The 130,886-nt window shown below is 56.4% G+C and overlaps 1 protein-coding gene and 1 long non-coding RNA gene across 2 annotated transcripts; one reads left to right on the top strand and one right to left on the bottom strand.

Annotated features, from left to right (window-relative positions):
* The first annotated feature begins 53,171 nt into the window (after positions 1 to 53,171).
* On the top strand, positions 53,172 to 60,705 carry LOC128776965 (uncharacterized). Its single transcript, XR_008422076.1, has 3 exons — positions 53,172 to 53,326; positions 53,817 to 53,883; positions 60,089 to 60,705. It is a non-coding gene; the product is annotated as an uncharacterized LOC128776965 (long non-coding RNA).
* A 15,665-nt stretch (positions 60,706 to 76,370) lies between these two features.
* On the bottom strand, positions 76,371 to 102,410 carry RTN4R (reticulon 4 receptor). The gene is made up of 2 exons (XM_019435645.2): positions 102,089 to 102,410; positions 76,371 to 78,047 (listed from the first exon to the last, which is right to left on the bottom strand). Exons 1-2 carry the CDS (start codon positions 102,108 to 102,110, stop codon positions 76,645 to 76,647), a joined length of 1,425 nt encoding a protein of 474 aa, XP_019291190.1. The 5' UTR covers positions 102,111 to 102,410; the 3' UTR covers positions 76,371 to 76,644.
* Between the last annotated feature and the right edge of the window lie 28,476 nt (positions 102,411 to 130,886).

The following is a 130,886-nucleotide window of genomic DNA, read 5'->3' as shown; positions in this document are numbered from 1 at the left end:
GAGGTCCTCCCACCTCTGAGCAGTCTACCTGCTGCAGTTCTGTGGCCCGGAATAGGGGACGGTGTGGGGAGTTCCTGGATCACCTGCGGTCCTGCCATCGTGATTAATAGAGCACCGTTTGCCTCACCACAGTGTTGGATGGTCACCCAAGCTATCCTCTAGCAAGTGCTGTTTTCCTGCTTATTCCCACCCAGGCTATTCCACTAAGCCAGCCCTCACTTCCTATCTGAAGAAGTTTGTCAAAATCCCTCATCTGCAGATGTGTTTCTGCTGTCCTTTTTCCATGTGGGGCAGGTGTACTGCAGGGACCACTGCGGGGTGGCTCAGTGACTGAGGAGGCAGTGTGCACAGTTCATAGGTCGTGTCGGGCTGGACACGTGGCCCTGGCCCCAGGAGGCCTCTCTGTGTTTCTAGGGGGCGGGGTACATCTGTGCGGCCTGTAACCACAGGCTCTGGCTGGGGATGACCTGGGGCAGGTGCTCCTGGAGCCCAGTTCAGGCATCAGCTGCCCCCCAAACTGCTCAGCCACCAGAGGCAAGAATGAGCCTCTATCCTGTAATGCCTCTATGGAATCCCACAGGTCTCAGGATGTGCTCGGTTCAGAGTACCCTTCTGGGGGCAGGGCAACTCAAGTTTAGGGCCAAGGAAGCCTTCTTGGAGGACCTCTGGGTGAGGCAGCCATGGGGCAGTCCAGGCAAAGGTCCTGAGTGGCTGCTGTGGGGAGGACAGGGCAGGCGAGGGGGGTGCTGCATTTTGCCCTCAGTGTCTTTCAGCTTGCCAGGTGCCAGCAGGTGCTCAGGAATGTGAAATGGGAGAGGGAGAACAGGTCCTTGTGGAGACCAGTGATTCCCACAGTGACAGTGGCCGTCACACAGAACTACTGGATGGGGTCCTCATATCTCACTGTGGGCACCCTGGCCAGGCTGTTAGGCCCAAGGGCAGTGGTAATCCCTGAGTGGGTTTGAGAAGATGCTCAGAGCACCCTGATGACACAGGGGCTCCCGCTCCACTGCCTGTGACCTTGAGGCACCTCCCTTCCCAAACTGGAAACCTCACATTCCCTGAGGTTTCACCTTTACCCAGGTTGTGCCCCCACTTGCTGGAGGCTCAGAGCCCAGCCCTGAAGACCCAACTCCCTGAAACCATCCTCACCCCCTCCCTTGGTCCTTGCAATGTGGCCCTGAGCTGGACAACACCCCAAGTTGGGGGGGGGGGTTACTCTCAGAGGGAGAGAGGGTGCTTAGGACCCATAGTTGTGATGACATTCCCATGAATAGGGACAGTTAGGCTAATGCATGCATTTCCCAGGATTCGGGTGTGGGGGGTTCTGCAGTGAGTCTGGGCTTCAGGATGTCCATGTGAGGGTGGGTGTGAATCTGTATTGGGTCCTGGTACTGGCCGGAATTCCTGTCCATGGGCGGAAAGCATGGCTCTAGGGCATTGTAGGGAGCACTAGGCCATGGCCCCTGTTGCCTGGCAGCACACCTCCCTGGACGCCAGTTGCCATGGCAGCTGCTTCCTGCCCAAATTGCCACCATGCCCAATGGCCTCAAGGAGCCTGGGGCCTGTGAGCAGGGGGTGGCTAAGGAAGTGGTGGTGTGGCAGACCATGCCCTTCCTGCCCCGAGTCGGGCTGGGGTGTTCCTGCTGGGAGCTGGGGTGGCTTCAGCATTCAATGCCCCATTCATATCAAAAGCTGGGAAACAGGCCTGGAGCAAATGGAACTTGGGGTACCTGGGCCAGTGCAGCCCCTTAGGAGAAGCCCCATCACTGTGTCCCCTAATCCAGGGTCCTGGTCCAAACTCTCCCTTTCCAGGACTCAGAGCTGCCTGTATGTCCCTCAGGCCCTGCAAGTTTCCTGGAGCAGCCCGAGACTGGGAGTTACCCTCTTACCTGGGGCCTCGGATCACTCTTGCCCCCTCATTTCCCTTCCAGGGCCTGGGAAGGGGTGAATTCTCTTTTGCTCTGAGCATGGAGCAGAGGGTGGTCTATGGCTGGGGCCCATAGGCTCCAAGGGTGGTCTTGCATCTGCAAGAGGACGGATGGGTCCACTGGGTGTGGCTGTGGGAGGGATAGGGCATCCTGGGGAGTGACCACCCCCCCAGGGCCAAAGGGCAGGCAAGATAGGTGCCTCCCCTCTCTTCCCTGCCTGTGGGGCCAGCCTTGCTGGATAGTGAACAGACTGGGGGTGGGCCTTAGGATGGGGTGCAGTGAAGGGCAGGGAGGGCACTGGGAGGGGAGGGTTCTACGGGAGGACCTAGGGTGGTCCCATTTCAAAAGCCGAGGCTTGGGGGTAGAAGGCGATGCTCCCATGTCTGTCCTGTCCCTGGCATGATCATGAGCAGTGGCAGGACATTTGTCTTCCCTTCCAGGGTGACTCTCTGGACACCTACTGCTCACATTTTTTATTTAAGAATCAGAGAGATAATAAGAATGTCAAGGAAAATCCTCTCAGGGATGCACAGCCCCAATAAATTACTATCAGCCAAGGAAGGCATTGAGGGCTCCAGGCTGGGGAGATGGTCATTCTGGGGGCTTCCAGAGCCCCTGTGCTCCAGAATGGGTAAATTTGGTGTGCCTACTCCTGCCTGGGCCCAGAGACCCTTCCCTGCAGAATATCCCATCCAGCTAGGCTTGTCCCTTTCTTGATACTCCCATGGCCCACTGCCCCCTGCTAGCTAGACAGTACGCGGGGGCCAAGCCTGGCCCGAGTGTCTGGTCAGTGCCAGGGTCACTTCCACATGTCCTTACCGGGCCAGCATACAGGATGATTGTCCACCTTGCTGCCCACCCTCTGCCCCTACCTTGTTCTTGCTGAGAGTGGACAGTGCTGCACCATGAGCTCCCTGGGTGTGTCACTGCACCCAGAAAATGTGCTCAAAGAGGTTGAGAGAGAAACTGGGAGTCAGGTGAGGCGGGGAGACCTGGAGTGGTCAGAAGCCTGGCTACTGTCAATGGGTGCCAGGGCGTTCCCACCCTACCTTCTTCCAGCCAGCCCAGGTGTGGGGCCCAAGACCTACCACCAGATGGCGCCACAACTCTGCAAACAGGCTGATGGCTCTAGGGGACCCCAGGCCCTGGGCAGGGGGCTGCCCCGGATGGAGGAGAGACAATGCTGGGGCAGAAACCTCCTCCCCACTTGAATCTGCGGTTCTGTCGCGGTTCTGTCTGTCTGGCTGACTGGGACAGAATGTTCCTCTCTAGTTCCACCTCACTGTTTATGCCATGATAAGTTGCCCTGGGACTCTTACCACTGCATACCTCAGGGATCCCTCGCCTGCTTCCTCCCAAGGGCCTGGGGCTCCCATCTGTGGGCCTTCCCCAGGTGGAGCCCTCCTGACAAGCCACCTGGGCTGGCCCCATGGTGCCCTGCTTGTTAGTGGACAGCTACGATGGCATGAGGGGTCCCAGGTTCACGGTTGCCCCTGGCCAGTGCTTGGCAACTGCCGTGGAATGGGCTTGGCTAGAAAGTGGCGCAGGTGCTGAGAGGGAAAAAGACAGTGGAGCCAGTGAGGGGGTCAGTAAAGGAGTCACCTACAAAACATAAAACACAAGTAAGAGTTGCCTTGACCCCACAGTGGCAGTGGTGGTGTGGGGTGGGGGACACTGGCACCCTGTGCCCAGAGATGCCACCCCGGGCTTTGGCCTGGGTGGAGGGCTGGCCAGGTGGCTAGGCAATGCCACTGTTTTGGTGTGACCACGTGGCGCCTGGCCCAGAGAAGGTGCCCTGGCTGTGAGGGCTCTTGGGTGGGCCTGGTCAATATGAGGCCGGGCCTGTGAGGTCAGAGGGAAGTGGGCAGGGGATGGGCTAGGGGCTCTTGGGTTGAGGCATGGGGCTGCAGGCCAGAGATGGTGGGGGACACAGGCTGTCTCAACCTTGGGCTTTTGGGGCCTGAGCCCAGCCTCGCTATCCCTTGTAGCCCCAGGCAGTCTCTCCCTTTAGCTGTAATTCCCACATGGCTGGGAGGGTGTGACAAGGGAGTGTCAGGGCTTCCCTCACTCAGGATCAGGACGCTTGGCTGGAAGGTGGACTGAGGTCACACTTTGCCACCAGACCATGGGGTTTCAAGACCAACAATGCCAGCAGAGCCTCCATACAAGCCCTGGGCTGCATGGCTGCCTGCAGGGCTGGATGGGATACAGAGAGGTGGTGGGTGCATAGTCGTGGGGTGTAGGGCATTTAGTTCTTTCCTGGGGCTGTCCATCATCCTCCCTTGCCTGCCTCCCCTGCTTCCCCATTCCAGTCCCCTCTGTTGCTCTGCCATAGGGTTTAGTCCCAAGGCCACTTGACCTTCAGAACCAGCATCCCAGTCCCCTGGTGACCCTGGGTTGTTGCCCTTGACCCAAGTACACCCAGACGTCTTCAGTGGAAAGCTGCTCTTTGGGCCTTACCCTTCCTGTCCCCAGAGAACAGAGACTAGCACACTACCCTCCTTCTCCCCCCACTCGGCTTTCTTATGTGAGTAGTGTCCCTATTGGGTCCTTTGAAGGTGGGTCTGCTGGGTGCAGCCTGCAAACACTTGTAGCAAACTCAGTCAACAGTCTGGGGGCTTCAACTTTCCTACCACCCAAAAAAAGGCCACCCACCCACCCAGGCAGCAAGAGGTTAACTCACCTACTATCTAACTGTGACCACCAACCCCACCAACAAGCTAGCTAACAAACTTACTGACCGTTCAAGTGACTGGTCACCTACTTCCCTTTTCCTGTTGGCACTGCTTCTGCACCCCCCATGCCTCTTAAGTGGCTGACCTTGAGATGCCACAGGGCCCCTGGGTGCCCAGCCCAGCCCAGTGGGCAGTTGGCTCCCTGGGTCAGCTCTGGTCAACAGGAGGGGGCTGTCTGACTCACTGCTGCCCCTCCCTGACCTCTCCCTCCCTGCGGACTCAGGCCTGGATTTCTGGGGAGCCTGGGCTGAGACACTGGCCAGCCCCCTGCCAACCACCCACACCATTAGCCAGCTATCCAGCAAAGGGGCCAGCCGCCCACCCACCTGCCCAACTACATGCTTGCCGAGCGCCTCTCAAGCTGACAACTGCCCACTCAGGGCTGTGTGGTGGAGCCAGCAGGCACCTCCCGGGAGGTAGCGTGAGGCATTCTTCTTAACAAGGCCCCACATGGATGATAAAGGGCAGTATCATCCCTCGATGATGCGCCGCGAGCGGGCTCGCCATACAAGGGAGACATTTAATTTATCTCAGGAACTGGGAGCAAGTTATAAAAATGGTAATTTCTTGGAGATTCAATTACGTGTTTTCATTGTTACCCTCAGTAATCAAGGAAACGATTTTAAAGAAAAGGTTGTGGGACCAATCTCTGGAGGAAGATCAGGGCCAGTGGTGATTTGGGGACCAGGAGGACAGGGTCAGCTGGGAGCAGGCAGGGTAGAGTGGGGCTGAGCTGCCTGGCCTCAGTCTTCCCACCAAGATGGGCCCATCTGGGGCCCTGCCGGCTGGTGGGGGAGGGAGATGAAGTGATCCCATGGCTTCCAAGGACACCCACTTCCCTGCCCAGCACCCTCACTGGGTATTGTTTATCTCCCAAGGCCTTTGCAGGGAACAGAGTGGGACTACTTGTGGGGTTCGGACCTGATTTTTCCCCGAGTGATGTCTTGGCTCTAAATAACATTCCCAGGATTAACGGTGCTGGCAACCAACAGCACCAGGTGATTGGAAAAGGGTTTTATGGCCCCGCGGGTGAAATTGAACTTGCATTGGACGTGTATTTCTGAGATGGGATTTTCCTCCCCGGCAAAGGCAGCACGTTTCGCGCTAATTACAGCGGCAGCTCTTTGCAGCTCATCACCCCTGTCCATGCATGCGTATTAGGGCATGGGGCCAGCCTTTGCGACCTGGGGTCACTGCCAGGCCCCCTGATCTCAGGAGACACTGGTGCTGTTTCTGGGGGTGGCGACCTCATCCAGTCAGGGGCCGTGGAGGGACGATGAAGACCTTGAGGGAGGGTGAGGTGGCCTGGCTGGGTCACATCAGGAGGGGGCCTGGAAAGAGGCCCTCAGGTGGGGGCTGGGAGGTCTGCCTGGCACCAGCACCCACAGGCCCCCAATAAACAGACTTGGGGCAGGGGCTAGTCTGTCCTGGAGCAGTCGGCCGTAGATCTGGTTTTCTACCAGAAAGTCCTTTTCTACCAGACTCCAGGCTGCCCAGTGCCCAGCCAGGGTGGGTAGGTACCACCCTGATTGAGGGGGCTTCAAGCCTCAGGGTTCTGTCTTAGAATGGCACTGGGGACACCCGAGGGAAGGTGCTCACAGTGAACCTCTTGTATTGGGTTGGAGTTTGGGGAGGGATGGCAAAGCTCCCCTGTCTACACAGTAGACCTTGTCACAGACCGGCGGCTCCCCACATCCTGCCATAGGGACACATTAACATGGACTGTGGGGGACAGCTGCCTCATCACCCATTTTCCAGGTGAGGACACAGGCCCAGAGAGGTGACTGGCTTGTCTGGGGTCACACAGCAGGTGAGCAATAGAGTGGGTGAGTCAAGGGCTTGGGGATGTCTAGAGCCATTCACTTCTGCCAGGGACTGGAGTGTGACTGTACCCAGGCATCCGGGGGCCATGGGCCAGGACCTGGCTGACAGTCAATAGTGGGGCCAAGGAAGAGGGAACACTGTTAGCCCTGCAGGGACAGAAGGGGGAGATATGCCCCTGGGGAGGGGTTGGGTGATCCTTCCCTGCTCCAGGCGCACCAACTGACCCCACCTGCCACTCATAACCTTGGCAGGAGGGGGATGGTGCCCAGGATCCTTAAAGGGGACTTTCCCCAGAGTAATTACCTTTGATTCACTTGCAGTAAATACTAGGCTATTTTTTCCCTTTCCAATAATTGAACTTATTTATTTTTAACTAAGATTAACTGTTCTCTGTGAGCTCAAGATATACCACTCTCCTGTCAGGCCTGGTCAAAGCTCTCCCTCTTCCTGCCTCCCGGGGACAGCCCGCCAGGAAGAAAAGGGGCCAGCATCTGGGGTATGGGGTGAGGGCAAAGACATGGCTTATTGGAAAAACTCTGTACCCTGGAGAGTCAGTTTTCCTCAGCACTGCTGTCACCAGGAACATGACCCTCATTACCTTTACCTATATCATCACCTCCACCATCACCACCGTGTCACCACCACCACCTCTACCATCACTACCATCATCACCACCGTCACCACCACCACCACCACCACCATTACCACCTCCACTACCACTGTCACCATCATCATCACCACCACAATTGCAGCACCATGTCAACAAACCCACACTGGCTCAAGACCACCATCACTTGGTACTAATCGCTTGGCTCAGCATATGCTCACTTCCATGCTCTTCTGATTGTAATTGAAGGGATGTCAGACGTGGCTATTTGTGGGGAAGAGGGGCAGGCTCAGGAAGGTCTTGAAGGACTTGGGCCTTTGAGGGTCCACAGCTCAAGGACTCCCACTACCACTTCTACCTCCACTACTGTCACTATCATCACCACCTCTCCTGTCTCAACACTGACCCAAGTTCTATCTTTGACCATGCTAGGGCAGAGAAAGCTGCAATGGCTAGAAGAAGGAGCAGAGGAAACTTTAGTCCTTCCCCAAATCCCCAGGCCAACGTGTAGCCTCTGTGGCCTTCCCAGAGCTAGGAAGTGCCTGGATGGCCCAGCCATCCTTTCCCCCACGGACCTCATCCAGTGCTTAGGAAACTAAGGGCGTGCCTTGGGGTGGGACCAGGTGCTCCAAAGATGTGTCCAGGCGAGTGTCAACTATGCAGAGCCTGGTTGTGCCAGTCTGCTGCCTCTGAGCCTTGGTTTGAAGCAGGCCATGGGGGCAGAGTGTGGTGATGCCCATGAGGGACCATAGAGCACTTCCACATAAGATGGGGCTGTGGACCAGTGATGGCAGGATGGCCTTCCCATGTCAGCTCTCTGAGAATAGCAAGACATGAGCGGGGAGCTTATGCCCACTGTGGTGCTAGGTCACTGGTGTCACATAATGTTACTCCATAGTGCCAGCTGTGTCCCCTCATCCCCAGGGATGGGATCCCAGCTTCTGTCAGCCACCAGCATGGCCTTCTATCCTCTCTGTGGCCCAGGCACACAAAAATAGTGACTCCTGGTGGCTCCTCCAGTGTCTGTTGGCCATGGGGCCAAAGCCAGAGCTCCTGGGGACACTGGAGACTGCGATGGGGTGAATGGTCAGTGAGGCCTGTGGAGGAATACAGGCCTGGAATGACAGTTGGATACTGACCTGGGGACATCAAGGTCATTGGGGGGGGCACCTTGCAGTATCCCTGATGCAATCTTCATCCCAACCTGTGGGCCTCATGGAAGTTGATGGTAGTAGGACAGGGTGTGGATGCTGGGGAGTGGGCCATACTTCTGGAATGGTGTTTGGGGGCTCTTATAGGTCACTGGAGAGAAGGTTGGGTCATACCCAGGGCCCAGGATGCACTCATAGGGGAGCAGCCTGCCTGGCAGTGCTAGTGAGGGCAAGGCCTCTCCCTGCATTAGGGTGGCCAGGTTGAGGTGCCTTCTGAGGCCCAAGGGGACCCTCCCTGTCTCACCTCGGGCAGAGAGAGAATATATGAAGGTGCATTAAATCTCCCTCATGTTTGGGAAATATTATTAACAATTAAAAATCTTAAATCTTGGTGACATTCCCAATGGCCAGATAATTAATACAAGAGCAGATATAATTACTTAATGATTAATAACTACACTTAATAGTTTTCAAAGTAATTGTGATAAAGTTAAATTGCTGATATCCTGCACAGTACAGACACCTTGGTGCTGGGGGGGGCAGAGTCATGGGGGCCAGGATGTGGCCCCACTGGATTCCTGGGTCCCCCGCACTTCCTGGGGCCTGCCTACCAGGGGTGGGAGTTATCCATACACAGAAGGTGAGGACTCCCACACCCACTTGCAGAGAGGTAGGGTCTTGCCTAATCACTGGGCCAAGTGAATGGTTCCTGTCTCATTCCCTAGGTGGGGCTCATGGAGTGGCCACAGTGTTGTCTCATTGGGCCCAGAAGTCACTGCCCCATACCTGTAGTATTCTAGGTCTCAGGGGTGGTAGGCAGGGACATCCTCTGCTCCTGTGGGCTGGTCCTTCATCCTCCCCCTGCCCACAGCTCCTTTGGGCCTTGGGAATACCCCTCCACCATCAGACTTAGCCTGTCATTCTCCTGGGATCTGGCCGAGGGCTGCTCCATCCATCAGTTCTCACTAACGTGTGAGTGGTTGCTCAGTGCTGCTCTAATTCTCTAGGTCTACAGCTTCAGGCATTTAGCCGTGTGAAGCCTTCAACTGCAGGAAGAGGAGGAGGGCAATTCCAGGCAAAGGAGGCCTGGCACTGGCTTCCGTGAGACTGACTCTGTCACTCCTGGACAGCAGCTTGGAGGATACCAGGAGCCTTGGTAGAGGCAGGACCTAGAGATCTGCTTCCCTTTACATGAGTCATTTTTTCTGATCCTGGTTCCAGGCCCTACCTGGCCAGACTCTTAGCAGACATTGCCATGCAATTCCTTCACCTGGTCCTCCAAGAAGGACCATCCTATTTATGCCCCTCCCCCCAAGTCATCACAGCTTCCAGAACCCTCAATGCCACTTTATCCCCTACTGGGGCCAGTGCTGTCCTTGAGCAGCCTGCCACAAGATGATGGGATGGGACAGAGTGGTGGCTGGTGCCTGATGGTGGGCCAGGGGCAGGCAGGTGGACACTTAAACTTCTCTTGCAGCTTTTTTTGGTAGTTTCAAGTTTTTAAAAGCACAAGATTAAGAAAAGGTAGCAGCTGGAGAAACAAAGGGGTGAAGATGGTAGCCCCATGGGGAGGGCTGGTTGAGTGACTTTCTGTGGCTTGCCACAGATGGTCATCACAGTGGAGGGCTAGGCAGGTGTCATTCTGGCCTCAGTTTCCCCATTTCCCACTTTGGAAAGCCCGAAAGTGCCACCTCCTTCATTGCCCCTGTTTCAAGGACACACCTGGATGGATAAACTGAGGCCCAAGGTCCTGAAGGCAGAGGCTTGGTCCCTGCTCTCCCAGACCCCTCCCCCAGCCCAGGTGCTTAGGTCTAGCCCCTCTCAACCTCTGGCCTGGGGTCACTGCTCTGGCAGTGCCCTTGGCCAGCGCTCCCTCATTAGCTCGTCATACTTCTATGTTCCGAGGCCAGAGGCTCTGAGACCGTTAACGGGATTGAGGCTCCTCCAAGCCTGATTGCTCATTAAGGTTCCTCCACAGGGCCCGCCTGCTCTTCTGTGCCTGGTAAATGTCCTTCCCAGCTCAGGAGTTGGCTGCCCACCCGTGTGAGGACCCAGTGGCCTTGGCCCTGACCCCATGGGCGATGCAGCAGGCTGGGCAACTCTGCTCACTGCTCCCCTCCTTACATTAGCCTGGTAGGGGCTGATGGTCTTGGGGGATTGCTTCCAGGATGCACCCTAACCATAGGAGCCAGGAGGTGGATGGAAACACAGGCTTTCTGGGCAGTTGGGAAGGGCCTGGCCCCAGTCTCTGCCTTGTGGATTTCCTCCTCTGTAAAGTGGGTTTGGGTGAAACAGGTTCAGCATAGGCACTGTCATTGGGTGCTGAGGTTCCTGTTATCCCTGCCCTCAGGGCCTATGCCAGTCCGATGGCAGGCTCCATGTGACCCCAGAGGAGGGATGCTAAGTGGGCACATCTCACAGTGAAAAAGCAGAGTGCTACTGTGGGGCCCACAGTCAGAACAGAAAGGTGCTATGTCAGCTTTACTCCTGGGGGCTGACTCTCCCTTCTCAGAAGTGGGGGGCTGGACAGAGAGAGAGGACAGACCCCTGAGGGTCTTACTCAGACTCACTTGGCATGGGCAGTGACTGTCCCACTGACCCCGACTCAGCTCCCCCAGTAGGGTCAAGGCCTGGGAAGTTGCTGCCATGACTGTCCTCTGAACCAATAGCAGCAACTCAGCTGGGTTGAGTTGATCCAGAGCAATTAGGCTTTCTGGGGGGCACTCGGGCTCAGCCAGTGACTGGGGTCCCCAGGGCCATGGCATTGATTACCGTTGAGCTTCTGCCTGGCGCCTGGGCACCACTGGAGTCTTTGGCACCCAGAAGCCCACCCACCTGCGTCTTGCTAGATGTTCCTGAGGGCTTGACTACTCCCCATTGGTCCTCAGGGATTCAGGGTGAGACCGAGTGATTTAGTGGTCTATTTAATTAGGTCTCCTCATTAATAATACATTCCTGGTAATGACCTTCTCTCCTTTGTGACATTAAACCTGCCGGTGGGGCTGGTGGTGGTGGGAGACTGTGGGGTAGCTGGGGAGGCCTGGGGTCCGCAGCAGTGAGAGGGCCGTGAGGGGCTGAGTGGAGAGCTATGGGCTGGGTCCCCATGTCCTGACATTGTCATGAGAAGCTCTGGAGGGTTGGCAGGGCCAGTGGCCTGGCCCAGAAGACAGCTGGTCTGGTGGGGGCGGGGTGCCAGGCAGGGAACCCACATGAGCCCTCTCTCTGTGTCCTGTGGTCAGTGAGTGTGATCAGAGCAGTGTGGCCCTGGGGATGATGGAAATGTTAGAAGATGAGGTTTGGGCAGGAGGCTTGGACCGCATGTTCTGTCTGGGCAATCCTGTCGGGTGACAGAAGAGAAACAATATGGCAATGCTCCTGTGGGGTGGGGCCTGGGTCATTGGGCAGGGGCAGGGGGCATTCTTGCCCCACTTTACATTTGAGGAAACTGGGGTCGGGGAGGGGAGGGACCTGGCAGTCAGCACCTGGCACCCGGCACTGTCCAAGATTCAGCTGTGGAAGTGGGGCCTAGGAGGGGGGTCCTGCCCCCACTCACCAGGCTCTTTCCCCAGAATCCAGCCCTAGTCCAGCCCTGCCCCCTGAGCTGAGTGAGATTCAGACCTGGCTGGGACAAAGGATGGGGTTGATCTTGGGGGTCCGGTGGGGGGGGTCTGAGGCCAGGGCCTGAGGATACCCCAGGTGGCAGTCCTGCCCCACCTTAGGGTCAGGCAGACCAGGGTCCTGTTCTTACCATTTCCCCGCAGCTGGCAGAAAGGAGTCCTATAAGGTACGGTCACAAAACTTCTAAGACTTAATTAAAATCAATCTCCAATTACTCAAATGCCATTGATTCAGGTCTCGACTGATGGGGAAAATATGATCATCATTATGGGAAATGTCAATATTAGAGCAAGGAGCATTTGTCTCTTCCTAGAGCAGGCTGGGACCCCACCATGGTGAGAAGCCTGCACTCCGGGCCGGGACTGCACAGCCATTGCTCAGAACCTACTTCCAGACCCTTCTGGGAGGGATGGCTCTGTCACTTACTGTCCAGGTGTCCCTGAATCGTCACCTCCTGGTTGAGGCCTGTTTGCTCACAGAAACAGGGATGGCTGGAAGGCTCAGAGGTTTCCAAAAAGTGTGTGTCCCCAGGGCGCTGAAGCAAATGCTTCGTGGAGATAGCCCAATATCGTTGTGTGGCTGAGATCTTCTTGCTACTGCAGTGGGGAAGCCTGGCTGAGTCTCACTTGGGGTCCACAGCTACTGCCTAGTCAGCCTTCCAATGATCCAGTGCAGGAGGGAAGGGCCCTGTGGCCTTGACATAAATCCATCTCACTCATGTGGCTTTCAAGGCCTGGGCTCCACCCAGGGGCCCATCAGGCAGCAGGTGTATAGTGAGCAGCATCAGACACCTGGACCACTGTGCCCCTCAGTTTAGACCTGGGGAGCTCCCACAGGGAGAAAGGATGGAGAGCAGGACATATCAACAGAGGTAGAACATCTGAGAAGAAGGAGGTGATGCCAAACCAGGGCTGGGAGAAGTGGCTTAAACTAGAGATCCTTGGGCTCTGGTCTGACCTTGGAGCCTGGAGTGTGTCCTGGGACTGGGGGTAGCCACACCTATGAGGCCCTAAGTGCAGGCCAAGGACAGAAGGAAACACTGTGAGCCAATTAAGGTGTCAGAGGAGTAACTGGGGTCATATTGTAAGCCACCTAATCTAGTATTCTGTTTTTCCTCAGAGAAAGAAATATAAAACCCTCAACTCTCTTGCCCTTAAAATAAAAAGTTACATAAAGCGCCTCCCAGAAATGTGGCAAATTTCGTGTGGTTGGAAATCCTTGTGTGATTCTCCATAATGGCTGCAGAGGGGCCAAGGCCTAGTAGGGCTAAGAGAAGGCCAGGAGACAAGGGAGGCTTAGGCAGAGGGAAAACGGAGGGAGGTGGTTATAGTTCGCATGTGCTGGCTGCAGCGTTGAGATTTTGTCTCTTGTGTCCTCTGCTCTTGGCCACTGTCCCCAACTGCCCCTGGGACTGAGCCCCTTTGCTTGTCTGGAGCAGGAGAAAGGGGTGCTGAGGGTGGTCTGTGCACACAGTGGGGGCCAGGCTTCTCCTGGGTGGGGCCACAGGGCTATGGGGAGAGGGCTTTGGCCAGAGCTGAGCATGGGCTGTGACAAGTCTCTAGGGCTGCCAGGGCCTGGACAGCATTGGTAGGGGCTCTGCCTGAATTCCAGGGTGTCCCCTACCCTCTCTCCCTGGGAGAACAGCACATTAAGCTCAAAGAGGCCTAGCTCTGGGCCATGCGTGGCCAGGGAGGTCAGGGTGTAAGGCTCCAAGTGGCCTTCAGTGCTTGGGCCTAAGGGGTGAGTGGTGACGGAAGATTCGAGACACTCAGGCTAATGGTGGTTGAAAGCCTTTGGGATGAGTGAAGGGGGCTCCCTCCAGGCTAGCCGTGCTCTTGGCCTTTCCTGTGTATCTGGACTGCAGCCTTTCCAGAAAGGCCCGGCCCACTTTGTGCTGAGTCTTTTGTTACTTTAATTAATGCCCAGCTTCCTGATGCCTAATTAAACTGGAATTGCTCCATGTCCAATAGCCCAGCGTCCCATTAGATACAAGTTAATGTAACTGTCGCAGTGGCAATGAAATGAGGCTGGCCTGTCCCTGGGGAGGGGCGCAGAGCACACCTCCTGGGAGGAGAGACAGCTGCGCACAGGGAGGGTACCCACCTTGCACCCTGGAGGGGGCTCTTCACTGGGCCTCTTGCTTGGGGCCCAGCCTGAGAGAGCCCGACCCTCCTCTGAGCCCTGGGCCTCAAGCTCCCGCACACGCCCGAGGGGAGCCTGGTTTCTCCCTGCTGACGCTCTGTTCCTACTACATGAGAAAGTTGTGCCTGTGTCAAAATTGGAAAATGCACAATTAGAGAAAGGAATGTGAGGGCCCCCTTACCACAGAAATGGGTGTCCCTTTCCCTGCATTGTCCACCTGTGCGCCTGCCTCAGGCTCAGCGAGAGGCCAGAGGCCTGTGGTAGGGGCAGGAGTGGCGTCATTTAGGTAGACGGTGGGCACAGACACCAATAGTGAGGAGCCCTTTGTTCCTCAGGATCTGGCAGTTCCAGGAGGACCCCCCGGGACACAGGGAGCAGCCAGGCTGGGACCCAGCTGGGGATGGCAGTGGGCTCTTACCCTGATGGCCCCACTGTCCAGGGCAGCCCTTGGGAGGGGCTCTTCCAGTGGCCAAAGGGGTCATGCCTGGTTGGCCTGTCACTCCAGCATCTTGGTTCCATTCCTGGAGGAACTGGGAGGGGTTGACAGGAGGAAGGCCATTGGGGGAGCTTCGTCAGGGTCACCACATGGATGCTGACTGCCCTCTGGGCCTGGAGGACCCCCGAGGCAGGAATGGCCCTGGCCCCAGGGTGGGTGTCAGGGTGGGGCTGGCTGTGCTGGTGGTGGGTGCAGGCGCAGGATGCAGGGCAGGTCTCTGGTGGGTACTGCCTGGCCCAGCACTTCGTCTACAGCTTATATGCTGTCCAGTTCCCACTTGAAGCTGGGACTGCGTCCACCCTGCCCCCCAGCGACCAGCTCAGTGCACCTGAGTGGCTGGGCAAGCATATGTCCTAGGAGATGGCCTAGGGTCCCATGCCTCCCCCTAGGAATGCCTAGGGGTCACCTCCCACATTCCTGCTCCAAAGGACACAGCCCTCCACGGCCCATTGTGCATTCAGTTATTCTCCGAGTCCCTCATTTGTGGTGCGGCAGTTTCTGCTGTTTGCACAGAGCAAATCCGGGGCATGTTTGTTCAGTGAGATTGCCTTTGCCAGAGCCACCCCAAGGGACAGGCTAGGTGCGGCGGGGGAATGTGTGTGCACACCGAGCATTGCCCAAGAATGGCTCTGTCCACTGCTGGTCACTCTGGAGGTAGTAGTGTTGCAGCCAGTCCACAGGGGTGGATGGCACAGTCATGAGGGAGCCACCCACGGCAGGGTGCTAGACTCACACAAATCGAGCTCTTGCATGGTGGCCCCACCACACTCAGGGGCCGCACTGCCCTTTGGCTAACCTCTGAGCTGCCCTGTGCTTGAGGTCGGGAAGGGAGACCAGAGAAGCCTGTTCACTTGGAAAGGGGGCACGCAGGAAGAGTAGGATGTGGCAAGAGTGGGCAGCGGATGTAGACACTCTGGGGGCCTGGCTGGGGGGAGGGGTGGGGCCAGTCTGTGGCTACGACATGGCCCTGGAGCCAGGGACACCAGGGTTCATATCCTCACTCTACCATTTGTAAGCTGGGTGACACCGGGCAGGTGGGTCTCTCTTTTCAAATGGGTGGACTGGGGACAAGGGAGAATCTGTTCCATGAAAGATGAGCGATGTGCTGGCTATGCTTGGGCCGAGCCCCACTGGGTCCTTGGCAAACAGCTGCCAGGGAGCCTGTGGGGGGAGTCATGCTGGTGGTGGGGCATGCGGGGGGCATTGAAGGCAGCAAGCCCTGCCCGCCTGCAAAACCCGAATCCCACTTCAGCACAGAGACGCCGCCTTGGCAAAGATCCCTTAGCACGGCTCCGCCTCCTGAGGGCATGTCCTGGGTTTACCTCACACCTTCTCTACTTAGGAGTGGAGGGAGCCCTACGTTGTATTTTATCTCCCATCAATATTCAAATAGGGCAGGCCCCAGCTAAAATCATGGGGTCACTCCCTGTTCATTTTTTGTTCTGGAAAGAACACCCATGAAGGCATCTATTTGGAGGTGCGGACACTTCAGTTGATCCTATTTTTCAGGGATCACGTTGGTGCCTGTGGGCTCCTGGCTGTGGTCTCAGAGGGCTTCTGCTCCTTTTCTTCCCTCAGCATTCTGTATTGGGCCTCCCCTGCTCTGAGGCGGCCTGGGACAGCCTCGACCATTAACATCCGGTGGACCTGCTGCTGTATCACCCCCTAGGCCCTCAGAGCCTGGAGCTTCCACCTCCTGCTTTTGGCTCTGCTGCCACAAAAGGAGTCTGAGCACTGGAGAGGCTGTGCAGAGGAGGGCAACCTGCTGAGCCTGGCCCTGCACCCGGCCCGCTAAGGCCAGGCATGCACTGAGTACCACTGAGGGACCCTTGTAGGCACCGCATAGAGCAGAACCTCACCCCCCGTAGCCCTGCCCAGATTCTGTGTGCACCCATAGACTGTGCACACAAAAGCAATAGGGCTGGTTTGTTACCTGTGGCAGGTAACTGGGCACTAGCTCTCCCATTCCCCTGCCCTCCCCTTACAGCCCGAGGGGATGTAACTCGGGTCCAAGGACTGGAAGCTTGTGCCCTGGGGCTTGGATCCCTGAAAAGGATCCCAGCCAGCCAAGTCAGCCTGGGGTGTCCAATGGGATTGGGGTCAGGGTCTGATTCAGGGCTCCCTTTCTAACCAGAGTCTGGATCTAGTGCTGGTGGCACAGAGGATGATGACTGGCCATTCTCACATTGGTGAGCTCCTACCTATGCCTCAAAGCCCAGCTCCACAAGGCCCCTGTGTTCTCCCATTGGGGCACCATGGCACCTGTGCCTTCCTCTGTTACATCATCAACCATTTTGATATTATTTGTGGTTTTATGTATGCTTCATAAAAGACGTGTGCAAGGTTTAGTTGACCTCCCCTGGTTGTTCAGGAGGCCGTGAGCTGCTCGGGGCAGGGTGGGTTGGGCTCTTCCCTGGGTCTGTGTGTCTCTGCAGACAACGACTCGGAGCCTGAAGGGGAAGGTCCCGGATGGGGATGAGGAGGAGCAGCAAACCCTCCAGGAGGGGCAGGGACCAGAGAGGGGCAGGCCTGGCTGCCGCCCTCCACCTTCGTTGTTTCAATAGCAGCCCAGGAGAAAACAAGGACTTTACGGCTGTCATAGATATTTCATCCTGCACATTTTACAGTCCACGACTGCTGTGAACACTGGGCTCCTGTCGGAGCCAGGAGATTCATAAAATGCATGTGAATTTTTATGTTCCATTATCTCAGGTCCCTGCTTAGGGGTCCATGAACTGCCCCAGGTACCCGCCCCCCAGAACCCCGGCCCTGTTTTGGCCCCACCCCCACCCCACCCCAGCTCAGGGGAAAAGCCTGGCCCCCTCCCGTCTTCTTAACTGCTATTTCATACAGCCACCCACTTCATCTTGGGGACAAAGAGGCTCTGGCCAGGCTCTAAATGCTGTGCCCCTGTCTTGTGCCCCCCTCCCGCCTGCAAGGGAGGTGAGAACTCCTCAGTCTACCAGAGGCCTTGCGGGAGGCTCGCTGCATGGGTGAAGCCCTCTCACGGAAGATACCTCTTGAGGCTGGAGGGACTTCTGCACTTACTGCCAGGGTAGGGGGCGGGTTCTAGCTTCCTGGAGTCCTGTGGGGAGGGGGGGAGCTGTATACCTACGAGGACCCGTCACTCAGACAGCCTCCCTGGGCCTCGGTTTCCTCTCCTGGAAAATGGGTTTCCGACTAATGCCGCTGCTGAGAAAATTCATGTCAAGAGCTTGGCACTCAGGCACTGTGCCCCAGGCCCAGGGCGGGTGGCAGGGCTGCCCGGGGTCTGGACACGCAGGGGAGTAGCCGCCATGGCCGGCATAGCGGGATGCAGCGGGGAGCGGCTCATCACTTGCGGCCTCACGTCCCTTCATTACGGCGCCTGCAGAAGATGTTCTCTGATTAGTCTGCTGAATTATGAATTAGGTTCCGGGTCCCCGTGCAGCTGTTCCCGGCTTGTCATCCCCACCACTTTATTTCCCCATCTGCTTATAAAACCAGGAGCGCCGTCCTGCAATAAACACTTCAAACGCTTTTTTTAGGGGCTAATTAATTGTGTTGCATTTCTCCGACACAGCATGCAGGCTGGACCTGCCCAGAATTCCCAATGCGGGTGCGGCTCCCGCCCAAGTGCCTGGGGAGAGGGCTGGGGTGTCTGCAGGGCCCAGAGCCCGGGGCTGCATGTGGCCTCCCGAACCCATGTCCTCAAGGGTGGCTCCCCAGCCCCTGTTCAGACAAGCGTGATGGGCGTGGGAATGAGCCAAGCAGCAGCGCTTCTCCTCTGGATGCCCACCCGCCCAGGGACCCTCTGGTTGCAGGACTGCAGCCAGGACCACTGGACTCCCCCACACTCATAGTAACACATCCAAGGTGAAGTTCCCACTCTTCCCCCACCTGCACCTCCCCACTGGCCTCCCCAGCATCCAACCTTCACCAAACTTCCCTCAGGACCCACCCCTACGCCTCCCTGCCTTTACCCAGACTGTTCCTCCTGTCAGGAATACCTTCGGCCCTCATGCTAATCTCCTGTCCCCGAGATCCCGCTCCCACATTCCCCCAACAGGTGCCTGTCAGGATGGGCACTTTTAGCAGAGCAGTCTCTTTGAAACTACTGGGCTCTTTGGAGGAAGCCTCTGGGAGACCCACCTCTGCTCTGCACCCCGAGGCCCAGCAGAGAAAGTGGTGGAGGAGATTTAAAACAATGACATTAATAAGAAAACAAAATCACAATTATCGAGTTACAAAACAGAGAGCTCAGAGACAATTAAGTTACAGCAGCCATTTGACTGTTCCCAATGCTAGGCAAGTGGCTTTTTATTAAGTTGATTTTTAAAATGGGCTCTGCATCAAGTCGGTAAGAGTTTTTGGTGTTAAACCTCTGGCCAGGCTTTGGGGTCCCCACCCAGGGGACCTCTGTCCTCAAGGCCAGCATGGCTCCTCTGGGCCGCCATCATGCCGTTGGAGCTGGCCAGGCTGGGCATCTCCGATTCTCACGACCTCATCTTCATGCCAGGCAGGGTGGAGTCTTGGCCTGTCTCCCAACAGAGCTTCCAGCTCTGTCTGGCGCCTCAGTGCCAGCTCTCCCCAATGACATGCCGGGAGAGGGTCCTCCCACTGAGACCACAGCCCTCATCCTTGTGCATAGGGTGTAGGGGATGCCTGGGCCCAAAGTCTAGCTCGGCTGTTGGGCCTCCAGACCCAGGGGCTTGGAGGCAGCATCCCCAACTTCAGGGATCTCATTCTCTAGCTAGGCCCTGACACCAGACATGTCGGGGAGAGCCATGGAGCAGGCTTTGCTGTCCAGGGCCAAGGGTGCCTTGACTCTCGGGGGTGCCCTGCAGCCCCAGTGGAGGAAGCAGAGCCCAGGGGAGGAAAGGCCCTCTCCCGGTGAGCCTTCGACCCCTTAGGCTGAGGGCACAGGGTGACAGTACTCGGCCTGTGAGGCATGTGCCCATGGGAGACCCAGGGGAAGCATGAGCTCAGGGGGGACACCTGGACAAGTGAGCCCCAAATATGTGGAGGGCACACTAACTGCCATCTTAGGCATGGGTCCTCAAAGTGGACCCTGGCTGGGGGTAGAGGCTTGTTTGGGAGGAGAAATCCAGGAGGTGGGGTACTATAGACTGCTGGGACTGGGTCCACTGGGGTGCTTCAGGGAGCTCTGTAGGACATACATCTTCCTGAGGGATGCAGGGTTGGGGGAAGACCTGACAGCGTCTATCACACCCAGGAACAGAGCGGGGGAGCAGGCAGATCCTCCGACCTGCATGGGGGCAACTGCTCTTGAACAGAGAGGAGTTCTAGGCCTTCCAGGAGGAGAGCCAGGTGTCCTGGGATTATGGGACCTGGGATCATGCTGTGCCCCACCCCTTGCCCCCCGCAGGCCCAGCAAGCCCATGGGATCCTGTCGGCAGGAGAAGGAGATGCACTTCCCCAGTTGGCGGGACTCAGCTCAGAACATTTTTATGGGCTGTTAATTGTTATGCTTCCATTTAATTCTGGGTGTCATTCCATGTCAGCCAAGCCCGACAGGCTGGGATTTATGCTTCCAAATTATGGGGCTCGGGCTGTTCAGAGGTAAAACAATTACCCATCAATCAACGACCAACTGGCTCATGCTCCGGGCTGGCAGCCCTGTTAGCGGGTGTGGGTGGCCGTGGCCTCAACAGGACCCCTTGTGGGGTGGGACTTCCCTTCAGGGCAGGGGCAGGGGCAGGCAGAGCAGGGGTCCCACCCCATTTGGCCCTGTCCTTGTGTCAGGGCTCAACTTTTTGAGTAGGCAGTCCCTGGAAGGGAGGAGCCCAGGGTCTGCCCTTGGAGTCCTCCCACATGTATGTTGTGACCCTGGGAGGGTGTGACCCAGATGGGCTGAGGTGCCCTAGGCTGTGAGGTGCTGCAGACTCAGAGAGAGTGTAGGCCCACATGTCCTGTGTGCTGCAGGGCATGGCCAACCATGGGTCAGGTCTCCTGACTCAGGTACCCCACCCTAGAGGAGAAGGGTAGCTTTGGCCCTCTGTGGGACTTCCCAGTGCTCCAGTACAGGGGACAGCCAGCCCAGATCTATGAATACAGATACATGCAATGAGTCCATCTACTGACCGGCAATGGCCTTGGCCAGAGATTCTGTGTCTCGATTTCCCTCTGGTGACCTGTGAGTACTGACTCCAGAGTGTTGAGAAGGAAGACCACGGTGTTCCTGTGGAGAGTATGCTCTGCAGATGCCCCAGGCCGAGTCTTGAAGCGCTCTTCCTGGGGAAGTGAGATGGGCAGTGTCCTGGGAGCTTGGAGGTGCAGGGACACATGTGAGGTGGGCTGTAATGGGGCTGAGGTGGGGTGAGGTAGAGGTGAGGTAGGCCGTGAGGTAGGTGTGAGGTGGGAATGAGGTAGGGGTAGGGTAAGGGATGAGGTGAAGGTAAAGTAGGTGGTAAGGTAGGGGGGAGGTAGGGATGAAGTGGGCCATGAAGTAAGGGTGAGGTGGAAGTGAGGTGGCGGGGGGGGGGGGGAGATGGGGTTGAGGAGGAAAGGCAGGGCCAGGGGGACAGTTCCAGAGAGCACCACCAGACTCTAGGAACCTGACTGGCAGAGCAGACCCTGTCCCAGCCTTATCTTAGTTTGGTTTGGAGTCCACGTGGGGGACAAAGCTTCATGGTCCCTCCTTTGAGAGAGCCATCCAGTGCTCCCTTCTCTCATGTGTCTTACGGGGATGGGGGGAGAATGGTGGAGGGTGCTGACCCCACAGAGAATGGGCTCCTCTTGGTTCTGAGCTGGCTAGGCTCCCCCTTCTCCCCATGATGAGACGGCCCCTCCGTGCAGCAGTGTCTACCCTCACTCAGCTGGCTTGCGGTGTCTGTCCCAGGCGTGCCCAATGGCCATCCAGGCTCCTTTGCCGAGGGTCAGGCTGGAGTCTCCGGGAGCATGTAAAGGGCTTTCCCTATTCGCCTATTTGCTGCTCTGAGACCTGGCCGACAGGGATATCTTGCACTCAGACCTGCAGCCTGTCAGTGTGAACATCCCTCTCTGCATATCCTCCACCCACCTGGTCCCTCTCATCCTGACTCTCTCTTCCTGCCCCATCACCTGCATCTTCCATCTGGCAGTGGAAAGGATGGAGGCAGCCCCTGTAGATGTCCACCCTGTAGGCCCAAACTTGGCTCTTCCAAGCCTTCACCCCCCTTCCTCCATGCTGTGTGATCAGCATGCAGCTTCCTGCCCTCGGTGGGTGGGAGCTGAGGTGCCTGGCTGGCTTCTCTGGCACCCCTTACCCTGGTCTCCCCACTGGAGCCTGCCAGGCTTGTGCCTCCCACATGGGCCAAATGCCCTCCCCAGGCCTTGGTTTGTTAGGGTTTTGAGACCCTGCCCTAGAGAGACCCTTGGCCGCCTGTCTCTGGACAAGGAGAGTGGACCAAGCCCCAGACTGGAGGCCTCTCCCGGTGCCCCAGTCCCATGTCCCCCCCTGTCCCACCTGGATCCCTCCCCCTGGGTCTGCAGCACCTCAGCCCACTTGTGGTTGAGCCCACAGCATGGCACCTCAGCCCACTTGGGTCACAGCCTTCCAGGGTTCATGATGGTTGTGTCCCTTCTGGGACCTGGAATGATTCACTCACCTCGGTGTCCTCACAGGCAGGAATCAGTTCAGCAACAAAATCTCCTATATTTTGTATTGAAATCTTACAAACTGTAAAGAAAAAGCCCCATTTATGTTTCCTCAGGCTTATTATGGTGCAGTCCTGTTGCAAGTATGTTGTGATGAGTGGCGTCTGCTGGCCCAGACCCTTCCCCGGCTGCGATAGCAACGCGGTGGATTCAGAGGCTTGGTGTCCCCCGGTCATTGCCAGTGTGCGAATTTGCTTTCCAGTGCTGGTGTTGGTGTGTTAGCCACAGGGCATGGGGCTTGAGCCCCTCCCTCATGGCTTCTTCCTCCACTGAGGACCAGGGGCTAACTGCTGTCAGCCCCTGGGTGCCCCAGATGGCTGACTTTCTGGGCTGAGGCTCAGCATTGGCACTGGGAAAACTTCTCCCAAATCAGCTGTGGGAGCATCCTGGGATAGAAGTGGCTTTGATTCTCAGGCCACGTGGGGCCCTGGAGGGGCTGCTCTGAGCTCCATGCACAGGGCTGGGGAGGGGCAGAGCCAGGCCCGGCTGCGCGGCTCCCACCCCTGTTCCCAGCAGCCAGAGGCTTCAAATAGGGGAAGGTGGAGGTGGCTGTGGGGACCTCTTTCAGCTCTTGGCCAGGAGGCAAGCTGGCACCCTTGCACTTGGCACAGACTGGAGCTTACCCCTCACCCCCAGGGTGGTGTCAGGGAGACCAGCTCTAGGATCCCCACAGCACCCCCTGCTGCCATTGCTCTTGCTGGGCTGCCTGACCCCAGCGGGGCTGCTGGGCCTCTCCCTGCCATGCTTGGGCAGCCATGCTGGCATTTGGGGCCTGGGGAGCTGCTGACAGCGCTTGTTCTGCTGCTGAGAAGTGTTGCCAGCCTGTTGGGAAATGTCAGGCTGGTGGGGCGGCAGACATGGCCCCCTCTGCCACCCCCTACTCCCGTCGGATGATGCTGGACCCTGGGCTGCAAGCCCCAGTGATGGAGCCAGGACCCATTGCTGAGTGGGGGAGGGCGCACTGGGGGCCCCTGGGCTGCTCGGGGAGGGGCAGAGGAGGGCAGCCTCCGGGGGGACGCTGATGGACCAGGGCCTGTCCCGGCCAGTTTTGCAGCCCTAGAGGGCTGGTTGATGCAGAAGAGTGATGGTGCGCTCAGGGCCGTGGGTGTCTGAAGGAGGTTTATTGGCGTTGGCTGATTTCCCCGGGGGCCCCTTGCTGGCAGCGGCCCCCACGCTTCCCAAGAACTAACTGTGGTTGGCTGGCAGGGTGGTGGGGAGGGCGGCTGGGCCTGATGGAGGGATTCCAGCTATCGGCTAATGGGCACACTATGGGCCGTGATGAGGGGGTCATGGGCACGGGGGGGGGGCATGGGTGGAACAGGGGCCATGAGGTTGCTGGGGGAGACGGGCCAGAGTGAAGGAAGACAAACTCCTAGGGTGAGGGTCTATGGGATGGAGGGTGCCAGGTGACACAGTGACAGGACATCTGAGGGACCCAGGGGGTGGGGTCCAGGTGGGACAGGAGGGGACATAGGCCTGAGGTACCAGGAGAGGCCTCCAAGTTGGGACTTGGTCCACTCTCCTTGCCTTTTATAGCACAGCCTGGCTGTTTCCTCCTGCTCGCCCTGCCTGGCTCAGGCCTCCATGGCCTCGCTTGTAGCCAGCACATTTCTGTATCCTAGCCACTCATATCCAAGTCCCTCCTGGTGAACTCCTGGTCCTGACATTGGGGAGGGGCACTGAGCTGCCTATTCCAGGCTTTGGCTCTAGTTGGGGAGAGGCCCTTCCCTGGCTGGTGGCTCTGAAATAGGTTTTATTGTGGATTAATGCCAAGGAGCAAGGCCTGATCCAAATGACATCATCACACAGTCAATAGAATCTCCTGAGTCTGTGCTCCCTGGAGGTGAGTCCTCTGCTACTTGCTGCTACCTAGAGGGTGACTCTCAGCTGGTGACCTGTGTGATGGGACTGTGTGGCCCTCTCATCTGAGCCCCTCCTCTGGGTTTCACTGCTTCCCACACCTGTCACTGGTTTCTTCTCCATCAATGTCTCTCCCTGCTCTTTGTCTCCATTTCATGTTATCACCAGCCCAGGTGACCATATCCCCTCTTCTCTGGACTCAATGTCTCCATTCTAGAATTGGATCTGCCTCTTCCGGACCCTCGGGCCATGTGGTTTTGTGGAGACTGCAACCATGCTGATCTGGGTTCAGTCCTGGCTCAGTATGATTCCTGTGTACCCTGGCCCTGTCTGTACCTCAGTCTACCCAACCTGCCTCATGGGCCAAGGGCATCTGCCTTGTGTGTAGCAGTCAGCCCATTGGTGTCCCACAGAAGCGTCTTCTCTGCTTCCTTAGACCTGGCCACTCCAAGATGCTGTCAGTGATGCCCCATGTCTGTTCCATGCAGCCCTCGGCACATTCCCCCACCAAGCCTGGTCTGCAAAGGGGGCACCCACAGCCTCTGGCAGGTACCTCCCTATGTTGCTCCTGCATGCCCCAAAGACACACAGAGTGCATACAGAGTTTCAGCCACCATCCACCCAACTCACCCACATCCTACGCTGGTTCACACTCTGCCCAAAGTCAGACTTGAGGGTTCTCCAGGGCAGTGACTAGCTCAGAGCCTAGCTGAGCATGGTCAGCCGGGGCCTGACCCCTCAGGGAGGCCCCTGGCCCTAAGAGGGCTCAGGGTTAGTAAGGCAGTGACAGGTGGCCGTTTTGAAGTCCCTGGCGGGGGAGACTGCCTGAGGTGTCTGATACACAGTGGGGACAGATGGTACTTGGCAGGACACGTGCCCCCACCTGTGGGGCCAGCTGCCCCAAATTGGCATGGAGCAAATCTTCTGGCAAACACAGAAGAGCCAGGTCTGGTGGTGGCCAGGGCACCAGGGACTATTTGGAGCCTATAGTTGGCATTCGAATGCATGGTGGGGTTGGGTCCCAGGAATGCAACGATGACTGTCCTGTCCAGCATTAACTCTTCATTGTTTTTTGTCATTATAAAAGGATACACATTTCTGTGGAAATGGGAACATAATAAAACTGAAAATGATAAAGACAAACTAGATGTTATGCCCCACTGCCTGACCTGCTTGGGGTGGATTTCCTGTGCGTCTCAGCTGGGCTGGTCCCACAAGCCCCTGTGCCCGGGTTGCACTTGATTTTGAGTCTTGCTTTTCCATTAACATAACTTCACATCTCCTGCATTTAGAGACTCCCCAGAAATCCAGGTTCATGGGGCCACCTGTGTTCCCAGAGTGAGAATCCATCATTTATGGTGCTGTCTTCCTCTGGTTGGACATTTGGATTCTTTTTGACTTTGCTGTATTATAAATAAGGCTCAGAGAAAGGTCCCAGAACACACATGCATCTCTGTTTTCTCCTTCATGTCAATTCATGGCAGTGGCTCACGGGGAGCCACAGCGGACCTGGCTGTCCCCACAGTCTTGCCAACACTGCTACTGGGAAGTAAAACTTCACTGTCTTCTGTGCCATCTGCCAACACATTGGACCCACCACAGACTTGGCCCCACTGGTGCCCTTGCCAGGTTGGCCTGAGCCTTTGGGGCCCTCACCTGGATCATCTCCTGTGAGACCCATCATGTAGCCTCACTGAGTGGCCCAGAAGGAAAGAGGCCCAAGCAGATGCCCTGTGGCAGATGCCCTTACAGACCTGAGGCTCAGTCCTGGCTCTGCCACTTGCTGGGCCTCATAGTTCTGTCTGGCAGGGGGCTGGTAGTGCCACGCTGGCAGGGGCCTGTGAGCATTCCCTGAGTGGGCGTGTGAAGACAGCCCTCAGGGCCTGGCCTATGAGTATCACTGGATAAAAGGGGTCTGGGCCTTGCCAGACCATCCATCCCCTCACCACCTTGAGTCAACAGGCATAGACGATTTAGGGCTGAAGAAGCTGAGTTTGGCCCTCTGTCCTGGCACCAGCCAGATTGTCCCAGGTACCTGTCCACAGGCCTTGTCATGGGGCTTCTTGGGGCCACTTTGAGGGGTGAGGAAGCTGTTGGCTGGAACATGCGTGTCCCAGTCCTGGCCGCTTGCCATCCCAGAAGCTGTCAGGGGAGATTCCAACTGTGAAGCTCTAAGCAGGTGACTCAACCTTATTGGTCTAACTCTTGTCCTCCCCGTGACAACCCCCCCCCCCCATGGACCCCACAGTCCCTTTACAGCCCTCCACAGCCTCTGTAACTCCCATGGGCCCCCATGGCCACTATACATGGATGCAGGCTTCTGTCCAGTGCATTATGGGATGGAGCTGACTCTGTGGCAACAGGAAGCTTTTGTGGTGGGTGAGGCCTTGGGGAGGAGGTGTTGGCGGTGAGCCTGGCATCCTCCTTCAGCTGTGGGGCTATCCGTGGTTCACTAGAGTGGCCCCTGGGACTCACTTCTTGTCTGACTTCATGCCCCCTGGCATCCCAAGGCCAGGCTGGGGGTAGTCCCAGGGGCCTAACAGGCTGAAAGGCCCTGCAGGACACCAAGGCCTGGAGTTGGACCAAGGGGGCGTGAGTCCCTGCGGGGTGCTTGGGGACACCCAAGAGGCCCAGCCCAGCAACTCCATTGCACCCTGGGTCCAACTCAGCATCACCAAGTCCTGGGAACACCTCAGAAACCACATAAAACAGAGGTTGCCAATCATGCAGTGATGTCAAAGTGTTTGAGCAGCACGAAGTGGATGGGGCCAATTAACCAAGGTTCTCAGGCATTAAGTCTCCCACGGGTTCAGGGATGGGCTGGGGAGGGGTCACCCTGATGTCATTCCACCCACCGTGCTTCTGGCTGTCGGCTCAGACTGCACCTTCCAAAGGATGGACCAGCCACCCAGGAAGTGGATCCTTGCAGCTTACAAACCTTCCACCTAGCCCCTCTGAGCAGGGGGACCTGAGGAGCAGACCCCTCTGGACTGGCTTGCTCCCTGTCACACAAGATAGGATGCTGCCTCAAAGGACCAGGGCACAGGGACAGAGGTGTACTGGCCCATGATGTGGTGGTTAGAGTGGCTACCCCACCCTGACCCTTGGTGATACTGACTTTGGTCTCCTAGGCTCAGTAGGTCCCAGGGCAGCTCCCACTTTTTCCAGCCCTCCTCACCTCCTGACATTCAGGACCTTCTCTCTGACCTCTGGGCTAGCTTGGTTTCCAAACACCTGCACTTCCAGTGGTCATGTCTGCTCCTGCCCTTCCCTCCACCTGACATTTCCTTCCCCAGACTTCTGCTGGCCAACAGCTCCCCCACCCTGAAAGTCCCATTACAAATGCTGCCCCTTCCAGAAAGCAACTGGGTGTGTGTTCGGCCGCCTCTGAGGCACAGACTGGTCTCACGGGGCAGGCAGTTTGATCCCCAGAACTGTCCCACAGTCACAGGACCTTACTGGGCAGGTCAAGCTTCTTCTTAGGGATCTTTCAATATACCCGATCCACCCCTCTTTCCTGGCTCAGAACACCATGTAGGTCCCTGTGTGAAGTTTGCCTTCCTCAGTCCCCTCCTGCCAGACCCAACAGATTTGGGGCCCAGCGTGGAGTGGACAACAGTCTATGTTATGTCCAGGAAGCCTTCTCACAGCACTCACTGTGTGCAGGAGAAGGTCATCTTCATTTTCCCTTTATTCCTCAGTACAAGGCATCCCAATAGAAGGATGTCAGCCAAGGTGCTGATAAGGACTGCAGAGAGCACACAGCCAAGGACTGAGCTTGGGGTGGGAGTCACCTCTTCTGGCCTGGATCAATGGAGCCATGGGCAGCCCTGTGTGTCCTGTGGCTTTGCTGGACCCAACAGGAAGAATGGCTACATGTCCTCTAGGTGGGACTCATCTCATTGTTGGAGCAAAACTGGATTCATAAATGTTCTTTTTTAAAAAATAAAAAAAGTTTATTGATTTATTTTGAGAGAGTGTGTGTGTGAGCCGGGGAGGAGCAGAGAGAGAGGGAGAGAGAATCCTACCTGGGGCTTGATCCCACGAACCTTGAGATCACGACCTGAGCTGAAATCAAGAGTCAGACACTTAATGGACTGAGCCACCCAGGAGCCCCCATAAGTGTTCTAATCAACAAGAATGGATGTAGTCTGTCTGGAAGGGATTACCATTCTGTCTATCCTCCAGGAGACCCCTCCAGATGCAAGGAAAACCCAGGGAGAAAAGGTCACCCAGGAAACCCTGGGTTAAACAAGGTTAAGGGGTCTCCTACAGGACTTCTCAGTGCCTTGAACATCTCAGGGGTAGGGGATTCTAAGAGATGCACAAGTAATCTTCCTCTCCAGGCTGGGGTTGCTATCTTCTCGCTCTGCCCAGCGCCTAGTCCAAGGGCTTGGGAGTGAGGCTAGGGCTGCCCAGGACCCCAAGGCCAAAGGCAAACGGTAGGAAGCAGGAATCCCTGTCCTGAATTGGGGCCACCCCTGAAGTGGGGCCAAGATTCAGTTATTTCATGTTTCAACTAGATAGCACTCACAGGTGGTACCCAATTAATACATTGAATAAAGGAAGAGCTTTCTGATCCTTGTGTGGGGGCGCTCTCCCTGTAGGTGGGAGATCCCACGATGGCGACATCTGCTGGAGCTGGAGATGCTCTGCGAGGGTCCAGCCTTCTGCAGGTCCCAGGCCTTGTGGGATTTTATAACATGTTTTTTTTTTGCCACTCTGTTTGTACGGATACCTTCTATTTGCCGCCTGTGATGCTTGTTTTCCATTTCCAGTGGTGCTGTAAGATCTCCTTTCAAAATATAATCACTTAAGTGAAAAAAATACCTTTTGAAGAAAACCCTCCAGTAAACAATAGTGAAGCAGGTGGGCGGACGGATGCAGGCCTGAGTGGAGTATGGGGCTCAGCAGTGTGGGTGTGTGGGCTAGGGGCAGGCAGGCAGGGGATGGGGTGGGGAGAGGGAGAAGACAGGGGTGGGGCTGCCTCTGTTGCTGCTCGGCCCAGCTGGACCCCCTTGGCTGCTGTCCTGTGGCTCAGGCTGCCCTTGACAGACTGAGGGCCAATGTGGCTGTAGTTATGCTTGTCCATCCCTAGGCTCCCAGGATCTCCCTACCCTCATCTGATGCCCACTTGTGCCCTTGAACCTGTGTCCAACTGCCTTTTATTTGCCTGTCAACCTGTTAGCATATTGATTCATTGGAAAGGTGGCAAGAATGGAATGTTTTGGTGAAAGCTTGGGGTGCCTTGAGTCAGCAGAGAGCTGTTCCCCAAGCCCTCCTCAGTCCAGGGCCTTCTGTCTTCATACCCATACGGGCGATGGCAAAGCCGGCTGTCTTGTGCTGCCTCCCCAACTCTCTCCCTCCACAGAGGGTGAACTGGAACCCCTTGCCCAGGATTGCATGGCATAGGGAACAGGCATGGGGGATAGACCCTGACCTCTCTGCCCCACAACAAGGGCTGGCATGGCTGTGCAGAGAGCAGGTGTGTGGGTGTCTGGCTGGAAGACATCCTGGTGGCCCCTTGTCTGAGGCTGGTGTGTTAGAACTTATTCTCTCAGTGCCTTTCCTGACAAATAGTAGAGCAGGGGAATTTGGTGAGTCAGGGTGTGGACGGCTTGGGCCCCAGCACAGACTCTGCTGGTGGTTGGAGGTCACGTCATCTGGCTAATGAACCCATATGGGCAGGGTCCTGAATGGACACTTTTGGGGGATGAGCACCTCAAGGTAGGTGGGAAAGAAGGGCATAGACTCTTGCATGGGGGCAGCTCAGGACCCTGGGCATTGGAGGCTGCAGGCCTCAGTTCGAGTCCTGAGGTAGCTGCTCTACAGTGAGGGGGCTCTTGCTTCAGTGTACCTAGCTGCCACCCCTGTCATGGGTCTGGTGAGGGGAAGTGAGCAAGGACTGTTAGAGCCCAAGTGATGCTCTGGGAAAGTGGGCCAGGGAGCCTTGAGCCCACAACCTCTGGTGTCACTGAACCCCAAGGCTTCCACGTACAGACATCCACTGGCCATCTCCTCCTGCCCCAGACAAACACTGGGCCCTGGAAGTTCGGTCAGTTCTGGGATTTCATGGTTTAAATGACGCCAGGGCAGATCGTTAAAATGGAGCTTGAGCATGTTTCTGACTGATTTAGGTCAATCCCTGGCAGCAGACCTGTGGCGTCATGGCCCTTGGACTCCATCTGCCTCCCTACCCTCTGCAGGCAGGGACCTTTCCAGAAGACGGTAGACCCTCTCACCGGGGCTGGGAGTGCTGCTCAACAAGAAGCTATAATCCTGCACCTGCTTGGGAAGCCTTGGAGATGCCGTGGGCAGGTGCATGGTTGTGGGGATGGGATCAGGGGATAAGGGAGGCCCCCAGTGGGGGCACCCAGAGGCTCCCTGACATCCAGCCTGGGAAATGCGCTGATGTGGGGATTAACAGAGGGGTGCATTGTAGGGATGCCTGTGTGGCTCTGTCGGTTGAGCGTCTGACTTCAGCTCAGGTCATGATCTCACGTCTCATGAGTTTGAGCCCCATGTCGGGCTTTGTGCTGACAGCTCAGAGCCTGAAGCCTGCTTCGGATTCTGTGTCTCCCTCTCTCTCTGCCCCTCCCCTGATCATGCTCTCTCTCTCTCTCTCTCTCTCTCTCTCTCTCTCAAAATAAATAAACATTAAACAAAAATAAAACAAAACAACACAGAAGGGTGCATTGTAATAAAGAGCAGGAAGCCACTTACATTCCTGGCTCCAATCCTCACATGATCAGCCTAGAGTCCAGCGTGGGGCCCCCAGTCAAGCTGACCTGACTCCCTTCCCATAGATCAGACTGCCCATGCCCTCTGGGACAGGTGTATCCCTGGACCCCCCCCCCCAATGGGTGTTCTGTTAAGGCTGTGCTGGGCTCTGGGGGTCTCCCTGCCCTGAACTGCTGAAGACCCAGCCCTATATCCTAGGACAACCCCTCCCATCTTGGGGCCTGGAAGGGGGTACCATGGGTGTATGAGGCCATGCAGTGCATGAGCACCCACTGTGTGCCAGGCCCTTGCAAACACATTGCCTCCCTGTGAAGCAGGTTTGGTCATCCTGGGTAGGGGTAGGTGTGGAGACAGAGGGGTCCCATGGTGGCCCTTGGTGGTAGTGATGTCTCCTTAGTCTGGCTGTGTGTCCTGGCATACTAGCTCCAACCACCAAGTGGTTCTTGGGAGGGTTGGGCCCCACACCATCTCTCAGCTGGGCTTTAGGTAAATATGTCCCAGCCCCATTTCATGCCATACAGAAAGCTCGGAGGTGACAGATCTAAAGGGCTGACCTTCAGTGCTGCCCACTGCCTGCCTTTCCAGGCTGTTTCCAGAACAGCTTTCCTCTTCCAGGGGCCTGCAAGCACCTACTGTGTGTCCACCTTCAACTTAAACCTCAGGACAGGGCCTGATGAAGAAGCAGGAGGGAGGGGCAGAGCCTGTTGTCAGCCCTGGGCTGCACCCCCAGGTGACTCACACCCCCCACTAGTCTTTCTGTCCTCAGTCTGACACTCTGACTCTACCTCCAGCTGCCACTTTGGGTCTGCATCCCAGGATCCCCATGCACATGGGGCTGCATGATAGTGTTTGCTGTCACCACCACACCTCCCTAAGTCTGGGCCAGCCCAGTGAGGGTAGGCCCACAGGGGACCTTGGTGAGAGGGGGCTCTAGCCCAGCTGATTATTTACCTTGTTGCTGCAAACACCTCGCACGACCTGGGGCAGCAGACAGTGGAGTGTGTGGGCCATCCAGAAGCCTTTGTGGACTGTCATATCCTGACAACAGGAGCCCTGCTGTCCAACGGCCTCTGTCAGCTACACCCTGCCTCCTGAAAGTGGCGAGGTCTGCCCTCCTCCACAGGCCCCATCAGCCTCTCCTGGGTCATTGCCACCTCCTTCATGCTGGCCTCCAAGCTGATCATGTGAGGATTAGAGCCAGGAATGAGGAAAAACTAGAAACAGAATGAGGGGTCAGAAGACTGGTTCTGGTCACTACTTGGGCCAGCCAGCACACCTTGTAAGTGGGGGAGTAAGGACTGCCCAGTCTCAGATATCGTGTGATGCTCCTGGGGAATGAGGTGTGGGGCATGTCCAATTTGGCCCTTCACGTTGGTGGCCTCCAGCAGCAGCAGCTGCCTCCCAACATCCCCCCCACCCCGCCGCCCTCTTCTGGTCTGGCCACATACCCACCCCACAGCTCTGGTAGAATCCATAGATGGATTTGAACCCATGCACTTGGTGATCCCCGCTCAGGGCACAGTGTTTCTGCTGCTCGAGGCATGGGGCAAGGGGACTGGAGTAATGATCCTTTCTGGGGGTGGCAGGATGATGCTATCAGGCCACAACAATGAGGTGCTAGTGGGAGCACTGGAGCAGCAGCCTTCAGCAGGGCAGAACCTCCATGCGACTGGCTTTTTGGGGTGGCCCAGGGCAGGTCATGCAGCCTTCTTGATCAGGCACGGGGCCTGTTGTTCAGACTCACGGGCGGGAATAGACCTCTCAGAGGGGCCTGGGACAGACACCCTGCAGACAATATTGTTGCTGTTTCTACGCAAACAACCAAATGCCAGATATGAATTCCAGGCTCTGTTGGAAACATGGAAATCGATGCCCACAAAACAGGGAGGACAGAGCTGAGATAGGCCTAGCATGGTGGCCTCTCTGCAGGAGGTGATTATGGGCAAGAGGGGCCGGCAGATAAACAAAACTCTTGACAGGTGGATGTGTCCTGTGATGGCCCTCCCCACCAGGCGTGCAGACCTTCCTGATCTCAGGCTCTCCAATCAGGAGGAGGGGCCAGCAGTTCGTTTGTGGCCTTGGCTCCTGCCAGTACTTAGTAACTGTTGGCTTAATTCCTTCCAGTGGTAGCAATGGGTCCCCTGACCCCAGTACTTTCTGATGCCCCAGCTCAAGGCATACATGGGGCATGCACCTGCCTGCTAGGCTCTGAAGGCGATGCCCCTACCTGCTGGGAATTGGACATGGGAGGCGCCCAGTATTTGCTTGCACACCTGCTGAGGGCCTCCTGCTGGTATCCTGGGCCTTTGCCCTGCTTGCAGCTTCCAGGAGGCCTTTGGGCTCCCTGGGCCTCTGTAGCCCCACTCTCCATCGAGGGCCCCACCTCATCAACTCCCAACCTCTCCCTCACTGGGGGAGTTGGTGCCTCAGTCAGAAGGAGTGGCAGATGTGGGGCGGATTCTGACGAGTTAGTCTGTCCCAGGGCATTCAGCTACCTGGTACCTGGCACCCATTTTGGAACCAGGGAAGTGCCAGCTTCCTGGAGAAAGTGGAGACAGGGACAGCCTTCCCTGTCCAGGACCAAGGCCTCAGGATGAGTGAGTGCCAGGGGCAGGAAAACTGGGCTCTAGCATGTGAGTCTGTGAGCTGGGTACAAGCTGGGTGGTGTAGGTTGAATGTTTAAGTCCCTCCCTGAATTCATATATTGAAATCCTAACCCCCAGGCCATGGTATTTGGAAGTGGGGCCTTTGGGAAATGATTAGGTCATAGGAGTGGAGCCTTTAGGAATGGGATTAGAGCCCTCATAAAAGAGACCCCAGAGAGTTGCCTTATTCCTTCCGCCACATGCAGACACAGTGAGAAGATGGCAATCATGAGCCAGGAAGTAGGTCTCACCAAATACTCAATCTACCCGTGCCTTGATCTCAGACTTCTGAGCCTCCAGAACTGTGAGAAATACCGTTAGGTTGTTCATAAGCTGCTCTGTCTTGTATTTTTGTTATAGCAGCCTGGATGGACTGAGACAGTAGGCAGGGGTTTTCACCTCTCCAACCCTCCAAGCCTCGGTTTCCCTGTCTGTCTGTGAAACAGTGGTGGGGTGTCTCCTTGCAGACACACAGCAATGCAGGTATTACAACCTGGGCTGCCTGCCCAGCCCAGTGCTCACGGTCAGGTTGGAATGCTGCCAACTCCCAGTGGCTTCTAAAGCGCCTGTCCTGCCCAGGTCCCTCCCCAACCCATCCCAAGACTCACCTGGGCACTTACCCTCCCAGAATTCCTGGCATCCTCGTGGAGCTGCCTCCTAGGGCCCTGGAGGCTGATGCTATTCCATCCACATGGGCCTGTCTTCCGCCTGTCCTCTGCCCACATTTGGGTCCCAGGGCCTCCCAACATGCCCTAGAGTGGGGGTGTGTGTGTCCCACCTTTTGGGCCATCCTAGCTGTGCTCTCAATCCCTGCCAAAAAGGTGTCAGGATTCACAGCTTCTTGGAAGGATTTCCTAAACAGTTGTATTTAATCTGGAAGGCTGAGATGCTCAGGGCACAAGCAACAGTGTGTTAATAATGGTGGGCCAGCAGTCAGCAGAGCCAACGATCTGCCTCCAAGGGCAGGACAGAAGAAGGGATTTGGCACAGGCCTAGAGGGAGGAGGGAGGGGAATACCTCGGGCTTTGCTTGAGATTGAACCCAGCTATAGGGCAGCCATCTGCCAGGCTCTGGCCTCCTCCCAACTTTCATTCTACATCAGTGGGGATCAGGGAAGTGCAAGTAGTGGCCATGCCCACCACGAAGCATTAGTGGTTCCCAGAGGCTGCTGGAGACAGGGCCTCCTCCTCCAAGAAGACTTCCAGAGACATCTCCAGACCTGGACCTCCATGCTGGTCTGCCTCTCACTTGCCATGGACCCTGGCTTGGTCAGGAACCCCCCTGAGCCCCAGTCAGGCCTTGGATGGGTTTGTGTTTGCACCAGGAGCTCCATCTTGCCCCTGCTCCTTGGGGGTTCCCTTTGTGGTTAGGGTGTCCTTTGAGTCCTTGCCTCACCCTCTCACCCTGCCAGGCTCCTCTGCCTCCTTGCCCAACTGCTGTGTGCCAGCCTGTCAGGACCACCACCTTTGGAGGGTGAGGAAGTTACCAGTTCATAAAAGCCCACTTCCTCCCAGGTGCACACCGCCTCCTCAAGCATCTCTGGGCATCTTGCAGATGAGGAGACTGAGGCTGTGAGAGGCAATGGTACCCACACAGGTCACACGGCCATCCTGGGACATCTTCCAGTTCACACCGACATCTGTGTCTCCTGGGAAGCTGTTTTTCCAGGGATAGCACTTCCAAGTTGTGGAACTTTAGGTCCTTCCTGACCCCGGAAAGGAGAGCAGAGAAACCATGGGGCAGGGATGGATGTGAACACAGACCCTCTCCAGAGGTGGACTCATTCAGGGTGGCCTGTGGCCAGTGCACTGCTGAAAAGTCAGGCCATGGCCCTGTGTCACCTTCAGGGGGAACAGATTCATCTGTCCTACTCCTTGGCCATGGTGTCTAGCCATGGGCTAGGCTTGGTGGGGGTCTTTTCTTGCCAGCACTGTGTGGGCTGGGAGCATCCACCACTCAAGCTCTGTGTTTACTCACTCCCCCTTCCCCCAGCTGCTCCCCTAGAGGGGTCTCTCTCATTGTCAGCCAGCTGAACTCCACCACGGGTTCTGGGCCTCCCATATTCCCCTCTGTGAATGTGTGTCCCATGTCCTGGCATCCTCACTTCTGCCCCATTCTTCTCAATTGGCAGATCTTACTACTTGATTCCATGCTGTCTGTGTGGCAGGAGCCTGGACATCTCCTGAAATGAGTTTCTTGATGCCCTGTGGGCCAGGGACTGCCTACCCATCCAGCACCCTGATGGTCCAGAGCCTCCTATCCTCCTGTCCCACTGGCCCAGCCTCTGGGCCCACTGGGGGATCTCCTCCTGTCCTTTGCCTGAGCCCTGAGGCTATGGCATTCCTGGGAGGGAGCAACAGCTCTGGAGTGGGTTCCCTCAAGGCAGTGGTGTGCTAGACCTGGCTCTCCCCAACTCTGACCACATTGACAGCCCATTGGTAGCTCTGGAATCTGCCACTGTGGGAACACTTAAACCCCAGAAACTAGCAGATGTTCCAAACCAGACTATTTCTTGCAGGTTGTGAAGTATTGACCATCACCTCACACTGGTCACACATGGGGCTTGCCACGTACTGGGGTCATCCATGAAGAAGTAGCCCTCTACCAGGTCAAGGGGGTCTCCTCCAGATGGATGCTCTGCTACCTTGTTCAGCACAACTGCTGCTGGCCCAGGCTCAGAGGCAAAACAGATGCCCTGTGTGGATGGGAAGGTGCCCTTGTACTGCCCACCCATACGACCTCCCAACCCTCCTAGGGTTTTTGCAGAAGGTTGATTCCTGGAGGGAGGGGCTTCTGCTGGGGAGAATTAACCCTGGATTGCCTTTGTTCCTGGGCAGCTCAAACCAAAACAAGCATACAGCCTTTAAGGAACAGGACATTAGGATGTCTTAGACATAGGGTGCACCACCTGGTCCTCTGCCCTGGCTGGGGCCAGGCTGTTGGGTTGGGGGCAGGGCAGGCGCTGAGGTTGGCAAGGCCTGTGGAGGCAGCACGGCTACTCCCTGGCTACTTGGCCTCCATTCATCAGCTTGAAGCCCCCCCGCCCACCCTAGCCTTTGAAGCTGCAATAAATATTGATTCTGGAAAATCGATGTATTTCTGAGGCCCTAGCTTGATAGCAAAATTACAAGGATCAGGGCAAAGTCATCCACGCACCCAATTCCAGCATCATTAAGAGCCTGGCAGGACTGAAAAAGTACTGGCCACATGTCCAAGCAATGAGTGCCAATGGCTGGGTCCACCCGAGGGATCAGAGTGGAGAGGAGGGGCTTGGCAGACACCAGCCCCTCCTCCTCACCTGACCATGGCTGAGGGGGTGTCCTCATGCCTGTCAGGGCCTTCCTCATGCCAACCCATCTGAATATCTCCCATTGATATGTATGTGCCTGGTGGCTGGGGTTCAGGCCAGAGCAGAGGCCCTTCCTCAGGGGTCTCTCTGCAGCCCTTAATCTCCTTCCCCTTGTGGCATGCCCCCGAGATGGGAGCTCACTTCCTCCAAAACTACCTCTTCCATCTCTGACCCTGGCAGCACCTCACCATGGACCCAGGCCCACAGAAGTGGCACCCCCTCCCCAAACGCACACTCCAGGAGACAGCCTCTACCTGCTCAAGGTTATTCTGGCCATTTCCCCCAGCTCTGCCACCACCACCTTGACTGACCCCTCCAGCTCTCTGATCACTTCTGCCCTCCTCAATCAGTCCAGATGCCTGACTGGCCCATGGGGACTTGGGACCTCACTGCCCCTCCCTGCCCCTCCCTGCCCCTCCCTGCTTTTGCACCTGCTGCTCCCTGTACCTGAAGCTCTCACTCTCCCTTCTCTGTCCACCATTAAACCCCCCTCCGTCCTTCCTCTGAGCTCCCACCTGCCTGGAATTGTCCTTCCCTGAAGGTGAGGCTGGGGATCCAGGACCCCTTGAGGGAGAGGCTGAGCAGGATAACTCCAGAGACAGTGTTTTGGGTGGGTGGGCACCTGCCCACCCCACCCCCCATGTGTTTCACGGATACTTCTTCAACTTCCTCTTGCCACTCCCCCTCATCTGCCCCCCCACCCCCAACATGTCCCATGATTGCAGCCTACTCTGCCTCTCTAGCTTCTCCTAGAACTTCAAGGCTCAGTCTGGTATGCTCTGGCGGGCGGCTTTATTTATGAGAATTTGGGAAATGCAGATGTGATGTTTCCAGCTAATAGCCCCAAATCACTCGTGCTGCCCCATTAGCGGGGAAACCGGCCTGTGTACATTATGCACTGCCTAAGTGGGAGCCGAGGCAGCGGTTTTATGACCCCATAAAACTTTGGGAGTTTATTGCTATTGAACAAACATGTAATCCGATGCTTCAAGTTCAATATATGTAGCCAACGGCATTCAGAGCCGGCTGCGGCTGTGGCTGTCATGGAAGGATCAGGCAGCCATGTAGGCTGAGCCACTGAGACATCCAGGGGCTTTGGGACTGATTGATGATTGATCGGCTGCAGGATGGGGGCAAGATTTGTGGTGGCCATGCTGGGTCCTGTGCTTCTGCATATTGAACAGCCCAGAGGGAAGGCAAAGGGATTCCTCGGCCAGCCACCAGGGATCTGAGGCTCATGGCAGAGGGTTGGCCCACAGCTCCCAGGCAGGGGGCTGGTTTGGGGATGCTGAGGCAGAGGCTAACAAAGGGAGTGTATGCTCCCTGAAAAACAGTGATCCCACTAGAGCTTCTGGTAGGGAGAGGCAAAGGGAAAGTCTGGGGAGGGGTCATTGGCTATACCTCACACACCAGAGGCCCTCCCACCAATCTCTTCATTCATCCATCTGTCTACCCATCCATCTGTCTATCCATCCAATCATCCACCCAACCATCGCTCCACACATCTGTCTGTCCATCTTCTACCCATCTATCCACCTAATCATCCACCTGCCCATCCATCCATCCATCCATCCATCCATCCACTCATCCATCCCTTTTTCCATCTCTCCATCCATCCTTCTATGCATCCACTTATGTACCCACCCATTCATCCACCCAACAATCCCTCCACACACCCATCTGTCCATCCATTGACATCCATGTCAATTCATCCATTCTTCTATCCCTCCATTCATCTACCTATCCATCTATCCATCCATCCATCCATCCATCCATCCATCCATTGCTCTATCCATCCTTCTATTCATTCCCCTGTCTACCCACCCATCATCTATCCACCTATATGCCCATCTACGTATCTGTCTGTTCACCCATTAATTCACTCACCATCCACCTACCCACCTTTCCATTAGCCCTTCTCTCCCCTCACAGATGCCCTTCAACCAGGGGATAGAACTGCCCCCCAGAGATGACCCAAGGCTAGGAAAGCCTTTAGGACCTACATCATCATTTGGAAATGCTGAAACTATTGCTTTGGACTTGGCCAGAACACCCACACCCTCTTGCCTTGTGCTTCATCCCCTAGGAACCTCCTCTTCATGTCTGTATGCTTTATATATTCAGTCTAAATAATGGAGAACCCTGTGGTTAATGGTGGTTTATTTATGTTCTCCCAGTTTTGCTGTGTGCACACACTTTCTCATAAGTGCATATTTGACTCTGTGTCTGGTCTTCATTTTCACTTTGCATTTTTGGGTATTTTAGCTGTTTCTACCTTTTCTGCAGTGACAAGTAAATGCTGTGGCCATACCAAGTCCACACAGCTGGATCTGCCCCTCTGAGTCAGACTCCATCAGCACAGATTCCAGGAAGGGGGCTTCCTCAGCTAATGTTTCAACATCTCATGACTCAGGACGCCAAAAAGCTGGCCTGCTAAAGCTGCCTTCAGTGGACAAGGGGCTTCTGTGATACCTGGCTGGAGGGGCTGGGGCATTCAATGGGGTTCATCTTTAAGGTGCTGCCTCATCTGCAATTTGCTGAATTCCTTGGTGTTTTGGCTTTGGATAGGCTCATGCTATGTTAAGTTTATTAATTTTTTGTCATGTTAGTGTCAAAAATTTGCCCAATTCATTGCTTGCCTTTTAACTGTATGGTTTCTTCTGAGCCACCTGAGAATTTAGCTTTCACACAAAGTGTACTTATCTTTGCCTTTGTTCTTAGAAAGTTCTTTCCCATGGGAGATTTGGTCAATATTTGCCTGCTTACCTCCAGTTCTTCTCAATGGTTTCAGCTCTTTTCCTTTTGCACCACCTTACCCTCTAGCCCACATCTGTGGGCCCCACACTCCCTCCCTCTCTCCCCACCTTCCTGCATACATTTGTCTCAGTAGTCTTGGTGTTGCAGCTGTTGAGGGGACAGACCTGACCCTGGCCTCCAGAAGTGCAGACGTGCAAAGCAAAGAAAGCAGGTGTGGAGTCAGGGCTGAGGACTGAGGTCTGAGCTGGGGGCTGGAGGAGAGGGTGTCAGAGAGAGTGGGGAGTGCCAGGAAACTCTTGGAGTGATGACTGGAAGGGGGCGGGCAGTGCAGGACTTGGCCAGGGAGTGGAGCAGTGGACCATGCTCTGAGATCAATTATGTCCCTGTGTCAGGTGTTTAGAACACCTGGAGCAGGGGGTAGGGCAACAGAGGGAAGTGGGGAGGTGGCAGAGTCGGGCAGGAGCTGGACATGAAGTCATTGGAGACAGATCTCTCTCCTGTGTCCAGAGCAGCCCCTGGTCCTGTTCATTGACCAGCATGGGAGCTGGAGATAAAACCTCTGCATCCCCAGACTGTGTTTGTTTTAGAAAGCTTTGCGGTGTCCCATGCAGGGTGCCTGAGGCAGGAGACACGGGATCCTGGCAGTCAGTTCTGTGCCACAAAGGTCTGGTCCAGAGTGGGTTGCTCTGGTCTGTGTGGATCTTGCTGCTTTAGGCCCCCCATATGCACTGAAGATTGATTCTCTCACCCTTCAAGGGCAATCAAGTCAGTAGAAGTTGATGCAATGAAGTCAATGGAATGCACCTTTGTGCTCTGGGAAGCCAAGCGGTCGGGTCACTCTCTTCTCAGGACAGAGGATGCTCTCTTGAAACGAGCCCTTCCTGATGGTGGTTCCCTCCAGGCAGAGGCCCTACAGGCCTTATCAACACCAGACACTGGACGTCCTCCCACATAATTCATCTCTGTAGCTGCTTACAGTCCTGTTGGAGGCATTTCTTGTTGCAACTGACCTTGGCAGGACTGTAGGGGCTGTGGGGGTGGGGGAGGCCACATGCAAGCAGAGCAGGAGGGAGGCACCCTTCTTGCCCCCACGGCAATGAGGGCAGGTGAGGGGAGGCCTAGATCCAGTGTATTCAGTCCCAGCCGATGGGCAGTGAGAAAGATGGATGAGGCATGCCATGTACCCTCTGAGGGAGCAGTTCCCAAAGAGTGAGCTGACAGAATGCAGGACAGGCCCCCAGGAGTGAGCTCCTGCCCTGTGGTCTCAGCACGTAGTGCTCCTGGGGATGCTGCGGAGGTGTTACCAAGCCAGGCATGGCATAAGGGGCACAGGTGGGGACGAGACCAGGCCTGCCCACAGATGGGACAAGATGGGCTCTAACTGTGATAGATGGGCCCCGTTCTTGGCCACAAAACCTGATGATCCAGGGTCAGGTGGAGGGTCGGCTTGGCTGGTCACAGAGAAGAGAGAGATTTGGAGTCAGTCTATAAAGCCCCATGAATCCTTGATGTGGCTGGACACTGCTTATATAACAACACTGGCCACATCAACAGAGGCTGGGGCCTGGAGGGAAGAAGGGGACAGGTCTGCAGGGTGGACAGGAGCCTGAAGCTGTGGTAGGAGCAAGTACCAGGTGGTTAGCCCCCAAAGCTGGGTGTGGGCCTGATGGCTGCTTGGGATACAGGAAGGCTGTGTCTCTGGAGTGGCCGGTGTCCAGGGGGCAGCGTTGGGAGCTCGAGGTAGTTTGCAGAGTTGGATTGGCTGTGATAAAGGCCTAGGACAGCTGCTGGTGTACTCAACCTGCAGGGGTGTGAGACGGAGAGTCAGGACCAGTGCCTTGGGAGGGACCCAGCATGGCCATTGTGCTGGGGGCCAAAGGGGGATGGGCCTGAGGCCCCTCACACACCCAGCCTCTCTCTGTGCAGGAGCCTCATGGTTACAGCTGAAAAACAACCCCATTAGCTCTGGGGTGGGGCAGGAGCCACATCCAGAGGATTAATGGTCAGAGGGGAGGGACTGCTTCACTTCCTAGCCTATCGAGGTAATTATCATTCTCGATTAGCACTTGACCTGTGGCCTGCACTGGGTGCCTGTCAACTCGTTACTGCTAATTGCAGGGACTGGTGGCACCTCTGGACTCCTTACCTGGGTCTCAGCCCCTGCCCCATGGGGGCCAGTGGGAGTGGGGAGTGGGGAGGGGAACACCCACCAGGAGCTGGAGCTCCAGTCAGGCAGTGCCTCCAGCAGTCCAAGTCCCCACAACTGGGCCAGGCCCCTCTGCTCTGCATGCATTTTAGTCCCCTGGCCTAGAATCACCGGGATTCTTGGAGCTCTGTCTCACCATGTGCCTAAGGGATTTAAGAGTGGAACTCTGGGTAGGTCCACCTGTGGTAGGGTCCACAGGGTGGGCATGACTCTGTCCCAAAGCCCTGCCTTCACCCCTACTCCATACCTCCCTGGCCCACCTTGTCTTGCTGCCTTGTGACTGCTCCCCTTTGCCCACACGCCACTTCCAGCAGGGGCCACCGCAAGTCCTGCAGAGTGGGGGTCATGGACTCAGTCAACAAACTCTCTCCTAACTATGCAGAGGGGCAAGGGCCTGACCTGGACCTCCCATGACATCATTGTCCATCTGTTCCATTGGGACAAGTGTCTCGCTAGAGGTGCAGGGCTGTGAGTCCTCCCCCAGGATGGCCTGGGCAGGTGCTGGACCTCCCTGGGGGGTCCCCAGGCTCTGGAGCTCACCTGGGGTGGATGGCTCTGCTCTTGAAAGGTGTGACCGGGACTGCCTCTTCCACCAGGGCTGACCCAGGTAATTTCCATGGTCACCCCGGGTATGGCTGGGGCATGTAGACAAGGGCCCACTGTGTGCCCTGGGTGTTCTCACCCCTCGCTTGCCTCTGCAGGTCCTGTGCCTGTGCTGCTTGGCTGCCCAGCTTCCCCTGTGGGCAGTCGGGCTCCGTAATTCACCCAGGTCCATGCCCAGGAACCTTCCACCGGGCACAGCTTTAAACATAGCTCCTGAAACCTGATGGGTCCCCCAGAAGTGGCCCCATGTGCGGCCGGGAGCCTCACTCTAGCTGGGGCCTGGCGCAGTTATGACTGCTGGGCGGACCTCGCCACATCACGGGAACCAAGACGCAGCGTGCACAGCTTCGTTTCCACTGAGTTATGGGTTTAATAGCAGAGGAGCCAAGCAGGCCACCAGGGATGCTCCTTGCTGGCTTGGGGGCCCCGGGGCTCAGGGCCGGGCCCTCATCACCCAGGCGCCTGCCTGCTCCCTGTCAGCCGGCGGAAGCAAGCCGAGAGGAGATTTATCTCCTCTGACTTTATGAGGTACTAACAGAGAGAAGGCTGAGAGGCAGCAGCTAAATAATTGATGGCCCTTGCTCACTCGGGGATCAGCCAGGGCTGGGGTGTGAGGGGAGGGGGCGGCCAAGTGCCGGCCACAGAGAGCTGGGAAACCAGCCAGAGGATGCGGGGCGGGGTGGGGGGGGGACCCTGAGTTGGGATCACAGACACCTTGGGGCAAGGAGCAGAGCTCAAAGATCCCAGGGCTGGCTCACCCCTGACTCCCGCCTCACGCTCTGTCCACCCACCTAGCAACCTCACAGCTCTGTCTGTCCCATCCGCTGCCATCCCCTTGCCCCTTTGGGCCGGATGTGGTCCCCATTGGGCCTTGGGGCTCTGCTTTTCCTTGATGAGTGATGGGAGCTGAGTGGAGGTAGGGGATTTGGGGGTGGGCTGTGGCACCCTGAGCACCCCTTTTCCTGGCAACCTCAGCTTCCCTCTGAGGAACAGTCCCCACCTGCCAGACACATCTGTCCTCATTGTCTATATTCTCTCTCTTCGCTGTCTCTTTCTGTTCCTTACCCCATCTCCAGCAGCTGGGGACTGCTCCCTTGCCCAAGGACACAGGCCAGGGACAGGGTGACGTGCTATCCGGGCGGGAATGGGGCGCTGTGTTTGGACCTGGAAGCAGGAGAGACACCAGCCAGACCAAATGGGCTTCCGGGTTGGATCCCAGGCCACCATGAGGCCTGGGCATGCCGTCTCCCTGAGCGTTTCATTTTTGGGGAGCATTTCATTTAGCAGGGTTGTCAGTGATCACAGTTTGGCCACCCCAAGGTGACATTCCTTCAGGAAGGGAGGTGATCACAAACCCCTCCGTCCCCCGCCCTGACTCCTGCTCACTTTACTCTCCCTAAACCAGCCAGGATCTTTACAGTGGAGGGATTTTATTTGCATTTTTATTAAATAAATGTTTGCTATCCTCTCTTGTGGCTGGCTAAGGGTTGGAGGGTCACAAGTGGATTATTTCCTGTGGCACTGAGGGCAGGGACCTGGGGAGGGTAAGGTAGAGAGGTCTCCCCCTGAAACTACTGTCAGGAATAGCCATATGACTCCATAGCTCACCCAACAGGCCCTGCCTCAGTGTCCCCTGCAGGCTCAGGTCTGTGCTCAGGGCCCTTGGACCAGGTCTGGCCCATGGGACCTCTGCCCCTCTGAGGCTTTCCCAGTTGCAGGAATGGATGTGATAAGAAAACATATCACGCTTCCCATGTGCCAGGGTGACAGGTGGCAACTGAGTCACAGGCTCATGATGTGACCTGAGTTGCCACCATGTCAGTCACCACACTTTTCTCTTGTGGGCAGCCTTGGATCCCGGGGGCTGAGACCTGCTCCCCTGAGACCCTGGAGCGCACAGTGGAGAAGGTGTTTACCAGGTGGACAGAAGCCCGAGCTCAGACGGATCATTCCCTTGAGTTTGTTTTCAATTAACACTTGCTTGGTGCAGTTTTTTCCCTGTCAAACCCCCTTCCTGCAGATAAGCACCCTCTTGGCCCAGTGTTATCTACTGAGCCCTTGCTCAAATATAAGCAGCTTTGCTGCTTTCTAAACACAACTAATCCAATTAGGGCTTTGGGGTTGGAGGTGGGCAGCTCCAGCCTGTGGATGACCCTCGGAGTATCCATGGCTGGGGTTGTGAGGGTGGGTTCTGGGCCAGGGTCATGATCCCCTCCCTGTGACACCATGTGCCTGGCCTGGCCTCAGAGGAGGGCTGTTATGAGGATGCTGACCAAGCTCCCCACCCTGTGCCTCTGGTCCCTGCTGGGTCCCCACTATTCCTTGTATGCCCAGCCTAGATGATAACCGGCATAGTACACAGCACAGCCCTGCAGACTGACCACTGGGGCACCAGGCCTGATGCACCACATTTCCTGAGGGACTGATGAGAGTCAGCAGTGGGGCGGGACCTGCATCATGAGACCCCAGCCTCACTGGGGGGCCAGGGCAGACTGCCCTCAGCCTGAGACCCCAGCTGATCCACGCCCTGTGCTGGCACTCCCAGGATCCTTTTGTCCCTAACTGTCCATTCCAGCCTTAGCTCCCTGCCCATCCGGTCCAGCCTTCTATGCCCAGAAGACACAGGGCTCCCATGGGCCTCGCGCCCCTGGATTGGGCTTCAACTGGGGCCTTGGAGAGGCCCTTGCACTGGGTTTTGCCTGCCGTGGCAGAAACCACAAAACTAACCAGAACACGCACAGCTCCCAGATGACAGATTCAATTCAATTCCACAAATATTGACCACCGTCTAATCCACTCGTCCTTCAGCACTGGCTTGTTCCTCTGAGGTTCCCAGCACGGCAGCTGCATCAAGGCGTTTAATCCTGGCCCCAACAATGTCACTGGGTCACAGTGAGGGAGCTGAGGCTCTGCCAGGCCCCCAGCAGGTGGGACCAGGGCTGGGGTCTGACCTCTGCACGCAGGAAGACCACCAAAAGCCACAGACTGTGACTGGGGGGATAAAGAGGGGGCTTAGGCCAGAGGAGGGTCTACCAAGACTGGTGGGCCAGGGGTCAAGCTGGTGAGAGGCCAGAGACTCTGCCTGGACCTCTAGGGTGGGAGGCTGGGTGAGCCCAGCATACCCTGAGTCTGGGCCTGTGTGGGGCACCTTAGCGGGGCCTGGTGGCTGGATGGAAAGTAGGATAAAGCCACTCCTTGTGAAGGTCCTTTCTCTGGCAGCAAGACGGGCTCGGATGCCCTGGGCACACAGTGTGTGCTCTAAGCTCTTCCTGCCGCTCCTTGGGCCAGCTCCTGTCTGCTTAAGAGCTTCCCCTTGCCTTATCCACTAACTTGACTCTGCCCCTCACACTCTTTGCCCGAGACCCCTGTACCTTCAGTGTGGTTTCAAGCCTGAGGAGGCTGGGAAGGGGTCAGGGAGGGGTCAACAAAGGGAGTGTTGAGGGGCACTGTGCCTCTGTCATGACTCGTTGCTTGTGGGCCACTGCATGGTGGAACCTTGAATTGGGTCTGCAGAGGACCTGGAGTCTGGTTCCTGGTCATCTAGACTCAGGAGGGACAGCCATGTCCTGTCTCAATGGCCCTCTGATGCAGTACACTACAGGCTTCCCTGAGTGGTACCCCTGAAACCCTAAGCAGAGGAAAGCACATCCACTAATTTTTCAGGCTCTTGTCCTCTAGGCCCACCTGTGCAATGCCTCCAACCATCTCAACTGAGACTGAGGCTAGTCACTCACACCTTACAGAGAGTGAGCTGCTGGAGTGGCCCCTGACAGGCATGGTGTGGGCTTTGGGGTGGTCTTGCAGTGAGCCTCAGCTGTCCATATGTGGGGAGGAGCTGAGGCTCCAGGATAGCCCCTGCCACCTCAGCAGTCCTGACCTGGCAGCTAATCTCTGCCAGGCACTGCAGCTCCATGGTGACCCTGGGCACCAGGAAATTTATCAGAAATGGAACTGATAGATTAAAGTAGAATCAGGAGAATTGATTTTTCTCCCTGGGCACTTAAATGCTGCTCTCAATCAGGTGATCCACTCCTGGGTAGGGCTGGCCCTGGGGACAGAGGCAGAGGTGAGAGGGAGGCCCTGGGGACAGAGGTGGGTTCAAGCTCCAGCCTAGTCTCTTGGAGAAATCTTATGTGAAGTCCCTTCTCCTCTGTCTGGGCAGGAACCAGAGGCTGAACCCCTGTCCCACGGGCTGTGTGAACTGGCCAATCCTGTCCCCTCTGAGCCTTGGTGGCTTTGGCATAAGCCCAGGGGAGCCAGTGACTCAACTCATTCACTCATTCATTCATGCATTTGACAAGCCCTGTGGCGAAGGGATAGTGATGAGCCTCCACAGGACGCACATTGGCGACTGAGACAGTCCAGACCCATGTGGGGAGCCTCAGCAGGCAAGGGACCCCTCCCCTCCACACTCAGGTGCACCTGCTGGAGTTCACCTGTGCTTTCTGCTCTGCAGTCCCCACCCCGTCCTCCCATCCGTCTTCTGCTGTGGAGCCAGGCATGGGTTGAGTTGGAATGAGCAGGATAGTCACCCTCTTGTTCTGGCTCCTGCGGCTTGAGACTATGGCTAGGGACACTGTGGGCACTTCAGGTGGCCTTGGGCCATGGTGAGGCTCCTGAGCAGCTGGAGTGTGGTCTCCGCTGTGCCCTCCCTTGGACCGTGACAGGTGTTGTTGGCAGGCACTGGTTGAGGAAGGGGAGGTAAGCCAGTGCCAGGACTGGCCCCAGTGCCACAGGCCCACCCCAGTCTGACCTTGGGAGACTGTGATGGGCCCAGGAGGCCCAAGGCAGTGGGTCAGCGCATTTTGGAGGCCTAGAAGGCCTCTTGGAGCCTGGAAGAGAGGCACTCCAAGCCCTGTGTTTGGGGATTGTGGGGTAGTGTCAGCATGATCAGCCTTGTTACATTCATCCCTGGACACCCTGTAACACACTGCCCCTCTCTAAAAAGAAAGCACAAATAAAACCCTGGTAGTAGTGACCAAGCCAGTCCAGATAATGGCTGGGATTTCTAGGCCCAGACTGGTCCCTCTCTAGGAAGTTCTGTATTGTCCCCATCTCTGAGAATCTGGCTGGGGATCCCGGGGTTTGTCAAGTGTGTGTCTGAGCCTCAGTCTCCCCCTGCATTTGGCAACCTGACCTACAGGGTTGGTGTAAGTGTGCGATGAAGCAGCCAATCACCAGTATTAACCCCTGCAGGCTGCAGACCCTAGCCCGGGGTGAGTCAGGACCCCTGTGTACCACCTGTCCAGTTATCTCTGGTAGCCCCTCCCAATCGGACGGTGGCCTCTGACCTTTTCTGGTGGCCCTATGGACCACAGGTGAAACGCTGAGCCGTGAGACCAAAGGGCATGCTGAGGGCCAGCCTCCCTGGGTGACCTCAGGAGCTACAAGGGAACTAGAGCAAAGCAGGCCACTGCCTACTTTGGCCAGTAGCAGGACACATGGGATACTGGGTGCCCATGATGCTAACCATGCTTGAGCTGACGCCCTGCCATGCTGGCCACGTCTTCACTCCCCCACCCCTGGAAGCTCTGGTCTCTGATCTCTGGGTGTCTGAGCCACAGCAGGCAATTGGGAGAGGAGGAGGTTAGACCAGGCCCAGATATGACTGTACCCCCCACCGGTGGGTTGACCTCTGCCCAGGCCCCCTCCACAGGCCAATTCCTCCTCACAGCCAGAGAGGCCCGGGAGCCACGTGACAATCAGAAAGTGAGAATAAGCGGAGACCCCCAGGCTGTCCCCCACCACTGCAGGGATGACAGCTGGCTGAGTCACACCGTCCAGACTTGCTTCCTTCTGTTCCTGAAGCACCACACATCTCTGTTCACCATGACAAGCACTGCAGGCAACTCACCACCGCAGTCTACTCTCAGAGGGTCTGGGCTCCCCCAGGTGATGAGGACAGCTTGGCACATCAGTCAGAAACTCCACCTGCCCCAGCCAACCCTCAAGAGCTGGGTGGGCTTCTCCTCACCTTTTCCTCTGAGTACAGGCATGGCTGGTCGTGGGGTGCTGTCCTAGAAGCCCAAATCCTCTTTATTGGAAACTGGAACTTCTTGGTGGTGGATGGTCCTGCCCCAAGCCCAGTGGGTGAATGAGCTTGGCGTTCTGCCTGAGGGTGGGGGCAGCTCCCATGGACAACCACTTTGGAACTGGACCCCCAAAGCTGGGAGTATGGAATCTGGGCCATGCTGGGTGGGCCCAGGGCACTGGGAAGGGCCTGAAGTTGTAGGTGGTCCTTGGCGGGAGGCTGAGAACACTGAGCAAACCCAGTGCAAACTTGGTCAACGAGCCTGTTTGCTCTGCATCAAAAGCTCGGGTATGGAAAGGGGCTGGGCAGGCAGGAGGGTGGTCAGTGGGCTCAGGCCTGGGCACAGGGTGCCGTTAGGGCAGCTTGCAGTCAGTGTCTGGCTGGCGTGGGGTACAAGAGCTGGCCAGACAACACTGGATGCTGTTCACTCTCTATGCTGCCATGAAATCAAACCAACTGGTCTTGGCCTCACTGAGTGCTCATCTCTGCTCGGCTTCCGTCCCTTGTGCAGCTTCCCTCACTCTCCCCACAGAGCCTCCTGAGAGTCCCCGTCCATGCATGGCTGCACTAAGACAGGCAACTACCAGCAAGTCCCCTAGTCTCCCTTCCCACTTGGTCCGGCCCCACCCTCACCTGCCCTGCCAGTGCGGCTGCCATGAAGCTCCTGCTTGGCACCTGGAGTGGCGGGCTGCCTCTGGCTGAGGAGGAGACCTTCCTGGCTGGGCCTTGACCTGTGGTCAGGATCATGACCCTTGCCTCCAGGGAGCTGGCCTCTATGACAGCATCTGGCCCTGAGGGCCTCACAGCGGCTGTCACTTTCGAAGTCATATCAGGCTGGCAGCCAGAGGCACAGAAGTCCATATGGACGGTGGCTGTAGCTCTCACATTGCCACCACCAGGGTACAGCCTGCAGCCCACTCTTATTCATCCTCCAGCCAGCCTTTCCCCAGACTCAGACCCCAACTCCCCAGGGAAGGAGTTCCTGGTTCCCCCAGAATGGCCAGTGAGGGTAGGAAGGCAGACCATTGCCTCTCTCTGGCTGGGTAGTCCTGGTGCCACAGTGAGACCTGCGGTGCCTCCCCAGGCAGGGGGTCTGCATGCAGCTTTGACCCCCTGCTGTCCACCTGAAGATGCCCCTCTGTCTGACTCCCAGTGCCTGGGCTCCAGGGTTCCCCTTGACCTCTGCCCTGTCTTGGCCCAGTACCCAGACCCAGTGTCGCTGGCCTGTGCTGCCAAAAGCCAGCAAAGCCACTCATCAGGAGGTCACCTCTAGATGATATGTCTTTCAGGCCTTTGGTAACCTCAGGGATGAGTTTTATGTGGAGAGAGAGAGACCTTTGTTCTCATCTTTGCTGCCTTATTTCCGTCTTCCCAGCTCTATGGGACAGAACCCAAGTCCTTGCCTGTCCTGTACCCCATTGTATGCCCACCTGGGGGCCCCATCCAAGGTGGTCCCCAGAGCGCTGCACCCCTTTGTACCCCATCTCCACAGCCACTGAGCATGTGGGTAACTGAGCAGACACACCAACCGCCTGCCAGCCCCCTGAAGTCACCCCCCACCCACCTCCTCACTGCTCAGCCCAAGGCATCTCTGGATGATGAGGGTAGACCTAGAGTTGCTGGGGTGCAGAGGAAGGTCTGGAACCGCTAGTGGGCCCTCGGCTGCTTGCCTGACACATGGGAAAGGGACTTGGCAATAACTGCAGGTGGGACACCCACCTCTGGATGTCACCGATGGGTCTGCACAGAGTCTGAGTGAGAATGAAGAGCCAGAATGTGCTCATGTGTGTGCATGTGAATTGTGAGCCTGAACATGTGTGTGTGCAAAGCTGCATGTTCGAGAGCATGTCAGCACACATGTGTGTATGTGTACGTGTATATGTGTATGTATGTGTATATGAGAACGTGAGTGAGCAGGCATAAAAATGTGCCTGTGTGATGTGTGTGCGGGTGCATGTGAGCATGCAAGTACGTGGCGTGTATGCAGGTTCGTGCAAGTGTGCACCAAATGTGCATCAGTGTGAGTGTGTATGTTTGTGATGAGTGTGTCCGTGTGCACATGTGAGTTGGTATATATTGACAAATGTCTGTGAGTGTGCAGATATGTGTGAGTGTACAGGTAGGTGGTCCAGGTTTTACACTGATTTTGGTTTCCAGGGAATTAATTTTGACAGCTGGGGGGCCCAAAAGGGTGGCTAAGCCCTGGGGCAGTCCTAAGGCGGAAGTGCCTGGTTCCTGGCATTGGGTGCCGCGCCCAGGATACTAGGGGCCCTCAGAGTGGAGCCCTTGGCCAGATGGTATTGACCAGTGGAAGTCATTACTGGCCTGGGAGCTGGGCCTGGGCCCTAGGGCTAGAGGACCGGCCCTGACCCTCTTTTCCTCATAACCAGCAACTCACAAGGAAAGTGCTCACAGGGCAGACCTGCCATGGGCCACCCTGACCACATCCCGCAGAGGTGGCTGCTGTATTTCCTTCTCCCCAGTGGTGAGGCTCCGCCCCACCCCGGGTCACCTGGGGTTCACAGCCCACGGTCTGCACTGGCCAATGTCCACCGTCAGCAGAACACATGGGCACTGTGCAGTATTCTCTGTGAATCTGGGGGCGCGAACAGCCCTGCTGGGTGGGGGTGTGTTACATGCACAACACAGGCTCCTGGCACTAGTGGGTGTTTGCAGGCTCTAGTTTAGTTAGCACGAAGAACATTTCAGACCTGAGCTGCCAAGCCTGCGGCTGAGCAGTGCCCAGGGGTGCTGGGAAGAAGGAGGGTCCTGGCCAGGAAAGTGCTGCCAGAGGGGATCATCAGGGTCCCCAGCCTGACTGAGCCTGGGGAACACGGGTTGAGGTCCTGTGTGTGCTTGGCTTGCATGTTTAGTTCTGAAGCCCCGGCTGGGACAGCTGGGTGCACCTCAGGGACCCTCCTTGTGGCACAGATACACCATCGCTGACCCCATACCCCTACAGGCAGCAGAACTGTAGACTCTGGGCCAGCCTTGCCCCTCCGGACCCCAGGGGGGGCCACTCTACCTTCCATTTGGATGTCCCCTCCCCCACCACACCCACTTGCCCCCTCCTTCACAGCTATTCCAGGAGCACAGGGAGGGTGCTGAAAGCCGGGTGCAACTGGCTTCGTTGGCGTTTCCGGAAAATGGTCTCTCCAGGCAGGGAGGGCCTAGCCCATGTTCCCAGCAGGGTTGTCTGGCTGGGGGGTCTGCGCCTCGCCCCTGTGCCCCCAAGTTCTTGGCTCTCCCCACCACCACAGCCTTTCTTGCCTGGGGGGGGCCTCTGGCCGCCGCCCGCCCGCCTCAGGGTGCGAGATTTCACAGTGGCGTTCTCCTTGCCAGCTTGTGTCTCACGTAGGGGATGTTTCCATTTTTACAGCAGCAAGCAGAGATTCCAAGCGCCTCAGCCACAGCCGGAGCACGGCAGCCCCCGGGGAGCTGCTGCCACGTCAGGTGCTTTGTGGGGAGCGGGCTGCTCTGCCAGCCACGGCCCTAATTGCTGTCACTCAGGGAGCCGGCTCTAGCCTGGGGCGGTGTAGCGTGATGGGGACCTCACGGGTGGGCAAGAGCCAGAGGAAGGGTCTCCGGGGCAGGCACAGCTGCTGGGGGACTCGGGTCCTGCGTCCATGCCTGCTGGCAGCACCACGCATAGAGACTCCGTGGTGGTCCTGGGGCAGGAGCTTTGCCTGTGGGACACACATCATGTGGGGTGGGTTGGAATCAGCCCAGGTGGGTTGGAATCCTGGTATTGCTTCCACCGGCCTCGTGGCCCTGGCTCAGATCCCGACCCTGCTAGCCTGTCCTGGGGCTGCTGTGAAGAGTGACCGAGGTGGCTGGCTGTGGGTTGAGGTGTCTCTGCTGTCATTGCCATTACTTGACTCTGTTCTGTTGCTGAATATTACCTGCAGACTCTGGCAGCATCCCCAGGGGTGGGAGGGACACACCGTCCTCCGTCACCTCTCGTCCTTGCTTGGGGTTGTCTCCCAGGAACCGCTGGAGTACAACAAGGACTGTTAGGAAGATTTTCTCAGAAATATTTGCTGCCCAAGTCACAGCAGGTCTGTGAGCTTGATGTCCAAAGATCTTCATGAGCCACTGTGAACTCCACTCTGCCCCTGAGGCTTAGAAGGGAAAAGGACAGAAAAGGGGCAAATGGCATGCTCTGTAGTTTACAAACAGAATGATAAGGATTCTTAGGGAACAGGAGGAGGATTTGGCTTTACTGTTATCTAAGCTGTGCGCTTTGAAAGAATAGGGTGTTGTTTGGCCCATCACATAGGTGGCTGGGGCAGGGGATATCACAATCATGAAGGGGCATTACTGACTCTGAATCCCTGGGAGCATCATCAGCACTGCAGTCCTGCAGGGAATGGGGCAGGAGCTGAGGGCAAGGGCTGCAGTCAGTCCTGGCCCAGGGGGAGGCAGGGAGCTTTGCTGGGCTGTGCCTCCACCTGCCCCATGCCTGACCACTGGGATGCCTCCACAGGCTCCAGGCAAGGAGGAAAGGGTAAACTGAGTCACAGAGGGGCCAAGGTGGGCACTGGCTGTGGTTGGCATGAAGAGGAGTGTCCAGCTGGGCCCTGCACCATCTATATGTAGGGAATGGGGGCGCCTGGGTGGCTCAGTCGGTTGAGCCACCGACTTCGACTCAGGTCATGATTTCACAGCTCGTGAGTTCAAGCCCCGCGTTGGACTCTGTGCTGACAGCTCAGAGCCTGGAGCCTGCTGTGGATTCTGTGTCTCCCTCTCTCTCTGCCCCTAACCCACTCGCATTCTGTCTCTGTCTCTCTCAAAAATAAATAAACGTTAAAAACATTTTTTTATATGCAGGGAATGATGGAGATCAGGATTTCCTGGCTTTGGCAGGTTCTGGGGGCTCAGATCCTTGGTGCCAGGGGCCCTGATGGGACATTACTTGTGCCGTCCATTTGTAAGGCAAGAGGAGTGTCTTGGTGCTCACAGCAGCATCTGTGAGTTTTTATACATGATAAGGTAGGTGCAGAGGTGTCCACACACATGGGACTGGGGCCTGAGGGGATGGTGCCTGCCCCAGGTTGCCCAACAGCCCACAATGGCTATGGAACTGAGTCTGGGGGCAACTGGGTACAAATCCAGCCTCTCGAGTGGAGCAGCCCTGCTGTCTGGGGCCACACTGCCCTCCCAGTCTTGGTACCCTGCCAGGGTCATGTGTGTGCAATTTCTGGATTTCCTGTCCTTAAACCCACCTCCAGCCACCCTTGTCTTCATGGGGAAGGGATCCTGCCATAGATATTGAACCTCACCACGGTTTCTGGCCCTTGTTGGGGGCTCAAAGAGTTGGGAGTTCCTCTGAGGCCCCATAGAAAATTCTGACTCCTTGGTCAAGGCCTGCAACACCCAAGTCTGTTTCCACTAATAAAATGGCACCTAATCTCCACGTGGGGGAGAAGACGGTGCTTCTCCAGGCTTCTAGCCTCTTCCTGTCTTGTGTCTCTGTCCTTAGCAGGCAAGCGGTTCATCTGGGGATCTGGGACCTGCTTCACTGGTGGGCGGGGCTTCTGTCATCCAAGGTGAGTGCCCTGTCTTGCCCTCTTTCAGACACAGGAAGTGCCTGTCTTTTCCTAAGTAATACAATCCATACTTGAGTACTTCCCAGGGCCCACCTACCTCTGCCTGCTCCTGACACCCTGAGCTTGGACTTCAGTGTGGGGTTGAGGGGTGTCCTGCAGCCTGGCCCTGGGCATGAGTGCCTTGCCAGTGTGGTGCTGTTTTGGCCTCAGTCCATTTAAGAATCAGTTCCCACGATGTTCTGAATATATAATGACATGAGGACTTGGGGGCAGAGCTTCTCCAGAGACTAGTCCTTGGGGACAGCCACTGTACTTTGATTGTCTACATACACGTGCACACAGGCTCACATTCATGCACATACATGTATACATATAAGTGTATACAAGCACACACTGGTGCGCAGGAGTGCATGCACAAACGCACACACACACAAGTGGGGTTCATGGCAGGGAGGCCAGATGAGAAACAATGGCTAACAAGGGCCCAGGAAAGCAAGGCCTGGTGGCAGGCTGGGGCTAAGGCTTAGACCTTCCCTTGTATCCGATGGGGGGGTCTCTTTGGAGGAAGTGAGCCGGTGGCGCCAGGATTTGGCATCTGAGCCGGGGATTTGAATCCCAGCTCAGGGCCACAGGTGTTAGACAAGTCCTTCCAACTGGCACATGGGATCCTACTACCCAGGGTGCAGGAGACACAGAGGAGGTACATCAGGCCTGTGGGATGTTGTGTCCAGTGTAGTGGGCCACCCCCTTGCACCACGGTCATGGGCTGACCAAGGACCCATGAGCCCTGGAGGGACAGTGTATGTAGATGAAACTTGACTGGGCATGGGAGTACACTCATGACCAGCAGTGCCACGGGTCGAGTGCTGCTGACCACAGCAAGCCCTGGGCTGCAGACTCAAGAGCTCCTCCAAGAGTCAGTCCCCAAAGCCCTTAAGATGCTGCACTGTGACTCTGGGCTCCTCTGCTTGTCTACCCAGCAACCCTATGGGTGGCCAGTCACTGGGGCCTCTCCTGTGCCCACCAGGCCCATGGACACCGTCCAGCTCCCAGAGGGCTACCCGACAGCAGGAGGAGCCTGGGCCCCGCTCTCCTGGTTGAAAGAGCCCCAGGCTCCTCCTGCTTGGCCTTCTCCTGCTTGGCCTCCCTGCACTGTGCTGGCTGTGCTGCAGGAGCGTCTTCTGATGTCCCTGAGGCCCCTCACAGGGACTGACCACCGAGAGAAGAGCTCTGAGAGGTTCCCAGGGGGCAGGTGGGGTGTCACGTGCAGGGAATAGCAGCTTGATTCTCACTGTCCCCTGGCCTATACTGCCCGCTCACACCCCAAACCTGTGGCTCACACCAGCTCTAGCCCACATGCTACCATGTCCCTGACCCTGGGCCATTGGAGTCCCCCACATCCTCGATCTCAGCCCATTGGGGTTTTGGGCCCCCCCAGCCCAGTCCAGTATCCTTTGCTGTCACACTCAAGCTCCCACCCAACCACCTGGGGTAAGGGCAGAGGTGGGTGGGGGCAGGGAAACACACTATGTCTTCTCCTGCGCTCTCTGCATGAATTCATGGGGTGCACCCCCCCCAACCCTGCTCTGCATCCACCCTGCACCCTAACCCTCAGCCCCTCCTGGCCCTAGCGCTCCTGAAAACCATGAAACATGGTTTTCATTGATACCTGTCAGCTCTGCCTCAGCCGCTCCAGCGCCATCCTGCCTGTCACCATCGCTGAGACGGATTCTCCTTCCTGTCAGCCCAGGATGAGGAGGCCCCCAGGGAAATGGAGGCTGTGTAGCTTCCCTGGTAACCACTTTACTCAGCCTTCCATGTCTTTGGCCTCAGAGGTGCCCTCCGTGCTAGACAGATGTGCCAGGGTTCAGGGCTGAAGGACTGAACCTGGCAGAGTGGCTGGGTCCCCCCCAGTATGATGGGCAGTCCTGCTCAGGGTGAGGCCACAGTCATGGTGGCTCTGGTCTCAGGGTCCCACCACAGACTGCACCCCCACTGCACAGATGCCTCTGCCCAGCAGAGCTCTCGGCACCCTCCCGGCACCCCTGCACGCCCGCTGTGCTCTATGCCATTCTGGGACACTGGTGGTCCTCAGGAGGCCCTAGAAGCCCAAGAGGGAGGGCTGCTATCCCACCCTCTACACTCAAGCCCCAACCAGGTGAGGGAGGAGCTGGCCCAGAGGGATGGGGCCCACCGTGCCCCTGTGTACCCCCAAGACTTGCCACCCGCCCCTGATGACCCCCCCCTCCACTGTCCCTGTTGTCATGAACTGCCTGTTTGAAATCTAGGTTTTATTATTATTCAGCTATGCCGAAGCCAACAGAGCAGGAGACAACTGTCATTGAGAAGATAGTTGGTTACTCACAGATCCTAAAAGGAGGGGGCATACCGTGCTCCAGGGGGCCACCGGGAAGGGTAGGTCAGCGGCAGAGTGGGAGAGGGATACTGGGGGCAGGAGCCTTTATTGTGGTTTCTGAGGGAAAGCTACAGGGAAGCAGTCTTAGGACTGGTTAGTTTGAATGATTTCAGCACCTGGGGCATAGGGGCTATCCCTGGTTGTCTGGCACACGGGCCTGGGTAATCTGGACAGGTAGGCAGTGGCTCAGAGTGTGGGAGCCATGCAAGAGGTGGTTGGGAGTGGACTCTGAATTGATTAGTTTGTCTATGAAATGTGTGCTCGAGGATGAGTTGTTTGCGCTCTAGGGATTGGCTAACCTTGGGAGGGACAGTCCCTTCAGGGGCGGCCAGAACCTGAGATGTCAAAGCATCAGTATACAGAAAATAAAAGGCCTGGTTAACGCTGTACCTGCTGGGAAGGCCCAGGGCAATGGGGATGGTTCCTCACGGGAGCTGATGCCTGGAGCCCCCTGTCTGCTGAGGAATCCAGTCTGCTGAGGGCCCACCCTCCATGCCTGTCCCACTGAGCCATTCAGGACTGTCACCCTCTAGAGTCACTGGGGCCCAGAGACCTGCCTGAGTGGGGGTGGGCAGAGCCCCCTTCCTAGGTCGTGTCTCTCCTGGCTGCCCATCTTCCCATGGTTGTTGTGACCGTTCGTTACAATTTTTATTTGGGAAAAATTTGGGAGTAAGAGAAGAAGGAGCCATCCCCTCTGGAGGGGACATCTCAGACATGGGACATTTTCTGTTTCCTGCTCTGTCTGTGTCCCCCGAGAATGTCCCTCTACCACTGTGACCTGGAACCCAGCTCCTCCGAATGTAGGTCCTCGCTTGTCTTCCTGCTTCCCTCTCGACACGACCTGCATGAACTCCTTCGATGACTCTGCTGAGGCTGCGCAGATGGTGCTCCATTGCTTTGTCCCCATCCGAGGACATCTGCCTTCTAGAAGGACAATGTGAGACACTGACATCATTCATGACTGGTGCCGTGTCTTGCTTCAGTCATCCAGTTTTATGGGCCCTGTTTTATGCTCTTTTCCTCCCCTTCCTTTTTTTTTTTTTAAACTAAAATGATCCATTTATTGAGTTAAAGATTGCATATTCAGGACATTCACTCGGTAGGTGATTCTGCGTAGTAAATCTAGAATGAACCAGAGACCTATTTTTATGTATTTAAAAAAATCCAGTGGCATATAGACCTATAATGTTGGGGAGAGGGGGGTTGGAGGGGAAACATTCTTTTTTTTTCTTTAATGTGGTAAAATACATGTAGCATAAAATTTACCGTCTTAATCATTTTTAAGCGTACAGTTCAGTGGCATTAAGCATACTCACATTGTTGTGCATCCGCCCCACCATCCACCTCCAGTACTTTTCATCTTCTTAAACTGAAGCTCTGTCCCCATTAAACACAACTCCTACCCCCTCCGCCAGCCCCTGGCACCCCCATCTGCTTTCTGTCTCTATGAATCTGATGGCTGCAGGGACCTCACATAAGTGGACTCCTACAGTACTTGTCCTTTTGTGACTGGCCTATTTCACCCCTCTGCTTTATACCTTTTTGCTGCCTGGCATTTTGGCTTTCTGTGTTCTGCAGCAATGGGTGGTCAGGTGGATAGATGTCCTGCTCTTAATTCTCAGGGCTTGAGTCCTGGTTTTCACAAATACACTTTACCCTCTGGTTCTCCAATTATCAAATACCTCTGATGAAACAATTCTTGTCGCTTCCTAACGTGCAGAGCCTGGAAGAGGCATCTCAGACAGCTCTGTACCCCTCCAACCCATTCCCTGAGTTATTAGAACATCAGTATTGGCTCCATGAGTGTGTGCTCCCATGGCCCCAAGAGCACCCAGGCTCTGATGTGACCCCCCCCACCCCACCGCCCCAGGGCCCAGGGAACTGTTTCAGGACAGTGTGAGTGGAGACTTCGTGGCTCCTAGGATGGCCTCAGGACCACAGGGATGAGCTGGCCCTGGGACACAGGAACTCAGGACCCAGAGTGCCTAGGAGACCCCTCCAAGCCCCTGTTGCCACTTCCCTACATGGTCAACCTTTCTGAGTGGCTGATCCCTAAGCTGGACCTGTGGCCCTCGTAGTGCCAGGCTTGTACCTCCTGACTTCACTCCAGGGAGAAAGGGGGTCCACCTCCTGCTTCCACCTGAAAAATTCCAAGAAGGCATCTTGAATAGCCTGGCTTGAGTCATGCAACTTTCCCTGCACCCAATCACTGTGATGTGGCTAGGAGGGGGAGGTACTGGGACTGGCCTGGCCTGGGCCTAGAGCCAACCCTGATGCCTGGGGTATCAACATCCCAACAACATTGTATCCTGCAGAGCCGCCAGCCTCACTGGGAGTTGGGCTCCGAGATGAGAGTGGACAGCCTGACCTGCAGCCTTGTGGTGGCTTGAACCTGGGCTCTGTGTTTCCAGTTGGAGGAACCAAGGTCCGGGTCGGGGACAGACTCACTGGGGTCACACAGCGAGCTGTGTCAAGTCAGAGTGTGATTGGGTGCCACTCACTATACTGCAACACCTCTTCGGGGAAACATTCCTGGCTTGGCCTAGCTGGGACTGGGGTGGTCAGCACCGGATGTCACACTATGAAGGGGAGACGCTCCCCCTATGCATCTGTCTCCAGTGTCCAGAATAGGACAAGTGCTTGGTGCAGTTACTGGGTTCAGTGGGCGTATCTCGTGACCCGGATGTTTGTGGAGTTAATGATTATAGGTTAATGTTTGTGGCTGGCCTCTCTCCCCTGTCTCTCTTTGGCCTTCACCCAGCCACATGCCAGTTCTCCTGGGTCCCTGCTGATTTCTTCACACATTGGGCCCTTTCTGCCTCCCTCCCCAAGTCTCTGCGCCACACAAACAGGGCCCGGACATGCTTTTTTCAGCTGGGACCCGCTCATGGGATGGGCCTGACCTCCACTTTGCCATCAGCGACCAGACCGGGGACCCTCAACCACATGGACACCCCAGCCCACAGGATGGGGCCAGGCCCCGTGCATCTTACTGTTGATGGGCCTGGAGTCTCCTCATTACAGGCAACACAACATCTATTTTGTAAATTATGAACCTTTGTAAGTGTTTGCAGTGGCCTGGCGAGATTTTGGCATGTACAGTTGACTATTTGAGGGTGGAGGGGGCCATGTGGAAACGACAAGTTTTATAAATGGGAACCCGCTGAAAACACCCCATTAGGGAGATTTACTCCGATCCTTAAATATTGGAGATTAATTTTTTGAAAACATCTATAAAATAAGAGATTTATACCTAAAACAATACCGTACACTGTGACAGGATGGGATTAGAGTCAATTTATTTGTGTATTAGTCAAAAACTCAATTTCATATATTGTGCAGAAAAATTAAAACCCTTTCTGCATTTTATTACAAATTATGCATTCTCCATATATGGAGATAAATAATTGATAGCATTACAAATACTTAATATAGAAAATATTTATTAGGAACAGACAACTCATTTTTCACATGTTTCATGGAGGACAATATTGCACACTTTAAAAAATTAATGATGGCTTCTTGCAAGAAAAAAATGTCTACGTCCTAATTCCTTTGTTTAGCATCATGGTTTAGCTAAGAAAACGCGGCTGGGGAGCAAGACAGGGGCATGGGGTCAAGATGTCCACTCCATGATATTGGCCACGGATGGACTGAGGGACTCTGGCATCCTGGCACTCAGAGCCTCAAGCCTGGGAAGTGTTAACATATTGTTTTTCTGCTGCTGCCCACACTGCTTGGTTTGTAATTTAAAAATAAGTGTTTCTGACTTACTCTCTGAGAAAGCAGCAAGCATTTGAGGATGGACTTGCAGAGCCAAGGAATCAACGCTTCGCCGATCTCGGCCCAGAGAATCACAGAGTTTAATTATCCAGGCCCCCAGCTTGGGTCCCAGGCTCAGCAAGAGAAGGAAGAAGGCCTCATGGATGGTGGGAAGCAGGTGCTTCCCTGGGGCCAGTGACCTCACATCCTCGCCTCCCAGAACAGATGACTTGCCTCTCATCATGTGCTGCCCCTGCAATGGGAGCTCCCAGCCTCCACCTGAACTCCACCTGGGGCCCATCTTACCCTGGGCTCCATCCTGCCCCATGTCAGACCTGGTACCACCCACCCATCACCCCATCCCAGGCCTGTGACAGGGGATGAGAGGCAGCAGGAGAGCTGTGTCCCCTTACCCATGACCTCTGTCCTCTGTCACCACTGTGCACTTTGGAGGTTGCACTGGCACAAGGTGGGAGCTGATGGTGGTGCCGGGCAGGTCCTTGATGCCCCTGGGCCAGTCCACCCCAGGGAGCACTAGGGATTGAATAAATATCTGCCGTGTTTATTAAAAAATAAATTTGGTAAGTAACGGAAGTGTTGTTTCTATACATAGAAAAAATGTTTAAAATAAAAACCCAAACAGTTTCAAAGGCGCCATGGCATTAATTATTCATCTCTTGCTAATGAAAACATGCCTTTGCAGGCGACACAGTAACCCCCCCTCCACCCCGCCATGGAGGTCTAGGGGCCCCTTGATAAGCCTTGCCTGAGGGTGGTGGGGGGGTTGGGTGCCTCAGATGATAGACCTCTGTGTGGCAGAGCCTGTGGGGCCAGGGCTCATGGCTCTGAGCTTTAGTGTCCCCTTGTGTAAAATGGGGTGACCATGGTACCCCCTCAAGGTTGTTCAGTGTGTGTCAGGCACAGGCTGCACTAGCACTTGGGACCCAACAGGGGACAAAGGAGACAGACCAGCCTGGAAGAGTGAACAGTGAGTGCTGGTTACTATTGGGGGCCAGTGCACATGCTTCTATGCCTGGCTTCTGTGGTCAGGTCAGGGGAGAAGGGTGGGGTCTGACTTGGAGGAGGGAAGTGAGAGCAGGGAGGGGGCATGGCTAGGTGGCAGAGGAGGAGAGAAACAGATGAAGGCTGGTAGGTTCAACCTGATGAGAGGACCCAGTCCAGGGGACAGTTCGGTGGACATGCCAGCGAGCCAGCCCGACTGGGCCAATGGAACACAGCTCCTGAGGGAGAGTCCAACCACACTGGGGCCACAGCCCCAGTCTCTTCCCTGTCTTACGGAGTGCTCACCCACCTCCAGTGGCAGCATATCTGTCCTGCTGGCCTGCCCCAATCAAGTCCTCTCTCTTGGGTTCATCTTCATGGGCCTCAAGCCTGCAGATTGGCTGGCCCATCAACTCAACATCTGCCTGGGAGGGAGGGTTCCACACTTGCCTCCTTGGGGCAGCCTCAGATCCTGCTTGTGGCCCTGTTTGTGTATCTAGTGAGGAACCCACCCAACAGCTGTCCCCCTATCAGTCAGGCTGGCCAAGGTATGCTGGCAAAACAAACAGTCCCAAATCTTAAAGCAACAGAGGAGCATTTTCTGTTTATACTGAATGCCACAGCGCTTGGCAGAGGGACCCAGTTCTAAGTCACTTACTGACCCAGACTGATGGACAGCTATGTTGCTGGCTTCTGGGCAGAGGGAGAGAGAGAATCTGTAGGACTTGAACCAGCCCAGGTGTGTCCTACCCCACTCTTGCCCAATAGTCTGTTGTCCAGAACCATGTGGCTTGGGCTGCTTCCTGCAGGTGGGAATGTGCCAATGGGAAACACTTGGGGAGCGCGACAGGAGCTTCCACCTCTAGCCTCTATTTCCCCATGGGCTGCACAGAGTAGCCTGCCCACACTGTGCAGTGGGGGATTGGTGCCAAGACACCAAGGCCGTCCTGTGATAGCCAAAGAACACCGACAGGAACCTCAAACAAAGATGGGTCCAGGGTCCTAAATGGAGCACCCCCACCCGTGGGACCCTGGAACTTTTGGGTCCTGTCATCACCTGGGGCAATTCCCAGGGAAGCCTGAGGCGTGTGTACTTTTCTTCATTCATTCATTCATTGATTCATCCGGTCATTCGCAAACACCCCAGAAGCACCACTCCACCCCCACCTGGGGCCAGACAGCTAGGGCTCACACTTGGTAAGTAGATCTCCTGGGGGACAGAGGACCCTGATCCCATCAGTCACCCTGCCTGGCCAAGGTATTTGGTGGCCCAAAGGAGCATCTTCGAGCTGCCACTGATAGCCACAGGTAGGGTGCAGGTGGTATATCCAGGACTACAGCTTCCTGTGGAAGGCAACAGTGGAGAGGGACCCCAGGAGGGACCTTTGAAGCTCTGCCAGCCCCTGGAGCCCGTGGAGGAGCGGGGAAGGGGCTGCTGAGAGAAAGCTGCACAGGCTTCTTGTCCTGATTGCTCCCCTGTGCTGGGGCAGGCAGATGCATGGTGCCTGTGACCCTGCCACCTACAAGAGAGGACCTGGCCCCAGGGTTCATGTGTGGGATGCCTCCCAAGGGTAGATAGAGCCAGGCAGGGCCTAGCCCTGGGATGGCCTGACTTGGTTCACAGAGGTGCGTGGGGACCTGGCCTGGATACTTCCGCCTGCTTTCAGCCTGTGAGCTGGTGAGGGTAGCCAGCCTGGCTCAATCCCCCCCAACTAGCTTTCCCCTTGCCAACAGGTCTGACCTCACTGGAAATATTGCTCAGCTTAGTATGGATTTCCTGTCTTCACCGAGGCCGCTGTGCCGACCGGTGTAGTTGCTGAGTGGACTCCAGCCTCGGGATGTTTTCTGCTGTGGTTGGGGAGGGCCAAGCAGGCCTGAGCTGCCCAGAACTCCCGCTTCTCCTCCTGCCTATGGCTTGGGGGCTCCTTACCTGGCATGGGCACTGTACCCTACCCTGTGTTGTGGACAGCTATCCAGCCCAGACCTCTCCCCAACTAGGACCCTCTGTACCACCCCAGGATCCTTTCTAGAGCCGGAGTGACTGGGGCAAAATCCCTGAGCTCTGCACACATTTGACCTCATGTGGAGGGTAGTATGGTGTCAGTGAGCCCAGAGAGGGGTCATCAGCCACCCAGCATCACACAGCCAGGCCATCTGTGATGGGAGAAGTACACATTCTTGGTCCTTGATCCCTCCTCCCATTGCACTGGGTGGGGAGTTGGGGCCAGGGGGCTGACTTAGGGACCCCTGGAAGGGAAGAGGAAGATGCCAGGTGGAGACAAATGCAGGGGTTTGAGCAAGGAGGATGGATGCCATGACCTCACAGGTGGACACACATGCACACACACATGGCCACTCATGTAGACATACAGACATACATGTATCCACATGCACTTGTGGCCCACCTCCCACCCCCCAGCATGTTCACAGATGCACACCTGTCTTGGGCCCTGTGAGGGTCTCAGGGAGACAGCCCACTCCTGCGAAGGACCCATCACTCACCTGACTGGCTTATACAAGGTTCTAAGGCCGAGCAGGGCTGTCCAGGGTGAGGGCCAACTAGCAGGACACAAAACTTCCGAGGCCCGCAGCCCCAAGCTGCACGGTGAGGAATAACTACTCTGCCATTAAAACAATTAAGTTTGCTCTCCAAGAAACTAACAGCTGTTTACAGTCAGCATGTCTGAGCCACTCCCTGGGGTGGTGATTCTACTGGATCCAGCTTCCTGCTGGCTTCCTGTATAAAGAAGGGTGATGCCAGGCCTAGTCTCAGGATGGGCAAAGGATACCATAGAGGGCTGGGCCACGTTCTTCCTGGCCACTTCCTTGACACTGAGATGTTTCTGACCCCCAGGTCCATATCCCCGTGGCAGTTGTCATAGGTAGGCCTTAAGGCTCCTGAACACTGGCCTGGTAGAGTGCAGTGGTAATGGAGATATAGTAGCATTCTCTGGGGCTGATCCTGTGTATACACAGTGAACTCAAGGAGGTCAGGGAGGACCACTGAGGTAGTTGGGTATTCCAGGAAGCCCTGCTGAGAAGGTGGGTTGGAAATATGGGCCCAGAGCAGGAGGGAGGGTGTGACCGGAGAGAGTGCACAGAGAGGGAGTGGGGGTGGGGAACTGGCAAGTGCCAAGGCCCAGGGGTAGGCTTTCTGTGACACCCATAAGCTCCTCCCACTCTGTAGACCTGTGCCTGCCCTGAGGGCCACACCAGTGTCTCCCTCAACTATGTACATGCACAGAAGGTGCTCACAAATACTTGCTGAATTTGAAAAATGACAGTCTGGATCAGGGGACTCTGAGGCACAAGGATGTGCACACTCAGGGTCTCCCACTGCCTGCCTGGAGCCTTGGACTGTTCTCTGGGTGAGCCCAGCATACAATGGCCCAGAGGCCACATCCACCTCTACACTTCCAAGCTTCTTCTGGTTATGCCCATCTCCATCCCGATCCTACCCTGCAGAAGTACCAAGGCTGGGAAGGGGGCTCCTGGGAAGACGGGAGACACACAGAGAAGTTTTGGCAGGGGTTGGGAGACCCACAAGACTTCCGGAGGGGCACTGGGTGGGTGTCAGCAGGCCCCGGCACTGCATGGCCAGAAGGCACGGGCAAGGGGGTGACTTAGGTCTGAGGCTCACCATGGGGACTCCCAGATCCAACCCCACAGTGGCCAAGAAACCATTTGCTCCCTCCAGGTCACTAGGGCTCCTGGGAGTCCAGATCTGAATGTGGGGTCTTGAAAAGAAAGGGCCCAGGAGGGGACCCGAGTGTGAACGCTGGGGCAAGAAGACCAGGGTTCCTTATGGCCCAGCTTTCAGCCAGAGAGAAGCAAGAGGTGTGGGTGGGGTGCCACCTGGAGGGTGTGCTCTCCAGAGACAGGCATAGGGGGCAGATGCAGGGGCCATGTTGACCCCCTGGCAAGGTAAAGAAGTGACCAGGGACAAAGACCTTGACACAACCTCAGACCCTGCCACGGGGCTGTGGGCTGTGGCACCCTGACACAACCAAGTTCTGTCTAGGTCCTGGAGGCCATCCAATGATGTGGTCATGGAATTGGAGGCCCAGCTTCAGTTGTTGAGAATGTGCCTGGTGGGAACAGTCACAGAAGACACTGCTGTGCTCCTTCTGGCCCTTTTTGCGGCAGCTGTTGCCTATGTACCATCACATGGGGAAGACACAAGATCAGGCTAAGTTACTGAGAGCTGACCCCAGATCTGTGGCTGCCCTGTCCAGGCTTGCTTCCGCCTGTCTCTGGAGAGGCCCTCAAGCTCTCGGGAGGCTCCTGGCTAGTGCTCGCCCTAGTGTGGACGCTTGCTGCTTGGTGCCTATCTCAGGCCAATCCAGCCCCTCTCATCACATTCCATGGCTCACTGAAGTGACTGCCCTTTGGGGCCAGAATTTGTTGGAATTTCAGCAGCAGCTTCTGATTTTAATGCTGAGCGAACTGTGAACAATACACCCTGCAAAGGTGAAGAGTGTGTGAGCATGCAGAACAGGGCCGAGACTTTGGGGGCCTTAGTTTCTAGAGCCTTCTGGGAACAGGCCCTTCCAGGCCACCCTCCCTCCCTCGAACTGGGCACAGGGATCCCACAGTCAAGGTGGGCAATGCCCGGGGAGGAGGTCAACATTGTAAGTTGAGTACAGTTTGCTGTGTGGGATCAGCCCACAGAGGGGAGGGTTAAAAGGTGGGGCCCACCTGCTCATCTCTGTGTCTTAGCACTGAACACCAGTGAGTGCCTAGAGGTGACAGCACACCCGATGTGGGCACAAGTGTTGCTTCCCAGGACTGAGGCAGCACATGGCAGGAGCTCAAGTCCCAGGAACTGGAGTCTCTCCATGGGGACCTAGCACCCTGGTGAGGCTCCCTGGGCTGACAATGTGTCTGTTGCTAGCTGCTGCTGTGGACTGTGTGGTGACAGGAGGAGGGGAGGCACAGGCTGGAGGAGGGGAGCCACAGTCATAAGAACCCCAGAAGAGAACGAATCCGCTGAAATCTCAGCCTGAGAGTTGATGGGCTAGGTGACGTGTTGGTGTGGCGCTGGGATCTCCCTCTGTACATTGTACACACATTGTGTGTGCATGAGAGTCTGCGTGTGCATGCAGTTTGTGCACCTGAGGTTGGCCCTCCCTGGGTGCAGCCCATGGTGCCCAGTTTTCTCAGTGAGTGTGCTTGGCTGGGCCAGGAAGGGGGACCTGGGCCAGGGCCTTTTGATGATTGTCTGAAGGCATTGCTATGAGTTTAATCATTACTCCATTTCACAGACCAGGAAACCGAGGCCTGGGGAAGCGAAGTTATAGCTGCAACCCCCCTGGTAGCAGGAGGCCAGCAAGAGGCCAGCCCGACAGCCCAGCTCAACTCCTCTCTAGTCCTCCATGCATTTTAGGGTCCGTGTCCCAAATGTGCCCAGTCATAGGAGTTACTCAGGGCACTTGCTCAGCTCCGGACCCCCAGACTCGCTGTCCCACCTTCCAGTGAGAGAATGGGACCTGCATTTGTAACAAGAACCAGGGGATTCTGTTTCAGGTAGGTAGGAAGAAGCGGTTGGTGGAGGGAAAAGACTCAAGTACCATGCAGGCCCCACACCAACTCTCGAGGAGGAGGCAGGATGGCAGTTTGTCCTGAGTCTTGTTGTGTCCTGCTGCCCAGGCTGGATGCCCCACCAGGGCTAACCCTGCACATTGTCTTGGCCCAGTGCCCCTGTGGCCTGAGCTGGGTGCAGAACCTCCCTTCGTCTCTTGGAGGTGTCTCGGCCCTGGACCACGCCCTGGCCTGGGGAGGTCTAGGAAGCCTCCATGGACCCAGGATGTCCCTGACACACCTAGGATTTAAGCCTCTCCCTGCTCCTGCTTAGAGGCTCCCAGGGGCCTGGAGCTATTTCTGCTGTACTGGCCTCTCCGTTCCGCCAGGCTTCAGTGAGCAAAGATTGTGCCGACGTTGACAGAACAGGCCTACATGGCACTCTGTCAGGGAGAAGGTCCAATTAAAAGGAGAAGTGTGGGGGTGCGGCAGGCCAGGCCAAGCGTGGGGGTGGTGGGGGGGCCCTTGGGCCCAGCCTGCCCCGGGCAGCCATACACAGCCTCTGGGCACCAGTGGCAGTAGGTGGACTATACAGTGCTGTGGTGACAATGCTGGATACCCAAAAGGGAGTCTTTCTCCTCATATGTCCACTTGGTGCCACACCTGCCGGGCCCCTAAGCCAGTGTGATGGATGGGTCTGCTCTGGGTACAGGACCTGGATGCACAGGCTCCAGCCTGGTGCAGAGGGGAGGTGGAGGGTGGGCACAGCATCCCCGGGCAGGACACAGGAGGACAAGGACCTCCTGTGGGCAGTAGGAGCTGGGGAATAAGGAGCCCTCCAATCCACTCAGCCATTGCTGGGAAAATGCCACATGGTTGCAAACCTTTGCTGGGTGTCCCAAATCAGCTCCGCTTCTAGGCCACGGTCACACGCAGCCAGCATACCTGCTGGCCTCAGCGACAGAGACTAATTGGGGAATTTCCTATTAAACGAACAGCTGGCCACAGTATCCAGCCTAGACTGTGTCCTCATCAGCACCAAGGACTGACCCACAACTTGGCGTGGCCAGTGTTGTGATGGGAACATGTTGAGAAGGGGAAGGAGAATATGTTGCTCTCCCTGGGGCTCAGTGGGGTCCCTGGCCTGCCTCTCACTCCTTTCCCTCTATCCCCCTCCCACAGGTGCCATGCGCTAAAGGGGTCCACAAAAGAGCTTCTTCATGGTCTGTGGCCCCCAACTCAGACCAGACCTGTCTCAGCCTGCACATGGTCCAGGAAGGTGTCCTCAATCCTGACCCCAGCTACATGCCTATGGCCTGTCCCATGGAGACACCCACCTCTGATGCAGCACCTTTCCCCACATGTCACCCTTAGGCGACCCCATCTGTGTGCTGAGTTCAGCCCATGCTGAGCTCCTTGACCTTGCCAGGCCTACTCTGCCAGCCCCTGAGCCCCCATGGGGAACCAAGAGGAGGGAGTGAGCTGCTGTCATAAGGACTGAGGATGACCCATACTCAGAGCCACAGCAATGGGGGTCCTGGCTGGGGCAGGAGGGGTGTGTGAGGCCCTCAGAAATTAGATGGTGTGAGGGAGAGGTCAGGCAAGACCCCCCACTCCTAGCCCCTTCCCCGCAAGGGTGTAGGGACGGAAAATTTGCCACACATGGTAGGCTGAGGGTCCCCATCCTGGCCCCAAAGGCTTTGCCTATTTAAGGCTGGGGGACTGGCAGGTGGAGTGAACTGTTCCCCTATTTTGGGCTGCCTGCCTGCTCAAAACACTCTATGCCCTTGGGTCTTGAGCAGACAGGGGCCAGGTTGGCAGGCCCAGGGTCCCCTGAGCCCAGAGGTGTTCTGCCCTTAAAGCCTGGATTTCAGGTCCCTACCCCCACTCTCACATGCACAGGTCCTCTTATTAGCATGGCTTCGCAGATTTTGCAAGTCAAATTCTGCGTTATTGAGTGCTTGCTCCAATCTCCAGCTTGATATGCAGCCAGCCAAATTAGAGGTCAGGTGGGAGCAACAAAGGCTCTGTGTCACGTGTCAGCAGTCACCCATTGAAGGGGCCTGGGGACCCCAGAGACAGGTGGGGCAAACCCTATAGCCTCATCCTTCTACCGGGGCCCAGGGTCACCTCCCTCTACTCTAACCCTCAGCACCCTTCACTGGATTCCCTGGGGAGATCCTGCCCCCACTCCTCATGGGAGGCAGGAAAGGGAGCCAGGTGAGCCCATGCCCACCTGGCTCAGATCCTTGCTCAGTCCCATCCCCCACTGAGGCTCCCCAAGCTCAGGGTAAGCCATCAGCCTCTGGCTCTCCTGTGTTGGTGCCTGGCACAGGCTGTTCCTTTTGCCACTATGGCCTTCCTGGCATCTGCTTGGCCAGGTGGGGTGGGGAGGAGTGAGTTCCTCATTCCATGGGGCCCTTGGGGACTGAGCAGCTGTGTCACACAGGGGAGGATGACAGCTACCACAGGCTGGCTCTCCATTGGGCTGAAAAAAATTACTTTCAGTATCTCCAGCAGGGCTAGGATGCCCCTTGTCTGGAGGGTCCACTGCTTCTTAGCTTCTCACTGGTTTTCAGCAGTGCTTTGGGTGAAAGATGAGGGGCTGCTTGTGCAGGGATCCCAGATGAGAGCTCTCTTATCCAAGTTGCACTGGCCCCCACTGCCCTCACCAACTTTTCCTTCTCTGTCCTTTTCAGTCCCCTCCTCCTATTGGTGATGGTGGGTCCCAGCCACTAAGGGCCACAGGACAGAGACCCTGCTGGAGACAGACAACTAATAGCATGGTAGGTGGCCATGTCTCAGCCATCAGGAGGAGGAGCAGACTCAAGGCTAGTGGATGCCAAGGTCCCCCTTAACAGGGCTGTATGTCACTCACTGCCTGGCTCTGGCTCAGGCTGGTCCCATGGTCCCAGGAAGGTGGATGCTGTTCTAGGTGTCTCGGTTGTTCTTATGCCCTGCCCAGACTAAGGAAGCCTTTCCAGGAGCACCCAGCACATGCCTGACACTTGCCTGTCATATGTAGGAGACAAGGTCACCCTGGGCCACATTTGGAGGGTTTGAGACAATACCTGATACAATTAGGGCTTCATCAGTGGTGGGAAGAGTGCTGAGTGAGGGCTCAGACTCCATGGTGAGTGGGTGCAGTCAGGACTGGCTTCCGGGAGGAGGTGTCCTCAGAGCCTGGTCTTAAAGCATCTGTAGGACTCACTGGGTGGAGAATGCTGGGTGCCAGACCCTGTGCTTGCTGTCTGTGATGCCCACATCAGCCAGTGAGGACACTGAGGCTCTCCTGAGATGCTACTGTGGAGACGGTGGATGCCGGGCGCCCCCTCACTTTGCCGCACTGCCGTTCTCACCCCAGCACATGTCCTATTTCTAGAATGCGGCATGCCGGGTGCTTCTATTTGGTTGTGTTAATTGGGGTTGGTTTTTACAGAATGAACCTAATGGGGTAGGAAAATCTGCAAGTCTTTGTATTCCAGTAAACCTGCAGGTTTGGGGAGCATTTTGCCCCCTGGGCATGTCAGGGCTGAAGTCATCCACATCCCCAAGGCCTAGGCCCTTGAACAGCTCAGACCCAGCAGTTGGGGTGGGGGGCCACAGGCCTTCCTGGACAAGGCAGGAATGGGGGCAATAGCACCACTGCCTTTGCCTGGGTGGTCATTTGAGTCAGGTTGGCTTGGGACATGGTCTTGTGACCAGTTTGTCCCTCTGTAGGACTGGAGGGGGTTTGTGGTTGGAGTGGGGGGCATGTCCTGGATGATATTGACCCTGGGGACAGAAAAACCACAGTCCCCCCAACCAGGATCTGATGGACAGAGTGGGGCCCATTGAGAAGAGCAGGGAAGGTGTTATGGATGGACCGAGTGGTGGGTACACAGACAGGAGGGTGGGATGCATGAACAGGCAGTTGGAACTCAGGCAGAGTCAGATTCTGATGGCTGGCCACAGGAGACAGGTCCTGGAGCAGAGGGGTTAGTACGGGGATCCAGGGAGTACTGGTGAGAGCCTCCAGGTGGACAGGTGTGGCTGCTGCTCCTGAGTGGCCAAGGGACCCCACTCTCTTGGTTCTCAGAAGCCCTGGTGGTCCTGAAACGGAGACACTCCTCCCCCAACTTGACACAGCAACTGCCCTCCAGAAGCTCCTGGAACCCCGGAGGCTGCAGCAGCACCCCCCCCATCCCCCCAATTCTGCTCTCTCTTTGTTCCATCATTTTTCAAAAATAATTGTGTGCCATCAAGCTGTCTCTGAGCTGCTCCCTGTCAGGTGGTATCCCCCCAACCCCCACCCTGCTGTTACTGGCTCTGCATCCCTGAGACCCTCCCAGGCTGCGATGCGTGTGTCAAGGTGTTTTCCCTGCAAGGTCTTCATCATTCCCTAATTGTTCACATTAATTTTTCTCCCTGCTTGGTGAGAGTCCCTTGAAGCCTTGGCCCCCACCTCTCCTTTGTGAGCATCAAAATGCAGCTGCCGTGCTCCTTGGGAGGGGGCTGCCTCCCCACACCCACCCCTCCTGCCCCAACTGCCGTTCCTCTGACTGCCCCGAGATGGATGTTCCTTTATTGCCTATAAATCTCTGCACAGCCCTTTGTGAAGACAGATCGGAGGCCTCTAGTTCCCCGGTGTTTGTCGGCGGCAGGTTTAATTAGCCCTCCCCTCAGAGGAGCGGGCTGGGCTTGGGCCAGGGAAGGGGCCTTTCACTGTCCCTGTGCTTTGTCTAGGAGGGCCAAAGCTGGGGCGCGTGCAGGGACAACAGAAGGCTCCTCCCTCGTGCATCCATCTGTGTGGATTCAACATGCCAGACCATGTAACCGGTCTCCCCACACCCAGTCCCAGGCTGGCCCTTTGCTGCCCAGGTGGCCCAGAGAGTTGATGGCAGAGGCCCTAGCAGCACCCCTGCTGGTCCTCAGGAAGGAGTCCCATTAGTTCTACCCATCACACAGTAGGTACCTAATAAGTGTGTGGTGAACTGGTAGGTTTCTGGATGAATGGGCTTCACCCTTCCCCAACATGGGCCAGAGCATAAAGACCCCCTCCACTGAGCCAGACCAGCCATGTGCTGGGGGAGAGCTGACCAGTCATCTGCACAGCTGGCTGTGAGTCCTGCTGCCCTCCCATGGTCTTCGCCTAGCCTCCCTACCCCCAGTCGGCTGAAGAAGGAAGGAAATGCTGTGTGTGCAATGCTCAGGACTGCAGGCAGGCTGAGCACTCAGCTGACATCAGGGCGAGGGGTCCCTGAGGCCAGCTCCAGCAACCCCACAGGGGTGAGGTGTGCTCAGGTGCCCAGCCTGGCCCCACCACCTGCTGCCTGGCCTCAGGGGACTCCCTTGGCTTGCCTGGGCCTGGGAATCCAAGTGTGTGCTCTGCATAGAGGTCTGAGGGACAAGAAGACAAGCCGGCTGTGTGTGGGTTACCTGGAGGGTGGGATAGCCTTGGGATGGTGCAGCAGGAACACCTGATGCAGCTCCTTTGCTGGGGGCTTCAGCTATCCTGTCAGTCTTTAAGACTCTCCAGTGCTGGGTCTGAACTGAGCCCCTCTCACAGCAGGTTTGTGGCAGGGATGCCTACCATGAGGATTTATTCATTCCTCATGACAGGCAGGAAAACCGAGAGCTAGTGAGGTGTGATGACCTGCCCTAGGACAGGACCCAATTCTGCACCTCCCTGAGCCCTGGCTGTGTAAGGTCTGGGTGCTATGGATCCATTCCGTGACCTCCCAGCTGGGTGACTATCAGCCTGGGAGGATCATGGAGGACTTCCTGGGGGAGGGGGTTGTATCAGAGCTAAGGGCTTGACGCACGGTGGAGGGTACTGGGAAGATGATCCTGAGACATTCTGTCACTGGGAGCTGCAGGGGGCAGTAGTGCCAGGAGAGGAGGCAGGACCCCTGGATTCCCAAAGGATTCCAGTTTGGCCACATGGGGAGGGCCACATCCAGAATGCTGCTCTCTCCCTGGGTCTGCCCATGCCTTGTATGGGGAGCCTTGCCAAGCCCCTGGGCTGTGCTGCACACAGTGACTGGACCTGTCGTCTGGGGCTCCAGGGCAGCCTCAGCCCAGTGCAGGATGGGAAAAGGGAGATGGGAGGTGGTGAACAAGGCAGGACCTAGAGCAAGCCTGCCAGAGATGCTGTGTGGGAGTGGGACAAGCTGTGTCATTGTGGTCACATGTCCACCACAGATCAGAGTGTATTTGCCTACAAGGCTGAGCGATGCCCTCGGGCTAAGGGACACCACCAGGCTGGGTGACACTGCCAGGCTGGCACAAGGTGGAGAGATTGATGCTCCATTCATGTGCCGTCCTGGCACTGGGGTGAGGAAGCTGAGGTGTGGTGAGGGAGCCATGTGCCGGCCACACAACGCTCTGGGGCAAAGCCACGTGGGCGGTGGGTGTGTCTGAACGAGCATGGTGGCCTCAGGTAGGTCCACTGCTGCCCAGGCATGTCATTTCATGCCTCTGGGCCTCAGTGTCGTCATCTGCACACTGGGGATGTCAGCAGCCTCTTCCTGGGAGGACACGCATGTGAGAGCTGGGGCAGGGCTGGGGCAGCGCTGTAACCAGGGCAGAAGCCCTGGCTGTGAGGAGGGGCCTCCAACCTGCTGCCTGAAGCCCCCAGTTCATCCAATAAATAAACACTTCCCTGTAAACATGTTTCCGGCATGTTCTTGGTCTCACTGGACATCAGTCTACCATCAGCTGCTGAACATTCTGCTGCTTCTATCATTTCAGAACTAATTTAAGCATTAAAAAAAATAATTCTTTCGATTACTGTGCAAAAAGCCCCAGAAGCCAGATAAATGGGGGCAGGTTCTGCTATCCCAGGATCTGAGCCAACCATGTAGCCCCTGGGTGGATGGCAGCATAGAGTGGTCCCAGGGACCTCTTGGCCCTCAAGAAGGCCTGTGGCTGTGCCTCACTGCTGTCCCAGGGCCCCAGAGTCAGTGTTGCCAGAGAAGTGACTCTCTGGAGCAGCCCAGCCCTGACCCCAGCACCTTGAGAGGGCTGCTCACCCGCTCAATTCATCCTCAGCGAGCCCCGGCCCCGGGGTAACCCTCCACTGATTGCTCTTGGCGGTGTTGACCTGTGAGCTGTGAAGGATGCTCTGTCCACAGGTTGCCCTGTGGCTGGCCTGGCATCTTTGGATTGGGGCCAGGAGCATCCACTGTAAACCAGCAGCCGGTGTTGGGGGAGGTTAACACACTCAACACCACTTCTCGTGGCTTTAATTAGCTTCCTGTGCAGATCTCAGGGTTTGAGAGACTGAGGCTGGACATCAGCTACCCACCCACCTGGAGCCAGGGGCCCCACCTCAGGGAATCAGCAACTGCCACCCCAGGCTCAGCACTACCACTCCTCCCTGCCCCTCACCAGCACCGGCCGGTGATCTCATCACTTCCTGGGCTGTAAATATCACCCAAACGCTCACGACTCCCAAATTGTCCTCCAGCCTGGGCCCCTCTCCTGAGCTCAGCCCGCACAGCCCACGCGACACCCCCGCCCAGATGTCTCCTGGGCCTCGACAACGGTGGCCGCTCCTCCTGCACCCCCACCTTGGGGATGGGCACCCCATGCCGGCTGCTCAGGGCAGACGCCGGGAGCCCTGCCCACCATCTCTGCCTTCTGCCAGATCCAACTCGAAATGCGGCCATGTCCTTCCTGATCCTCCCACCCTACCCTGCTTGAGCCTTCCTCCTCCTCCCCTCGCCCCGCACTGCACAAGCTTCCACTGCACACACAGCAGCCAGAGGGACTTTCTCTGGAAATCAGATCTGGTCCTAGCCCCTCTCAGGACAGTCTCCAAGATCCGTGGGATGCCACCCTCTATCTCCTCCAGTTCCACCTGGGCTCACCCATCCACCTGCTTCAGCTTCTGAAGACCTGGTTGGTCCCTTGTCCCCATTCCTTGTCAAGGTCTAGGTTTCTCCCTTCTGGAGGAGGTGGGGTGCAGAGTCCCAAGAGATGGGCTGTGGGCTCTGACAGTATCAGGAAGGATGAATGTGTGGCTGTGGAGGCAGGGCCCATCAAGGCATCTGAGGGCGGTCAGCCAAGGCACTGCTCAGCATAGAGCCCTGTAGTCTCCTGAGCTGCCAGAGGGAGGGCCATTGGTGACAGATACAGTTAGCCTTAAAAGTGCCTTGAGGTATCACTCAGTGAAGAGCAGGCTCAACATAGGTAGAGAACATCCTGTCCTGGGAGGCATGCAAGCTGAGGAGCTCAGGTGGGCCTCAAAGCTCTTTGCAGATGGTCATCTGCCATTTTCTGGTTCCCAGGAAGGTGGTGGGAACCCAGGGGCCACTGTGTTGTGCAAAAACCTGTCAGCCTCAGTTTGGAGCCCTGCCTCTTCCCCAGATCTAGCACTTTGGTTACACCTTCTTAGGTATGGCACGGTCTGCTCAGGTGAACACTGGATTAAACAACAGAAGCTGTCTGACACCTCGACACCAGATTCCACAGAGCTGCCTCTGAGAAGGCTATCAAGGGCGAGCAATGGGGTCTCCTAGGCCCAGAGGGGCTGGGAGAGGAGCTTTGAGCAAATAGTGTCCCTATTCCTGTAGAGCCTGCTTGAGCCGCCCCCTCTGAGCCAGGGGCAAGGCAGTCAGGTCTTTGAGCTTGGATGTGCTGGTGTCCTTTGTGCAGAGGGGCAAACTGCCAGAACCCACATAGTGGGCAGGCAGTGCCGGTGAGCCCAGGATCAAGAAGAGGCCCTTGACTCTGCCCTGGCCCCCAGGATGGGGAGGGTCTGAGCACACCATGGGCACTGAAGAGCTGGGCAGGGGAGCTGAGAGCCTGGTTTCTGCACACGTTCCCCGCTCCTCCTCCCTCCCTTGGGCTTCTGGAGCCCTGGCCGCCCCCACCGCCATCTGGCTCCACCAGCAACGCTCCCCCTACTCCCTCCCCCAACTCACTGTGCTTCCTCCCTCACCCTGCTCCCAAAGGCCCCTGCCCCAGGGGAATGGGGGAGCCTCAGTCACGGGCCACATGGCCTCTTTTCCTTTTGTTTCTAAGTCCTCACGGGCCCAGGCCTTGAGAAAACGTGCATGTGCATATTTTTGCCTGTGCTGTGTGTGCTGTGTTTGCAAGCACACGTGTGCGTGCATGTGTGTGCATACGTGTGGTCCTTGCCCTGCTTGTGTACGTGCTATGTGTGCTCATGTGTGTGCAGGGGCATGTAGACCCACGTGTTTGGGATGCAGTGTGGTGGATGTGCACACATGCCTGGGCACATGCCTACACAGGCATAGCTGCAGGTGGCATGAGACCACAAGCAGTGGTATGAGGGTACACATGACCCCTGTCAGGTCTTGGAAGACAGGGGCCTGGCCTTGCCCACTCAGCTCTCCTTCAGGGCCACCTTGTCTACCTACACCCAACCCATATGGAGCTGGGGAGCGGCGGCGCTGGCTAGGGTGGAAGGCTAGGAGCTCCAGGGACTCTGTGTGGCACCAGAACAGACATCCCCCACAAAGGCAGCCTCATCCTGCTCCTGTGGGCTCTGTGCAGGACAAACACTTCTCCCTGGGCAGATGCCACTGTCAGCCTAGCTAGAAGGGAAAGTGGCCAAGGCACACTGATGTTAGCCTTCATGGCTAGGGTGGAGGGCAGGGGCATGACACATCCCCGCTGACCATCATTGGGTGCTACTGGAGTGAAATGGCAGCCTGCACTACCTGGCAAATCCCTCCCCTTTCGGGGCCTCCGTGTGCCTGTGACTGACGCAGGGCTGCACCTCTGGGACCCACACGCCTCTCATTGCCCACAGCACCCCAGCCCGAGAGGCCATAGCTTAAGAAAAGATCTCTTTATTCCACGTCTTCCGATATTTTTACACAAGTAAAATAAAATGCATATCTCTATATACCGCGATCCGGGTGGGAGGTGGCGTTCTGGAACAAACGCTGCCGCTGCACCCTGTAAACATGATGGGGTGGAGATGGGGTGGGTGGGCGGGAGGTGTCCATCAGGGAGGGCCTGCCGCCTGGTGCTGGCTGGCGGCATGGAGGGGACCCCATATGTACACACACCTGACTGCTGAGAACGGCCTCGCGATCGGTGGCCGGTCAGCAGGGCCCAAGCACCGTCCACAGCACCAGCGCGAGGCCTAGGGGGGCCAGGCCGCAGGCGAGGCTGGGCAGGGCGCCTGAGCCCTCTGCATCACCAGCCCCACCGCCCCCACTGCTCGCCTGGCCCAGACGGCAGTGGCTGCTGCGGGTGCGGTTCTTGCGGGAACAGCCTGGCCTCCGGCGAGGGCCTGTGGTGGGGGGCCCCGGTGGCTCGGAGCCCTCGGGCCTCATCCCGGTCAGTGGGGGCTCAGCTGAGCCAGGCAGGGTCCCGAAGGGGGAGTCGTTGATGTGCCGTGGGCCAGAGCCATTGCCTGGTGGGCTGTCGCCGGATGGCACACGTCCCTTGAGCGCGTTGCCGGCTGAGCCTGGACTGCCAGCCTCCAACACTGAGGCCTTGTCCGCGGCATCAGGCTGGCAGCATTTGGGCAGACCCAGACGCTCGTCATCAGTAGGCCCGCCGGTCCGGATGGGACGGGAGGGCCTGGCAGCGATAGCGCAGCCCTCCAGGTCGGTGGCAGCCAAGCGCTTGAGGTCACGGCCGGCCAGGTGTGGGGGCAGGCTGCAGGGCAGCTCAGACGAGGAGCCTCGGAACTGCTGCAGCCAGGCCCAGAGCGGGCGTGCCCGGCAGTCACACACCCAGGGGTTATCATTGAGCCGCAGATACTGCAGGGAACGCAGGGGTGCCAGGGCTTCTGCGGGCAGCGCAGAGAGGTTGTTGGCAAACAGGTAGAGCGTCATGAGGCGGCCGAGGTCACGGAAGGCATGCGGGTGCACATGGGCCACACGGTTCTGATGTAGAAGGAGGCGGTCGAGGCTGTGCAGGCCACGGAAGGCGCGCTCAGGCACGCTGGGGATGCGGTTGCCGTGCAGGAAGAGGTGCGTGAGGTTGCCCAGGTCGCGGAAGGCGTCATCTGGCAGCGCCTGCAGACCGTTGTCCTGTAGGTAGAGGTACTGCAGGGCAGCCAGGCCACGGAACAGGCCGGGGCCCAGCTCCTGCAGGCCGCAGCGGTCCAGGTGCAGCGTGTGCAGGCGGCTCAGGCCATGGAACGTGGTGGGGTCCACGGCACGCAGCTGCGCATTGTCGCTGAGGTCCAGCTGCTCGAGAAGTGTTAGGCCGGTGAAGGCAGCAGCATCAATGCGGGTCAGTGCATTCGAATGCAGCCACAGGATGGTGAGGTTACGGCAGGCACGGAAGCCGGCGGCGGGCACGTGCACGATGCGGTTGCCGTGCAAGAAGACGCGCTGGCTGGCGGCCGGGATATCAGTGGGCACGGCCTGGAGGCCCTGCTGCGGGCAGCTCGTCGTCACCTTGGGCTCGTTGTAACACACACAGGCACCTGGGCACGGTGCTGCCACCCGCCACGCCTGCAGCCACAGCACCCAGGCCAGCAGCTGGCTCCCTGTGGGCAGAGGAGAAGGTGGTTAACAGGCAGAGGGCTCTGTGAGGATGGGGGTCATGCTGGAGCCAGGCGGGCCCCTGAGACAGGGCCTCAGGAGGGCCTAGAGCCGGGCCTAGGACATGCTGTCACTCCTGAAAACACAGGTGCTGTGATCCCTGCTCCACCTGCCACACAGAAACCGCTTCACCAAAACCTGCCAGGGGAGTTACATGTTCTGCACCGAGGAACCTCACCTTGGTTCCCATGCCACCCTGCCACCCTGCCCAGCGCTCAAACACACAAGCTGCGATGCCTGCACCCCAGCTACTCAGGGTTAGCTGGGTCACCACCGAAGCCCATTTAAAGGCCTCCTGAGATAAACACTCATGCCTGCAAATACCTTTTCGAGACTCCAGTGAATCCCTGGACCTGCCCACCCTCCCCATCAGTCCCAGCACTGTCCCTGGCCTGTCCCTTGCTCCACCAGCCCACAGACTAGGCTGGGAGAGACGCCCTTGGTATAAACACTGAGGATCAGGCTGGCCAAGCTCACACAGAGCAGAGGCTCACTCCCAGGCCTGCCAGGCAGCCAGCTGCCGGACTTCCAGTAGCTTCCGCAGCAGCCCCTCCTGAGGGCCCTCTCAGGCTGCAGGAAGGGAGGGGCTGTGGCTCAGACCCTGTGCCCTGTCCAAGCCCCCTTCCCAGGCTCCAGAGCCCCTGGAGCTCCTGGGCTGCCTGGATTCTGAGGAGGCCTCGCCACTGCAGAGAGCTGTGCTTTAATGAGGAAACCACAAGAGCCTTAGAGCCAGGAGCCACAACCCCCAGTGGCCCTCCTGTAGGGGGTCTGGGTCCCACCAACAGGGCACATGAAACTGCTACAGGCACAGCAGACTCCAGAGTAACTCTACTCTCACAGGATCAGGAGCCTGGATGCCTAAGGGCAGGGGTGCAGCCCTGCCTACCCTGTGAGCCCCCTCCAGACAGGCTGCTCCCTCCTCCACACATCCTGACTTGGCATGGAACTCCTCCTGCAGCCTCCTCCCCTCGGCCTCATTCTCTGCTTGATCTCCTCCCCGGGTGAGGAGCTTACTCCTTCCCAGCCAATCGATGTCTGCATAATTCCTCATATGCCCTCCCCCCGTATCTGGGGGCCAGACACACACACGGCCTCACCAAAGACCTATACTCCTGGTACGCTGTATCCACCCTGGTCTCATCAGCAGGGACACACACCCCAATACGAAGCTCACTGCCTATCATCCCACCATTAGAGTCCCCTCTTTGAATGCCGAAGAGTCTTTTCTCCTTCAGGAGTGAGTCTATTAAAATGTGAATCCCCCTGGGAGGGTTATGGCTTATCAGCTAACACTTGAGTTATCAGCTAACACCTTCGTTGACAGCTAACACCTGCATTGACAGCTAACACCTTTCTTGGCAGTTAGCTAAGAGCAGGATTCTGCAGACATGAGGCCGGCTAAGTGCTGGGGCCGGAGCCGGATGGGAGGAAGGAGAGGCCTGTGGGCCAGCTTCCCCTACCCAGAACTGTGACCTTGGGGACCCCCACTCATGCTGGGTCCCTCACCACACTGGATTCTCTCTGCCTGGGCTGGTGCAGATGCATGCCCCAACCCCAGAGCCTGAGCAAGGCCAGCTGGGGATAAGGAGTGTGCCCTCTTGGAGTGTGCCCCACATCCTGGGGGATTCCTCTGTCCCTTGTGTTCTGCCGGCCTCCATGCCGAGTCATTTGTTAGCGGCTGGGTACATGGCAGCCCCGGGATGGGGGTCCAGAGAGGCAGTCCTGGCCCAGAACTCCCCAAGCCTAGGGCACCCTTCCCCAGGCTGGCCATGCACGGGAGGCTATGAGGGGGCATCTCAGCCAGCTATTCTATTTAAACTGCTGACATCCTCTCCAAGCTCTCTCCTTATGGGGCTTCTTGGGCAAGTCGGGCCTGATCATGCCAGCTCTCACGAGCATCTCACCTGCCACCGGATGTAACTATGCTATGAAAACAGCACTTCCTGTCCCTGAGGACTCACAGCAGAGGAAGACGTGGGGCAGGGTGGGATGGGGGCCCCGGGTACTCACCGGGCTGGGCTCTGGACCTCACTACCACGGATGTGCCATGTCACCAACCATGCTACTGTGCCAGTGTCATCAACCGGGCCACACCACCAATCGGGCTATGTCAGCAGCCACCCATCGTCACCACGCCTGCTACATCACCGTCTGAACCGTCCGGTGGCTGTCAGGCCTGGAGCCATGGTCTGTGAGCTCAGCTGGTGTCAGGTTCAGCTGACTTCACCAGAACCAGCCGCTCCTCCAGCCTCCAGCCCTCCCCAGTCTGGGCCCCCACGAGGCTGTAAGCCACGTGCTTGGGGCTACACCCACTCTGAGAATGGCCCAAGGCTCCAGGGCTGAGCCACACCATGGGGGTAAGTGGCAGGGCAGCCGTGTGGCTCAGCCCTGCCGGGAATCCGGCATCAGGAGCAGACATGGCTCCATTCCCGCTGAGCCAACTGCTTTTCGGAAACCAACTTCTGAGGGTTGGTCCCTCTGCACGGACCTGCTGTCAGTGCAGTGGCCAGTGGTGGGCTGCCTCCTCGCTGCAGCCACGGTAATTGGCTCCAGCCTGGACCTCCTTGGGGCCTGTCTGCTGGTCTCCATGGCAACCCCTCCGCTGAGCAAGCAGAGGGGGCATCTTTTTATGAGATAATCAAACCCAACTTTGCGGCCTGTGTTCATATTCATAGCAGGGGCCCTAGGGACGCAGAAGGCCCGGCCAGGCTGCAGGATGGTATTCCCTGACCCCACCCCAGGGGCTGGGCCCAGTCACTCATCTGACCCCTCAGAATCCTAAAAAAGCCTCTCCATCTTGTCCCCCATCTGGTTCCCCCATCTGTCTTCCCAGCCCATCCCCTTGTCCCATCCCCTCAGCCCCATCTCCCACTCATGCCCAGCCTCACTGGGCTCCTGTTCTCAGTAAGCACTCAATACCAGCTCACCTCCAAACAAGTGACAAGAAAACAGCCCTGCCATGACCCTGGCCCCCACACAGAAACCACAGTGAGTCACACTCCCATACCAGGCCGCCAGGCCACCTGAGCTTTGCACAAACCCAGACCAATCACCCTCCTGCCATCCCTGGGGCTGATTCTTGCCTCCTCTTTCCCTAGGCCTCAGTGCAGAATGGCCCTTCCAGGGGTCTTCTACAGTGCCCTCCCCATGAGGTCATGGGAGGGGCTCCCACCTTAGCTCAGGTCTGCCTCAGGAGCAGTGGCAATGGCACAAAGGTCACCATTGGGGAAGGATAAGCCACTCCTGCCTGGGAGGATATGGAGGGAGGCAGTGATTAGATTCTGCTTAGGGCCTCTCCCACCAGGGCAGCCATAGATGGGGCAGGAAGGACAGCTGATGAGGCCATGAAGCCAAAATCCCAACAGGCCTGGGTGTGGCCCAGGTGCCTAAAGAGCACCTGCACTGTTCACCCTGCCCCAGCTCCTGGGCAGCAAAGGGCCCAGGTTCTCCTTCATGGTCACTGAATGGGGTTGGGGGGTGGAGGGGAGGAAGGAAGAGGAAGAAGAAAGGTGGGGAGAAGGGAGGGGAGCCAGGAGGGGCAGGAGGCTTCTGGGGACTCACCAGCAGCTGCAGGAGCCAGTGGGCAGCGGGCAGGCGGCTGCTGAAGTCAGCAGCTCAGAAGCAGGGATTGCCAGAGGCTGCAGGCTCAGGAGATGTCTTTGGTGTGTTCCCTGGCCTCTACTGCTCTCAGAGCCCTCTACCCTGGGCTGAGGTATGCAGGTGCAGCACCCCTGAGGTTCTATGGGACACTTCTTCCCCTCCCCTGGTGAGGTCATAGAGATAGCACAGGGCTGGCAGCCTTGTTGCCCAGAGCACCGGCTCAATGTCCTTGGGCCTCCCCGCTGCAATGGGGTGGCAGAAACACCCTATTCAAGGGGGCATTACGAGGGTCTACCAGCTAGCATAAAAGCCATGTGTCAGAGCTGCATAAGAATTCTTTTAATACTATCACAAACCCATTTTACAGATTAGGAAACTGAGGCAGAGTGATTAAGCCCTGGACTTCTCCCACCTAGAGATGGTCCAGGGGAAAAGGTGGGAAAGAGAAGCGGCCACGGTGCCATCCAGAGGGGCCGGAAGGCGTGTCCAGCCCAAGCCTGAAAAGCAGCCGCTATGTGGCCTCCACAGGAATGGAGCCCAGTCTGCGAGGGTGTGGGCAGGCACCAGGGGGTATACAGCTCCCTCCTGTGTCATCTGCGGCAGGTAGGGGACATCTCCATGGAGGATCTGAGTTGCTACCTGCCCCCCAATCCCCCCCAGGAGGCTGGGGTCAGTAGGGTGTGGAAGGTCTGGGCAGCTGTAGCACAGCCAGGACATTGGTCAGCTCAGGACCCTCTCAATCACCAAGAACGTCCCGAGAAGGGTCACGTCACAGACCGCAGTTACACGGCAGAACAGGAGGCCACAGCTCAGCACACCGAGGCCAGAAATAGCTCCGGGCGGGGGTGGGGGGCTGGTGGCGTCCACACACCGCAGAGGGTCAAGGCACCCCAGCAGTGCTACACTCACTCTTTCTTGTCCCGTGACTGCTCCCCATCCCTTCCAGCTCTCTATCAGTGCTTGGCTCACCACCCACCCACCTTCCCCCTCAGTCGTCCATCTGTCCCCCTCGGTCTTTACTCCTTGCTCACAATCACCTCCCACCTTCTGTCTGTCCTCCAGCCCATAGACACGTGCAGGGGGCAGTGTGCATGCCCATGGCATTTCCTAGGCCCCTTCTCTGGCTCTAGGGGGAGGAGGGTGGCAGCCCACCCCTGAGGGGGCCTGCATCTCCTGGGGGTGGGGTGGCTGCCAGCCCCTGCTGCCGGTCATGCCCCTCAAGGCCCCACTCCTTATTGATCTTCTCGGGGAGGCAGTTGCAGGGGCAGGCCAGGTCGATACACGCAAGGTCACCTGCCAGGGAAGGAGGACACTGGACCCAGGGCTGAACAGTTCCAATAGGCAAAGCTGTGTGCAGTGGGGGAAACTGAGGCCCAGCATGGGCAGAGCCAGCAGGACCAGCCTCCTGAATGCACTCAGTGCACAGGTGGACTTAGGACCAACAGAGGTCTAGTGAACCCTCCTAGGGACCTACTTTATTTTCTTATTTTACAGGGGAGGAAAATGAGGTTTGGTAGGGGAAGCCACTTGCTCATAGCCCCAGGACTAGAAGGCCTTTCAGCCACTGAAAGGCCTCGCTTGGCAGTGGAGAGTTAACACTCCCCCATCCCCAGCTTATTATCACCCCCACCCCAAACCCATATTCCAATCTCTTAAAATTTACAGCCAACACAGTACATGGGAGGGCCCTGGGTTCCTTTCAAATCAAAGAAACAAAGGCTGCCAGGGGAGGGGTTTTGCCCACTTGTGAGGTGGAGGCTCTGGATGTACAGCTCACCCTAAGGGTGTGTTCCTAAGGGGACACCCCATGATAGGGGCAGCACTGAACACTGTAAGCACAAGACCAGTCCCTGGTTTATAGCACTTATGGTCAAAGAGCAGGCTGACCATCGTTGGTCACTCTGCTGCATGGCATGTGCTACATGGGGGATTTAAGGGGCCGGGGAGCCCTGACCCGGCCCCAGACATCAGGGGTCACCAGGGGAGGAGCCCCAGAGCCCACTGCTAGGGTGAGCATCCAGGCAGACCCTCTGATGAGTAGGATTCTTGGCCTGGTGACCATGCCTTGGGAATCCATCCTTGGTCAAGGCTGGGCTGCTGGACCAGAGGGCTCTGGAAACTCACTCTGTCCAGCCATGTTTCCACCTGATGCCCATCTCCCTTGGCCCCCACCCCAGGGAGCTCCACACTGGGGACTGATGATGCCAGCATCTGGAGGCTCTGTTCAGCTGAAAACCTGCCCAGGGCACAAGGCACACCCCCCTCACTCTAGGGATTCAGCCAGCATCCCCTCCCTCATAGGAGATGGGCATCCCCTACCTCCCTCCATCAGGCCACCAACAAACACCCGCTGCCTAATTATCTGCAGAATCTGTCTCCACAACTGCTCATTGGTTGGTCCCTCAACTAATTCAATCTGGAGGCCAGTGTGGGCTTGAGTCCCCAGAGGATGTAAATGAGGAATTAGTGAGTGGCCAATATGCCCCTGCCTCCCCCCACAGTGGGGCTCAGGAACAGGGCACTCCCAGTGTTGGGGCCTGGGACCTGCACTTCCACATACCTGTCACCATGCCCATCTGCCCTCCCTGACCCCTTTCCACTGCCAGCTCTTGTCCAGGACTGGGTGCCTAGCCTGGCAGGGCCAACAGTGCTGGGTCCTGTCCCCACCCCAATACATCCCATCTCCTCCCAGGACACTGCATCTGTTACCTGCCAGAAGCTGACCATTCCTGCGAGGCCCAGAGCATCAGCCTCCAATAGGGCAGACACTGTGCAGGAGTGCACTCTTGGGGGCACTTACAGGAATACACACCTGGGGTACACACCTGGGGCACCTACTCAGGGTGCATGCTATAGAAACACACATGTGGGTACACACTGTAGTAGCACATGGGGTGCATGCTACAGGCGCGCACACTTGGGGTGCACGCTACAGGAATGTACGTTTGTGGTGCATGCTATAGGAACACACACTCGGGTGCACACTATAGGAGTACACAATAAAGAGGACACTTTTGGGCCTTCGACTGCCAGGGCCGAGGTGAGTGAGTCGGCCAAATAGCAGAGGGTTGCTGTGATGAGACCAGACAGACATGGGGACCTCTTCCCAGGACGCAGGGCTACAGAGGGTCTGCTCTCTTCTGGAGTGGGAGAAGACAGGAGGGCATATCCCCGCATGCTCTGGAGCCCTGGGCACTTGTCAAACATCACCGGCAAGGCAGGCAGGTGGCCTCTGCCTGAGTGGGATTTATTCTAGTATTGAAAAGACAAGTGCAGGTCTCGGGAGGCCTGCACCCCCTCACCCTCTGGGATCAGCCAGTCTTGCCTCTCGGCCATCTGCCTTGGATCAGCCTTAGTCCTGAGGGAGCAGCTGGACTGCAGCCAACCCAAGCTGGCCCAGGACAGCTGAGATATTGCAAACACCCCTGACCAGGGCAGTCAGGCCTCAGGAAGGTGTGTAAAGTATGAAGGCTGCTCGGGGGTTTTGTAACTAAGCCAGGGTAGTGACAGGGGGCAGCACAGAGAGACCACAGAGAAGCCCAGTGGGGGCTGGTGAGCACCCCTGGAGAGAGACAGGTAGGAAGGACCATGGGGTCTGGCCCTTTCAAGGGGACGAGGGTTTCCAGAGGCAGTGAATGAGATGCTCCCATTTGGGTCACCACCAGCCAGGGCACCACATTCAGGTGATCAGTGAAACCCTCATCAGAGCTGATGGATCCTGGTGCCTCCTGTTCTATCGGCATCTGGCAAACCAGTCCACCAGCCACTGCCTGTCTAGGTATGTAAATAATAGGTTATCAACATATGGGCACACCTGGGTGTTTATTGTGCCACTTTAGCACTACCATGGCTGAGTGGAGTAGTCCGATGCATTTTGTGGCCTACAGAGTTGACATTGTTCAGGATCCGACCCTTCTGAGAAACAGTTTGCTGACCTGGCTTGTGACTGGAGCACACAGAGCACCTGCTGCATGTGGGTGTTGCCGCCTTCACCCTCACAGTGGCCTCACGGAGGTCACTTGAACCCCCACCTAATGAAAAGGAAACCAATGATCAGAGAAGGCCACTGTCCTGCTGAGACCACACTGTTGGGACGGACAGAGGCTGGTGGCCTCTTGCGGGGCTGGAGAGGGGGAAGGAGGGAGAGTGACCCCCAAATGGTGTGCAGGTCAAAAGAGAAACAATGATTTTATTAAAGAGGCTGTTGAGGGGCTAGTGGTCAAACACACATCAAAGAGGGCACTTACAACACTGACAAACAAAACTGGCTGTAAGAAGCACAGGAAGGATGTCCCAGGCAATGGGGTGGTGGTGGGAGGCACCGATCCCTGTGGCACCTGCTTGTGCTTCAGGGAGACACATCTAAGGAGGATGGTTTCAGGCTGGGGGGGGGGGGGTGGTCTCTGGGCCACAACTCTCTCCATGCCATTCCAACAACACTGGGACCCTGTGCCCTCCTCTAGGGGCTCTGTGGCCAGGTCACCCTGAGGGCAGCCTGCTGACCCTCTACCATTAGCCTGTCCACTTGGGCTGGGAGGAGGGGACATGGCAGGTCAGGTATGATGCACTTCCCAGGTGGGTAAGGTCGAGGCCTGGGCTGACAGAATCTTCAGGACAAAGAAAAAGTAAAGGTGAGATGACTCTGTCCAGAAAAGGAGAGAGGCAGTGGAGTGAGGGGGCCTCCTTGTAAGCAGGCTTCCTTGGATCATCCTGTGGACCCCTGGCCAGAATCTTGAATGGAAAGTGGACTGTGGAGGCCCATGATCCTTGTCACCAATGCCATCATCATCACACTGGCCATGCGCAAGGATCTCAGATCACAGACAGCCAAGACAAATCTGGGACCAACCTGAGGCTGATCTGGAGTGCAGTAAGCCTCACACAAGAGTGAGGAGCCCCAGAAGTGACTGAACAGCAGGCCAGCACAGGGTGGACACCAGACACCCCTGAGTAGGGCCACAGGATGCCCATTCCAGCATCGGTGCCTTGAGGCTGCGTAGGGCTTCTTGGCCAAGAATGTCTCCCATTGAGGCCCTGTCAGTCCACCCAGGGCCCAGCACCAGGGAAGAGGAAGGGAGAGGGGAGAGATGAGCCCTTGGCCTCCCTGGGACTGCCCAAGGCACAGACTTCCTGAGGTCTCACAACATCCCACAGCATAGCAAGGGGATGACCATCAACCCTACTCCTTAGACAAGGGTACTGAAGCTTACTGAGGTGAGGTGACCATACACACTAGCTGAGGACAGGGGACAGGGTCTAAGAACTCCTGCCATTTCCCCAGGTGACCAAAACAGACCCTGAGCCCTAGAGATCCATAAGGTAGAGAGACAGCTATTCCCCCCATAGAGGGCCAGCTGTTGAGCACACCCCCTATGCTCTGGGCTCCCTGACCCCTACTGCACCTCGTCCTCAGCCCAAGCTTATTGTTCCCTGGGTTGGTGGGCCCGGAGTCTGGTAGCCCCAGGCTCAGATGCGAGCTGCTCTGTACTCCTTCGTGGAGTGGCTGGAGAAGCTGCTGGCTGGCTGTGAGACTGTCTCCACACCCGTGACATGAGGATGACAGCAGGATAGCACCTGCCTTCTTGGGACCCTGAGATGCTTCCAGCTTTGTGGCTGGGGTCCCACCTTCCCAGAAGACCTTTAGTCAGCCCCATCTCAGGTAAGGGACCTGGAGAGTCAAGGCCCACAGCTCAGAGGTGGCATCCCAGAGCCATACTGATCGCTCTGCTTCCAGCAGTCATGAGGCCACTCCAGCCTGGCCTGATGGCCCTGCTTTCTCCAGGAGAGGCTGAGTCCAGGCAGGAGAATGGGTGTGGGATGAGGGCCCAGCAGCCAGGCTGTACTGTAAGGATGCCTAGAGCTGCTTCCCCCACCCTCTCTGCCAGGTTCAGCCTCAGTGGAGTGAGGAGGCTCACAGACAGGCCTGGAGCCCAGCACAGCATGACTTGCCTCATGAGAGATCCTGTTTGTGCTCAGCATGACCTCAAGTTGCTGCTGCTTCTCATGCAATACTGGCATACTCAGTGGTTCTCCTCCTTACCCACCTACCACCCATGTTAGAAACAGGTGTTCATTCCCCCTTCTTGAGAGCCAAGATCATGGTGATGGAGTATATGGTAAGAGGGACAAGGACTAGGAAGATGGGGGCTGCTCCTCTGAAAAAACACCCAGAGAAAGGGTCTCCACCATGGGCTTCTGGGGGCTCCTGCCTGATCACCCCAAACCTGCCAGTTGATAAGCTCCATTCTCAATAGTGCTTCCCTAGAACACGTGCCCAGAAAACCAGGCATCTGAAAGAGGCTCCAATGCAGACTGTAGGGAAAACAACTCTAGAGAAAGCAGAGACAGTGCAGGGAATAGATAAAAATTAGGTAAAATCTAATCAGTTTCCTCTCAGGGATAGGAGAAGATTTAAAACAAGAACAGTGTGCTATGAACAAGGAGCTATCAGAAAATAAGAAGAGTACCTGGAAGTTAAAAATAGAATTGCTAAAATTACCAAAAAAATCAATAGAAGGGTTGGAAAACAAGGTCAAGGAAGTCTTCTAGAAAGAAAAACAAAAAGAGAAAGAAGGAAAAAAAATTGATGAGATTCAGAAGACAAATATAGGTCAAATATCTATTTGAAACAGAGATAATAGAAGAGAAAAAAAGTTATCAAAAAAATAATACCAGAAAATCTCCTAGACCTGAAGACCTGGCCCTCCATTGGGCAAGTGCCTAGCATAATAGATGACATTCACAATGTGATTTCAGGCCTCTGGGCGGGGGGTCAAAAGAGCTCCCAAGGGAAAAGCAATGTGGCATCAGACCTCTCTACAGCACACTGGATGTCAAGAAGATAACAAAATTGCAATGGCTTCAAAATTCTAAGGGACATTATTTTCAATATGGAATTCTGGAGCAGGCCAATCCAGCCTGAATAGGTTTGTTAACACATGAGGACTCACAGAATGATTCTTCACTGTGTCTTCCTTAGAGAGTTACTTGGGGATGTGCTTCAGCCAAAACTAGGATATAAACCCTGAAAGAGGAAAATATGGGGCCCAGGAAACACTGGGTGATGCTGGGAAGTTTGCTGGGCAGTTGTGAGGGGGCCAAAGCATGCTTGGTCCATGTGGGGGCAGCAAGACAGAAGCCTGGGGTCACACCTCCAGGTTTAAATGAGAGACCCAGTAGAACACCTGAGGTGGAGAAGAGTAAGCACATGAGGGTAGTAGATGGGACAAGAGAGAAAAGATAGAGTCAATTGTAAATCCAGGAAAACCAAAGGCCATACAAGAGTAGAAAGGCCACCAAGGTACCCACCCCCAATCGTGGTGGGGTGGTGAAGGGCATTTATGTGACCTGGGTTGGGAAACACTGTTTATGAATTTAACTAATGGTAGTGAGACAACCATACTAGGAAGTATACTAGAGAAGAGGGGGCATGGAAATGTGAAACACAAGGAACAGGAACAGTGGCTGCCTTCAAGGAGGAACAGGGGCTGGGACAGAGCAAGCCGATTCTCCAGACTAGCCCTGGAGGTCTGGGTGCAGGTTTTAACTTTGACCAAGATATGGTCGACCGTTTTATCTTTTCAAAATGGCTGCATATTTGGCACTGAAATGTCAGAAATAGAGATAAATAAAAAAAGAGAAAGTGTATCTGCCAGAAGGTGGAGATGAATGTGGTCTAGAAGCAGGCATGTCTGAGGTGTAGGAGGACAAAGTGGGACTGTGATTGCTCGAGCTGCATCTCCATGGCCCTGAACAAAGCTCTTCGGCATCATGCTCTGCCAAGGGTCATCAAGGTTGCGTCCCAACTCTAGGGACACTCCGGGCTCTTGGCTTCAGAGGCCTCTGCTATTTAGACACTTGACAGGACAGCTTTGGCCTGAAAATTCAGCTGTGTGCTCAGACCTTCCACAGTCAGACAAAGCCTTACCCTAGCTCCTCCTCACCTCTACCCTGCTGCCAGTTCACAGACACAAGACCCCCATTAGCAGGAAGCCCAGCAGGTAAACCCAGCAGGGGCTGTGTGCACATGGTGCCTCCGGAGTGGGGGTCTGTGGCTCTTGGGGAGGGCTTGCCCTGACCTTGGCTGAGTGCAAACAGGCTTTCCTCGGCTTCAGTGAGAGCCCCAATTACGTTTCTGCCAAGGAACCCGTGGCACACAGGCAGGGGCAACGTGAATAAGTAATTGCTCTTTTATTAACGAGTGATAAATTATTCCTATATGATTGTGTGTGATAACTCTTCCTTATTTGAAATCAATTTGGGATGGAAATTGTTGGCGGCTTCTCACCAGTGAGGGTGGGAGGACCAGGCGCCACTGCCTCCTGGAAAAGCAGGTCAGTGTATTTCGGCTACTTCCTGAGGCTGATGCGCCAGGAGCTGGCATGCAGGAGGGGGGTGGCTGCCCTGGGGGCAGGGGCTAGGGAAGGTGGCCTTATTCCTCAGCACCTGCCCCTGGGATCTGGGAGGGTCAAGGCAGGTGTTCCGGCACAGCCTTTCCCTACCTCCAACACCTGCTGGAAGTGCTGAAAGAGGCCCAGCCCACCCCACTAGACGCAGGGCACATACACCTTGAGCCAAAGAAGTATCAGGCCAGGAAAGGAGCCCCTGAAAGCCCAGGCCCTTACTGGAGACCATCACAGGCATGGGTGGGCATGGCTGGATGATCAGGGTCAGGGGGCCATCTGCAGGCCACATTCCACTCACTGCCCCCCCCCCCACCACCATGTAACCCTGAGGCCAGGGCTAGCCTGATCTTTCATCCCCACAGAGGACATACCCAGTGCCCAGCTGGACTCCAACCCAGGCCAATGATGGTTCAACTTTATCAAACCCGAAAAGGCATTTTCCTTTTTCTTACATATTTTCCTAATGATTTCCCCATCCTCATTCCCTCCTCCCCCAGTTCAACACATGAGGGTCTCCAGCATGAGATGAGGCCCAGGTCAGTCAGACCTGGTCTGGGCCCCCCACCGGCCCCGCAGTGCCCCTGGCAGGTCCCCAACTCCCAGGGGCTCAGCATGATTGTCTGTTGATCTGTGTGAGGGGCTGCACTCAGCAGGTGCTCGGTAACTGCCAAGCAAAGGTAAGAAAGACTGCACTTCCGAAGGCCCCCTTCAAATAGGCCCTGCAGCCTTGGTGGCCTCACATGGGGCCAGGAGAGCCCCGTGCAGAGGAGGAAGCAGATGATCAGGGAACAGGGCGCCTTTGGCGCATGTGCCAGTGCAGACCTCTTCCCGGAAATGCATACTTAAAACCTTGCAGTCAGTCAGCTGCCTCCCTCCCAGCCAGGCTGCAGGAAACCAGGCTGTGCCCACCTATCCCCACTCCTACTCCTCCCCAGCTGCCTCCCTGTCCCATCATGGCTGCTACAGGCCTGAGAGGCCAGGGCACCTCCCAGCTCAGCCATTTTGTCCAGCTCAGCTTAGGCACCGCCAGTGACCTTGCCTCTCGGGTCTGGGTTGGTCATCTGTGAAATGGGGAAGTTGGGTCTGAGAACCTGACAAATCCCCAGGGGTTTGGGGGCACTTGGGTGGACCTGGGTCCCTGATACCCCACACCTTCCTCCACTGCCAGGGTGCCCACTTAACCACATACCTCGCTGGTCAACTGAGCAGGTCTCCATGTTGCTTGCTTCTGCCAGTTGCCCCCATGGACTGTGGGCTCCACAGGGACAGGGCCACACCTGGTGACTAGCACACACCATAGATGTTTGTCACATGAATGTAAGAAATGTCCACCACTACAGGCAAGTGGCAGACTTTGCCAGGCTGTGGGAACAGCATTCCCTGAGGATGTGCAGGCCCAGACAGCCTATGGGGTACTGATATCCCCGTGGGGAGTATGTGGCAACAGCACCTGGAAGTCAAAGGCAATTTCATTTCTGCTACAGAAATGTTTGTGTCACCCTCAAATTCCTATGTTGAAGTCCTAACCCCCAGTGTGATGGTATTTGGAGGAAGGGCCTTGAGAGATGGGCACCTAGATGATGTCATGTGGGTGGGGCCCACACGATGGAATTAGGGCCCTTATAAGAAGAGACAGTGGGGGGTTTGTTTTCACTGTCACCACATGGGAACATGGTGAGAAGGTGGCCATCTGTAAGCCAGGAAGAAAGCTCTCACCAGAACCGTACCACACCGGCACCCTGATCTCAGACCTACAGCCTCCAGAACTGTGAAAAAATAAATTTCTGTTGTTTAAGCCACCCAGTCTGTGGCATTTTGTTATGACAGCCTGAGCTGACTAATACAACTTCTTTCTTACATCTGATATATTTTCCCAGATCTTTTTTACAATGCACACAAACCAGTAAAATCAGAAATGCTTTTAGTTTGGTTTATTTGGTCTCATGTACCAACACTGGATGGGGAAACCCTGCCCCAAGAAGGGTGAATGAGGCAGTGCCCTGGCAGCAGGACCCCCTTCCAAGACTCCCATGCCATGGGATCCCCGCCCACCACAGCCAGCCCTGCAGGATGGCCGGAGAAAAAGTCCAGGGCTTTGGTGCAGCCTCTGCCTCTCTGGGGCCTCAGGCAGGTCTTCCAACCTCTTGGGACCTGCTTCCTCACCTGGAAAATGGAGATACCAAGACCCACCTCACAGGGTATGGAGAGACCCCACAGCCCACTCAGGGGTGGTGCAGAGTGGGTACAGAAAATTCATAGCCCACCTGTGGGGTCATCTCAGGAGGGATGGGTCATATCACCCTCCGGCAGGGACCCACTGCCCCCACCTGACAGAAGGGAGGTCAAGTCACAGCTATAAAGGGCATGCTGGTGCCTGACCTGGCCTAACTCCAGGCTCTGATTCTGTCATGTGCACTGGATCCTGTGGCTTCCATGAGCCTTTGTGTAGGCAGTTCCCCTTTCCAGAATGCCTGCCCTATCCCAACACATCCTCTTGGAAGGGCTCTTCTCCTCACAGTCCCACCATGCCAGCCCTTGGAAGAGGACCCTTCCCAATCTGTTCCCCTCCCACACTGCAGTCTTGCCTGAGGCGTCCATCCATTCTTACACCCACCCTCAATGCTGGACTCAGCCCCAATGGGGCCATTTAAGGAGCAGGTGAATAAGTAGAGACCTAGAGCTTGGTCAGGGTCTCAGCCATGGGCTCCCACCATGGGGTACTTGGCAGGGAAGAAGCACAGCTAGGCCTGAGGGGTCCTGCGTTGAGTTACACGCCAAGCAGGTCTTGACTCCACCTGGGCCTTGGGGTAGTGTAGGGGTAGTGAGCTTACCAGTGCTGGTGCTGGCCACGTGGCAGGAAATGAGCGGCAAGGGCCTGAGGATGAAGGTCTGTAGGCCCTCCCTCCCTAATTCTTACAGGCTGCTCTATCTAGGAACGTGTCGCCCCCACCCTCCAGGCCTCCTTAATCACTGGTGGGGAAGGTCATATCTATGTCAGGCTTCCTGTAATCTGGAGTGGGGGGGGGAGCAGTCAGCCACGGCATCAAGGAGGGCTCCATAGGGGCACTGAAGTGCATGTGCACGCGCGCTCGCGTGCACACACACACACACACACACACACACACACACACACACTGCCACAACCTGCCTCGGGCCATCCCCGGGGGATGGGCTGTGACTCAGGCAGCAGGTAAAGAATGGAGTCCATTAGGGCCACCATCTGTCTCGGCAGTGACGGGTCCTCTCAGTGACATCCGGGAGGTATGTAGATGGAATATCTTTATGGGGAGAGTTTTTCTTTTGCCAATTTTCGAACAGGAAGCCAGACACTTGTCACACCTGTCCCCGTGTCAGCCTCTGCCTGACATAAATTGGGGCTGAGGCAGGGAGATGAAAGACAGCCTGGACATGACAGGTGTGCAGGGGCCACATGTCATACGGCCGGGAGCACACAGAGCAGTGGGCTGGCCTCCCGCTGGGGCTGGGCCCAACACAGGGCTGGCCTCAAACTAAAGGCTAGAAAACACTTAACCAAAGAGAATGAAAGGAGAAACAAGTGACCCTCAGGGACCTGCCCAGGTCCCCTCCACCCAGCCCCTACCCCTGGTGTACATCTTGTTGCCTAGCTAACCCCATCAAAGGTGGGGAGGATCCTGCCCAGAGGATGGGCTGGGGGGTCACCTGCAAGGCCATATGTAGGAACCACAGCCCCAGGGCACCCTTTAGCTCCTTCATCAGTTCCTGCCATGTGGGGAAAGCCACCCATGCCCTGGGGTGAGAAGTGCTCACTGCCAGTGGGGCAGTGACAGTCCTGTACCTTCCTCAGATGGCCCTGGGGTCTCGGTCTCAGCTCCCAAGGAGACCTAAGAGCTGAGTTCTCACCAGGCTCATTGGCCATTGCCTCACACAGCTTCATCCCTTGGAAAGCCCCATGGAGCCTCGGGGTGGGGGCTGGGCAGGGGCGTGACTAGCCAGCTCTGTGCTCTCTGAGGACAAGAGGGGTGCTGAGTGTGTCTTGGGAGAGCAGGGAGACCTTGAGCAGGATGGCGGAGGGAAGTGGACAGTGGAGAGCTGTAGGAGGAACTTGGCAGGGCTCTGGGAAGGGTGGGGGGGCAGGACAGAGCACTAGGGCCCACTCCCAGTTCCTGGCTGCGGTGTGCTGTGGAGGCAGGTGAGAGAGCTAGGTGCAAGCATCCTGTGTGACCTTGGGGCCCCCAGCCCTCCCAAGACTGCTGTGATGTGGTGTCCAGCCCATTCTGGTGACTGGCCAGGACTGGCCTTTCTCTGTAATTCTGCTTCTACCCATGTGTTTGGGGATGGGAGGTGCTTTTGGGCTGGAGGCTACACCCTGGGGGCAGGTGGCCCACCCTTCTTCTGCCTGCACCCCACCCTGCCCAATGACCATGGGGTGCGCCTTCCACCAGACCACAAAGCTGCTGCAAAATGAACTGTGGGGCAGAAGTCTCCACATTGTGAAGGCAGAGAAACCTTGAATTTCCTTCTAAGTCAGGATGGAGTGACCAGGCCCAGTGCCCATCTGACCCAGGCCCCTGCTGGGACGTGGGCCCCTCGCTGAGAAGTGGAGATGCCTTACATGGGTCCCAGCGTCCCCTCCAGACTCCCCTGCCACTGGCCTTGCCTGGATTTTTGCACGTCCCACCTTGACCTCTGACTTGGCTCCCCTTGGTATGAACTGATGTCACAGACTCCCCTTGGGACAGGCGGCAAGGACGCTCATGGCTACAGGACTGCTGGGGAGTGGCAGGCCCCGGCGGGGCTCCTCCTCTGTGCTCCCATGGCTCAACAGAGGCTTCTGCTTCCAGTGGCTGTACACCCTGCTTCCTGAGTTACACCACAGACCCCCCCACCCCTGCCCAGGACAGGGCCGCTTCAAAGGACTTGGGAACCTGAGGGGTCCCCTGAGAGATGGGGGCTCCCTGACCCACTGAGGGCCCCAGAAGCCCCATCACCAGCTTCTATTTCCACAGGAAGTTCCATCTGAATGGGACAATCAAGCTTCCATGAAGGGCTGGGCCCTGGGGGCAGCACTCAACATTGACTCCCCCTTCAGAGTCTCCCCCCTTTGACAGAAAGACTCAGAAGGTGAGTGACACACCCAGGTGTTCAGCTGGCTCTGGGCTAAAGCCAGGAGGGTCCCAATGCCAGACACTGCCTGCCCAGCTTTTGCCTGGAGGGGATCCCCTATAGGTTGGCATCTCTGTCTCTCTCTAGACCCATGACTTTGCTCATCTGAGTCCTGGAGGGGGGCCGCCCTCTTGCAGCCACCTCAGACAACTGGTCTGTACCTGACACCCAGCAGCCATCCCCAAGGGCCATGACTGCCAGCTCCTGTGTCTCCTGGGAACTGACTCAAGTCACTGCCCATAAGGCTGCTCCACCATTCGTGGCTCCCTGTATCCCAGTGCCAGGTCTGGGCTGGACTTGGGCACGTGGAGATGGGGAGGCAGGCACAGGTATGCATGTCAGGTGCTGAGACCAGAAACTGGGGGCCTCTCCCACTGAGGGTAGAAGAAAAGGTTCCCAAATGAGACTCCCTGGCCCAGGCCCTGAAAACAAGGGGGGCTCATCTAGACATGGCAGAGTTTAAGCAGGAGGAGCTTGGCTGTCAGGTAACATGTTATAGAAAGCATCTCAGAGCCTGAATGGAGGACAAGATGGCAGGCAGGCAGCTGTGGGCATCTGTGGCCATAAGTCTGGGAGGGGGCTGGCTTGCAGCAGGCCCTCAGTGAGGGATAAAAGGGGATGGACCTCCCTGGGGCCCAACTGGACACTGGACTTGTTTTGGAGGATGGGAGGCAGCAAAGACCCTGGGCCTGGGGTGTGGATGATGGGGGTGGAAGGCAGGTGGTACAGGGGTAATGACCACCAGACCGACTGGGTCTGAGGGACCTGTAACTCCAGTGGAACTCCACATGCAGGGGAAAGAGATGTGGAGTTGCTGGGTGAGGGCAGCATAGGGGCCTGAGATCCCTGCTCAATTGCATAGGCCTGGCATACAGCAAGGAGGCAATAAACACTTACTAAGCAATCATGGGGACCAAAGGGCCAGAGCAGAACTCTATGACAGGTCAAACCAGGCCCCAGAGCTGGCCATGCTGGAGTGGGTAGGGAGGTAAGTAAGTTTGGGGGCTCTGGATTCCCAAGCTGGTCTTGAGACCCCCCCCCCCCCTTTCATGTCTGCTCACTGTCCCTGCTTTTTATGGAGCACATACTGTGTGCTTGGAGCAGCCACATGACACCATGAGCCAGCCACCCAGCCCCCACCCATTTCCCCCAGAGCCCAGCACCCTACTCGCCTCAGACTTGGAGCATTTTCCTACCCACAAAGGCACTGAACTGGAAGCACCATGTTTGGTCAACAGGCGCTGATTATGGATGAGGCCTCTGGTGACCAGGAAAGGGCGGGTGCTGCCCAAGGTCACAGAGTGAGCCGGCACTGCACAGGTTGATCCAACGCCTGCCCAGACTTCAGGATGGGGAGACTTCTGGCAGGTCCCTGAGCCCGCCCCATCTGGGCCCCAGCAGGAGGTGAATAAAGGCAATATCTCAACAAGGTCACAATAGCTGGGACAGATGGAGGACACAGAGCTGGGCCCAGGCAAGTGAAAGGGCAATCTGAGAAGGCTCCCTGGAGGAGGTGAGGGACCCAGAGCTCTGCCTTGGCCTGAGCCCCTATGCACGCCATCCCCTTCCTCAATGGGCCCCTCACCAGTTTCAGCCTCAGCCTGACATTTCCCGTGACATTTGCTGCAAAGAAATAGAGTCATAAACCCAAAGGTTAAATTTGCACATTGCCTCACACTGCCAGGAGAAGCGTGGTCCCTCCACCCACCAGTGCCATGGCTGCAGGGTTTGTGTGGGATGGCCCACCCATCCCTGGGGCCTTTACTAGGGGCCCAAAGGTCCCCCTCCCAGGCCCTCCGAGGAATCTGAGCCACTGATGCCCAAAACAGTTTCTGGGCACAGCAGTCCCTGAATCATGTCACATGGGGTGCCTATCAGAGGCCCTGCCCAATCCACTTGCAAACCTGAGGCTCCGAGACACCCCGCAGTAAAGGAGCTCTGTCAGTGCCACTTAACCCAGCCAGTCCCAAATTTGCTTGACCACAAAACCCTTGTTCAATCCGCACCAACATTCTGTGGAACTTCAATTACACGGAGTGTGATCTGTGATGGCCAGTTAGGAACGCCTCAGTGCTGACCAGCGAGCACAGGAGCACCCCCAGGGTGCTGGGCGAGCTGCCTGAACAAAGCTGGGTCAGCTCCTGACACCCCAGCCCCTCCAATTGGGCTCCCCATATCACCATTGGCCCAGCTCCACATGCCAGGCCCAGATGGGGCTCACAGCCTGTCAGACCCACCTGAGCCAACCCAAGCTCCTGGCCTCTGCCCACATAGCACCTTCCACAGCCCCTCCAGGAGGTCTGCCCTAAGTCCTGCCTTTCAGCTCCACCTCCCGGCCTGGCTGCCCTGTCCTGGAGCGAGTGGGGTGATCAAGGGTGTAGGATGGTGCCGCAGGGCCCATCCCCCATCCTCGCTCAGCAGGGCAAGGCAGAGGGCCCAAGGCAGAGGGCCCTCTCTGACAGGGAGACAGGACTGTCAGGATGCTGCCGGCTGAGGGCAGAGGCTGTGAGAAGGGGGTAGGAGAGAGGTAGCCCAAAGCCCAGCTGCATAAGGGCCATCCTTGGAGTCAGAGTCCTGATCAAAGCCTAGAAGCAGATTCCACCACTACCAGTGAGAAACCCTACCCCAGGGAAGGGAGAGGCCCAGGGAGCCCATCCATAAAATGTTGGGAGGGGGCGAGGATCAGGGCTTGCTACCATCAGGGGAGGGGGCCTGTGGCCACACCCTGGGGGAGACCCGTGGAGTCCTGCACTGAGGACACTGGGGGCATACACTAAATGCATCTCCTTGAGGGCCAGCTCCAGGACCATGGACACTGTGAGAGACTGAGGCAGGTTCAGATAAATAAGTGATGGCGAATCTTCAGGAAGGGATTCCACACACACCAGTAAACCCATGATGCACAAGAATAGTTCCCGACGTGCAATATGTTTAAAATACAGCGACAAAAGAAGAAACTGCAGCACACAACACCCGGCTGGGCCCACACATGCCAGTGACGGCCTGGGGAGATAGAGCGGGTGTGGACAGCATGCCCACCCTCTGGCTGGGCTTCCAGTTTTGGCTCTGTGACCAGCTGTCCTTTAAAGCATTGAGTCCTATAAATTCAGGAGAGCAAGGATCACATCCCCTTATTTGCCTGGTTCCAAACAGGGACAAATGAGTGAGTAAATGAACGGGTGTCTGAGTAAACAGATCAGGAGCAATCGCAGTGTCTGGGATGAGGCAGCTGGGACACAGGGTGGGGGACACAGAGAGGTGTCGAGGTTGTTGAGGGGTTACCTTGAGAGAGAAGGGGGTGCTGGGGGCCAGTGCTGTGGCACAGCTGGAGGGAGAGCGGGGGACAGCCAGCCTGGCTCATTATGGACCTTGAGGCCCAGGCCCTAGGTGGCCACCGAGGGAGGCAGCCCTGCCTGGGAGTCAGGGCCCATCAGGCTAGGGCCGGGGTGACACGAACTTCATTAACCAGGCACAGTCAAGAGCCCTCAGGAGCCCCACAACAGGGCTCAGGGGCAGGGGTGTCGCACACTCATGCACACTAACTCACACCCATTCACTCATTCAACGCAATTCACTCGTTCACCATGGAACTGCTTCCTCGTGCTCCTGTTCTCCTGACCCCTTTCTGGATGCACAGACTGAGGCTCTGTGGAGACACTGGCCACAGGTCCGGGAGAGCAGGAAATGCAGTCCTGGGAGATGGGTTCCCTCTGCCTCCACCAGCGGGGACCCTCCTGGTGCTGCACCAGCTGCCACAGGCATCCATGCCACAAAGCCATGAATTTGGGCCTGGGGCAGGGAGCAAGGTGGGGAACGGAGCCAGGAGGCAGCACTGCTCATGGGTGAGCACAAGTCCTCTGGCCTGGGGGCAGCAGAGGGAGGGGAGCTGGAGTGCAGTGAGCATGGGGGAGCCAGGGCCACACATGGCCAGGCCCTCATAGTCTGTTGCTCACAGCGAGTAACAACAAACAAACTCTTGGCCCTGTGATGGGTCTCAGGCCAGCCCTCAGGTTCCTTGGACTGCGGGACTTCCTCTTCTGCCTTCCAGAGCCCCAGAACAGCCTGTGGTGGGGGGGAGGTCTTCTACAGACACCCCCACAAGCCCTCTTGCTTCTTGAGACCCACTGGGCCCTCTCCCTTACCTTTCATCCATGACCACAGAGAGAGGGTCAGTCCCAACTGCAGGACACCCAGCTGGCTGTTAATGTTCACATAGAGAAACTGAGGCCCAGGTATTCTGTGAGTTCTCTGCTGGTGAGGGGCAGAGCAGAGATGCTGCCCAGCTTGGGAAGCACATTGCTGGCCACCTCCCACCTTCTGTAGTGCTTTCACTCGCTCCCTGCCCCCCAACTGCACATCACCCCTTTCCAACTCCCCTGTGACCTCTATGGGCCTTTATTTCCCCATCTGCAAATAGGCACAAGGGAGGTCCAGTTGGCAGTGCAAGGTTTCTGGGAGGACTTCCATTTGTGGGAGCCACTGACTGGGGTGGCGTGGGGGGTGATGTTTTGGGTATTTTGAAGGCAAAAGTACTGGCATCAGAAGTCCATGGGGACCTTGGCCTGGAAGTATCCCCAACAACCCGTGAGGGATAACTGGGCCATGTCACTGGCCCAGGAGAGAAGGCCGAGGTACAGAGAGGTGAACTGTCACACCCAAGGTCATACCACTGACGGGTAGCGTAGCCAGGACCCAAATCCAGGCTGTCATTCTGCCATCCCACACCCAGCAGCCAGGGTTTATGAGTGGCCCTCTGCCAGGTGGTAGGGTGTGACCACCACCTGGCTCAGTCCCTCCCATAGAACTTGCTTCTTCCTCACCTTGACTGGCTTACAAAAGAGGAATGGCCAGCTCCTCAGCCTGCCCACCTATGGGGCCCAACCTCCAGCCTGCCCCTCTGTTTTACTCCCACACACTCTGTAAGGATGACCCACTTGTCCCCATTCTATAGACAAGGACACTGATGGTGGCTGGGGGACAAGGCAGTATGGCCCTGCCTCTCCGAGCCCGGGCCCAAGGCCCTCCTCACCACAGTGAGAGCGGATCACCAACACCCTTACCTCAGTGCCGCACATAGCATCTGAAGCCGGTGACACCACAGAGCACCTCGCCAATAAGGCTCCTACCATGGAGATACTAAGGCACAGGGACAGGGTCTTCCTGAGGTCACCCTGGGTCAGCCTCGGTGTGGGCACATACCTGTCCCCCATTGGGCTTAGTGGCAGTGACTGCACAGCATGGGGGAAGGGTCTGGTCTATGTGTCACTGTGTTGACCTCGAGGTTTGAAATAAGCCTTCCCTGCCTGGGTGGTCCCAGCCCCCATTGGCCACCATTGCCCCGTTAAGGGGGGGAGGGGAGGAGTGTCTGGGAGCCCTTTTGCCTCATGCCCTAGTCTGGGCGCACTGAATTAGCTCCCCAGCACACATCCTTAGTGCCTCTGCTGAAGATTTGGGTAAAACCTGGTCGCAGCCTGTCTGGGCATACAGGGGCACCAACAATGGAGGCAAAGAAACACATGCCGATGTGGTCACAGGCACATATGGTCATGTGTGCAGACACACACGTGCAGAAGCATACTGAGTCACACACATGAACACACCACACACACACACACACACACACACACACACACACACACACACACCCAGACCCAAAGGGGCTGTGGAGGGGTGACTCCCAGGACTTGGGGAGAGGCAGACAGAGGTGGGGCCATGCTCCTGCAGCCTGTTTCTCGCCCCTCCATCTGTGAGCTCTGGCTGCCCAGAGCCTCCCCCTCAACACATGTGCATGTAGGCAAGGGAGTGGGTCCCACTGAGGGGCCCCAGCATGTGCCAAGTGGGGAGACCACAGCAGGCACGCTATGTGCACGCATGTGTGGCTGTGGGCGTGCGGGCGGGGGTGAGGACATGGATGTGCATCCACAGCATGTGTGCGCGGGCACACTGGGGCAGTCTGGCATGCATGTGCACACGCGATGTACAAGTGTGCAGCCCTTGTAGACACGTGCACGTGCAAGGAAACGTGTGTGCAGCCTGCGGCACTGTGGACATCAGCAGGGCAGCCCGGGTGGGCACCAGGGGAGCACCCTCCAGGCGGGGCATGCCCAATTTCCCCCATAGGAAGTCACCCTCCAGACCCCACCTCTCAGGACCTCACACCAGGGGTCCCATGAGGGCTGTCAGGGAGGGGGTGCTGCCAGCCCCACCACTTCTGGAACCACTCAGTTGAGCCCCCAAGGGGCCCCTCAGGTTGCGGGTGTGGAGGTGCTAAGGCTGCCTACTTTCACCGCCAACCCCCTGGGGTAGAGCGCTGGGCCAGCCCCGCCCCCCCCACGCCCTCTACTGTCGCCAACGCCCCCATTTCATCCCGCTGCGGCCTGACCCCAGAGAAACCAGAGGTCCTGAGCGGACTACTAGGGGCAAAGGTGAAAGCAACCTAGTACCCCCACCCCTGCTCCGTACCCACGTTTCTGCAACCCTGCTCATTAACCCCTTAGAGGCCAGGGCGCTCCGAGGCTGGACCCCGCCCTTCCAGCCAGCAGACCCACCCGGCCCGGGCTCGGAGTTCGGGGCCACAGGGCCCCGCCGCCCCTGGCCCCACCGCCGCGGCCAACTTTCCCGGGAAGCGGCAACTTTTCCTCCTGCCGCGGGCTCCGCCCTCCCGGGGCCGGGGTGCCCGCGGCCCCAGTCCGGCGCGGCACTGCGGTGGCCCTCACGGCCGCCCGGTGACCCTTCCGCCTGCCTCGGCAGCCCCGGCCTGGCCCTGCGGCTCCAGGAGGGGCCGCCCCCACCGTCCCCACCCCGCCTGCCCGGATCGGGCGCGGCACAGCACTCACCTCCGGCGGACGCCCTCTTCATCTTAAGGGTCGGGCGGGGCGCGTCGGGGACCGAAAGTCGCTTCGGGGCCGGCGCCCGTCTCCCCGCGGCCGGGTCCGCATCCAGGCGCCGCCGCTCCGGCCCGGCCCCGGCCCGGCCGCGGGACGAGGCTGGGCGCGCTCCGCTCCGCCCGGTCGGCTGGGCTGGCGGGGCCGCGGGCGCGGAGGGCGAGGGCGGCGGCGGCGGCGCGGAATGGAGGGGCGCTCGCGGCGCGGGCCGGGAGCGGATGAATGTTTTATGGGATCATGTGGTTTGACGCGCGAGGAATCCGCCCGGTCCCCCCGCCGGCCGGGCCGGGGCGGGGCGGGGGCGGGGCGGGGCGGGGCCTCGCGGCGGGCGGGGCACTCACCTGGACTTCGGCCCTGAAGGGTGCGTGGGGCGGCGGGGGGAGGGTAGGGGAGCGGGGGAAAGGGAAGGGAGCGTGGGCGGCTCAGGGTCCCGGGGCGCGCAGGCCGGGCCGCAGGAGGTATTCAGCCCGCCCGGTGCACCCGTGCCACGCGCGGCCCCAGACAAAGGCGGCGCATTTCTGAAGAGGCGGCGGCCCCTGCAGGCGGCCGCGGGGATGGCGGCGAGGGCCGGAGCGGGCCGGGGGCGCGGGCCGGAGGGCGTGGGCTCCAGGGCGTGTCGGCCCGGACTGGCCGGGGTGTGAGGGTCACCGAAGCGTCCAGCCACCGGTAAGGACTTTGTCCGGAGGCCTGGAATGGCCCCCTCGCTTTCTCTGGAGCCGCCAGGGCCGAACAACCCTTTACTGGAGTAGGATTGCTCCATTTTTTCAGTTAGAAAACTGAGGCTCAAAGCTCAAGAGACTTCTGAAGCCCCGACCCGTTTTTGCACCAACTCTCTCTGGACTAACCCAGGGAGGTGACACAGTCACAGTCCTGCCCTGAACCACAGGTGCACCTCACCTTTTCCCTCCTTCGGAAAGGGGAAACCCAGGTGATTCCTAGCTGCCCACCTGCTGAGTATCCCCATGCTCCACAAAGCCAGCCGAGGCTTAAGGACCAAAGAACCCACTGACCCTGTCCTTTTCCCCTGGGCACCTACACAGACCTCCCTCCGTCCCTCTCCTCAGGGAATCTACCAGGGAATAAGCTCCTGGGTGCATCCTGGCATCTTCAGCCAGCTGTCAGGCCAGCATCCATGCAGCTGCCCTGCACATGGAGGAGTGATGGGAGCTGATTAGCCTTGCCTGAGCCTCTCTGAGCCTACCCTGTGGGTAAAAGGACCATGTGGATGAGAGACTGGCTGGCAAAATTGGTTCCGGTCTGCAGAACCCTGTGCCCAGGGCAGGCTCTGGACCCTTCCCTGTGACTACAGCATCTTGGCCAAGGGCTTGGTGGTCCCCCTGGGATTTCAGCCAGTGTCACTGGTTATATGAGTCTGAGAGACCTGGTCACTGGAAAGCCCAGTGCACTCTGCCTCTCCATAAGACCAAGCCTCTTGACCATAGAGGTGACATTGGGAGAAGTCAGTAGAGTACAGGGTTTTTGGCCTGCCGGCCTCACCAAAGGAAAGCAGGGAACTCTCTGAGCCCAATGCTCCCATCTGAGCACAGAGTTGCAGGCAACCTCATGGGATGGAGACCACTGGTGGTGCCCATGCTGGGCTGACCCTCTGACCTAGTGTAGAGGCCACACTGCCCAGATCCCTCAGGCGGCACCGTGGCTCTGATCACATCTTTGCCTGCTCTGTCCCTTTTGTCCTCATCCTAGCCTTGGTTTACCAGGTCATGGTGGAGTACATTCAATTCCCAGACACAAGGGAGGTGAGGTGGAGCCCAGACCACTCTAGTGCCTGTGCACTTGCTCCTATCCCCAGCCATGCACCCATAGTCACCTCTCCAGTGGGTGCTGGTTGCTAGTGCCATGAGTGAATCCTTGGCACAGCCACACAGGAGGTGTGTCCCCCCATTGTACAGATGAGAAACCTGAGGCCAAACTCACAGAGACAGCAAGAGACTGAGGCTTATCCCCATGCTAGCACCCTTCCTGCAGGGTCCCTGCATACAGCAGCTCCCAAATCAGGAAAAGTTCTGTCTGCATGGCCTTAGACCAAATAATAAGTCATGTGACACTGGCTATCATTCTGAGGTCTGAGCTGGTGTGGACCAGGATCTCATGCTCCTCGGTGGCTACAATGATCCAGGACGCCAGGCTGGCTCACCACTGCTGAACACTGTGACCCTATCTTCCTGTAGATTCAAAATACTGCCCTGTGGCAGTTGGGGATAGCCATTCTGGGGCCCAAGTGCACATAAGAGGGAATGGGGGACCAGTGTTGCAGTATGGTTTCTGGCACCGGGATCCTCTCCAGCTGCCAAGCTCAGATGTTTCTGGCTGCTCTGGGCTGGCGCCTGGGCCTCCCACCTTCCCATAGGTCTGTGTGGTGAGAGCCCACCACCTTGAGCCACAGGACAGGTTTCCTGTGCTCCCAGTCAGCACCTTGGCCACCATCCTCCTTGTGTGACACCCAGCCTGTGGGATGCCAGGGTGTTGGCTGCAGGTGTTGGCTGGGTTGGGTAGGTGTGAGCCAGTGCTGAGGGGTCAGGGCAGACAGAGGGGTTGCCGAGCAGGGCTGGGTGGCAGGTCAGTTGGCCTCCAGCAGGATACGGCTCAATCCTTAGGCCGGAGACATGGGAAGGGTTTGGTGAGGCACATTTATCAGGATGTGGGCAGGTGCAGGACAGCAGGAGGGACGGTATACTTCCCAGCAGGGCAGGTGTGGAGCCATTACTATTCAGGGTCCAAAGAGTGACAGAGAGAGGGCCCCAGTTGGTGAAGGGTCGGGGGTGGGCAGAGGGCTTGACAGGGGCTGCAGCCAACCCTAGGGGATCAACCTGTGTGTGGGAAGCCAGAGACCTTATGGGAAGAGCTTGGTCATACACTGCCCCTTTAATGCAGTCTGTACTGATAAGTTTCTGGGAGGCCCAGAAGGGTGCAGAGATGATAGGCCATTTGGGCCCCACTGATCTGAGTTCACTAGTCTTTCTGGACACATGGCCCAGGGGACCAAGAGTAGGCATGGTCTGAAGCCTATAGACACCTCTACTCTCTAGGCTAAACAGACCTGTCTTGCCTGCCTGGGCTGGCCTTCTGCCTGAATTGCCCCCCCTCAGACACACCACACATAGGGTATGGCCTTCTGCTAGCTCATCCAGCCCACCACACCCCTCCAGTGAGGCCTGGTACTGTGCCTCAGCATCACCCCCATCCTGGGGACCAGTCTTCACAATCAGCATGTCAGGTGTGAGACAGCTCTCCCGACTGTGTGACCTCAGCCCAGCCCCTTGGCCTCTCTGGGCTCAGTGAAGCCTGTAGACAAGGTAGATGCTAATGCTTCCTGGGCTGGGTCAGCTGGTCAATGTCTCTCCTTTGTCTACTTCTCCTATCCCTTGGGAGGGCCAATTGGGGCCCTAACAAGAAGGGTGGGATTTTTCACTCAAACATCCACATTTACTCATAGAATCCAGCTTGGACAAGGGGACCCTTTTGCTGTGGCTGGTCCTGGGCTAACAGGAACACAGTTCAACCTCCTTAGAAGGCTGCTGCTTCCACAGGCTCCCAGAGGATTGTTTCTATCCTGGAGAGACAGGCCTGTGGTGGCTTTGCTTGGGCTGCCCAGAGGTGTACCCACAGGCATTTAGTACCTCAATCCCTTTCCAGGGAGGGGTGGGGAAGCAAGAAACATGGTCTCTGTTGCACACATTCTGGGCCACCCCAGGGCAGTGCAGGGAGAGACCTGGAAGGAAGCTCAAAGTTCTTGCAAACCTGTGCTTACCACCCAGGCACTGCTCCAATGTGACCCTTGCTGGCATTCTGAGTGGGTGGCTAGGAATATGGTCCTGGTGCCAGGGAACTAGGGGGCGCCGGCCTGCCATCTGCTGGTACCACAGAGGGTGGCTGCCTGCCTGAAGCCTGAGACGACTCTGCACCAGGCCTGTTAAGTGCACAGTTCCATTCTGTCCTGTGGTGTAGACACCACCAGCATCCCCCATTTTACAGGCAGGAAAATGGAGGTCAGGGGAGTTTAGGTAGACCCACCTCCTGGAAACCTCTCCCAGGGCCACCTTTGCCCATAGCCACTGCTTCCCCCACAGCCCCTCACTGTCCGCAACCTCATGGCTTCAGGGGGTGTCTTGGTCTTCTGTCATCAGCCCTGCACCCCTGAGGAGTCCCTCTGCCCAATTTTGGTGCATATTAAGCCATAATTAATCTGTTTCCTCATCTCTTATTCATCAAAGCCACACACAGCAGCAATCGGAACCATTATAGGGAAGGGGCCGACAGCCTGACCCCTGGCAGAATTCCCAGGAATCCCACTGGTCTGCTCATCTCCAAGTGCTTCCAACCTCTGCACTGAACAGGGGCCTCCTCCCATAGGTGTGCTCCTCAGGCCTTCCACCTCCAAGAGGTTGCTGAGGACTGCAGATAAGGTGTATGCATTGCACAGTGGTAGCCCTCACCACACCACCTTTCCCTCCCCCACTACCCCCACCCCCCTGCCACTGACCTGGAGCCCCTGTGGCCAGACTCCAGGAGGGGAGCCTGACCCTGGAGAGGGAGGAGACTCAAGCTGCTGTCACCTAGACCTCAAGGCTAGATCTGCCCCTTCTGGCTTCCAAAGGGTGGAGTGAGACCCCAGGGCTCCCTGGCGGTCACTGAAGGGTGAGCTCAGGGTCTTCTCCCAGCAGGTGCAGTAGTTGGTGGTCTCTCAGCTAGGGATAAGTAAGATACTTCTGTCTCTGAGGGCCCAAAGTCTGATGCAGGGGCAGAACTCCGGAAGGTGGGGTCCCATGGCTGTGCCCAAGGCATCAGTGCTTGATTCATGCCCCTCCTCCACCCCTGCAGGGAATGTGGATCCTTCCAGAGCCACCCACCCAGCAGTGACAGCTAAATTGGGATGCGCTGTTCACACTAGGAGCCCAGCGGGCGGTCAAAACCGGGTCGGGGGGGGGGGCACCTGGTGAGAGGATCTGGGAGAGCACCCAGTGGGCTGAGGAAGGCAGACCTTGGTATGGCCACAGCTGCCAGCTAGAGTGGACAGGAGTGGAGGGCAGGGCAGGCATCACAAACCCATTCTGGGGCCACAGTGAGGGGGTTTTTGCTGTCCAGCTCAGGTGCATGTGACAGAATGACCCACATTTAGGCCTAAAGAATCCCACGATTAACTCTCCTTCCATAGGCAAGTGAGGACACCCAGAGAGAAGGTCCTCTGCCTCAACCACTCCTTTGAGACACTCCCACGGCCAGGAACAGAGCCACAGCCCAGCACCCTGGACAGCACTGCGCCTGCGCGCTCCACCGCGGGAGAGGTGGGCGTGGTCGGCCTGGAGAGTAGGGGGGTGGGGGCGAGGGGTGGGGGCGAGGGGTGGGGGCGAGGGGTGGGGGCGAGGGGTGGGGGCGAGGGGTGGGGGCGAGGGGTGGGGGCGAGGGGTGGGGGCGAGGGGTGCGACGAGGGGCGGGCGGCACGCAGGTCGTCTAGAAGAGCCCAAAACTGGGCCCTGGGTGTTGCGTATTCTCGGGCCTTGCTAAAGTTCTAACTGCTTGTTCTCTGATTAAATCAAGAGGCCCTGCCAAAGCAATTCTGAAGTTCACATGAAAGAATATGTGAGCAAAGAAATCCAGGAAAATTTTTAAAAATAAGCCAACCGAGGTAGACCAGCCATGTGGGATCCTAAAATATGTTCTAGAACCACAATAATTAACACAGCCCATGGACAGTCAGATGACAGGGGAAAAAATCCAGAAAGAGATTCCAGTGCAAATATGAGAAAGGAGCAGGTGAAATCCAGGAGGAAAAATGGGTTATTCATGAAATAATTCAAAATATATAACAAATATACCATCTTAGGACAGCTAACCAGACATTTGGGGGAAATGTTTGGATCTTTACCTCACTCTTTGACACTAAAATAAGTATCGAATGGATCAAAGCTTTAAAAAGTAAAAATGAAACTGTGAAACTACTAGAAGGATAAAAAAAATCTGTAATTTTGAATCATTCTAAGAATTATACAAAACCTAGAAGCCATAAAACAAAAGATGGGTATATTCATCCTCAGAAAAATAAAAGGCATGGAGGGAGGGGCAAAATAAAAAGATAAACAAGAAACTGGGAATATAGGCAACTATCTCACAAATGGTCACTGTTACATGTAACAAATTCTCACAAATCAGTAAGAAAAGGACCAATAACCCAAGAGAAAAATGGACCAAGACCTGAAATGAACCCATATAAACAGGCTCAACTTCACTTGAAATGAGAAAGATGCGAATTTAAATTACAGTAAGATGCAGTTACCCTGCCCTCTGACAGCACAGCGGAGTTCATCAAGATGGGGGACTCACTCTGGTGAGAGAGGGGGCACCAGCAGGTACTGTTGGGAGATGAGGGAGGGGACACATGGATGTATGGCTGGAAGTGGGGAGGGAGAGGACACCTGTATAAATGGTTGGGGGAATGATGAGGGGGACACCCACATGTATTGCTTGGGGTGGGGAGGGAGAGGACACCTGAAGGTAGGGCTGGGGGTGTCAGGTGGCTGGAAATGGGGAGGGGGGGAGATGTTTCTTTGTGTTCCTTTTATTCCATGTCACAGGCCCAGGGATCCAAAATAGGAAATAAAGCATTATTTTAAAATAAAACTAATGACACCATCTCCTCCTGCCTGCCCCCAACACCAAGGCAGCAGGCAGGGGCTCTCCTGGCCGTCCCACCTGTGGGGAGCTGCTGACAAGCACCCGTAAGCACCTGCTCCCCCTTTGTCCTCATTTGGCACTGTGCTGGCAGTGGCCTGCTTTAGTTAGTCTCTTGTCTTGCTTCTGGGGAGCAGTGCCAGTTTCAACTGGGTGTGCTCTAGTTGGCCTCCGGCCCTCACTGCCCCTCCTCATTGGGTCCAGTCAGCTTTGCCTATATTGTATTATCAGCCTCAGCTGTCTGGACCCATGTGTCACAGGTGGGCAGCAAATCCCAGGCCTCCCACAGACTGGGCATGGTCTCTGGGCAGTCCCTGTCCCTCTCAGCCTCAGTTTCTCTGATGGCAAAATGGGGTGAGACCTACTTCATAGGAGGGAGAATTAACAGGAACAGGGAGGGAAAGAGGAGTGGAACGTGGGGGAAACAGCTTCTCTCAGGGGGTCCCAGAACAGGTCAAGGGTCCCTGAGTTTTCAGGGCCTACCTAGTGATGTCCATCCGGGAGGTGCAGAGATGCCAATCATCTGGGACAAGGGGATGGTGATCCAGGAGGGCTGCCTGGAGGAGCCAGATTTCTGGTCCCTAAGTGCCAGGCCAGGGTAGCCAAGGTTGAGTGTCCACTCTGCAGGGACCCACCCGGCTACTTCTGCCTGTCCACCTTTCATCTACTCATATCCAAGCAGGGGGTGCCTGACAAGCTGGAGCTCTGGGCAGCCCTAGGGCTGAACTTCAGGGACCAGAGTGATGTGGGAGTAGCTCTCACCAAAGCAGAGCATGTGGCTCTCCCCTGCCCCATAACTCACCAGCCTGTCTTGTCCTGTCAGAGCTTTCTGGGGAAAAGGTCACCTTTTCAGCTGAGTCTGAGCTGGAGCTGGGAGGATGGCAGCACCAGTTGGGGGAGTATGAACTGGGAGAGACGCCTCCAGGATCCATTCCACCTGCCAGGTCAGGAAATGTCTCCTATGTGCCCCTTGTGGAGCAGGCTGTGTGCTCCCTCCTCCCCTAGACCCTAAGACAGGGACACCCTGTCTAGGGGACCCAGGCTCCTGGAAGGGGGTAGTCCAGCCCCAAAAGCATCTGGCCACAGCCAAAATCAGGAGGAAGGCTCTGTTGTATGCCCAAGTGGGTTGTGGATGTGGCAGCAGCCTGGGCCTTTGTCACAGATGAGGAAACTGAGGCCCAGGAAGGTCTCCCTAGGAGTAAGGAGTGGGAAAGGCAACAAACCAGATGTGTGGTGAGTCCCTTTCTCCACTTTGTCCAGGTCTGACTTCTGGGGAAGTCCCTGAGTGCCTGGGGAACTGGGGGCGGGTGGTGCTGCTGGGGGAGGTAGCCGCTGGAGGCCTACCCAGCCAACCACACTTCTTTGTTTCTTGGGGAGTCTCAGTGACTAAAAATCAGGCACATCCTTGACCATATAAAGGATATCAGGTAGAAGCTAAGGAAATAGAAATAAAGTATGGGCTTTGGTTGATAATAACGTATCAACATTGGTTCATCAATTATAGATACTAACGTAAGATGTTAACAATAGAAGAAACTGGGTGTGTGATATATGGGAACTCCCTGTACGATCTTCTCAATTTTTTTCTATAAATATAAAGCTGTTCTAAAATAAAAATATTATAAAAAAATAAAAAGGTCTGTTAGCAAAAATCTGGGATATACAGAATTAAGCAGCGGGATCACACTCCCTCCAGTGGTGACCCAGACCATGGCTCAAGCGGTTTATAGTGCCCATTTTTAACCCTGTCAGGCCTAGTTCCATAGCACCCTCCTCTGCTCTCCTCTCACCCACACCTTCCCTGCCTGGAACATCCTCAGGACTGTTCTACCTGGCAGTGGGAGGCCCCAAGAGTGTAATCCATCCTTCTATCCCACATTGTTGGACATAGTGATGAGCTCTGAGTTGGTCTGGCTCTTACTCTGCAGAGGGTACCTCTGCACCTAGGAATCTGCCTGGACCCCTTTCCTGGTGGACTGAGGTCAGCCCTTCCCCTATGGGTGATCCCGTATATAGATGGCAGATGGAGGGAGTAGCCCCATCTGAACTCCCAGGAGGTGGGGGCAGTGGGCTCAGTCCCAGCTGACTCTTTCCTGCAAGGCTGTGGCTGTGTCTCCCAGCCTCTCTGGCCTCCTGTTTCTTCTACAGAAAGTAGAGTGTGTGGGGGACCGACAGGCACCCCCAGACAGACTGGGTTCAAACCCCCTTAACCCTTCTTGGCTGAGTGACCTTGGTAGAACAGGCGACCTTTAGCACCCTTGCAGCAACAGGGGAGGTCGCTAGGGACAGCGGTGCTCAGCCAACTGTGCCCACCCAAGGAGGGGCCAAGCCGGGCTCTGCTCACTGGGCCGGGGAGCCTAAATTAGCCCTGGTGATGTCCTCGAGCTCATGTCTGGGAGTGAGTGAGTGATAGGGGGTGGAGGTGGGGAAGGGCCTAGCTCTTTTAATGACCTGCTATGTGCCAGGCCCTAGGATGCACCATGCTGGAGGCCCCTACAGTCAGTCCCAGACACAACCTGGGGCCCAGGTCAGGCCTGCTGGAGGCTCATGCGGTAGAGAAGAGGCACTGAGCCTGTCTCAGTTTGTTTGGGCTCCTATAACAAAATACCACAGGCTGGGTGGTTTATAAACAGCAAAAATTTATTGCTCACTGTTCTGGAGGCTAAAGTCTGAAATCAGGTGCCAGCATGGTAGGGCTCTCTGCTGCGTCACACGCTTCTTATTTCCTCACATGGCAGAAGACGCAAAGGACCTCTCTGGACCTTCTTTTATAAGGTCACTAATCCTATCTGTGAGGGCTCCACCCTTTTTGCTTAAGCACCTCCTGAAGGCCCCACCTTTGGGGTTGGGATTTCAACATATGAATTTGGGGGGCATACCTTCAGACTGCAGCAGAGCCTGATGGGCAGGCCTCCAAGCAACAAAGGCCAGGACTCAGCCTCAGGTTGAGAAGGGGGGCAGCTAACACATACTGCTTCTCTTTATGAAGACTGGAGGCCTCACCTGGGGCCCACCTGGGAGCCTGGAGCCCTGACCCAGCCGTGGGGCACACTCGTCCACTTAAACTGCCCATTCGTGGACCCGAGACACTAGTAGGCAGTGCCTAGGGGTGGCTGTGGTCCTCTGTCTGCTAGGATTGGGCCCAGTAGAGTCATAGGACACCTTCCTGCTCCCAGGAGGTTAAGGTAAAACATGGAGGGTCACCTAGTTGCTGTGCTGGGACAACATCTAGCAAAGCTGCCTGGCTTTTGCTGTGCCCTGTCACATGGACCTGACCTGCACAACCAAATTTGTTTGTGTCCACACCACTTGCCTGCTCCTGGGGTCAGGACCATGACACCATCTGTGCAGCCTGTGAGAATGAGAGCTACCCTGGGCCACGCTGTTCAGGTTGGATGGGGGACCAGGCCACGGAAGGTGGGTGCAAAGCTCAGGCCCAAGGGAGTCAGCCCAGGGTGCAGCCAGCTCTCCTGCCTTCCTCTGGCTTCTTTCCTTCCATTTGTAAACTCCTGGGGAAGTGCCTGACTGGTCCAGCTGGCCTGGAGGTGGGGACAAGAGGGAACCCTATGACTGGCCACCCTCACCAGAGTTCCAGGATTGAAGCAAAGGGGTGTCCTGTCCTGGGCCCACACATCTGTGGACTTTTGTTAAAGAGTGGATTGACACTTCCATTACGCAGGAGAGGAAACTGAGGCTTGAAGTAGTCCCAGGTATGCCTGAATGCTACACTGAGAAGGCAATGAATCCCAAATGGCCACCTCTCCCCCTGCCATGCCAGAGTGGGTGGGAGGGAGTGGCTGCAGCCCGAAAATTCTGCTGTACATTTTTCTAGTTGCAGGAGTCAGAGATGATTAAAGGTGGATTATGGTGAGATAAAAAGTGTGAGTGATGCACAGGACATAGAGAAAGTGCAAGAGCCTCAAAGACCCTGCTATGCTCTCGATGGGGTGACTCAGAAACAGGCTTCACACAGGAAACATGGAAGAGCAGAGGGATGGGCTTGGTCCTGGATCAGGAGCCCCATGGAGCCCACCCACGGCCAGTCCCAGGCCGTCCTGTGCTAGGGGCAGGGAGGAAGGGGCAGCATCTCCCCAGGCCTGTGTCCCAGAGCTTCAGGAACCCTTTGGGAGCCCAAGCAAACAATACCCCACTGTATAGATGGCAAATGGGGGGGGGGGCAGAGCACATCCAGAGTCACACAGCCATCGTGTGACATGCTGTACCCTCCATGTGCCAAGCAGAGAGAGCTGCAGAGAGACCAAAGGGAGCAAGGTCTCACCAGGGCTCAGCATGCCTCAGTTTCCCCATTACAGCCAACTTTGAATAAGGTCCTTGTAAAAGCGTACCTGTTCCCGGGTGGGCCCAGTCAGCCACCCACAGGGGAGTGAGAGGTAGTTGGTGCACTAACCCTGTCAGGGTCAGGCCTCTAGCTGGATGGAAAGAGGGGACAGAACCTACAATCATACCAGCTACCCCTGCCCCAGCCCCAGACTGCAGGAGAGGAAAGAAGCCTTGAAGTACCAGGCCTTTGAATTGCTGTCTCCATGGCAACGCGTGGGCACAAAGGGCTGGGCCAACAAGCAGGCAGCGGCTGCGCAAAGCTGGAAGGAGGAAGGGAATCTTTTATTTATGGGGAGGGAGCTTCGGGGAGCCGGGCTGTGCCCACACCCACAGCCAGGCCAAGATCTTGAGGCTGTGCTTTCTGTCCCATAGGCAGGCCCCTGACCTAGCACCCTCCCAGGACCACTGAGACATCCTGCCTGGCTAAGAGGACAGAGCATGGACAAATGGAGGGCAGAGCTGGGGCAAGAGTCCAGCATACATCTAGCCTGCAAAATGACCTCAGAGATCCCCCAGGGGCAAGGGAGTCTTCTCCACTGCGCCCCAGTCTCTATATGGCACATGTGCTAGGGCAGGTGCATGCCAGGTGTTAGGGCAGGTGCAGGCAGTGAGGAAATGCAACTGAACGGGTTGCTGCAGAAATAGAACTCGGGCCGGGGCTGCTTCCCTAGTACTAATGAAGGGCCTCTCAGAAGAGGAGACCAGGAGCCAGACATGAGCAAAAGCACCAGCAATGCAAAGGCCCTGAGGCAGGACAGAACTGCCAGTATGTGAGGATAGGCAGGAAAGTCAGGGCAGATCCACCCACTGCAGCCTCTCTTTCCCACACATCTGGCCACAGGTTCCATTCCTTGGGCATCAGAGGACCTGGGCACTAGGTGCCTTGGGTCCCGCCCGCTTCAGGCTTGGGTCCTGCCATCTACTCCTGGTGTCCAGGTGCCAACCCCACCTTCTCCTCAGTTCTGATCCCCTAAAGTGCAGGAAACTGCACACAGGGTGCCACAAGGGGGAATTCTGACCCTAGAGACCCAGGCTGCAGTGCAGAAACGACCACTGTGGAGCAGAGATTTTCATTTAAAAAAATATCTGAGCCAGATTGAAGAGAGAGAGAGAGAGAGAGAGGGAGAAAGTGAGCAAGCAAGAGTAGAGATAGACATAGAGATAGAGGGGGTGTGGGAAGAGAGATGAGTGTCATAGCTCCACGGTTGCTCCCCCTCCACCCCTATCCACAACAGTCCCTCCCCATCATCCCGACCATCACATCCCATCTCCTTTCCTTGTAAAGGTCTAGATTGAGGCACTATTTTGTGAAATTGGAGAAACCTCACTGGAAATTCAAAACCAGCCATACAGTGAGCCACACATATGTTTTCTGGTTTGAGCCAAGGTTGGGGGGGATGTGGGAGGATGCCCACCCCTAGGGTCTTCAGAGTTTATTGAGAAGCCAAATCATGGGGCTTAAGTGGGGCTTGTAGAAGATGCTGTGTCCTCTCCAATCCCGAGATCTGGTCTCAAGGTTCCTGGGAAACTGCAAGTCCTTTGGGGAGTCTGGAGCCTGGAGCCTGGAGCCTGAGACCCATGTGACCGTCTGAGCTTTTTGATACCTTCCACAGTGTTTCCCCCAGCTCCTGACTCCCTGAGAACCAGCCTCAGGGTGGTTTAGGGTACTTGGGGCTGTTTCCTCCTATCACATTTGGAGACAACACTTTCCCACTCCCACCTCTGCCCAGGGAGTCTGCCTCCCTCCCTGTGGGTCAGTTTGATCTCTCCTGTGTTTGACTTTGGGGTCTGAACCATGAGGCAGGGGAGAGAGAGCTCCTGTGGACCAGGCAGGACTGAAGGGGAAGAGGGGAGACTCTAGCAGACAGGCCAGGGGACATGGGCTCAGCCAGCACAGATCTGCACACGGTGGGGGAATGTGGACAAGGTGGAGTGGGCACATAGCCCAGAACCCATTCTCCCCATGGGCACTGTGTCTGGAACAGCCCCTGGCTCCTCCATTCTAAAGATGGCACACTCCAGCCCAAGGAGTGTAAATGATGTCCGCCAAACCACACTGTCAGTGGTAACAAACGATGTATTCCAGCTGTGGCCACTGCCCACTGCTGCAGGGCTCCAGCCCAGACAAGCCCCAACTCCTCTTGATGCTCAGAAAAAAGGCTTGTGGCTGCCAAGTGCTTTCCCCCGCTTCCCATCCACACTTCTCTGATCCTAACTGAGGTCTTTCTCTTGCCAGGACCCTGCCACCCACAGATATGGTGGGGGAGTGTCGCCGTCAATGCCACCCAGGACTTGTCTCATCCCTGGTGGCCTCTGTGTGGCCAGACTCTCCCCTGGACAGTCTCAGGCCCCCACACGACTTCTCTCCTGGAGCTGCTGCTAATGGGCTACCCGGCTGGGCGGTACTGTATCCTCTCCCCCTTCCTGGAAGCTGCTCTGCCAGGAGGTGCTCTCAACTGCTGGGAGACAGGGGCCACTGTCCTGTGCCTTGATGGGAAGAGGCACGAGGCTGCACCAGCTGGAGGCCTCAATCATCAGGGGCGTGGAGGAGGACCCAGTGAGGGCCATCGCTGGGGACGGTGGAGATGAGGGGGTCTAGGAAAACTAGTGATAGTATAGGAGGCCCAAGGCCGCCACTGGGGGCAGAGGGGGACGGCAGGATTAGCTTACCCCTCCAGAGAGCAGAGCCAGGTAGGAGGCCTCTGTTTGAATGGGGAGCCTGTAGCAGCAGCTCTATTCAATTTTTTGTAAGTGGGAAGTTGTTTCCGTTACTCATCAAATCCTTTCATTACAAAATGCCCTTATCCTTGAAAACACAGTGCTTTGGAAGGAGCAAGGTGAAGCCGGGTTAGATCTGTCCCCTGTGGAGAAGGCTTGAGGTGACCACTCTGCTGGGCCCTGACTCAATGGGGCTGTTCCTCAGGGAACGTTCCCCGAATCAGAGGCCCTGCCGGTTGACAGGAGGCCTGTCATCACCAGGACCAGGGGCCTGGGCTTGAGTCTCATTTGCCAACTTGGGCAGTCACTTACTCTGCAGGTGTTTGCTGAGGGGCCCCACATTGGTGTCCTGGGTGGGTATCCATCCCAACACCCTGAGGGAGACAGGCTTTGGAGTTTTGTTTGTACCCATTCCTAGAGGGAGCCCATATATTTCCCCAGCCTCTCAAAGCTCATCAGAGACCCAACCATGGCCAGTGCCCCACAGGCCTGCCTGGCCACAAACCCAGTACCACATGCAGGACACATCAGGCCTGGCCTGTCTTCCTGGTTCTCCCCATGTAGGGCAGGGGGCTGCAGACTCTTGGTGTGGGCTCAGGAGGCTGGACAAAGGTGCTGTGGGGCTGCGGGACCTTGAGGACAAGGCTGTGGACCCAGGCAGGGGCAGTGAGCAGGGCCAAGGGTTGGCCTCCCCTGGGTAATGGAACAGGGGAGTGGGACCGTATGGGTGCCTTCAGAGTCTGGACCTGATCATCTGTGTTGAGGGCATTCTCTTCTTCTAATCAATGACTTCAAGATGGGCATCTCTGTTGGCTGGCACTGGGCCCTTTGGGGCCGCTGGTCACCTCTGGGGCTCATTGTGGGCCAATGTGATTGTTTTCAGGTGGGCACTGCCTAACCTGTCCCTCGCCTGCTCTCTGGAGGCAGAGGACCTCGAGAAGAGCTACAGGGAGCCAATTATCCCCAAGGCAAGCCGGCTGCAGATAATTGGGAAGAAAGGCATTTTAACGAGGCAGGCTCGTGGAACCGAGCACTGGGGTGCATCCTCCCAAACTGGGACTCAGGAATTTAGTGGCTCACCATGCCCCCGTGGCTAATTGGGAGCCCCGGTGTACCACTGTTGGCCTAGGGAGGTGGTGTTTTCCTGGCAACTGAGGTGTGGGGGAGCAGATGCCTTGGGACCCTAAAAGTGAAATTTGTACCACCACCCCTCCACCTCCCAGAAGCCTCCTCACTTTTCTTTCTTAGAAAACTACAATGGTCCTTAAACCAGAGTTCACTGTGGCCTAGAACAGCCCCTTGTCTGTGGAGGGGATATTTGGATTTCATCCTGCAGACCGTGGGGTCAGTAACAACACTCCCTCCTAGGCCTCCTCACTCCTAATTGGGAAATAGAAAAATAAAACCAAAACATGAGTTCCCTATTAAAACAGGTGGAATCCTTGTACCCTGTCCCTGACATGATTCCCCTGAATTTTCACAACACCCCCCAATGACCTTCTTCTTCTCTGAGAAGAGAGATCAGCATGGTGAACCCCAGCATGGGTGGGGGAACGAGGACCTCCTGGTTCCAGGGGCTCCAGGTTGGGGATGCAGTGCCCCTAGCTTGCTCTACCTCCTGGGGAGCATGGCTCTCCTAGGGTGGCTCCATTCACCTCTGACTTGAGAGGGGTGTGAGAGATAAATAATGAGTGTCCAGCACTCAACAAAGAGCCTGGCTAGAGTGGGGGGAGAGAGGACATGGAGCCAGTCTTTGGGCACATTCCAGACCGGGGCAATAAGGGCAATGGTATTGCAGTTGGAGCTCACTCGGCATGCTGCAGAAGAAGCTTTGGTGTGAGGTAGGGGCGAGTGGGGATGGACAGTGATGATACACCCACAGTGAGCCTTTGGCTCCAAGAAATGGAAAACTCACTGCAAACTGAGTGGGATGGTGAAAGGAACTTGTGGGCTTGTGTAACTGCATGGGCTTCAGGTGATGCTTGATCAGGGCTCAGCTCTGTTCATTGAGGTTTCCTCAGCTGTATTGCCCTGTGGACCCAACTCCCCATCCGGGTTGCCCACAGTCTATACCTGTAACTTAGCCATCCAGTAGCCACCCTGGGCTCCATTCTCATTGCACCAACCTGGATCATCACCATTCCCAGGGTAGGACACAGTGACTTGGCTAGCCTGGGTTCTGCCTGATCCAGACCAACTGCTGTGGCAGGGACAAGTCTGTGCTTGTCATAGGGCTCGAGCTGAGCCCAGCCAGGCTCTAGTCCTCACAACAGGAGAGGGCCAGGCCCAGCAATGTCACAGCTGCTGCAGGTGGGGTAGGAGTGGTGCTGGTGTGACTGGGAGGGGGGCAGCTGAGGCTCATTGTAAGTGGGTGGCCCTGGGAGATTTCTCAGGAATAAGTGGGGGCTGGAGGGCAGTTAGGAGCTTCTGTCCAGAACAGAGGTCAGCCAAGTGGTGTGGGTGAGGAGGAAGAGAAGGGAAGAAGTGCGGGTGAGTGAAGGAGAATGGGGGGCAACGTCTCTAGGGCCAGTAGTGCTGTTTAGTGGCTGGGGAGGACAGGGCTGGAGCTAGTTTTAGATAGGTCAGGTGTGGAGCCAACTGGGCCCAGGGGTGGGTCTTGGGAGTGGCCAGGCTGGAGATAGGACCGTGGACCTCACTAGTGATGGTGGTGGATCCTAGTAAAGGCCAAGACCCTAGATGTGCTCACCAGAGAAAGAAAATGGACAGTGCAGGGAGGGGCCCAGGACTGGGATAGGGCCAACAGTAGAAGCAGGGAGGAGGGGGGCTTGAGACTATTGACAGCAAATTCTGGAAAACCATCCCTGAGGCTGAGGGATCTGATATATCTGAGCCTGGGCTGATGGGAAGGACCTGTGGAAAGTCCTGGTACCAGCAGCCTCAAAAGGGTGAGCTCCCCATCACTGGAGGATGAAAAGGGACTGACCGTCACTCGAGGCAATGAAGCTCTGCAGCCCTCAAGATGCTGGGTGGGAGGGAGTCTCACATGGGCCCATCCTGGGGTCACCTCTGTTGGGATCCCCACTGGAAGCTGTCGGACCCTGAACATCCTTGGCCCAGCCATGGGGACTGTTGTGCCTTCCCTGTCTACGGAGGAGGACCTTGTCCAGAGGCGGAGCGCCTTGTGTGTCCACAAACACAAACCAGTGCCATCAGCTCACCTGCCAAGCAGGGGTCTCTGTGCTGCTGGGAGGTACATTCTTAGGGATGTGTGGTGCAGCAGCAACATAAACGTGCTTTATGGCCCCTGGGATGCGTTCATCATGAACACCACCTGAAACATTCTGGACCCTCACCCCATCCTCTGGGGCTCGGGTGTGCAGGAGGGATACCCTGTGCAGGGCTCCAGGCTAGGCCAGGACAGTGTCCAGGAGGGCAACCCGTGCATGCGTGTGTGTGTGTGTGTGTGTGTGTGTGTGTGTGTGTGTGTGTGTGTGTGATGGGGGAGAGAGGCAGTGAGGAAGGATGCCAAGAGCCCTGTGCTAGGGGTAGGCAGCAGGAGAATGATCTGAAGGGGAGGTGGCCCCCAGGCTAGCAGCTTGCCTGGGGTGGAGAGAGGGAGAGGTGAAACTTGCCATCCGCCTGCAGCTGCAGGTCAGGGCCTAGGTGTCCCTGAAGAAGGACAAAGTCCCAGGAGGCAGGGGGCTCTGACAAGGTGGCTCTATAACCCTCTGCTGCCCTCTGCTGGCCAGCTCTGTCATTGTGGACCTGGCCCCTCTCTCTACTGTGGGCCTGGATCCACAGAGCCCAGGTGGTGCTGGGGGCCAGCAAGGGATTGAATGGCTGAGGTCTGAGGGGGCTGGAAGCTTGTGTCAAGCTCTATACCCAGCCTCACTTCCCCCAGGAGGTCCAGATGGATTCTATCTGGCAGAGAGCAGGGGCCAGCCTGGCATATGCCCTCTGAGGAGAGGCAGCTTCGGGAGGGCCTCCTTGTGGCCACATCCTGAAACATCACCCTGTGTGCTCTGCACTATGGCTCCCGACTCTCAGCCCTTGAGGGGGCTCTAAGGGAAACTAAGGTCAGGGTCCCCTGCCTTCTGTCTCCAACTGTACCCTGGACTTGGGTCAAGCTCCTCCAGCCCCAGCCCACCACAGGCTCACCACCCAAACCCACTGTGTAAAGAGCAGCATGTTGAAGGGAGAATGCCCCTTTATGGTGGCCCTCTCTCCGTGTGCCCAGAGCTCTATGCAAGAAAAAGTGAATTCCATCAATCTTAATGGTGTTCCATACATCCAGCGACTTCGATACTCATCCTGGTACCCGGTTCTGGTAATCAATCAGTGAGTCGTGGCTGCTGTCACAAGGTAGTAACTGCTGTTCCCCATCTATCCATGTCTGTGGAGCTTGGTGGCTCTCAGCAGCCACAGGCTAAGCTGAGGCTGGGTCTTCACCTGTGGGCATGGTGGTAGGGTCATGAAGGGCTCAGGGCGAAAGCATTGTGACCCAGACAGAAGCCATTTACTGAAAAGCTCTTGATGCCCCAGGATATCCCTCACAGCCTCCCTCAGCACCTCCAAGCCTCCTGCTCCTCTAGGACATCACCCAGAACCTGTCCTGCTCTTTCAGCAGCAACTTGTCACATGTTCCCTGTAGCTACTGCTCCTGATCTTATCCACCCTTGCTGGGTGCAGGCCAGTCCTGTGGTGGACCACATTCCCAGAAGGCTGCTGGCAGGGACGGTGCTGAAGGGGTCTGTTGGCTTCCCTGGGGCCTCTGTACCCACCGAGCTGCTATGAACTGGCACACGGCTGTCTGGTGTTTTGAGAACTCATCTTGAAGGAGCCCCCTGGTTATGGCTTGTCCTGGGAAGCAAGCAAACAGGCCCTTTTGAGGACAAGGATGCTGTGAAGGCACCAGGAGCACAGGAGCCAGGAGGCAGGAGGGGTGGAAAGTTCCAGAAAGGAGGGCGGGTGTGTACATACACAACCACATGAATGGCGTGAGGTGAGAGTGCTGAGCGTGCACATGCAGGTGTGTGTGGATCTGTGCATGTACACACATGATGTGTGTGCACATGCGTGTCATGCCTACAAAGATAATTGGAGAGAGATATACAGAAATTTCAGCTCTGGCTTCCCGCCCTGGGTGCTGGGACCTCAGATGATGCTGTTGTGTCCATTACCTTTTCAGATTTTTATCAAGATGTCTACTAAAAGCTACATACTAGCTCTATAATCAGAAAGGAAATGAGCTTTTTCAAAACATCAGGTGGTGTTCAAAGCAAGCCAAGGCCTCTGAGAGGCTGAGGGTGAGGCCAGAGCTAGGTTCCTGGAAACTGGGATGAAGATTAAGGGAGAAATGGTACAGCACTGAGGGTGGGGGGGACCCTGCAAGGCTCTGTTTCAGAACCATGTGTTTATGTATTACATTTCTCTACCAGCTACCCCACAACCTCTGGGTTCCCAGTCTCCACCTGGGTTCCTCCTGGCTCACCTCCTTATGGCCTGGAGGTGGGACCTTCCCACTGTGCCCCATAGCCCTGCTCTGCCCTAGGGCACCCATCCCAGTCCCTCCAGACTCACCCCTGGCCCCTGGGTCTTGCCTGGGATAGACACCCTCACTCCCCAGGGCCAGCTCCCATGTCCATGGGCCCCCCAATGTCCATGGTTTCCTACTGCTCCTTCAGCCTCACCAGCTGGCAGCCTCTGGGCTTGCAGAAGACACAACTCTCCTCCCCCCAGACTCCCCCTGGCCTTTGCTTCCCCCCTGCCCCCATGTGTGTTTAAACATTAATCAGAGGAGAGGGAGGTCCATCTGGGCTGCTGTCTGTGATAACAGAGTCTAACACAAATGTCTGGGGGGCCGGGTTGTTTATGCCTTGGTGCTGGTTGCAGCCTCTTCAGGAGAGTGGCAGGATGCACAGGTGGACGTCAGCCGTGTATTTTGCCGGGGGCAAAGAGGCCAAGGTCAGCATCTCTCAGCACCTGGAGGTACAGCATGTACCAACGTCAAAGCATGGCCAGAGTGAGGAATGAAAATCAATGTCGGGCTGAGAGACTAGCCGCAGCTGCAGATGCACTCAGGCAGGAACAAGGACAGGGCCAGGGACACAGATGGGGTGGGGGTGCCAGAGCAACTGGGGGTTCCACATGCCCTAAGAACATTTCCATTTACCTTGGGAACCTACAGGAGGGGCAGCTGGTGAATAGTGCCAGGGGAGCCCATCCACCTGGGCTCTGGACATCCCTGGTGGGGGTGGCCAGGCTTCTGGCCCACATGGAGCAAAAGTGCTGACTGGGCACTGGAGCATTTCCCAGAGAGGAGCCAGAGGCCTTGAATAGCATCCAGAGACACCCTGGACAGTGCCAGTCAATCAATCTCTGATAAGTTCCTGAGAGCCTGGGTTGAAGGGCACTGGCTAGGGGTTTGCCTAGGGGCCCACGTCTCCAACTCATCCAAATTATCACACATTAAAAACCAAGCCGTAGGGTTATTTTATGGTGTTATGGCTTTTGTAAAACGTGATAGAGATTCTTTATAAAAAAGCAATCGATACAAACACATTACCATAAAAAACAAGTGTCGGGGTGCCTGGGTGGCTCAGTCGGTTGAGCGTCAGACTTCAGCTCAGGTCATAGTCTTGCAGTTCATGAGTTCGAGCCCCGCATCGGGCTCTGTGCTGACAAACAGCTCAGAGCCTGAAGCCTGCTTCAGATTCTGTGTCTCTCTCTCTCTTTCCCTCTCCCCTGCTCATGCTCTGCCTCTCAAAAATAAATAAATGTTAAAAAAATTAATTTAAAAAAATAAAATAAAAAAACAAGTGTCATCCTGAGTCTTGCCTTCCTCAGTTCATGTGTTCTTTTTAATTTTTATGTTTTTAATGTTTTTTAATGCTTATTTATTTTTTGAGAGAAAGAGAGAGGGAGAGAGAGGATCCCAAGCAGGCTCCACACTGTCGCCACAGAGCCCAATGCTGGGCTTGATGTCACGAACTGTGAGATGGGACCTGAGCCGAAATCAAGAGTTGGATGCCCGAGCAACTGAACCACCCAGGTGCCCCATCAGTTTGTGTGTTCTTGCCCCCTTCCCACTGCCTTTGTGGGCATACAGCTTCACCTGTAAAGGTGTTCCCTCCCTGTGTATCAGGGACACATACCATGTGGCTAGCACCCAAATAGCTGCTCATGTTATCATTGGTGTGGATGCCCCATGGTGCTCCTGGCCCTTCAACCCCAGTGGTGACATTTAAGGATATCCTGAACCATTTTTATCAGGGGGCTCGGGGAGAGGCCCCAGTCCAAGACCTCACCCAGGACCTGTGGGCCAGGCCTGTTCTGCCCCTGCCTTCGAGCGAGGTCCAGCAAGACCTGGGCTGAAATGCCTCCCACGAAGCCCAAGGAGCCAGCCCTACAGGAGGCCTGACGCCTCTGAGAGGCTCTCGGGCAGCAGGTGGAACCAGAGCCCTCAGCCATGCTATGTGCAGCTCCCTTCCATTCCAGCTCTACCAGGGGACCCAGCTCAGTGACCCTGGTGGAAGTTCTGATGCATCTACTGGGGTGGGGGTAGAGCAGGGTGTCCCCAACCTCCTACTGTGCCCAGACTCTCATGAGAGGCCATAGTTTGGCACCCTCAGTTTGGGAGCTGGGCTCGTCCCTGCATGGCTAGAGGGAGATGAGGGGCATGAGGTGCCCACGGCAAAGGGTCAGAAATCAGAAGCAGAGACTGTGAGCCACCCCCAGGCACTTTGCTGGCTAGAAGGGCAGCTCAGGGTGAGTTTGGCTGGTAAAGGAGGGGTACCAGCCTATCCATCTCCAAGATTCATTGTGACCCCCTGAGGCCCCAGCTCTTCCTCACCAAGCCAGAGTCCTCCTTGTCTCAACTCATCTGTCACCTCCTCTGGGAAGCCCTCCATCCCCTGCATGCGTACCCAGGAAATACAGCCAGCATTGAGACCCTTGCTGGCAGCCAGCTTGACACACACATCCAGATTGGGCCCTGGGGACACTGGACAAGCTCATCCTTGAACACCAGGGGCCACCCACCTTGAGAGGACACAATGCCAAGGACAGAGAGCAGGAGGTTCTACCAATGCAAGGCAGCTGGCTCAGTGAAGGCCATTTCCACCGGTGTCCAAAGCTATGAAAAGCTGGTCACGTAATCCAGACAGGCCAGCCCCTCGTGAGTGTCCAGGACTTCAGCCAGAAGCCACTGCTGTGCCTTTTCTTTCTATGGCTATTATTTATGCACTTAAAAATATATTTTTTTAAGTTTTTAATGTTTTTATTTATTTTTGAGACAGAGAGAGACAGAGCATGAGCAGGGGAGGGGCAGAGAGAGGGAGACACAGAATCTGAAGCAGGCTGCAGGCTCCAGGCTCTGAGCTGTCAGCACAGAGCCCGACGTGGGGCTCAAACTCATGGACTGTGAGATCATGACCTGAGCTGAAGTCAGACGCTTAACTGACTGAGTCACCCAGGCGTCCCCCAAAATATTTTTTTTATCACAGAAGTCACACATGTTTTTTGGGAGAAAAAGCTTGAAATAGAGTAACAAGTAGCCATTTCTGTCCTACCTCACACCTCCTAGGAAACCCTATTGGGTCTAGGGCACATGCTGAAGCCACCAGAGCAGCTTGTCACGGGTGTCATTCTGCATCCTGCCCCATGGCCTTGGGGAGATGCCAGGAGAGTCCCCTGGGGGCCCCGTGTGGGGCAGCCAGGCTCTTCTCTTTGGGGAAGTCTCCACCCAAACTGGGGTCACCATCACAGGGCTGGAGCAGAGAAGGTGTGGCTGGCCCAGTGTCACCAAGCATTCTGGCTCCTGGTCAACCCCATAGGACCCATGTGGCATGTCTGTGACATCCTGTCCAGATATAAGGGGTGTGTGTGTGTGTGTGTGTGTGTGTGTGTGTGTGTGTGTGTGTAGGCCCTCAGAAAGGGCTGCAGGGAGGCCAAAGTCAAGCTTTTCAGGATGGCCTTGCCTCTGAGACTTGGCCCAAAACCTGTCATCCCTCCAAAGGTCCAGATCCTTGGTGACCTGCCACCACCCCCAGGCTACCAGCCACCATGCAGGAAAGCTGTGGGGGGACACTGTCACATCCGTGTCCTTAGGATTAATGCTAGCAGGGTATCCTTTTCCACATGGGGTCCCCCTACCTGTAACCTCCTCGTCTTCAAGCCCTGCCTTGACCCCTCCAAGGAAGCAGCCAGATTTCCCCTGGGGCTCCTCCCCACTTGCAGGGGACCTGGTCTCCTGAGGCTTCCCTGAACCTCTCAGGTGTCCCACACAGATGGCAAAGGCACAGCTCTGGTTTGTCGGGTGCTTAGTAGGTGCCAGGCCTGTGCTAAACACCTTTGGGGCCTGTTGAATCTTGGCAATGACCCTGAGGAGTGGGTACTGTGATTATTCTTACTTCCCCATACAAAAAGTCCCAAGCTCTCTCTGGTCCAAGACTGCCATCTGTGGACCGGCTCTGCCATCCATGTGCTCCTGGTGCAAGACTGTGCTGGGACATAATGGGAGCTGGGGTCACCACTGCTGTAATTGTTGTGTTATTCCAGTCTCCACTTAGCACACATTTACTTGGTCCTGTTAAAGGCATCCATCGTCTTTCCTTCCCTTCTGTTGCCAGGGGCTGAGGGCCCCTCCAGCTTGGCCCCCTTTCAAGGCCTGTGCCTACGCTGGGCTCCTGTGTTCCCACCTCCCCAGCCACCGCCAGCCAGGGATCCCATGGGAGGTGGCGGTCCCTGTGGACCTTGACAATTGACAATTGGAAAAGGTGGAAGAAGGCTCTAGGGACAGCCACCTTGGCCTCACATCCTTGGGCAGGTAGCTCCTCCTCTGTTGAGCCTCAGTTTCCCCTGCACAAAATGGGGCAGTAATTGTAGCTCCTGTAGGGGAAGGTTGTGATTGCCACACTTGTGCGCATATGGAGTATCCCCTGATTTTACAAGGAATCTGGTGGGGAAGGGCTGTAAGCGCCTTTTCTCACACAAACATTGGAAGTGACCGTACAAAGTGGCTGGTGTGGCAAAGTGTGACTGCATTCATGTAAACGTAGTACAAAGGATCTAGCAGACAATCTTAACTTCAGGAAACACAATCATGTTTTACTAGCTCTGAAAACAATGAATAACATCTCTTAGCTAAATAGAGCTTGAGCAGAATCCATGAACGCTGGCATGGAGTGGATAAGGGATAATGTGCCGATGAGGGAATTTACAAGATGGGGGCACAAATACTGGCTTGTGTTTGGTGCAGGCTGATAACAGGAAAACAAGCCCCAAATTAAACAAATGTGAATGAATTCCTCTGCAAGCAGACGGAGCAAATATATCAGTAAAAATGGGTACAGAGCAAGCAGCAAAACGTAATAAATCAGAATGAATTCTGACTATTCGGGTAGATAGATATTTCAGGAAATATGGGTAAGAGGCACATGGCAAAATAATAGCTTTGACAGAGTTCCAATGTCAAATTCACAGCTGAAGTGAAAACAAATATTTCACCAAGTATCTGTAGGAGACAGGACACGGGAGGAATTCAGAGGGAGGGCTGTCTGGGAAGAGCCATGGCACATGACTGCAGCAAAAGGGGGTCTGTAAGTGTCTTGAGATGCCTGGCCAGGTGGCCTGCTAAGGTCTGTCCCCTGGGTACTTCCTCCCCAGGAGTCCCTGGCCCTGCTGACTGGCTTAACCCCGGGAGGTGACCACCAGGTGACTGCCACATGACCAAATCCACTGAGGTCTGGCCCTCTTGGATATGCCTCAGTCTTCTGAGATAGAGGACAGAAAGCCCAGCCCTTTGCCTCCTGGGCTTACTTCCTGGAGACCCCCACACAAACTCCCACCAGAATTGATGGCCCTGGGGCTGTCCTTCTTTTAAAATGTGCCAGCAGCTATTCCCAGCAGAATTGCCTTCTTAGCATTGACCGAGCACCTGTGAAACTCAGTTGTTTTATTTATGTTTGTACTAGGCTGGCATCTTGCAGGCCAGTCTTATCTCTGCAAGCACACTCACAGGTAGATTATCTTCCCTGGGGATCTTGTGCACTGCGATGCTCATCCGTGTCCTGCCTCAGTCTGGAGGTGAGCAGACGGTCTTGGCGAACACCGTGTGCCCTGCCTCCGTATCCTCTCCCCAGGTCATGGGCTCCCTTAAAGCAAATGCCCTAACTGTAAGCCTTTTGCTTTTTATAACATGACAGCTTATCGGGATACAATTCACACACTATACAACTCACTTATTTCAAGGGTACAACTGAAGGGCTTTTAATATATTCACAATGTTGAGCAAACATCGCCACTATCTAGTTCTGGAACATCTAATACCCAAAGTCCATACCTATTAGTAGCAACCACTAATCTACTTTCTGTCTCTATAGATTTGCCTATTCTGGACACTTCATATAAATAGAATTACCAACAAGTGGCTTTTGTGTCCAGCTTCTTTCAATCAGCATACTATTTTCTAAGTTCATCCATATGGTAGCATGCATTAGTACCTCATTCCCTTTTTATGGTTGAATAATATTCCACCATGTGAGTGTGCCACAATTTTGTTTCTCCATTTGTTCATCAGTGGACACTTGGGTTGCTTCTACCTTTTAGTTATTATGGTTATTATGACTAGTGCTGCTATGAGTCAGGATCACTTGTCACTCTCCCCCAAGGCTGCTTGCCCCTGGCTCAGGGATTGGGGGATGGTAGATGCCCTGAGAAAGGCGGAAATTGACTAAAATTCACTGAAATTTACCAACTTCTTCATCTAGCTGTTCCCTGCAGGCTGCGAGCGGTCTACTAGGCTCCAGAGCCAGAAAATAGTTGCCTAAGACAGTTTCATTTAGTTCAATTGTTAGTTCAATTGTTGTTCATTCAGTGGAGAGATAAATGCCTGGGGCTTTCCACTCCACTGTTTTCACTGCCCATCCTCAAATCCTTTGCTTTTGAGCCAGAGGCTACAGAGTGAACATTTTTCTGTAAGAGGTGATGAACCCAATGCATCCTCCTCCTAGCATGAGGTTGGACTGAGTAACCCCAGGGACTGTCCTGGGTGTCTGGGGTGCTGGTGCTAGGCTGGACCCCGTCATTGACCACCACAAGACAATGGCCATCTCATATGTGAGCTTTGCCTGGACCTAGCCTTGACCTTGTCAGTTGTGTTTTGGTTTAGACTCCTCTCCGATATTTCCTGAGTCAGAGCAGGGATGGAGATGCCTGGCATTTGCCATGAATGTTGGGGGAGAGAGCATGGGACCGTTAGACTGTGGGCTAACCTGGAATTTCATGTGCTCAGTTGTGTTGCCAAAAGTCCATATGAGTCTTCTCCATTATCAGGGCAGTGACAGGTGGCACAGCCGGTGGTGCCAAGGTACGCCCCTCTCCCTGCCCCTAATATGAGTGTATCAGAGAGAGGTCACTAGGCAGGAGCAGATAAAATCAATAAGATTATACCCAAGATGGGCTGAGCACAGTACTGGCTCCTGGTGGGGGAGGGTTAGGGTCAGTTCTTCCCACCTTCTCCAGCCCCGTGTTTGCTGGCAGCAACACTGACTGGCGCATTGGGTTCATTGATTGGCACATGTACCTGACCACAAGGCAGGACTGTGCCTCCTGCTCAGTTGCACTGTTTCTCCTGACACATAAAGCTGGGGTGGAGGCTGAGTGCTGGGAACCTGGGTGCACTTATGGTACCTGGGTACAGATGCTGTTGGGGGAACACTGCAGCCTGGGAAGTTTGGTGTGCACAACACACAAGAGAATGTGGCCCCAAAGGGGTGTCTGCATGGGAAAGTAGGAGCCCGGATGCTGGGCAAGGGCTGGATGTGGAGCAAGGTGATTCAGGGGTCAGGGCAGGGCCCAGAGGACAGGTCTCAAACCCACAGCCACCTGCCTAGAGACTGAGTTCCCACACCACACATGCTCCTTCTTTCCTTCATTCAATAAAGACACATTAAAGAGGCAGTGTGGGGGAACATGGCAAGTGGCTGGGACTCAGCAGTCAGGGTCACCAGTGTGAAAATTAATAAAAAGAAAAGTCGTTTATAAATGGAGAATGGAAGCCAGCAGTGGGAGCTCTCATGCCCAAAAGGAGGAGCTGCTCCCTGCCTGTCCATACTACTTTAGCTGCTTTACTACCCTAGCAGGAGAAAGGTTTTTCTCTTCCTCCAGCAACAGGACCGCCAATGAGACTGTCACAACTCAGCCAATGAAGAGCCAGTATACTTCAGACTCCCAGTTTTCTCCAATGGACTTCTTGTTTATAACAGCTCCTCCCCAATTCCCCCCTTCCTCTATAAAAGAGCAGTACTTTCCTTTGTTCTCCAGACTTGCCTATGGTTTTGCAATTCTCTGAGATTCCCGAATAAACCCATTTTTGTTTTAACGGACAGTTTTATTTTTAAGGTTTATTTATTTTTTATTTTAGATAGAGCATGAGCAGGGGAGAGGAGCAGAGGGAGAGGGAGAATGTTAAGCAGGCTCCAAGCTCAGCACGGAGCCTGACATAAGGGCTTGATGCCAAGACCCTGGGATCATGACCTGGGCCTAATTCGAGAGTCTGACACTCAACCGACTAGCCACCTAGGTGTCCCTATTTTTAAGGTTTAAAACCAGCAACGTGTGTAAGAAGAGGGTGTTGTGGCCAAGTCGGTGCCCAGCCAGGGACATGCCTGCCAAGCTGATCCTGAGGAGTAGTAGGGAGGCTGGGGTGCAGGGGGAGGGACAGGTGCCGGAGAGCGGAATTCAAGTGGCCTGGAGCTCATGGGGGGGGGGGGGGGGGGGGCGGGGCTTGCGAAATGACCAGCATGGGTAAGAGAGGTATGGTGGGTGTGGGCAGGGCTGCTGATGGTGGATGAGCCAGACAGCCATGCAGCTTTGCTATGATGGCAGTGGTGAGCTCCTGAAGGATTTTCAGGAGGAGGGAAGATCATCTGTGAAAGGAAAAGTAGTCTGGTGACCATGGCCAGCTGCCAACGCTGACCTACTCTTGTGAGTTGTTTTTAAGCTGCTGTAGGAATCCCTGAGTTCCTGCCTCTAGGCCTTGACTCACCTGCCCCTTTTGTCTCTCCCTTTTTTCTCTTCAGCCCCAATGAGAGCAAGAACTGGTAGAAAAACCATGACTGCCTCAGGAAGTCTCCCTTAGTGTACAGCAGTGGTGATGGTGTCCCTCAGGGAACATTAGTAAGGTCTGGGGGAAGGATGCTACAGGCATTGGGTGGGTAGAGGTCAAGGAGGCTGATAAACATCTTGCAATGCACAGATCCTCCTCACAACAAAGGATTATTCAGCCCTAAATGTCAACAGTGTCAAATAGTTCAGGGAATCCAATGCCCCAAGATGCATGAAGCACCAGGTGAGTGAGGCTGAGAGAGGCTGCCACCCACAGTCAGACCCAGCTGAGGGGGTGCCAGAATGTCCTGATGAGAGGTAGGAGGGGCCAAGGGGTGAACGAAGGGGAAGAAGGTGCTAAGGCTGGCAGTCAGGGCAGGTCCCTCCCAAGAGAGGATATCTGGGGCTCCGTTAGCAGGCCACCTACAATGTTGGAAGGAAGGGATTGGAAGCAAAGGGGCAGAGGGTGGGAAGGCTTTTATGAGTGAAGGGAGGCCCTAAAGAGGTAGCAAAGCAGATGGTTTTGCTATCAGCCCCAAGGGCAGCACTGAGGGCCTGAAGGGGTGGCTGGGGGTAGAAACTGTGGGGGCTGCAGCGGTTCCAAGAGGAAGCTGGAGGTGCATGCCTATACGTTGGGTGGGCGGTGGGACTGGACGGACGGGAGAGGAACAGAATTGGGCATGCCCTTAATGGGGCTCCTTCCCCCGCTCACGCCATAGGTCTGGGAAGGAGGCCAGATGGCCTCCTAAACGTCCCTGTACGCGCGAGGAACGGCACCACATTACAGCCTTAATGGCTTCTACGTCCTCCCGGCCTCAGCTGTGAGTCCGTGAGGCTCAACGACCACGCAAGAGCCCAGGTATGCAGGTGTGTGATGGCGCCGACGCGCGGGCTCCGGACCCACAGGGCCAGCATGTGGACCGGGGAAACTCAGGGA

Source organism: Panthera pardus, unplaced genomic scaffold (assembly GCF_024362965.1).
Source record: "Panthera pardus isolate Hobbes unplaced genomic scaffold, ASM2436296v1 HiC_scaffold_15, whole genome shotgun sequence".
Lineage (NCBI taxonomy): Eukaryota > Metazoa > Chordata > Mammalia > Carnivora > Felidae > Panthera > Panthera pardus.
The sequence above is the reverse complement of the archived record's forward strand: the minus strand, read 5'-3'. Positions and strand labels throughout refer to the sequence as shown.

Excerpts from the sequence above, each read along its gene's own strand:
- RTN4R (XM_019435645.2), bottom strand. The coding sequence starts at position 102,110 with ATGAAGAGGGCGTCCGCCGGAG. Across the intron at positions 78,048-102,088 it reads GAAGAGGGCGTCCGCCGGAG|GGAGCCAGCTGCTGGCCTGG; the intron begins GTGAGTGCTGTG and ends CTCTGCCCACAG.